General features: G+C 38.1%; 6 protein-coding genes, 3 long non-coding RNA genes and 1 other non-coding gene across 14 annotated transcripts; 4 read left to right on the top strand and 6 right to left on the bottom strand.

Moving 5' to 3' along the window:
• Positions 1 to 75,301: 75,301 nt before the first annotated feature.
• LOC121973635 lies at positions 75,302 to 76,162 on the bottom strand. The gene is made up of 2 exons (XR_006109689.1): positions 76,066 to 76,162; positions 75,302 to 75,713 (listed from the first exon to the last, which is right to left on the bottom strand). It is a non-coding gene; the product is annotated as an uncharacterized LOC121973635 (long non-coding RNA).
• A 522-nt stretch (positions 76,163 to 76,684) lies between these two features.
• TRNAL-AAG lies at positions 76,685 to 76,765 on the top strand. Its single transcript has one exon. It is a non-coding gene; the product is annotated as a tRNA-Leu (tRNA).
• Positions 76,766 to 80,567: 3,802 nt separating this feature from the next.
• On the bottom strand, positions 80,568 to 83,615 carry LOC121971002. Of its 2 annotated transcripts, XR_006109055.1 has the most exons (5): positions 83,459 to 83,615; positions 82,681 to 82,784; positions 81,359 to 82,632; positions 81,002 to 81,285; positions 80,568 to 80,916 (listed from the first exon to the last, which is right to left on the bottom strand). It is a non-coding gene; the product is annotated as an uncharacterized LOC121971002 (long non-coding RNA). The 2 variants fall into 2 exon arrangements; XR_006109054.1 differs by having other exon boundaries at positions 81,359 to 82,784.
• Positions 83,616 to 83,779: 164 nt separating this feature from the next.
• Positions 83,780 to 88,649, top strand: LOC121971001 (ras-related protein RABF1-like). 3 transcript variants are annotated; one of them, XM_042522053.1, is made up of 8 exons: positions 83,780 to 84,152; positions 85,015 to 85,091; positions 86,763 to 86,846; positions 87,305 to 87,399; positions 87,541 to 87,646; positions 87,742 to 87,831; positions 87,917 to 88,003; positions 88,356 to 88,649. In XM_042522053.1, the coding sequence occupies exons 1-8, from the start codon at positions 84,137 to 84,139 to the stop codon at positions 88,386 to 88,388; spliced, it is 588 nt and encodes a 195-aa protein (XP_042377987.1). In that variant the 5' UTR covers positions 83,780 to 84,136; the 3' UTR covers positions 88,389 to 88,649. The 3 variants fall into 3 exon arrangements, with proteins under 3 accessions (XP_042377987.1, XP_042377988.1, XP_042377986.1); XM_042522054.1 differs by having other exon boundaries at positions 83,781 to 83,918; positions 87,751 to 87,831; XM_042522052.1 differs by having other exon boundaries at positions 83,781 to 83,918.
• A 1,830-nt stretch (positions 88,650 to 90,479) lies between these two features.
• Positions 90,480 to 94,988, top strand: LOC121970999 (AT-rich interactive domain-containing protein 2-like). The gene is made up of 2 exons (XM_042522051.1): positions 90,480 to 91,248; positions 93,536 to 94,988. Exons 1-2 carry the CDS (start codon positions 90,547 to 90,549, stop codon positions 94,412 to 94,414), a joined length of 1,581 nt encoding a protein of 526 aa, XP_042377985.1. The 5' UTR covers positions 90,480 to 90,546; the 3' UTR covers positions 94,415 to 94,988.
• Positions 94,989 to 96,110: 1,122 nt separating this feature from the next.
• Positions 96,111 to 101,229, bottom strand: LOC121970997 (uncharacterized protein SYNPCC7002_A1590-like). The gene is made up of 6 exons (XM_042522049.1): positions 100,572 to 101,229; positions 100,277 to 100,467; positions 100,154 to 100,199; positions 98,515 to 98,597; positions 98,311 to 98,427; positions 96,111 to 96,580 (listed from the first exon to the last, which is right to left on the bottom strand). The coding sequence occupies exons 1-6, from the start codon at positions 100,942 to 100,944 to the stop codon at positions 96,509 to 96,511; spliced, it is 882 nt and encodes a 293-aa protein (XP_042377983.1). The 5' UTR covers positions 100,945 to 101,229; the 3' UTR covers positions 96,111 to 96,508.
• Positions 101,230 to 101,383: 154 nt separating this feature from the next.
• On the bottom strand, positions 101,384 to 104,761 carry LOC121970996 (protein TRANSPARENT TESTA GLABRA 1-like). 2 transcript variants are annotated; one of them, XR_006109052.1, is made up of 3 exons: positions 103,615 to 104,761; positions 102,480 to 102,526; positions 101,384 to 101,645 (listed from the first exon to the last, which is right to left on the bottom strand). XR_006109052.1 is itself a non-coding variant. In XM_042522048.1 (2 exons), exon 1 carries the CDS (start codon positions 104,656 to 104,658, stop codon positions 103,627 to 103,629), a length of 1,032 nt encoding a protein of 343 aa, XP_042377982.1. In that variant the 5' UTR covers positions 104,659 to 104,761; the 3' UTR covers positions 101,384 to 101,645; positions 103,615 to 103,626. The 2 variants fall into 2 exon arrangements, 1 of the variants encoding a protein (XP_042377982.1); XM_042522048.1 differs by lacking the exon at positions 102,480 to 102,526.
• Positions 104,762 to 104,885: 124 nt separating this feature from the next.
• On the top strand, positions 104,886 to 105,610 carry LOC121970998 (40S ribosomal protein S17-like). The gene has a single exon (XM_042522050.1). It carries the CDS (start codon positions 104,984 to 104,986, stop codon positions 105,407 to 105,409), a length of 426 nt encoding a protein of 141 aa, XP_042377984.1. The 5' UTR covers positions 104,886 to 104,983; the 3' UTR covers positions 105,410 to 105,610.
• Positions 105,611 to 105,633: 23 nt separating this feature from the next.
• Positions 105,634 to 118,745, bottom strand: LOC121972760 (transcriptional corepressor LEUNIG-like). The gene is made up of 14 exons (XM_042524396.1): positions 118,631 to 118,745; positions 111,701 to 111,810; positions 111,337 to 111,623; positions 111,172 to 111,247; positions 110,944 to 111,085; positions 110,018 to 110,067; positions 109,380 to 109,712; positions 109,170 to 109,287; positions 108,990 to 109,096; positions 107,898 to 108,047; positions 107,125 to 107,283; positions 106,932 to 107,048; positions 106,662 to 106,856; positions 105,634 to 106,406 (listed from the first exon to the last, which is right to left on the bottom strand). Exons 1-14 carry the CDS (start codon positions 118,743 to 118,745, stop codon positions 106,263 to 106,265), a joined length of 2,103 nt encoding a protein of 700 aa, XP_042380330.1. The 3' UTR covers positions 105,634 to 106,262.
• Positions 118,746 to 121,384: 2,639 nt separating this feature from the next.
• LOC121973634 lies at positions 121,385 to 121,678 on the bottom strand. Its single transcript, XR_006109688.1, has 2 exons — positions 121,522 to 121,678; positions 121,385 to 121,435 (listed from the first exon to the last, which is right to left on the bottom strand). It is a non-coding gene; the product is annotated as an uncharacterized LOC121973634 (long non-coding RNA).
• Between the last annotated feature and the right edge of the window lie 22,501 nt (positions 121,679 to 144,179).

Genomic DNA, 144,179 nt, shown 5'->3' with positions numbered 1-144,179 from the left:
AGGATTAAGATGCTATATTCCCTAGGGATTTCATATTGATGGTGGACAGCAAGCCTAGCATTTTTATCAAAGGAAGAGGAAATTTGGACATACCAAGGAGCAATTGTTTCTTCAGCCATAGACAGAAGTAAAGGTTAGCGGAACAGCGAGTTACTTACTGGAAGCAAGAAAGGGGATCGCCAGAAAGCGGTGAGCGCGAGGTTTGGTCAAAAACTACAGCAAGAGAAGAACGTTAAGGCGAGAAAGAAAGGGACAAAGTTGACAAGAAGACGAAGGGTTTAGGGTTTAGAAAACACACAACCGTCGTTAGATCAAAGCACTTTTTCTTTCAATAGACGTCGAGGCAAATGCCCGTATGACGTAGCAGAAAGAGAAGATATGTGTTACATAATCATAAAGGGATATTTATGTTGGACGCGACAAATCGAATCATGCTGGGGTTGGTAACACCTCGTCATACGCCTCCAACATTCTCTTACCATTGAAAAGTCAATCACAATCAAGGAAATTCTGAGGAGAAGACGCAGTTTACTAGGTGTAATAAAGGAAGAGGGATTGAGTTTGACAAAACCCAGACTAAGGACAAAAAATAATAAGGGGGTATTTAGACATAAAGCATGGTCTAAACTAATGTTATTATAAAGCATAAACTAATACCGATCGAGGTAATTTTGTTTATAATATCGGTCGAAATAACTTTATCTAAAATAAATAACATAGTATCAACCGGGATAACCTTGTTTGCAATAAACAAGCTAATATCGGTCGAAATAACTTTGTCTATAATAGATAGCATAGTATCGTCCGGGATAACCTTGTTTGCAATAAACAAGCTAATATCGGTCGGAATGACAATATTTATGACATGTAAGTCAATATTGGTTAAGGTATTACATTTATTCTTGTGAACTAAAGGGATTCAGGAAAGACACCCATTTCAATACAAAAGATTGTTCAACTTTACACTTAGAACCTGATCAAATACATAACATTACATTTTCCTCTCAAAACATTAAACCTCGAAAGGTTAACAAAAGTTACAAATATGAGCCCTCAAGATGGTTAGAAGACTGCAATCCCACCGGAGTCAAACTTGCCAGGGAGCAGAAGTGGAAATATTTTACCTGGCACGAAGGAAGCTTGCCCAGGCAACGGAAGTGGCAATATTTTGCCCAGGATGAAGGAAACTATGAAGCAGAGTGGTCTCATGAACAAAGAGGGGTAGATTTGTTCATGCCCTGGTGGAAAGGTGACTGAAGAGTCCCCTTTCCTGCTCGAGCCCTTGAGCTCTGCTTCCAGAGTGACCATCCTAGCGCACGGGTAATGTGGGCTATGCCCTTGTCGCGACATCCATGGGCTATTCAGTTGGCCCTCCATGAGTAGTGGGAACTCCTCTGAAACCCGTCGGGTTTGCAGAACAGTTGTGCCTTTGGCTGAAGATCCTAGATCTCGAAAAACTTTGTTCCTTGGGATAGTTTCTCAGACCAAAAAGTTAACTAAAGCCAGAGCTTAAGCAAACTCATATATAGATCTCGCCTTGTACAACAAGAATTACCCCCAGAAAGGGGGATCTAAGGCCATACTCTTGTTAAGAAGAAGTGAACAAGGAAGACAAAGAAATGGGGTGAATGAAGAATGAAGCGAGGGTAATAGTCCTATTTAAAGGATTAAAAGACTCACGGAATCACTGTACTTGGGTTCACGGGATAACTATAGCAGAGGATCACGAGGCCACTATAGCACCTGTGGCAGAGTCACAAGTAAAGACAGGCAAAAAAAACAAAAATAGACTTGTGTCTAGTCAGTCGGCTACACCTCCTTCGACTAGACTTGAAGGGAAGGCTAGTGATATGGGTTAGGTTTAGTGAGCCCTTGGTGAAAGAGGGAAAGAAGATAGCAGAATTAAGAAGATAAGTCAGTATCGACCGAAATATATCTTGATGAAGGAGGATTAATACCGATCGAGAAATACCTTAAGGAAAGTAGGCCAACATCGGCCGAGATATACCTTAGGGGAAGATAGATTAATATCGACCAGTGTATACCTTGAAGACAGTAAGCTAATACCGATCGAGAAATACCTTAAGGAAAGTAGGTCAGCATCAGCCGAGATATACCTTAGGGGAAGATAGATTAATATCGACCGGTGTATACCTTGAAGACAGTAAGCTAACACCGATTGAGAAATACCTTAAGGAAAGTAGGCCAACATCGGCCGAGATATACCTTAGGAGAAGATAGATTAATATCGATCGGTGTATACCTTGAAGACAGTAAGCTAATACCGATCGAGAAATACCTTAAGGAAAGTAGGCCAACATCGGCCGAGATATACCTTAGGGGAAGATAGATTAATATCGACCGGTGTATACCTTGAAGATAGTAAACTAATACCGATCGAGAAATACCTTGAGCAGAGGGGGCAAATATCGGCCGGGATACATCTTAGGAAGGATAAATCAATACCTGCTAGGTTTTCACATTTAAGACAAAAAGCCAGGATTATTTAAGATAACATATCTAGAATTAGTTAAGTATCCATGATCGCTCGAGAATGAAAAGATCTAAGGCTTTATAGAGTTAGTAGTATATTACTGAACGATTAGTTGAATGATAATAATAAACCGACCGAATAAGGTCCGGGTTTAATATTCAGTCAATATGAAACATATAATAATATCAAGCTGTCTACAACATAATAAAGACAAGACGAACAGGGAGACCCATACTTAATTTAATACAGATATCTGTGTCTGATTGTATAACAGGTTTATCTATTTGGCGGGAAGTGTGCTTCCAGACTTTTTTACAAGTACTAGACGACAAAGAAGGTACATCAGGGGTATAAAAAAGATTCCTTAAAAATCATTTACCGCAAGTACACAGCTTACATCATCTCATAACAAAGTCTAACAAACCGAGGTCCACTTCATGATTACAGAGGTTATATGAAGTGGTATAAAAGGGGGAATCCTCTCCGTTGGCGAGGTAAGTTCACATTGATGCTCACACTCACAACTCTAGTTTCTTAACCACTGTTCATCTTCTTCTTCCTGCTTCGACACCAAGAAGATCACTGACTTGAGCGTTGGAGGGCTTAGCTAGGGATTCCCACCCCGATCTTAGATCACTGACGATAGTGTTGGTTGGTCTCTTGTGCACAGGAAGCCTTGGGAGTTCCGGATCTCGATTTTCTTCAGTCAGATTTCTCCCTCACCATCGAAGCTTCGGACTAGGAGGGCATTCTGTGATTTTATCTTCTTTGATCCGCTTTGGGTTTCTCGGATCAGCATACAGTCAGGTATTATTCTTCAGTAGCAGTAGGTTTTCTCCCCGGCTTTCCATTTTGTCCAGCTTCTCAGACAGGATCAACGATGTTGATAGAGTTGACGATGGATTTGATTTGCATACTGAGTTGTGATACCTTTGGTTGTTCACAGTGATATGTGGTAGAGTGATTTCGTGCAGTCACTAGTTGATAGTTAGCTGTCTTGTTCATATTATGGATTGTTTGTGGTGGAGCGTTGCTCCCACATATTTTGGATTGCTTGTGGTGGAGCGTTGCTCCCACATGTTATGGATTGTCTGTGGTGGAGTGTTACTCCTATATATTTTGGATTGTTGTGGTGGAGCGCTGCTCCCATATAGGTTACCTTGTTGGTGGTAGAGCGTTGCTCCCACATATGTAGTATTTCTTGTGATGGAGCATTGCTCTCACATGAGATGATCTATTCTTTGGTGATTTATAGTTAGTGATCAAATTTCAGACTTGTTATCGGGGATCTCTGGTTGAGAATGATTGTTGTATAGACATTATGAGTTTTTAGTAATGCCATTTGGGCTTACCGATGCTCCAGCGGTATTTATGAATTTGATGAACCACATATTTATGGAGTATCTAGATCAGTTTGTTGTCATTTTCGTCGACGACATATTGATCTACTCGCGTTCCGAGGAGGAACATGCACAGCATCTTCGCATAGTCTTGGAGACTCTTCGATGACATCAGCTATATGCGAAGTTCAGCAAGTGTGCCTTCTGGTTATCTTCAGTCGGTTTTCTGGGACACATGGTCTCTAGCTGAGGTATTTCAGTAGAGCCTCAGAAGATCGAGGTTGTCACCAGTTGGGAGCAGCCGAAATCAGTTCAGGAGATTCGCAATTTTCTGGGATTAGCAGGATATTACAAACGATTCGTCAAGGGTTTCTCCAGGATTGCTATGCCATTGACACGCCTGACCAGGAAAGGCACGAAGTTCACGTGGTCCGAGGACTGTGAGACTAGCTTCCAGGAGCTGAAATGGAGATTAGTGTCGGCTTCGGTTTTGGTTTTACCCTCCGGAGAGGATGGATTTGTGCTCTACACCGACACATTTCTTCAGGGTTTGGGTGTTGTTCTGATGCAGCACGGCAGGGTAGTCTCCTATGCTTCTCGACAGTTGAAGGAGCATGAGAAGAACTACCTGGTACATGATCTGGAGTTGACCGCTATTATATTTGCTCTGAAGATTTGGCGGCATCATCTGTACGGTATTACATTTGAGATTCTCACTAATCATAAGAGTCTCAAATATATTTTCACCCAGAAGGAGTTTAATCTCCGACAGAGGAGATGGATGGAGTTCCTGAAGGATTATGATTGTACCATTAGCTACCACCCGGGAAAAGCTAATGTGGTTGTCGATGCACTCAGCAGGAAGTCCATAGGGACTTTGGCTTGCCACCGAGTTTCAGTTACAGACTTGGTTCAGGGTTTCTCTGAGTTGGGCCTTCAGGAGCAGGGATAGACAGAGCATGGTATTCTGGTTACCATGGTTGCTCAATCGTCGATCAGGACGAGGATCCGAGAGGCCCAGGCAGATGATCAGCATTTGCAGTTTATTGGTAGCCAGATAGCTTCCGGGCAACAGACCAAGTTTACCTAAGGTGAAGCGGGTATTATATATTTCTGAGCCCGCTTATGCGTACCTTCATCTCACCCGGTCAGGGAGGAGCTACTTCAGGAGGCTCATCACTCACGATTTGCCATCCACCAAGGCGGGACCCGTATGTACCGAGATTTGAGGTGTTCCTATTGGTGGAATGGAAAGAAGAAAGACATTGCGGATTTTGTAGCTAGATGTCTTGTCTATCAGCAGGTGTAGGCTGAGCACCAGAGACCTGCCAGATTACTTCAGTGGATTCCTATTCCTAAATGAAAATGATAACACATTACATGGACTTTGGGGTGGGTTTGCCGAGGACCCGATGAGGCCATGACGCGATTTGGGGAATCGTTGATTGATTAACCAAATCAGCGCACTTCTTAGTGATCCGGAAGATTGATTCCCTGGATCAATTGGCAGATCTGCATTGCCGGGAGATCATCAGATTACATGGTGTCCCTTTGACTATTATTTCGGATAGAGACCCCCGGTTCACGTCTCGTTTCTGGCATAGTCTGCACAGGCCTTGGACACCCAGCTTCGTTTCAGTATAGCTTTTCATCCGCAGATAGATGGACAGTCAGAGCGGACCATTCAGACTCTAGAGGACTTGCTGGGGTCATATGTATTGGATTTTGGAGGCAGTTGGGAGGACCATTTGCCATTGGTAGAGTTCGCCTACAACAACAGCTTTTATTCAGCTATCCAGGTGGCACTGTTTGAAGCGTTGCATGGTAGGCCTTGTCGGACACCCACCCTCTGGGATGAGGTTGGGGAGTCCTAGTTGTTGGGACCTCATAAAGCTCAGCATGAGGCAGAGTTGGTCCGTACTATCAGACGGAGGGTGTCAGAGGCGCAGGACCGCCAGAAGAGTTATGCAGATCGGAGACGCAGACCCCTGGAGTTCTCTACAGACGACCATGTATTTCTGCAAGTTTCACCCTCGAAAGGGGTGAAAAGATTTGGCCTCAGAGGTAAGCTAGCTCCGCGATACATTGGACCTTTCCAGATCTTGGAGGGGATTGGAGCGGTAGCTTATCGTCTGGTACAACCACCGTCCTTGGCAAGTGTTCATGACATATTCCATGTGTCTTTGCTGAGGAGATACATACTCGACCTAACACATGTGTTGACAGATATCTCAGTTCTCGTTCAGCCTAACGTCACTTATGAGGAAGTTTCGGTACGAATTGTGGACCGGAAAGAGCGTCAGCTGCGGAACAAGACTATTCGACTAGTTAAAGTCGGATGACAGCATCATTCTGACGAGGAGGCTACCTGGGAGCTCGAGGATACGATCCGAGCTTGATACCCCCACCTGTTTACTTGAGGTATGTAAGTTATGGTTCCGTTCAGCATTTATATTGTTTAGCATTTGCTAGTACTTGCTGATGGTAGATAACGAAATTTGGGGACCAAATTTTTATTAGTGGAGGAGAATGTAAAATACCGAAAAATGGCGAATAAGAATAAGGGAATTTTTTGGAATTTTTAGAAATTTTCTGGGAATTTTTTGGAGTTCGTATGGCTTAGGTTACGGGGATAAAAACTGGGCCCGGGAAAGCCTGTTTAAGCTACCCATTTAAGCGAGAAAATGTTTATATTTATATTTCTTTTCTTTTGTTTTTGTTTTTTGTTTTTTCTTTTATTTTTCTCTCACGCTGAGCTTTCTTCCCCGCCGCGACCCGTGCCCTAACCTCCTCACATCGACGCCCTTCCTTCTTCTCCTCTCACGCGGTGGTTGCTGCCTCCTTGCGATTTTAAGCCGTCGGCTGAGAGAAAGCCCGAGCCTATCTCTTGTGCCCTAAACCATCTTCTCTTCTCCTCTTGCGTGCCGACGCCGCCTCCCTTCTTCTTCCCTGCCCAAGTGCCGGCGACGCGCGAGCACCGCCGGTCAAGCTCCTTCCTTCAATCGCCTAGCAGAGCCCTTCTCTCTGCTCTAGCGCCGTCCTCCTTCCTTTCGTCTCTGCCCGACGACGCCATCCGAGCCCTTGCCTCCGTCCGATTTCCCCTCTCCCTGAGTTGTCGCTGTGCAGGTGGATCTTCGTTCTTTCCTTCGTCGGCAAGGACGCGCTGTGCCCTAGCACTATCGCTGGCCACCAGATTCGAATCAGCGCCGACTTTCCCTCTGTGCCCTAGATTGCCGACTTTTGGTGTCTCTTCATCGCGACACCAGCCGGTCTTCTCTCGCCGCTACTCGCTGCTCTGGTTCACCACCACAGTAGCTTTGGGGAGAAGGATTACAAATCTGGTTTCGATAAGATTTGGTGGGTATTAGGTTAATTTCATGTTCTGTAAGGATGTTGAGATTGTTATGTGACTGAGCATTCTTGTCTCTTGCTCACCAAGGGTATCCAGTGATGAATGCTCTATATCAACAAGCACTGCCGTGAAGTATTCTAGCAGCTCCGTTGTGATTGTTAGTCTACCAGCCTTTGTAGCTTGGCCAACACTGTTCACTGGCAATCCACAGCGCCGGCCCTTTTGTTTTAGGTAGGGAACCCTTTCGACCATGAGCCGTTAGTGACCATCTTGAATTTGGGTGAGTTCTTATTGTAGGGGATCGGTGGCCGGCTAGAAGGGGGGTTGGATAGCTAGGTCACCCCCAACTTTGATTTCTTCTCTACACGGTTAGTTTGCGCAAGCGGAAATGAAACTAAAACAAGAAAGCAATGAGTAAGAACACAAACGCTAACACGATTCTTTTACGTGGTTCGGAGATTGCTTGCTCCTACTCCACGGCGTGTCCTTGAGGTGGACGAGCCCTTGATCCTTCGGTGGATCAGTCCCCGGCAATCTCCGGCTAGAGCTTTCTCCTTCTCGGTGGAGCAAACCTCTCACAAAGGATCTCTTCCTCTTTACAATGATGAACTTAGGTTTAGGAGGAAGAGAGTAGGCTTGGAGGCTTTTGGGCAATGACAAGGAGTTATTCAATAAGCATGAGTAACCTCATTCAAGCCCCAAAGCTTCCCATAAATAAGAGGAGAGAGTTGATCATCATATCAACTCATCTCGGCACCAGTCGACTGCTAAAACATGCAGTCGACTGGTGTTACCGTTGGAGGTAGCCAACGACTACTTTCCAGCACCAACGGTCATATACCAGTCAACTGCTAAAACTAGCAGTCGACTGGTGCAGTCGACTGCTAAAACTTGCAGTCGACTGATCTACACCGACCGAACGAACAGAACCATTCTGTTCGCGCCCAGTCGACTGCTAAAACATACAGTCGACTGCTACAGTACTGCAACAGTAAACCCTAGAATTTATGTTTTTACTCCGAGTACAATCTCTCGTGTACTCGTACCCTCACCCTTACGACTCTTTTGACGCTTCCTTTGCAGCTTTACCAGAACCTTCAAGCATACTTTCTTTGGCTCTCGTCCCTTGGATGAATTCAAGCCTGCGGCCCGTCCCCAATGTCATCCTTCGCGTATGCCTCGAAATTGCTTCCCTCGGCCTTTGTCCTTGCTGCCTTGTCCACGGTCCCTCGGATGCATCATCCTTCACCGGACCCGAAGCCATCAACCTGAGTCGCATGTGTATCTTGCAAACCTGCACAACTCAAATACACATATTAAATACAAGGATGAACCTAACTTAAACTCTTTGACACACACATCAAAACTATGATCGTACCGATCAAAACCTAGGTTGATTGCACCAACACTTATGAATTGATTTGGATTAGGTTGTTGAGATGGATTATGCTTATTTCAAGTCCTAATTTGAATGGATTAGTTAAGAAATGATTGAGGAGTTAGATTATTCAATTAGAGTTTATAATTAGATTTGAATTTAGGTTAGCTTCTCGAGGATATGATTTAGCTAATTAATTTATATGTAATTAGCTAAATCTATATATTATATTGTTACAGGACAATGATTCGAGACAAGCATCTCGACGTTGGATTTGACTGGATTGGACCTGCTATTTGAGGCGGGTACTTTGACTTATCTTTGATAATGTCATGTTGATATGTTTAGTAGGTTATAACCTTTAGTAATGATTATGTTCGTCTTTGTTTCGGTTGGTCACTACCCGATACCCTGTTACATATTTGTTTTGTTTACTTATTATGCACTTCATGTTAGTACCTACCTGTTTATACATGCTTATAGGGGTAGTGACACAATCATGTGTTTATTATGTTCTGGATCTAGGTTTTTATACCTTATCTTATCTGTATACCTTTGATTTGGTTCATTGTCCTATGGTACACATTATATATATATATATATATATATATATATATATATATATATATATATATATATATATATATATATATTGCTATGCTGTTTAGGATATTGTCATGCTTAGTGTCATGCATCATCTCACATGATTGCATGTTGTGCGATAGTCTGCTCCATTATTGTCGAGCACATCGCAAGTTACATGGATCTACACACACCACCACTCATGGGTTAGTGGTATGTCAGGCAGGTGTGTGGCAGTTCTGCTGTTAGGCTCCGTTGGTCCAGTGACTCAGCGTGGTAGCCGATAGACAGTTCTGCTCTGTTATGCTCCGCCGGTTTAATGTAGCAGCGTGGTAGCCGGTAGACGGTTGGACTTTGTTAGGATCCATTGGTCTGCTCATGGGTAGTGTGACGCAGCATGGTAGCCGGCAGAGATTCCTCCCTTCATTGTGTACCGGGAGATGAAAGCATTGAGCTCCCCCATTTATGATTTGGGATAGGAGGATAGGTGCACTCCGACAGCATCCCGTCCACTCGGTCACTCATCAGGAGCAGTGACGTCAGAGTGCACTGTTGTCACAGCCCTACCCACTCGGTCTCACCATCATGTGTGAGATGGCTGACTGGCGTCAGGGGTGACCAGGACATGACATTGGCATCATATGCATTTATGCATTTACTGATTGTGATTGCTGCACTTATATGCTGCATTTGGGTGGATGCATATGTTTGACATGCATATAGGATTTATGATACTCTCGGTCTAACGACCTGACTATTCTGATAGGAGGCCCTGGTGAGTACAGTTCTCTTCAGCCCTTTTCTATTATGTATTTCCAGCTTTTGTCTAGGAGACTGTACTCCATAGTTATTACTATTTGTTATAGTTTACTATACATGTCAACTGGTATCTGCTGAGTTGTTGAACTCACCCCCGTGGACACTATCTTTTTCAGGTACCAGGTTGTTTATGGAGTCGCTTGGAGTATCATGTCTACCGGTTCCCACGTCACATTAGAAGACTTACCATTTCCATTTATGTTTTATTTATTTTACGTATCAGTGTATTTAGCTTTGTGCTCCGGTTTTGTTTCTGGAGTGTTGTTATGAGGTATTTTGTATTGTTTGTTGGTTGTGTAAGCCTAGCCGGCTAGTAGTCTTGTATTTTGATTTGTATTTGGTTTTCTGTCATTTTTCGTTGTGTTTGGTTTTTGGTACAGCCGAGTGGGCTGATAGATTTACATATAACTACGTGGTTGTGTTTTTATTGTATCAGCCGAGTAGGCTGTATATAAACTGCGTGGTTGTGTGTATATTCCAGCCGCATGTGGCTGAGGTATATTATGTTTGTAGAAATGGTTCAGATTGTCACCCGTACAGGGGAGGTGCTATCGAAATTTCCTCTGGCAGAGACTCCTCTAGGGCGTGACAAAAACAATCACGGGGTTCAACAATCTTCCCCTTTTTGATGTGCATCAACCCAAGTTCAAGTTAGGGTAAAAAACTAGTAATAAAAGAATTTGTAAATAAAATATTTTAAGTATAAAGTTTGCAAATAAAGAAATTGTAACACTAAGTATGAAATAAATTGATTTATCAAAATTCAGACTTATAAAATAGAGTTAACGAAAATTCAAAATTTTGATAAAATTCTAACTCCCCCTAAACTTGTACTATTCCTCCCCCTTTGATCACATTAAAAAGATGGTACAAAAATTTAAAAATTTTGAAATTAAGTTTTAGGAAATCAAACAAATAAAAGAAGTTTAAAACAATTTCTAAGTTATGAAGTTTTCAAATAAATGAAACATTGAAAGAATTATCTTAATTAATTTCACAAGCTTATCAGTTTGTCAATTAAATATTCAATTCAATAATCGGCTTCCAAGCTGTGGCGAGATATTAAGCCTTCTTGGTTATTGGATCATTAACTACTTCTAGACAAAGTCTTTTAAAGAATTTAAACATTTAATTTTTTTTAAAGCCTTAAATCCAAAAAAAATATTTAATCTAAGTAAGACATTGGAACCCAATATAGGTTCCTTCCTACTGGGTTAATTACGATTTTGGGAGGTATATTTCTCCTGGAAATTCTTCTAAGTTGACCTTGATGATATCTAATATACCAATTTAACCTTCTATAAATTCTAAGTTTTGATTTTTGAAAGTTATTTGGTTTCAAGCATGCATCTTTTTTCAAATTATCAATTTGCATTTTTAAATTATCATTTTCTACCTTTAAATTATTTAATTGTCTTTTTAAATCAACATTCTCTTTTTCTAATTTTACTAAATCTTTCGAAAGTGCTTTAATGAACTGAAAAGAATGCTCGGGTGAAATAGCACGTTTCTCACTTACCTTAAGTTATGATGCTCCCCCTTCATCGCTTCTTTCTTCCGATGATTCTCTCCCTTCATCTATGCTCATCTCTGAGCTGGTCTCATCTTCTTCTTGAGGGATTGTCGTTAGGGCTACTCCGGCATATGCTTCAATTTCATATTCGAAGGATGACGACTCATCTGATCACGTGGCTTTGAGATTATGTTTGAACCGAGCTGGCTTCTTATTCTTTTTCTTGTCTTTATTCTTTAGTTTCGGGTAGTCATCTTTGATGTGCTCTTTTTTGTTGCAATTGTAGCATCGAACGGTCCTTCTATTTCAAAGATGTTTTCTCCTATGTGATTTAAATTTATTAGATTTAATAAATTTATTGAACTTTCTTACCAGAAGAGTCGCTTCACTTCATCGATGGATGCTTCGGAGTCTTGATCATCCGTCTTTACTTTTAGGGCAACATTGAGATTTGTCTTTTCTATTTCTTTAGGATCTGCAATTCAAGATTCGTAAAGTTCAAAAGTGGAAAACAAGTTCTCTAGCGTACTTACCTCAAGATCCTTAGAGATGTAGTATACATCTACTAAGGACGCTCATTTTGAAATTCTCGAGAAGGCGTTAAGCGCATACCGGATTGAAACTCGATTTGTTACCGATTCTTCGAGATTATTTAACTGAGTAATTAGTGTTAGTTAGAGCCCTAGAGTCAATCATTTGATGATTGTTGTATAGACTCATTGTATCATATTCTTATATATATAAAGGCATTTGTTTATGGTTATTATGCTTACTTGTATTGGTGCCAAATAACTAAGTATAATAGCGTCCTTGAGTAGAAGGTTCTTACCTATATCAAACGGTTAGTTGAATCGATAGTGAGATGATATAGGGTACACTACTCTTAATCATTCCTAGTCAAGTATTAGCATTCAAGGACAATGTTAATACGACGAGACTAGTATGTAGGTCAACTCGATGACTTGATCTCACAAGTCATGGATATGGAGATATCAAGTTGACACATGGGTATGCATTGGAGAATGTATACTGAATGACCCGCCATGAGAAAGTATTATGGATCGTTATATGAGTGTCATATACTTTCTCATGTGGATATTAGTATGACTATTAGTCCTTGAACCTAAAGTCACCATGGTTCCTTATATAAGGAGTTGCATACTTTGGCTTCGTCAAACGTCACCCATAACTGGGTGGACTATAAAGGCGATTACTGGGTATGTAACAAATTATGTGGAGGGATGTGAGTGATGTAGATGGGATCTATCCCTCCTATATGACGGGAGTGACATCGATATTCTTGATAGAGTGAGACCACTAAGTGCATGGTCATGCCCAAATGAGTCAATATGAGATGTTGAGCTGATTTGATTGAGTGGGTCTACTTAGGATTCAAGATTTAGATTGATTAGAGGATGACACGGTCTATGCCTCACATTGATCAATCTAGATGTCAAGGATAGAAGGACACTTGTCATATATTGTGAAGAGTCACAATTAGTAGTCACAAGGTGATGTTGGATCTCAACATTCTTATAACTTGGGTAGTAATGATGTATTGCTAGATACCGCTCATTACTTATGCTTCTAAATGGGTTTAGGAGCATTGTCAATGTTATAAGAAGCTATTGGTTCACACACAAAGGGCAATTAGATAGAGATTAGGTTCATTTGATGAACCTAAAGGATTAGATCCATGTGATGAACCAAATTGGATTAAGAGTAATCCAAATTAGGCTAATTGAGTTGGACTCAATTTGGTTCATGTGTTAGATGAGTCTAATTTGGACTTAGACTCATTGAGTCAATTTAATTCAATGAATAGAGATTCATTAAATTAAAATTGACTTGAACCAATGATTAGATTTGATCAACCATGGGAGAGAAGTGGTCAAGTTTGACTGGACTTGAGAGGAAGATGAAGGGTCAAGTTTGACTTGACCATTTGCCACCTCATTGGTGAGTTGGCAAAGAGTGGGCCAATGGTGATGCTCCACATCATCATGATTGCTTAAGTGGGGTGCCACCTCCTGGGAGTTACCAAGAGTTGTGACTCTTGGTATTCCATGGAGGTTATTAACCTCATTCATGTGGTTTACCACTCATTGATTCATTGGGTAAGTTTCATTTCTTTTGTGTAACTCTCATCTTCTTCCTCAAGCTCTCTCTTCTCTCCCTCTCCTCCACCTTGGCCGAACCTTTCAAAGGTGCTAGCACACCTTTTGTTTGGTTTCTCCATCTCTTGCTTGTGTGGATACACATAGAGGAGTATCTACTTTGATACTCTCGAGATCCGGCGAACCTTGGACGAGCGGGATTAGCGAAAGGGCATCGCATCAAGGGTAAAGCTCTTATCCTTTGTAGATCTAGTTTAGATCTAGGCTAGAAACTCATACTCGAAGTTTTACGTAAATTTTATTTCTTCGCACGGATCCGGGGGCGGGGTTTCGGGGTTTCCGCAACACAAAAAGCGGTTTTTACGGCCCAAAAAACCCAACAGTGGTATCAGAGCCACGTGCGAAGTGCGTACGAGTTTTTGTTTGTATTTTTATGAAAAATATCAGTTCTGTAATATTCTATAAATTTACTATTTTTTTATATTTTATGGGTATTTTTCTCGTAGAAGCGAAGCACGAGAGTTTAGACAATTGTAGGCTTCGACTACCGAGAAAATTTTTCCGAAACGTCAAGGTTTCACCCAAAATCATTTTGGGACAGCGGGCTAAGGCGCTGTAGGATCGCTTAGGAACACTCGCGATGGTTATATCGCGGGTAGGGGTGTTGTCCCTAACCCCGCAAGGGGCTTTGTTCCGCGATTGCGCCCGAACATCACTAAACGGGACCGCCGGGAATTTTTACTCATAAAATCGTAAAAATATTAGAACAAAAATTATAAAACTTTATGGAAATTACATAATTTAGAATTGTGTATCATTTTGTGATGTTCATGGCCCAAAAGACCCTAATTTGATTGGAAATTGTGTTGTAATTCATAATACGGCCTGCGTGTCGTCATGTGATTGTGCGTGTTGTATATTTGATACGCGACCTGCGCATCGTGCCTTTCTATTTATTTATTCCTGTTGTAAATAGTTTAGACTCGAATGCAACTCGAGTTTCAGCTTTTTCTAATGTACAAAAATGAGGCGGTGGAAGGTTCACTCGAGACGGAGTTACGAGGAGGGTGCGAGCAACACAAGTTGGTCAAAGGAAGGAGCTTGAGAAGCTGTTGACCTTAGGTTGACCTTAGGTTGACAATCCGATCTTCTCATTGGCTTGAGAAGATCGTAGTAGGGCCATGACTAATCACAAAATTAATTAATTGCTTGTGTGTGTATATGTGATGCATGCTAGATTAGTAATTAATTAGTGCCTTAACGATTAGATTAGATCTAAGTCGCGCACATGATGTGCATCCACAATTAGATTAGATCTAAATCGAGTATATGATACACATCGTCGATTAGATTAGATCTCAATTGTGTCAACTCAAAAATTCCTACCATGCCGTGATACCTATCACTACCTCGATCACATGTTGTTGTTGAATCTGCTAAAGCAGAGCAACACATATTATCTTGGTAGGGTACGGAGGGACAATCTTGGTCCCGCCTATCAATGCATGGGTGAGTAAAAACTCAATTAGATTGAGTACAACTAGTTAAATCAAGTTTAACTGTAGGCATTTATCCAATAGTTGGAAGATGGGACAAAATCACGTTTATATTAACTCTTGGGCGTATTAGCCAAAGCTAACTCGAGTTTTAATATAAATGTGGATCTTGATCCTATAAACAAGAGTTGCATAAAGATGTAATTGGTAATTAGTTACCTACCGATCATACTAAGTCTTGGGCGATTTAGCCAAAGTTAACTCAGGGCATAGTATGATGTGGATCTTGTCCCACATGAATTATTGAATTCAGTGGGAGCATCATTTAATTAAAGACCTAATTAGATGATTAATTGGAATATGATATTTATTTTCTGCATTTTTCTGTTGTAGATTACCATGTTGTCAAACACGAACTCCTTCTCCCTGCGTTCTGTCCTCGATAAGGACAAGCTCAATGGAGCTAACTTCCTGGATTGGTACAGGAACCTGAGAATCATTCTCACACAAGAACGAAAATTGTACGTTCTAGAGCAGCCCATTCCTGAGGCACCTCCTGCCACTGCCACGCGAGCTGATCGAGATGCTTACAAGAAGCATCAAGATGACACATTAGATGTGTCCTGTCTAATGCTCGCGACCATGAACTCTGAGCTTCAGAAGCAACATGAGTTGATGGGTGCTTATGATATGATTGAACATCTGCGTCAACTATATCAAGGACAAGCGAGGCACGAGAGATTCGAGATCTCTAAGGCACTGTTTCAGTGCAAGATGCAAGATAGGACTCCCGTAGGCCCATATATACTCAAGATGATTGGGTACATAGAAAACCTACAGAGGTTGGGATTTTCCCTTGGCCAAGAGCTGGCCACTGACTTGATCTTGCAGTGCTTGCCAGAGAGCTACAGTCAGTTTGTCATGAACTACAACATGAACGAAATTGATAAGCCACTGCCCGAGCTACTTAGCATGTTACGAACTGCTGAGCTCAACCTTAAGAAGGTTAAGCCCAACTCTATTCTGATGGTTCAGAAACACAAGGGCAAGGGCAAGCCCAAAGGCAAGGGAAAGTCCCAAGCCAAGGGCAAAGGCAAGGCACTGAAACCCAAAGGAGGGGTTGTCAAGGATGCTACCTGCTTCCACTGCGATCAGATCAGGCACTGGAAGAGGAACTACAAAGTTTACCTGGAAGATCTTAAGAAGAAGAGAAGTGAGACTTCCACTTCAGGTATCTATGTTATAGAAGTCAATCTATCTATTTCTTCATCATGGGTATTAGATACCGGATGTGCTTCTCACATTTGTACTAATGTGCAGACGCAAAGAAATAGCAGGGCATTGACGAAGGGCGAGGTGGACCTATGAGTAGTCAATGGAGCACGGGTTGCTGCTGTTGCTGTAGGAACTTATTCTCTATCTCTGCCCTCTGGGCTTGTACTAGAATTGGATGATTGTTGTTATGTGTCTACTTTGACTAAGAACATTATATCAGTTTCTTGTTTAAACAATAAAGGTTTTTCATTTATAATAAAGAACAAATGTTGTTCAGTTTATTTAAATGATATGTTCTATTGTAGTGCACCTCTGATGAACGGACTCTATATTCTAGACCTTGAAAACCCTATCTATAACATAAGTACCAAGAGGTTCAAGTCAAATGACATGAACTAAACCTATATCTGGCACTGTCGCTTAGGTCATATAAATGACAAATGCTTATCCCAGCTCCATAAAGATGGTTTACTGGACTCATTTGATTTTGAATCATATAAGACATGCGAGTCATGCCTACTGGGCAAGATGACCAAGACTCCCTTTAGTGGACACAGTGAGAGAGTGACTGACTTGTTAGGACTTATACATAGTGATGTATGTGGCCCTTTCAATGTCGTTGCCAGAGGTGGTTATAGGTACTTCATTACATTTACTGATGACTTCAGTAGATATGGTTATGTGTATTTGATGACACATAAGTCAGAATCCTTTGAAAAGTTCAAAGAATTCAAGAATGAAGTACAAAACCAGCTTGGCAAGAGTGTTAAGATACTTCGATCAGATCGAGGTGGTGAATACCTTAGCCATGAGTTTCATGACTATCTAGCTGAGTGTGGGATTCTATCTCAACTCACTCCTCCTGGAACACCATAATGGAATGGTGTATCCGAAAGGAGGAATCGTACCTTATTAGATATGGTACGGTCTATGATGAGTCACACAGATCTTCCCATGTATCTTTGGGGCTATGCTCTAGACACAGCAGCTTTCATTTTCAACCAGTTTCATTTAAGGTTGTAATAAAGACACCATATAGGATATGGACTGGGAGAGATGCCCAGGTGTCTTTTATGAGGATTTGGGGTTGTGAGACTTACGTTCGACGTCAAGTCTCGAACAAATTGGGACCCAAATCCAATAAGTACTATTTTATTAGATATCCCAAGGAAACAAAGGGATATTACTTCTACATTCCCAGTCAACACAAGATAGTTGTGGCTAAGACTGGGGTATTTCTAGAAAAGGATTTTGTTTCTAGAAAGACTAGTGGGAGTACGTTCGATCTTGAAGAAGTTCAAGATGTGGACCATAGCATTGGAGTCTCGATGGAAGTTGAACTGGAACCACAAAGTATTGTGGATGATGTTGTTCCACAAGGAGTTGAGGAACCACAACCAGTTCAAGTAGACCTACCTCTTCGCAGATTTGATAGGGTATGTCATCAGTCTGAGAGATACTCATTTCTCTTGTCTGACCATGATGACGTTGTGCTCATTGAGGATGAGTCTACCTCCTATCAGGAAGCTGTGATGAGACCAGATTCCGAGAAATGGCTAGAGGCCATGAGATTCGAGATGGAATTCATGTACACTAACCAAGTATGGACTTTGGTTGATCCACCTGAAGGGGTCAAACCCATTGGGTGTAAGTGGGTCTTTAAGAGAAAGACTGATATGGATGGACTTATTTATAAGGGTCGCTTGGTTGCTAAAGGTTTCAAGCAAATTCATGGTATTGACTATGATGAAACCTTTTCTCCAGTAGCGATGTTTAAATCCATTCGGATCATGCTTGCTATTGCAGCGTACCACGATTATGAGATCTAGCAGATGGATGTCAAAACCGCGTTTCTGAATGGAAACCTGCTCGAGGATGTGTACATGACACAACCTGAGGGTTTTGTAGATCCACATCATACTAGTAGAGTATGCAACCTGCATAGGTCCATTTATGGACTAAAGCAAGCTTCTCGGAGTTGGAATCTTCGATTCGATGATGCAACCAAATAGTTTGGTTTCATCAAGAATGAAGATGAACCTTGTGTCTACAAGAAGGTTGTAGGGAACACAATTGTCTTCCTTATATTGTATGTGGATGACATACTACTCATTGGGAAAGACATCCCTTTACTACAGTCTGTCAAGACTTGGCTAGGGACTTGTTTCTCAATGAAGGACTTAGGTGAAGCATCCCGCATTCTAGGCATACAGATCTATAGAGATAGATCTACGAGATTGCTTGGCCTAAGTCAGAGTACATACATTGACAAGGTATTACTTCGATTTTCCATTCAGAACTCCAAAAAGGGATTTCTGCCGATGTCACATGGTGTGAGTCTTTAGAAGACTCAAAGTCCCTCTTCTAGAGAGGAGAGAGACCGTATGGATCAGATCCCTTATGCTTCAGCCATAGGATCTATCATGTACACCATGTTATGTACTCATCCTGATGTCTCATATGCTTTGAGCATGACGAGCAGATACCAGTCAGATCCAGGTGAAAGTCACTGGATAGCGGTCAAGAATATTCTTAAGTACTTGAGAAGGACTAAAGAATATTTCTTAATATATAGAGGCGATGACGAGCTACCTGTAAAGGGTTACAGTGATGTTAACTTCCAAACTGATCAGGATGATTATCGATCACAGTTAGGGTTCGTGTTTTGCATAAATGGTGGTGCTGTGAGCAGGAAGAGTTCGAAGTAGGACACAACAGTTGATTCTACAACAGAGGCCGAGTATATTACTGCATCAGAAGCAGCAAAGGAGGCAGTTTGGATCCGCAAGTTCATTACTGAGCTTGGGGTGGTTCCTAGCATAGCTGATCTCATAGAGCTCTATTGTGACAACAATGGAGCAATAGCACAGGCCAAGGAACCTCGCTCACACCAGCGGACCAACACATACTACGGCGCTTCTATCTCATTCGAGAGATCATCGATAGAGGAGATGTAAAGATTTACAGAGTACCCACTGAGGCTAACATCGCAGATCCCTTGACCAAGGCTTTGGCACAGAGAAAGCATGATGGTCACACTAGGTCATTGGCCCTTAGAGCATATACTGATTGGCACTAGTACTAGTGGGAGATTGTTAGTTAGAGCCCTAGAGCCAATCATTTGATGATTGTTGTATGGACTCGTTGAATCATATTCTTATATATATAAAGGCATTTGTTTATGGTTATTATGCTTACTTGTATTGGTGCCAAATAATTAAGTATAATAGCGTCCTTGAGTAGAAGGTTCTTACCTATATCAATCGGTTAGTTGAATCGATAGTGAGATGATATAGGGAACACTACTCTTAATCATTCCTAGTCAAGTATTAGCATTCAAGGACAATGTTAATGCGACGAGACTAGCATGTAGGTCAACTCGATGACTTGATCTCACAAGTCATGGATATGGAGATATCAAGTTGACACATGGGTATGCATTGGAGAATGTATACTGAATGACCCACTATGAGAAAGTATCATGAATCGTTATATGAGTGTCATATACTTTCTCATGTGGCTATTAGTATGACTATTAGTCCTTGGACCTAAAGTCACCATGGTTCCTTACATAAGGAGTTGCATACTTTGGCTTCGTCAAACGTAACCCGTAACTGGGTGGACTATAAAGGCGATTACTGGGTATGTAACAAATTATATGGAGGGATGTGAGTGATGTAGATGGGATTTATCCCTACTATATGACGGGAGTGACATCGATATTCTTGATAGAGTGAGACCACTAAGTGCATGGCCATGCCCAAATGAGTCAATATGAGATGTTGAGCTCATTTGATTAAGTGAGTCTACTTGGGATTCAAGATTTAGATTGATTAGAGGATGACACGGTCTATGCCTCACATTGATCAATCTAGATGTCAAGGATAGAAGGACACTTGTCATATATTGTGAAGAGTCATAATTAGTAGTCACAAGGTGATGTTGGATCTCAACATTCTTATAATTTGGGTAGTAATGATGTATTGCTAGATACCGCTCATTACTTATGCTTCTAAATGGGTTTAGGAGCATTGTCAATGTTATAAGAACCTATAGGGTCACACACAAAGGGTAATTAGATGGAGATTAGGTTCATTTGATGAACCTAAAGGATTAGGTCCATGTGATGAACCAAATTGGATTAAGAGTAATCCAAATTAGGCTAATTGAGTTGGACTCAATTTGGTTCATGTGTTAGATGAGTCTAATTTGGACTTAGACTCATTGAGTCAATTTAATTCAATGAATAGAGATTCATTAAATTAAAATTAACTTGAACCAATGATTAGATTTGATCAACCATGGGAGAGAAGTGGTCAAGTTTGACTTGACTTGAGAGGAAGATGAAGGGTCAAGTTTGACTTGACCATTTGCCACCTCATTGGTGAGTTGGCAAAGAGTGGGCCAATGGTGATGCTCCACATCATCATGATTGCTTAAGTGGGATGCCACCTCATGGGAGTTACCAAAAGTTGTGACTCTTGGTATTCCATGGAGGTTATTAACCTCATTCATGTGGTCGGCCTCTCATTGATTCATTGGGTGAGTTTCATTTCTTTTGTGTAACTCTCATCTTCTTCCTCAAGCTCTCTCTTCTCTCCCTCTCCTCCACCTTGGCCGAACCTTTCAAAGGTGCTAGCACACCTTTTGTTTGGTTTCTCCATCTCTTGCTTGTGTGGATACACATAGAGGAGTATCTACTTTGATACTCTCGAGATCCGGCGAACCTTGGACGAGCGGGATTAGCGAAAGGGCATCGCATCAAGGGTAAAGCTCTTATCCTTTGTAGATCTAGTTTAGATCTAGGCTAGAAACTCGTACTCGAAGTTTTACGTAAATTTTATTTCTTCGCACGGATCCAGTGGCGGAGTTTCGGGGTTTTCGCAATGCAAAAAGCGGTTTTTGCGGCCCGAAAAATCCAACAATTAGTTCCTTGATTCGTGCTTGGAGTTGCGCTACCTTTTCTCCATTGTTCATCCTCAAGTTTGTTAGCTAGGTTCAGAGTATATCTCGCCTTGCTAACTTTGCTTCCGAGGTGCCTTCCTGAAGTTCTAGAAACTTCTCCCAGAGATCTTTGGCGGAGTTGTAGCTATCGATTCGATTGACCTCCTGGGGTGGAAGAACGATGAGCAGATGGAACTCTGCTTTACCGTTTGCCACGAAGTCCGCTTGCTCCTTCTTCATCCACTGATATTCTTCTTTCTTGACACCATGCTGATCCGAAGGTGCTACAAAATCATATTTCATTATTAATAGAATTTCGAAATCTGTTTTGAAAAATCTTCATCCGGTGTTTCCATTGTGTGAAGTCTCCCTCGAATTTTGGTGGGTGAATGCTTTCACTGGCCATCATCTTGATCTTGATGCTTCATTCAGCGGTTAGTCCTTCTGAGGTAGTTGGGCTGTGATACCACTTGTTGACGTAGTGGCGGGGCCGGTAAGAGGGCATAGTGTCTATAAAAGAAAAATAAAACTTTCTCTTTTTCAACTAAGATTAGTAGCACTATCACAATAATTATAATCTAAAAAAATAAACAATTAATAAAAAGAAGAGGCAAACAGATTTGACTTGGTTACAACCTAGGTGGTTGTTAATCTAAGGAGGTTGCAAAGCTCTACTAGAAAAATCTCCTTCTCTGTAGGCAAAGAAGCCTCTTACACTCTTTGAAAAGCTCAGAAAAAGGCTAAGAAATTGTTACAGTAGTTGTTCTCAAGTTATTATTGATTTCTTAGGTCCATGAGTCTTTTTATAGTCCTTGGGAAATCTTATCCGAAGCATGAGGGTGCCTCCAGCGTGGCAAGTGGATAAAGTTTTATCCACTTGCAAACGACTACTTTGACCAGGTCAAGGGCACCTCCCATAGACATAGAGGGTGCGTCCCTTGCTTATGGAGGGCGCCCTCCATGCCGATGGAGGGCGCCCTCCATGCCGATGGAGGGCGCCCTGTGCCTGAAGGTGGCAGAGGCGCGGGCTTGATCATCTCCTTTCGCTCTCCTGTTGCTCCGATCGCCTGGGTGATTGCGACCTACAGAAATATGACTCACCTGAACTCAATTTCTGATCTTCTCCTTGAGTAGGTTTCTACTCCGACCTCTCATCCCTCGAACGTCGCGTACATTCTTCTTGTCCATCGGTGTACTCTTCTGCAGCATCTCATCCCTCGACGCACTGAGCCCGTCGACTCTCTCCCATTCTGTCCTTCTCGTTAGTTGCATTTTCCGCTCAACTTCCTATGCTCCTAAGTTCCTGCACACTTAGACACAGGGATCAAAACCAAACAGGATCTAACCTAACTTGGTTGATCACATCAAAATAACCACGGGGTCCAACAGTAAGTACCCTGGGTTTGTTTTGATGATCAACTGAGTTAAGTTAGGTCCTATGTGTTTTGATGTCTTATGTCTGATTGTGCAGGGACTTAAGAATGTAGGATCGATGCGTGCTAGAGGGGGATAGCACTCGTGGCTTTTTCATGTTCATTTCAAAAACGGAGAGTTTGGCAGTGGAATAAAGATAGAAAAGTAACACAATGCTAACATATTTTTTTTATTTAGTTCAGAACCTGTGATGACTCCTACTCCAAGACTCACGATCGTTGATCACTTTTGTTGGACAATTTACTATTAGTTTCAAATAAGTACAAGTGTGAAATTATAATATTAAAATGACTGTAAGATAAAGTATACCAACAACTACAGATATGAAGATTCTTGTGCTAGGTCGTTGGAGCAGCATTATAGTATCGTCAAGGGCTTTTCTTAGCAGCGAGCAAGAGAGAAAGTCATTGGAATCAATATGTCAAAGTTGCTGGTCGAATCCCATTTTATAGTCGAGCTAGACTTGATCCAAATCCATTAATCTCGAGATCAATCTTTGACTCGAAGTTGATCGGTCGACCGATCCAGCTATTCAATCAATCGAACCTGCTAAACCCGCCCGGTTTCCCATTTAGATGTTGTCGCTTCGGATGAACCTTCATTCGATCGATCGATCCCACCGTTCAATCGACTGATCCCGCTTTCCTCCCTGACTTATCTGGTTCGATCAACATGCTCCAATTGAGTCATCGCCTATCCATTGTTCGGTTGATTGAACCTGAGGTTCGGTCGACTAATCCCTTGGTCGAACCTTAGCCACAAGCTAATCTGATCTCCGGGGTTCGATCGACCGATTCGGTCATTCGGTCAACCGATTCAGTATCTCGGTCGATCGATAAAGGCTGCAAACTTTAACTTGTAAAATGTTAGTTTCCTACAAAATAGGTTAGAGAAATAGACAAATAGTATAAAATGAAACTTTGACAGTCTCTAGACTGGCTAGTTCTAACTTTTGGATTTCTCAAAATCCTAGGTCAAACCAACGCCTACTGTTCTCTCTTCAAGGAACACGTCCTCACCTACTCCTCTCAGGAGAAATTACCTTTTGCCAGACCAGTCCTCCAGATCGTCTAGACTTTTGCTCAACGTCCGAGACTTCAGGACTTTTCCGCTGGACGTCCGATCCTCGACTCGTCTAGTCTTCTGCCAGGTGTCCGCGACCCCAGGACTTCCACCTAGAATTTGTAGTCCTAGGATTTCGCTTGACGCCCTCGACTTGCCAAGACTCTGCCCAATCCCCCAGACCAGGACTTTATTACCTAACTACAGTTAGGATTTTCCACCTGCCTAACCTCAACTAGGACTTCTCTTTGCCTAAGATCACTTAGGACTTTCCTACACACTCAGTTCAACTTGTTATACAATAAGACAGCGTAACTTTGAACCCTTTGCCATAATCAAAACTTAGGTTCGATTGTCTGGTGCTTTCTGCATCAACAAAGAACACAAGAAGTCAAGCAAGAAGGATGACACTGGAAGGGAGTAAACAAACTCGGTGCATCCGAGGGATGAAGAGCTATAAAAAAGTATACCGGTGGAGTGAGAATAACACATGTAGTGCGTCCGAGGGTTGAGAAGCCTAGAGGAAGTCTGTTCAAGGAGAATACCGGAGTTGGATTCGGATGACCTCAACTCTGGACTGTCGGACCCAAGTGAGCTAAGTCATAAAATAGTGAATTCAAAAGTTGATCATTCGATGCACCTTCGATTTACTGGAGATGGCATACTGGTTTGAAGACCTGAAACACTTCAGTTAATTGGAGGAACCTCAAATCAATCGAGGTGCCTCTGATGAGCTAGAGTCGTTGCCGAAGAGATAAGCCGTGGAATCCAGTCCAACCGAACTGAGGCAGATCCAATGAACCGAGGCGCCTCCTGCATGCTAGAATAGCTGAATGTTGGCAATGATAAGGAAAAAAGTTTATTCGATTAGAGGCACCTCTGAAGTACCACATCAGCAATGGTCACTTTTGACTAGAGTGTGATAAATAGCTCCTAGATCTAATTGTAAAAAAAAATACACCTATTCTTAACTTCTGTATTTCTTTATGAGTTTTTAACTATTATAAGGAGCTTCTCCACCTCCGACCTTTGTCCTAAAAGGAGTTTTTTAGTGCACTACATTATCTTGGATTAATAACCTCCCTGGTTGTAAACCAAGTAAATCCTAACTCCCTTTTTATTTACTGTTATCCATAACCAACTTCTAATGTGTCCTTACTAAATAGAAAGCAAGAGAATTGGAATTTTCTGATTTGTAGGTTATTCACCCTTGCTAGCCGGTCCACCGATCCTAACAAGTGGATCAGAGTCCAACTGCCTTAGAAGGACTAACCGTCGATTAAAGTAATAAGGAAAATGATCGGATCAAGTATATATCTACCAAAATTCAAGGGGGAGTTCACACTTTAGAAGCGAAAAATGAATGTATCTTTTAAAACTAACTTCCATTTTTTATTAACTATAAAATATGATTTTTAAGTACCTAAGGACGAGAATGGAGAAAAAAGGAAGAGCACTTCTGGAACAAGAAATAGTAGACTAAGTTCATGGAAAATGGTAAAATCGAGTTCCATCTTCTAAGTGTACTTTCACCTCAAAAAGTCAATTTGATCGACGCTTACAACTTCAACAAAGAACTTTGGCAAAAGTTCTTGGAGCTTCATGAAAAAACCTTGGAGACCAAGTTGGATAGATGAGATGTGCTCCATAACAAACTCGGCAACATCCGACTAGAGAATGGAGAGTCAGTTGCCCAACTACACTTAAATCTTAAGGAGCTGATCACTGGACTCACCAACCTCAGAGAAATAGTGTCAAGTCAAGAATCCATCTAATATGCATTAAATGCATTTCCAAGAACCACGGACTGAACATCAATAGTAGACTCCTACTGCATCTCCAAGGATCTGAAGGTACGTACTTTAGAAAGTTTGAGAAAAGATCAAAGGGTTAAGGCCCAAGAATCTTAAAGCAACATGGTGCGAGTTGTCATCAGAAGAGTTCGAGATGGAAGAATACTCTAGACTAGTACTAATGGCCAGCCACCAAAAAGAAAACGATGAAACAACATCGGAAAAGAGCATTGATGAAGGGGGAGCACCTACTTGAGAGTCTGACATGGTAAGTGTGGTACAACTCTTATATTGGATCGAAAGCGTTAGGAGGGGGGTGAATAGTGCTCGTGGCTAATTCGTTCATTTCGGAAAACTTTTGAGTAATATGCAGTGGAAATAAGACAATGCACATGAACATGAAGGGTTTTACTTGGTTCGGAGCCTGGGACAACTCCTACTCCAAGGCCCGCGATCGTTGATCATTTTCGATGGACAATCACTATCAATTCGAAAATCTTTACAAATTTGAAGTACAATTACTTAGATGTAGTAAAATATACCAACGACAAAAAGAAACAGTAGACTTGAAGCTTTTGGTCATCGGAGTCGAGTTGCAGCTTTGTTGGATTGTTCTTTTGAGCAACACATGGAAGAAAGATCGCTATATGTTGTTATTATGAAGCTGTTGCTTGAGACCTGCTTATAAAGCCTGTGGAGGGCGCCTCCAACACCATGGAGGGTGCCCTCAACCCTGCCGATTCCGCAGCGTGGATGAGCTCTGAACAGGTCGCCTCTTATCCACCTGAGGGCGCCTCCAAACCCATGGAGGGCTCCCTCAAGCTCCATGAGGGTGCCCTCGCGCCCTGCTGTGAGGTGGTCTTCACATATGACCTGAGGCACCTCTAAGCTCCATGGAGGGCACCTTGGGTACTGATCATCCGAGACAAAGATATCCAATTCGCTTCTTGCAAGATAGGTTAGTCTAACAAACCAACCATACCCTGCAAAAAAGAGTTAGCATAATACGGACATGATAAACAAACCATTTGACAGTCTTCAGACTGTCCGGTTCTGACTTCGGATTCCCATCTGAAAACCCTAGGTCGAACCGACGCCTAGTGTTCCATCACCGGGGAGCGCGTCCTCACCTTCTCAACTCAGGAGACTATACCTGTTGCCAGACCAGTCATCCAGATCGACTGGACTTTTACTCAGCACTCAAGGCTCCGGGACTTTCTGTTGGGCGTCCGCTCCACGACCCGTCTAGTCTTCCACCTAGTTCGCGACACGAGGACTTTCCACCTAGGGTTACCACCTCCTAGAACTTTTGCCCGAAGCCCTCGACCGCCAAGACTTTCCACCTAGGTTTACTACCCCTAGGACCTAGGGCTACCACCCCTTAGGGTTTACCACCTACCTAACCGCAGTTAGGACTTTTACCTAAGTACACGTAGGACTTTCTTCCAAACTCATTCAAACACGTTAGACCATAAATGACCTTAACTTTGAACCTTTTTCCATTATCAAAACTTAGGTTCGATCGTCGGATGCTTCCCGCACCAACAATCTCTCCTTTTTTATTATGACAATAAAAATTCAAAGTTAAGTAAAAACATAGTAAGAAAAAAAAACATAGTAAGATAAATACAACATAGCAAGATCATAGCATACATGGAATATCAAGTAATGCAATATCAAATTGTTCTAGTTATTCAACTTTTTTATTCATCTTTAACTTAACTTTTACTTTCCTATCCCCCTTTATCATATATCAAAAGTACTAAATATAGAAGGGAATAATTAGCTCCCCTTGAAAGGCAGCTCGTACTTGAAATCTTAGCTTGGATAAAGAGACTTTAGCAAAAAATTTTGAATTTTTGAAAATGATTTAGAAAGAAAGTTATATTCACTTAAAGAATTCTAAAACTTAGTGAAGTACTTTGGCTTTTAAAAGATGTGAAAGAGAAGCCCAAATAAGTACTTTAAAAATCTTAAGTAGGTATTAAGATTTTTGATAATTATATTTTGATAAAATACTCAAAGAAACTTTTTAATCATAATTTTGACTAAAAATTAGATTAATAAAATTTTTAATTTCTTCACTAAGTCAAAACACAATTTCAACACCAAGTTAGAAATAACACCAAGTTGGAAATATGTAGTAAAATAATTTTATTTTTAAACAGAGTTTTAATTTCAAAAGTAAGTCAAAAATAATCTTCATTTCAAAAACCAAGTTAAGAAATTAATTTTTATTTCAAAACTAAGTCAAAATAGTTTTGATTTCAAAGACCAAGTTAAGAAATTAATTTTTATTTCAAAACTAAGTCAAAATAGTTTTGATTTCAAAAACCAAGTTAAGAAATTAATTTTTATTTCAAAACTAACTCAAAATAGTTTTAAAACTGAAAAATATTGGTTACTCCCCCTTGATTAATGCTAGCTAATTTTTAAAGGCCTAGAGTCCAAGCATGAGTAAACAAAAAATGTCTAACCTTTAGTTACTAGCTATTTACTATGAGATAATAGCTTTCACTTGGTTAGTCAAATTAAGTAAATGTTCCCGTTAGTTTTGACTAAACATGGATAACTCAATTTGATTGATATAAAGTTTGTATTTATTACCCAGACTTATGTCGATGCACATACATAAGAATTCTGAAGTCCAAGTAGTACCCTATGCATCTCACACCATTCTAAGTTGTTTCATACACAAACAAGATAATCCTAATGTGCTTGTGAGATGCTCTGGCTAAAATCTAGGGGTACATGCTTTCTAGGGGCTAAATACCTAGGCTAAGTCCAAATTTTGAAATACTAACAAACTTGGAATTTTGAAAATATTTTTCCTATAATTTTAAAAGCTTGAAAGGAATTTTGAAAAGTAAAATGCATCCAAGTCTATAAAGCATGTTCATCAAACAAACCAGAACAAACTGTCTATAGATAGTATGTCAATCATATACAGTGCATAGGGAAGTATATAGACTGATCAAGTCAGAGCATCGTTAGTAGGTGGTGATAATGGTCGCTCAAGACCCTACAGAGTCTGAAGGATCTGCTTAAGTCTGGTAGTAATGTTATCCCAGAGAGCAGTCATCTCCCCCGGAGTGTGCTGAAACCATCCGAGACTGACTGCTGTAACTGCACGGAGAACTCCTCAAGACGAGTGAGTCGATCCTCTACGGACAGTGAGGTTGAGGGCCGGTTCGAGGTTGATGGCTATGCCGGAGAAGGAGGATGCTCAAAGATATCTGCCTCTGTAAACTTTAACCACTCCTCTCCCTCGGCAGGGGCATAAAAATCATCTCCTGCTAGAGCAGCTAGCTGCGACCCACCTCTCTAGGCTAGGATCCTGTGAGTGGTAATGTCTATATGCACTAGGGCTAACTAACGCTGACCGAACTCGTCATAAGGACTAAGGGAAGTAACCCTCCCCTGGGTCATGTCTATCTATAAGGTCGAAAACATATATGTCAAGACATGACAATAGGGCATATGAATCTCGAGCCTAGTGGCAAGATCGGATGCACGTATAATGTTATGAAATATATGTAATGCTATATCTATATCCAAACGTTGACAGAGGGCATACAAAAAGAAGGAATGAGAAGGGTGCATCGTCGGATCGTTCCGAGATGCGATCGGCAAAATGCAGGAAGTCAGGACTCGGTACATAATATAGTTCTGGACCCTAAGAGAGAGTGACCTGAAGTGAGCCACTACAGGTGGTCTCTCCTCCCCCAAAAGATACATATAGAAGTATCTAAGGTAATATGGGAGTAGGGCTCACCAAATGACAGGTCCCTACTAGGGTAACACAAAAATGAACATGTAGATGGCCTAAGTCCTAGACTAGTGCATAAGAGGGTGGGAGAAAACTGAAAATCCCTTCCACCAACTCTGGTGGAGTAAGTCAGATCATCTACTCTATCTAAATTATTATAAAACTGAGCACACAGGTCATGATTAACTGCATGACTACAATAAACCAGCTTATCTAGTTAGTAATGCTCAAACATCTGGGTGATAGATGTACAATATTTAGCAAAAAAGGATTTACTTAAATATCTACATTTTAATGGAGTAAATGTATGCCTAATGAACTCTAGCCTATGTCGTTCACTAGGAAACCTAGGATCCGTGGATGGTGTGCTACTAGTAGCAGGATCTACGTTTCATCTTTTCCTAGATTTATATACACAAAAATGTAACAAAAATACACAAAAAATATATATATTGGAACAATATACTGAAATAGGGTATACCTAGGAGGCATTTTGGGTTGAAGGGGAGAAAATCGGGTTGCAGAGGGCGCCTCGTGTGAGTTGAATCGTAAAAAACACGAACAAAGAGTGGTTCTATTCGCCGTAAGAATCAGCGTTGAGGGCTCCCTCAACTGCATTGAGGGTGCCCTCAATGCATTATGGGGGGCGCCTCCGACCTGTTGGGAGGCGCCCTCCTTAGTTTCGATGGTAGTTTTTCCCACCACTCCTGAGGGCGCCTCCATTCATATGGAGGCGCCTTCGAGAGGCGCCCTACGGTCAACACCTTTTTTTTTTTTTTTTTTGTATGGTTAAGTTAAATTGTGTTAGGTTAATTTAGAGATAAATAGTATTAATTTAATTAAGATTTAATTGATTGATTAAAATAAATTAAAGTAACTAATTAATTTAAATTAAATGAGATTAATTCGATTAATTAGATTAATTATATTGATTAAATTAACTTAAATTAATTGATTAAATTAAATTAACTTAAATTGATTGATTAAATTGAATTGAATTAAATTAATTTGGTTAAATTGAATTAAATTAATTGATTAAATTGAATTAAATTAATTTAGTTAAATTAAATTAAATTAATTGATTAAATTTAATTAATTGATTAAATGAATTAAATTAATTTATTCTAATTGATTACCTAAGTTCATCTGACTCCTTTTCTAAATTATCAATCAGGGAACCTTATGGATTTTTGTGAGATGGTTTAATTTTATCTTTAATTTAGGTTATCATCTAAGGATTAATTTACATTTGAGTTAGACTTAGGTTTTAAAATTAGTCAATTAAATATCTATTTCAAGGATTAGCTTCCAGGCTGTGGCGAGGCACTAGGCCTTCTTGGGTATGGAATCATCCACCACTTCTAAACAAAGTCTTTCAAAAAAATTAAAAATTTAATTTTCCTTTTGAAATCCTTAGGTCTAACTGATCAAGTGTAAATTACACCTAGGTCCTTATCTAGCCTAATCTAAGCATGTACAATAAAAGCAGTAAAGGTAATCATCAAACAATTCTATCTATTGATAAGAATGATTTTTCTATTGGATCCCCCTGGAGCATAGCCTCGATAGGGTCTATCAAGGTAATGGATTTGATCCTTGGGGATCCAATATTGATCAAGTCCAACTTGATTAACCAAGTTTGACTTGGGGACCCATGCTTGGACTAATTTTCTATTAGTTCTATTTATAATTGATAAATAAGACTTGCATTTGCGTTTAGTCTTAAATCCAAGTCCGGACCGGTTGTAAACGGCTCGCTATTTTCTAAGAATCAAATTAAGATTCTTGAACCCAGAGTAAACCGTTCCAACATGTCCTTTAGTTCCTTGACTTGATTTTTTAGGCTAGAATTCTCTTCTTCAAGATTTTGGACTTGAGTTAAGGTTGTAGTCTGAATGGGATCAGTCAAGGAGCTAGAGTTAGTCACTTTTTTAAGGGTTGTTACCTCCTTTTGAAGTGATTTGACCCAAACATTTGATTTAGCTAACTTGCGCATTAAATAATTAATTAAATTATAAAGTTTATCTATTTGACAAATACTTACAGCGGGTTTAGGCCCTTCAGAAATAGATATGGATCTGTGGCTTCATTCAAACTCAGCTTCCGATTCGCTCTCGGTTTCCGATTCATTGACTTGTTCCTGGATTGTCAATTTAAGAAAGCTCATCTGCTCAAGATCTTCGTCGAAATCTTCTTACGAAGATTCGTCCTAAGTTTCTTGTAGTGCTTTCTTTTTTCTCTGCTTTTTTGCTTCATTTTGGTTTGGACAGTTGGTTTTTACGTGCCCCTTTTGGGTGCAGCCATAGCAGGTTACTTCGAACTTGACTCTTGGACTGGCCTACACCGTCCTGGACTGAATCGCCTTCTTAATGTCCTTCTTTGTGAATCCCTTCTTATTTCTGTAGAGCTTGCGTACTATATTGATGAGTACGGTTGATATCTTGTCGTCGTCATCTTCTGATCCCGATTCTTCTTCGAACTCTGGTTCGATTTTACGCTTTGTTTTTTCTTCCCGGGTTCTGCTTGTACTTGCAATCAAGGCAATACCCTTCTTGGCTGAGCGTGCATTAGTCTGTTCATACAATTCAAATTCGGAAAAAAGTTCGTCTAACTTAATTAAAGAAAGATCCTTGGATACCTTGTAAGCATCTACCATAGATGCCCACAAGGTATTCCTTGGAAAAGCGTTTAACGCATACCTGATTGTGTCGAGGTTCTCCACCTTCTGTCCGATGGCATGGAGGTCATTGAGGAGGTCTTGTATACGAGCATGAAGTTGGCTCGCTGACTCACCTTCCTACATTTTCATGTTATACAATTTATTCAAAAGCAAATCACGTTTACTTACCTTTATATCAGAAGTGCCCTCGTGCAGCTCAATCAGTTTTTCCCACCGCTCTTTCGCGCTTGAGAATGGGACGATCCGGTTTAACTTTTCCTTTGTTAGTCCACATTAAAGAGTGCACATTGCTTTGGCATTGACTTTGACCTTCTTTATTATGCTTGCGTCCCAGTTCTCTCATGAAACTGGTTTTCCCGTGCCGTTGAATGGGAGTGTGATACATGTTTTGATGATCACCCACATCTCGAACTGTGTTTAAAGGTAAGACTCCATTCGGCCCTTCCAGTAGCCAAAATATTCACCGATGAAGAGCGGCGGACAAGCTGTGCTATAGCCTTCTTGATGGGCCATTAAAGCAGAAAAATAACTTGCACACAAAGAAATGAAGAGACTTGTTCCAAGACTTTGTCTTGGATTAGTAGTGCGGGATAAAGAAAAATAAAGACGTGAACTCAAGTGGTGTTGCACCAACTTTGAGAGAAAAACTCGATTGCGATAAAACCACATTAAAAGACGGCAAGTTTACCGATTTCGATCGACTCCGAAAAATTGAAAACTACCACAAAAAATTACTTGAATGGTGGTTTCACCAATTCAAAGCGACCCTGCTCTGATACCAATTGTTAGATTGAAAGCGCTAGGGGGGTGAATAGCGCTCATGGCTAATTCGTTCATTTAGGAAAACTTTTGAGTAATACACAACGGAAATAAGACAATGCACACGAACACCAAGGGTTTTACTTGGTTCGGAGCATCGGGCGACTCTTACTCTAAGGTCCGGATCGTTGATCGCTTTCGGTGGGGAATCACTATCAATTCGGAAATCTATACAAATTTGAAGTACAATTAATTAGATGCAATAAAATATACCAATGACAAAAAAGAAATAGTAGACTTGAAGCTTCTGGTCGTCAGAGTCGAGTTGCAGCTTTGTCGGATTATTCTTTTGAGCAGCACACAGAAGAAAGATTGCTATATGTTGTTATTATGAAGCTGCTGCTCGAGACCTGCTTACAAAGCCTGTGGAGGGCGCCTCCAACACCATGGAGGGTGCCCTCAACCTCGTTGATTCTACAACGTGGATGAGCTTTGAACAGGTCGCCGCTTATCCGCCTGAGGGCGCCTCCAATCCCATAGAGGGCGTCCTCGCGCCAGTGTCCAGGGCACCCTCAAGCTCCATGAGGGCGCCCTTCAGCCCTGCTATGAGGCGGTCTTCACATGCGACCTGAGGCACCTCCAAACTCCATGGAGGGCGCCTCGGGTACTATTCATCCGAGGCAAAGATGTCCAATTCACTTCCTGCAAGATACGTTAGTCCAATAAACCAACCATACCCTACAAAACAAAGTTAGCATAATACGTACATGATAAACAAACCATTTGACAGTCTTTGGTCTGTCCGATTCTGACTTCAGATTCTCATCCAGAAACCCTAGGTCGAACCGACGCCTACTGTTCCCTCACCGGGGAACGTGTCCTCACCTACTCCACTCAGGAGAGTATACTTGTTGCCAGACCGGTCCTCCAGATTGACTGGACTTTTACTCAGCACCCGAGGCTCTAGGACTTTCTGCTGCACGTCCGTTTCATGACCCGTCCAGTCTTCCACCTGGTTCGCGACACCAGGACTTTTCACCTAGGGTTACCACCCCCCAGGACTTTTGCCTGAAGCCCTCTACCCTCCAAGACTTTCTGCCTAGGGTTACCACCCCTAGGACCTAGGGTTACCACCCCTTAGGGTTTTCCACCTACCTAACAGCAGCTAGGACTTTTGCCTAAGTACACTTAAGACTTTCCTGCAAACTCATTCAAACACGTTAGACCACAAATGACCTTAACTTTGAACCCTTTGTCATTATCAAAACTTAGGTTCGATTGTCGAATGCTTCTCGCATCAACAATCTCTCTCTTTTTTATTATGGCAACAAAAATTCAAAGTTAAGTAAAAACATAGCAAGAAAAAAAACATAGTAAGATAAATACAACATAGCAAGATCATAGCATACATGTAATATCAAGTAATTCAATATCAAATTATTCTAGTTATTCAACTTTTTTATTCATCTTTAACTTAACTTTCACTTTCCTCTCCCCCTTTGCCATATATCAAAAGTAATAAATATAGAAGGGAATAATTAGCTCCCCCTGAAAGGCAGCTCGTACTTGAAATATTAGCTTTGATAAAGAGACTTTAGCAAAAAATTTTGAATTTTTTAAAATGATTTAGAAAGAAAGTTATATTCACTTAAAGAACTCTAAAACTTAGTGAAGTACTTTAGCTTTTAAAATATATGAAAGAGAAGTCCAAATAAATACTTTAAAAAGCTTAGCTAGGTATTAAGATTTTTGATCATTATATTTTGATAAAATACTCAAAGAAACTTTTTAATCATAATTTTGACTAAAAAGCATATCAATAAAAATTTTAATTTATTCACTAAGTCAAAACACAATTTCAACACCAAGTTGGAAATATGTAGTAAAATAATTTAATTTTTAAATAGAGTTTTAATTTCAAAACTAAGTCAAAAATAATCTTCATTTCAAAAACCAAGTTAAGAAATTAATTTTTATTTCAAAACTAAGTCAAAATAGTTTTGATTTCAAAAACCAAGTTAAGAAATCAATTTTTATTTCAAAACTAAGTCAAAATAGTTTTACGACTGAAAAAAAAATTGGTTACTCCCTCTTGATTAATGCCAACTAATTTTTAAAGGACTAGAGTCCAAGCATGAGTAAACAAAAAATGTCTAACCTTTAGTTACTAGTTGTTTACCATGAGGTAGTAGCTTTCACTTGGTTAGTCAAATTAAGTAAATGATCCAGTTAGTTTTGACTAAACATGGATAACTCAATTTAATTGATATAAAATTTATATTTATTGCCCAGACTTATGTCGATGCACATACATAAGTATTCTGAAGTCCAGGCAGTACCCTATACATCTCACATCATTCTAAGTTGTTTCATACACAAACAAGGTAATCCTAGTGTGCTTGTGAGATGCTCTGGCTAAAATCTATGGATACATGCTTTCTAAGGGTCCAAATTTTGAAATACTAACAAACTTGGAATTTTGAAAATATTTTTCCTAGAATTTTAAAAGCTTGAAAGGAATTTTGAAAAGTAAAACGAATCCAAGTCTATAAAGCATGTTCATCAAACAAACCAGAACAAATTGTTTATAAATAGTATGTCATTCATATAGTGCATAGGGAAGTATATAGACTGATCAAGTCGGAGCATCGCCAGTAGGTGGTGGTAATGGTCGCTCATGGCCCTGTAGAGTCTGATGGATCTTCTCAAGTATGGTAGTCAGGGCATCCCGAAGAGCAGTTATCTCCCCCCGGAGTGTGTTGAAACCATCCGAGACTGACTGTTGTAACTACACGGAGGACTACTCGAGATGAGTGAGTCGATCCTCGACGGATAGTGAGGTCGAGGGCCGGGTCGAGGTCGATGGCTATGTCGGAGAAGGAGGATGCTCAAAGATATCTACCTCTGTAAACTTTAACCACTCCTCTCCCTCGGCAGGGTCATAAAAATCATCTCCTGCTAGAGCAGCTGGCTGCGGCCCACCTCTCTAGGTTAGGATCCCCTGAGTGGTAATGTCTACATGCACTAGGACTAACTAACGTTGACCGAACTCGTCATAAGGACTAAGGGAAGTAACCCTCCCCTGGGTCATGTCTATCTTTAAGGTCGAAAACATATATGTCAAGACATGACAATAGGGCATATGGATGTCGAGCCTAGTGACAAGACCGGATGCACGTATAATGTTATGAAACATATGTAATGCTATATCTATATCCAAACGTTGACAGAGGGCATACAAAAAGAAGGAATGAGAAGGGTGCATCGTCGGATCGTTCCGAGATGCAATCGGCAAAATGCATGAAGTCATGACTCGGTACATAATATAGTCCTGGACCCTAAGAGAGGGTGACCTGAAGTCAGTCACTACAGGTGGTCTCTCCTCCCCCAAAATATACATATAGATAGTATCTAAGGTAATATGGGAGTAGGGCTCACCAAATGGCAGGTCCCTACTAGGGTAACACAAAAATGAACATATGGATGACCTAAGTCCTAGACTAGTGCATAAGAGGGTGGGAGAAAACTGAAAATCCCTTCCACCAACTCTGGTGGAGTAAGTTAGATCATCTACTCTATCTAGATTATTATAAAACTGAGCACACAGGTCATGATTAACTGCATGGATGCAGTAAACCAGCTTATCTAGCTGGTAATGCTCAAATATCTGGGTGATAGATATATAGTATTTTGAAAAAAAAAGATCTGCCTAAATATCTATATTTTAATGGAATAAATGTATACCTAATGAACTCAAGCCTATGTCGCTCAGTAGGAAATCTAGGATCCATGGATGGTGTTCTACTAGTGGCAGGATCTATGTTTCATATTTTCCTAGATTTATATATACAAAAATGTAACAAAAATGCACAAAAAATATATATTGGAACAATATACTGAAATAGGGTATACCTAGGAGGCATTTTGGATTGAAGGGGAGAAAATCATTTTGCAGAGGGCGCCTCGGTGTGAGTTTAATCGTAAAAAACACGAACAGAGAGACGTTATGTTCGCTGGAAGAATCTGCGTTGAGGGTGCCCTCAACCGCATTGAGGGCACCCTCAATGCGTTATGGGGGGCGCCTCCGACCTGTTGGGAGGCGCCCTCCTTAGTTTCGGCGGGAGTTTTTCCCGCAGCTCCCGAGGGTGCCTCCATTCATATGGAGGCGCCTTCGAGAAGTGCCCTACAGTTAACACCTTTTTTTTGTTTTGTTTTGTTTATTTAAGTTAAATTGTGTTAAGTTAATTTAGAGATAAGTAGTATTAATTTGATTACGATTTAATTAATTGATTAAAATAAATTAAAGTAACTAATTAGGTTAAATTAAATGAGATTAATTACATTAATTACATTGATTAAATTAACTTAAATTAATTGATTAAATTGAATTAAATTAAATTAATTGATTAAATTAAATTAAATTAATTGATTAAATTGAATTAAATTAATTTGGTTAAATTGAATTAAATTAATTGATTAAATTAAATTAAATTAATTGATTAAATTGAATTAATTGATTAAATTTAATTATATTAATTAATTAAATTAATTTATTCTAATTGATTACCTAAGTCCATCTCACTCCTTTTCTAAGTTATCAATCAGGGAACCATATGAATTTTTATGTGATGGTTTAATTTTATCTTTAATTTAGGTTATCATCTAAGGATTAATTTACATTTGAGTTAGACTTAGGTTACGTTTTACAATTAGTCAATTAAATATCTATTTCAAGGATTGACTTCCAGGCTGTGGCGAGACACTAGGCCTTCTTGGGTATGGGATCATCCACCACTTCTAGACAAAGTCTTTCAAAGAAATTGGATATTTAATTTGCCTTTTAAAATCCCTAGATCTAACTGATCAAGTGTAAATTACGCCTAGGTCCTTATCTAGCCTAATCTAAGCATGTACAATAAAAGCAGTAAAGGCAATCATCAAACTATTCTATCTGTTGATAAGAATGGTTTTTCTATTGGCTTCCCTTGGATCATAGCCTCAATAGGATCTATCAAGGTAATGGATTTAATCATTGGGGATCCAATATTGACCAAGTTCAACTTGATTAACCAAGTTCGACTTGGGGACCCATTCTTGAACTAATTTTCTATTAGTTATATTTAATTGATAAATAAGACTTGTATTTGCATTTAATCTTAAATCCAAGTCCAAACCGGTTGTAAACGGCTCGCTGTTTTCCAAGAATCATATCAAGATTCATGGAACGCAGAGTAAATTGTTCCAATGTGTCCTTTAGTTCCTTGACTTAATTTTTCAGGCTAGAATTCTCTTCTTCAAGCTTTTGAACTTGAGTTAAGGTTCTAGTCTGAATGGGATCAGTCAAGGAGCTAGGGTTAGCCACTTCTTTCAGAGTTGTTACCTCCTTTTGAAGTGATTTGACCCGGACATTTGATTTAGCTAACTTGCACATTAAATAATTAATTAAATTGTAAAGATAATCTATTTGACAAGTACTTACAGCAGGTTTAGGCCCTTCGGAAACGGATATGGATCCGTGACTTCGCTCGGACTCAGCTTCCGATTCGCTCTCAGTTTCTGATTCATCGACTTGTTCCCGGGCTGTCAGTGAAAGAAAGCTCATCTACTCGAGCTCTTCGTCAAAATCTTCTGATGAGGATTCGTCCCAAGTTGCTTGTAGTGATTTCTTTTTCCTCTGCTTCTTTGCTTCCTTTTGGTTTGGACAGTTGGCTTTTACGTGTCCCTTTTGGTTGCAGCCATAGCAGGTTACTTCGAACTTAACTCTTGGACTGGCCTGCACCATATTGGACTGAATCACCTTCTTAATGTCCTTTGTGAATCCCTTCTTCTTTCTATAGAGCTTGCGAACTAGGTTGACGAGTATGGCTGCTAGCTCATCATCGTCATCTTCTAAGTCCGGTTCTTCTTCGGACTCTGGTTTGGTTTTACGCTTTATTTTTACTTCCTGGGTTCTACTTGTACCTATAATCAAGGCAATACCCTTCTCGACTGGGTGTGCATTAGTCTGTTCATGCAATTCAAATTCGGAAAAAAGTTCGTCTAACTTAATTAAAGAAAGATCCTTGGATACCTTGTAAGCATCTACCATGGATGCCGACAAGGTATTCCTTGGAAAAGCGTTTAACACATACCTAATTATGTCGCGGTTCTCCACCTTCTGTTTGATGGCGTGGAGGCCATTAAGGAGGTCTTATATACGAGCATGAAGTTGGCTCGCTGACTCACTTTCTTGCATTTTCATGTTATACAATTTATTCAAAAGCAAATCATGTTTGCGTACCTTTGTATCAGAAATGTCCTCGTGCAGCTCGATCAGTTTTTCCTACAGCTCTTTCGCGCTTGAGAACGGGCCGACTCGGTTTAACTCTTCCTTTATCAGTCAACATTGAAGAGTGCATGTTACTTTGGCGTTGGCTTCGACCTTCTTTATTATGCTCGCATCCCAGTTCTCGCATGAAATTGATTTTTCCGTGCTGTCGAGTGGGAGTGTGATGTCAGTTTTGATGATCAACCATAAATTGTATCGTGTAATAAAAATGCTATCTTGATCATTATGCAAATCTAAGAGTAAGTTTTTGAAATAAGAAAAGAAAATTTAATAGTAGAAATAAAATTAGAAAATGCCTGTTTAGAGTTAGAAAAAGTTGAGAATGAAAATTAAAAAAATTAAAATATCAAATAAAAATGTTAAAAAGGATTCTGAACACTCAAATTTAAAATTTCTTACGTGTTCCACATTTTAGATATTTATTATAAAGGACTAAATTAACATCTAACAAATTATAGGAATCAAATTGTAAAAATATTAAAATATAATATTACAAAAAAATATTTGTTAAATCCACTAAATATGAATCTATTTTGGATTCTAAAATAAATTTTAATCTATTTTGGATTTTAAAAAATAAGTCCTAGCTTACTAAATTATCTTTTTTTTATTGCTAAAATTAAATTTATTTAATTATTAATATTGTTGATAAAATTATTTTCATATACATTCTGTTCATTTTTTAAAAAACAAAATTATGATAAATACTATATTATCTATTACCATAACAAATTTCAGAATTTTCTGATTGTTAAAATTTTTTTCTGATTTTTCTGAAAATCAAATTGTTAATAATTAATTTTTTTTATAGATAATTTTGAGTGTTCAGAAAAATTATCAAGTGAGTTGATGTTGAAAACAATTTTTAAAATTTATTTTTAAAAATGCATATTTATGTAATTATCAATTTAATTTGACGCTGAGATAGTCGCTCCGAGCTAGCCGTCCATTTAACACATTTTTTTTTCTTTCTTCCTCTGCTACCCAATCTATAACCCAGTAGCCATAAACGTGGCTCCGCCACATTGCTACTGCAAGTAACATTGTTCATAATTTATTTAAATCTCTGTCATTTCATATGGTAAAGTGATACCCTTCACTTTGGTTATCTCGAGCAAAAATAGTCGAATGCCATCGTTACTCTCACATATTTGTGATATCTAATCGTCCTTTATTCTACATCGATCGATCATCGATTCATCTATAGCATATTTGGAACTATCACAAGATAGATTCGATAATGATCAACAACTAGGATCACATTTTGGACACTTTGCCCGGCACTCTTCCCAGGTGTGGAAGCATGGGGTACCCGGTAAATTCTCGCAACAGTAACATTTATCGCCATCGCAATGTTCGTAGTCGCAGAAAATGATTACTAGCTTGCTGCTGTTCTTGCCCTGCACATCCGGCAGATTCTCGCTGCCGCCCATCATTTGAATTTGCCGAGCTACAGAATTAACATTAGTCATAATTAAGCTGTCAGTTCTAACTATTTAGATTGCCGGAACTAGTCGATACCTGAATAGTGATATTTTTTGATATATTTTAGCGAAGAAAACAAGCCTAGATGTAATATTGATTCGTCAAGTAGGATTCACTTACATTGAATTAGAGTGAAAATGCTGAGGAGGACAAGGAGGGTGATCATGGAGCGCATGGTGGCCATCTCTTGACTTGGATATGTTTGAATAGATAGATTTGAGGCCTATTTATACTGTTTTTTTTTTCAGTTTGAAATCCCCATAAAATTATGCATTGTAATGAAATATTTTCTTAGCATTTTTGAGATTGTTGCCAAAAATGCAATGTGTGAATAACTTTCTTGACTTAATTTGTAGATAGATGACCTTTCCTTCTTTAGAAAGATTATTGAATACAAATGATCAGCATTTTTCAAATTTATTTCTTAAAATATTTGCAAGATTTGCTAGGGTGAGAGAAGGAAGATTTTTCTTAATGATTTATTTATTATTAGCATTAAAGGCAGGTGGGCTACTTGCTTTAATTTATTTAAAATGAATAATATTAATGCATTGTTTCACGATGCAATTAATCATGTTTGATCTCATACAACTGTTTAACTCTCTTAAAATTAAAATTTATCTGGAAAAACAATGTTTCTCAAAAAGATTTCTATATTAAAATTTTTAACATATGAAGGGGAAAATGATTTTTGCTCGACTAAGTTGGACGGATCGAATTCGCAAGACATATTTGGTTGAATAAGCTTAAGTTTGTAGTCATTGTATTAACTAGTTTGCGCAAGCCAATCAATCTAGTTGGTTTGATCTATTGCAACGGTTTGTCAGTCAAATGGTTCCTGATTCAGCCGAGCAAGTTGGTCCCTCTGATTAGCTAGGCATGTCTTAGGCATTGAGAAGATAAGCGAGGGAGTTTGCAGCTGAGACATACAACACTTGAGCGACTACTACCATCAGTTATACATCGGTGAGCCATAGCCGACAACTTCGACATGGCAAGATTGGGAGAGGCCTTGCAAAAGCTAGATGCATGGCAGAATTGAAGATGCATTTGTACATAAAGAAGACCCGACTTTTATTCTTGGTGCCAAACTACAAGCCCTAGAAAGTGCACACACTATTGAATCAGGACTAGATCTCGCACTATCGACAAGAAGACAATGCGATGGCAATGACTACAAGATTGACCTAGTCGAGTAAGTAGTCTATTGAATGACTGTAAGAGAGAGAAGTCTACCAAGTGACTGTAAAGATGAGTAGTTTACCCAGTGATTGCAAGGGTGAGTAGTCTACCGAGTGACTAATAAGTCCAAGCAGGTTAAGGTGACCTGATGCTTGGTAAGAGGAAAATTCTAGGGGGAGGTAACCCTAAGTAATGAGAAGTCTTAGAGGAATAAACTCTAAGCAAAGGCAAAACTCTAGGGGAGGTAACCCAAAGTAATGAGAAATCTTGGAGGAGTGAATTCTAAGCAAATTTGACCGAAAATTCACTCATTAACAACATTCAAAGAATTGAACATTGTTAATGTGTGGGTGTTATAACACTCATCTACATTGATTTGTAACATCATTTAAATGTTATAACACACACATATTTACACTAATACGGATGCTCTTATAACATTCACATATTAACATCAAATCTAGATGCACTTATATTATCGAGTCAAACTGTAAGTACCCTGAGTTAGTTTTGATGATCAATTGAGTTAGGTCCTGTGAGTTTTGATGTCTTGTATTTGAGTGTGCAGGGACTTAGGAACATAAGAAGTCGAACGAGAAAGATGACATTGGAAGGGAGTCGACGGGCTCGGTGCATCCGAGGGACGAGCAGCTGTAGAAGAGTACACCGATGGAGCGAGAAGAACCTGTGCGATGAACCCTCCTACATCTTTGAGAAAAAGAGAAACTTAGAGACCTTGAACCTTTCAAATCTAGTTTGCTCATCAAACAACTCACGAAGATATTAGACAATATTATATGCATACAAATGATCATGTTGTTTCTATAGTTCAAGAGTCATAGCAGCTAGCATGATGCAACTTGTAAGTATAGAATCATCCTTATGTTTCGAATGGGCTAATAATTGGTCGTAGTTGCATCGACATCAAGACTTGTGGGAAGAGGCTCATCAAGGACATAAGCCAGCTTCTCAGCTTTGAGAACAATTCTTAAACTTCGAAACTAATCCAAGAAGTTTGGCCTTGTCAGTTTTTAAGTCCAAAATCGAACACAGATTAACAGAAGTCATAATTAAATGATTAAATTAAAAATATAAAAATGAGAATGTATTAGAGACATGATTTTATTTATATAAATAATTTACATGTGATAAAAGTCTGCTTATTTATCAAATTCAAATAGCTTTATTTTGAATTTGGGAGATGGTAGATTTTCTCCAAGTGGGTTGATATCCACCATAAATAAGAATAACCTTGACTTTGGTCAACAAGCCATTCGTAGCTATAGTGATAGGTAACAAGTTTACCGATTGCATATCGCTTATATGCAACTATCATATTATACTAGCAACTAATTGATTTTCACATAAACATTGGGTTGTTAACACATTAACAAGCATATATCAAATGCATATCACCCAACTTCACCTCCATCCACATTGATCATGACTTTGACATAACAAATCAACGCTTCAAGTTTAAAACCAACCCATTAATCTCCATAGTTTGTTACATATTAACATATGTATCTCCATAGTTTGAACATATTTAATTTCAAGTTAAGCTTGACTTTGGCTAAAAACTCAAACAAAGAACTTAAACTTTGGTTCTTAGCATATTAACGGAAGGTGTGAGTTTTAATATTGTGTAAGGGATTTGGTCTCATCTACATTATAGAAATATTCTATCTACATATCATTATACGCATGACGTAAATGATGACATGCCATATCACACACATGACATAGATGATGACATGATATATCACGCTCATAGCATAGCATGACACATCACACATACGACAAGATCTAATTAAATTACACATATAATAAAATTTAATCATGTCATAATTAATGTATCTACATGACATACAATATGGCATGACCATTATATAAATTTAAATATGTTATAATTCTATTTTAGAAATAAAAATATGTTATAAATCAAGATTTATCTAATCAACTTAAGAAACTAATTTCTAAATTTAATTAACATATCTCATCTAGAATTTTTGATCAATCAAGAATCTTTAATTATTTTAGAAATAAATTTCCTAATAATTTAGGAAATAAATAATTAATATTTCTTAATTTATTACATAATAATATACATCTATATTTTTTGTGATTTTCTAAATCTTTCTAAATTTGGTATCTCCTAACAATTTAGGATTTTTTTTTCAAAAATAGAATATTTTAATCAATCTAAAAATTTCAGAAAAAATAATTTCTATACTTTAATTCAAAATATCTCAAATCTGGATTTTTAAAAAATTTCAGAATCTTTCTAAATTGGTATACCTAACAAATTACAAAATTTTACAAAAATAGAATATTTTTAAAATTGCAAAAAATTTTAGAAATGACAATTTATAAATTAATAAAATATTTCTAAATTTAATTTTACAAAATTATTTCAGAAACTTTCTAAAAGTGGAATTTTCTAACAATTTAGGGAACTTCCAATATTGAAAAATTATTAATAATTCTAGAAAAATCATAAAAATTAATTATAATACTAATTATGAACCGTTAAATAATTTTATGATCAAGTCAAAATACGATTAAAGTCCCATACCATTAATGGCATATACCCGAAGCGGTGTGTGCTAAAAACATGTTTCGTAAACATGCACAACAGAAGACTTAAAAATAAATAAACTAATTTATTACATCACACACACCACACATATGCAAGATACAATCACGCATACAAGATCATAAAACAAAACAAAGTCGAATAACAATTATTCTAGGTATACCTTACGGATGACCTATAATGAGAAGGACATCAACCTTTTAAGACATTATCGAACTTCACCTTCGGAAGGTGAAGAGAACTTCATCTTCAAGATAACTTTAAGAGAACAAGCTTCGCCTTCGGAAGGTACTAGCCACAAGCAAAAGAGAAGGATCAAGAAGAGGAAGAAAAAGAAAAAGGAAGATCTTCTTCCTTTAGGTGGCTCACATCAACAAGAGGATACCCTCTTGTTGTGGTCGGCAGTAAGAGAGAGGGAGAGGGAGAAGGAGGTATTGAGTTTAGGTTTCCAAAACCTAATCAATCCAATAATGAATTATGTGTTAATTTTCTCTTAACCATATCAATATATAGTTTTCTTTAATGAGTTGGATTAGAAATCCCAAATTCAACCTATTATGTCTTAACAAAAAATTAGCCCATTAATCCCTTGGTTTGATTCACAACTAAATCAAGTTGGTTCATGGCTAAAACAAATAGCATCCAACTCTTTCATAAAAGATGTAGCGCATCCGTGCTTCCATTTCGACAAATATTTCTATATTTATCTTATATATGGTCCAACTAAACATTTCTTTTAATCTGAGAATCTTATTCTCTAATTTATTTTACGTCTTTTAGAGACTTGTAGTACGTGTGACCCAATAGGATTCTGATTTATCTTGGTCATTCATAATTAACTACTTAATTATAAAACGATCATGAATGACACATGGTAGTGTATCATGATTCTCAATTAATCAGAAAATCACAGTTTATCGCAGAACTAATTCTGAACCCTTCAGCAGGACAGTGGGTCATGTCTCATTCCTTTCACTTATTTTATACTCACTTGGTTCAGAATATGGTCTATGTGTTTGCCCTCACTAGGCTAACTACATCACACCTAGCCCAAGTAATACTTCCTCATTCTGCGGATTCAAATTACTTGTACATGTGTACAAGAGTCTCATACTCTTAACATGCGATTTTTGGCTAAAGACTTTAAGTAATAATCCTAATGAGTAGTCATAGGATATACGTCTTCTCTCAAGGAGCAATGAATCCTCTATGGGCTATCCAAACACCTTCGGGCACTTCGACTTATACCCAATCATCTCATGTACACACCTCTAAGAGATGTTTGCTTAATATGCCAAAGTATAAGTTTTCATGGCTAAATAACTTGTAAACCTCAAGTGGAAGGACACTTGCACTCGAGTTACAGTAGAGACTTCATAGACATATCCATATATGTAGAGAACCATATAAATTCTTATAGCAGGTTATTCCAATGAACTAGTTATCATAACTAGCATCATGTTTAACTCTCGACATCCCAATATCTTTAGCTAGTGAGAAACAGCTGCTTGGTCGAACCAAGGAGTATAACCCGTGCTAGTCTTATAGAATTGATGATGTTTGAATGCACCAATTTGACAATTAGGAAAATTTCAATACGTTCATAATTACACATGTAGAGATAATCACAAGTTATGATCCAATCACGAATACTCTCATGCTATGAATTGTATTAAGGACATTCAATATATGAGTTTAAGATTATTCAAATATATAATATACACTCAAATAGTAAATCTATATTTATCAAATAAATAGTAAAATCATAAAGTGATTGTCTTAGGATATCCCTCAAAATATAACAGCTTCGATGTTGACCGCGAGAAGACTCCGAGAAGTAGGGACCTGGCACCACAAGAAAGCTTGTGTGTCAAAGAGAGACGAAGGAAAAAATATTAGCAGCCTGGCCAGGGAGGGGTCTCCAGCGTATGCACTCCGACGCTCAAGTTAGATGAGTGGTGAAGACGAAAATGGAGAGCGATGAGCAACAATGATGAACATGTGGTTGCCAAGCATAGCGTTGTATACCTGCGCCTTTAGAAGGAGACCCCTTATATAGTGCTACTTTCCCTCTCTGTATGAATATCAATGCATTACCTAAATAAGAACAACCATTCTGATATTCTGTCACCTTTCCTAAATTGGACCCACCACCTCTGCATTTTGCAAGGTGGAACCTTCTGTCATACGACCCGTTCAAAGAATATTCCCTTGATTCTCTGACAACATTTACACAAAACGTAAAAAAGGAATATCAAGCCCTTGGGTTATTGATCGTAATGCTCCAACAGTGGGCCAACTGAGTCTAGTCTGTTGCTCGATTAGACATTGCTCTTGAACAAGTCTACTTGAGTAGTAGGTTAGGTATCCTAAGGTGTGGCACCCAAAATCCATTCACTATACATAGCTAAAATAAATTAAAGTATTGAATAAGTTAAAATAATTAATGCCATAGATAAGGAGGGGATTAATAATTCGGTTAAGGTAGGCTAGTAAAAAAATTGAATTGAATACACTCATATCATATTAATTTCATGACACTACAACAAATATAGTTTTTCGCGATGCGCAAATATGCTATCCACGGCGTGCATTGCATCCCACACAATGATAAGTTGTTGAAAGTATAAAGTTATCAACATTGTGCAATGCGTGCTATAATTGAAGTATTCCCAACGTGCAATACACACCACAATAAATAATATTCATGGCGTGCAATGCATGCTGCTGTTAGTATTATCAACAACGTGCAATACATGCCGTAATTGATAGTATTCACGGCGTGCAATGTTTGCAAGGACATAAGATTACTTCATATGTTTTGGCATAGTTCCTAACTTATGTAATAAATTTTTGAACCCCTTCTTCATACTCGGGTACAAGCCTTGAAGGCAGATGGATCCATTCATTATCCATTTCATAAAAAATGGTCCTTGATACTAAAAAAATAAATAAAAGGAAATTATCCTGCTTTGATAAATATTTGAGTGTTACAATATTAAGATGGACTTACAAATAAAAACAATATACAGTATAAAAGAAAAATTATATCCGAAAATAATACTTACATGTTTTGCTCAACTCAAAAACATAAATAAAAGTATCAACAGCCTAGTAAATAAATTCTATACTAAATCAACCAATTGTGTTCAACTTCCAAAGGTTGTAAATTAAAGTTAAATCCACATCCAATATCTTAATTATATTTACATGAATGCATAAAAAAAATAACAATCTAAAAATGATCTATGTATGTTTACTTGAAGGTATATACATAAGGGGGGTTGAATGGTTTGAAATCAATCTCAAAACAATAACTATACAAATATCTAAAATCTAAAAATAATCTGTGTATGTTTACTTGAAGGTATATACATAAGAGCAAAGTATTGAATTTTATTGATTTCTTCAGTCTACATGTACGGAGTAAGGCAAACTAGAACTGGCAATTCATGTCCAATAATCACAACCAAGCCTTATGAATATTAGCTGCTAGGCGTTACAACTAAAACCAACTGCAATGATGATAAAAATATAAATGCATACCAATTTCTACCTCTGCTGTTGAAGATAAGAAAACTATAGGTTATGGTCTTTGGAATTTCAAACTAACCACGTTATATTATTTTCATGACACAATAAATTCATCGGTAAAGGGTAAAGCAATTAATAAACAAATCCAAGAGAATTAACACCACCAAGCACAATAGAGTTGAAATAAGATTACCCATCTATTGATTTTGAAATCCTTTAAAAACTAAATATTATATTTTAATAAAGAATGTGTATGAATAAAAAATTTGATTAGATCTTTTAGAGAAAGATTTGATATCTTTCCTTATTTGTAGTTAAAAGGAAGATTTTAATTTTGGAGAAAACTTTTCTTTTTGTAATTATCCACATGTTTTAATAGAGAGATTTTAATTTATAAAAGTTTCCTTTTATAACCAACCAGGAATTTTTAAAAGAGAAATTTTTATTTTAAAAAAATTCCGGAAACAAATTAGGAAGTTTTAATTTTGTGTTTAAAACTTTCCTTATTTGGAGGATTTGTAGGGGTCAGCCACAAGATGAATAAAAAGGAAATTTTAATTAAATTTTCCTTATTAGCCATTGACAAGGAAAATAAGGAAGTTTTAATTATGTTTAAAACTTTCCTTATTTGCCAAGACCAAAGAATATAAAAAAGAGGGTAGAGGTGTCTCGCCCAACAACACATCTATTATTCCTCTCCTCTCTTCCTTGGTGGTGGTCGGCCCTCATCCTTCCTCTCCTCCTTTTCTTCTTCTTTGGTGGCCGGCGGCATCAGTCCCTTGGAGCTTGGTTGCTGGCCGGATTTAGCTTGGAGAAGAAGTAGAGAAAGGAGGCTTTGTTTCTTAGCATCCCTTGGAGCTTGGTTGGTGGCCGAAGTTCTTCAGCTCAGGGGGGGGGGGGGGGGGGTGTCGGCCCCCAAGGAAGAGGTGGAATGTCGCCGACCCTAGGTAAGGAGAAGAGGAGACTTGTGGGAAAATTAGGTTTTAGGGGGCACCACCTACTCCTTTTATAACCTTTGTCGTCGGTTACAAAGAAAGAAAAAAAAACATAATTATGTTTAGAAAAAATCTCCCTTTCTATAACCTTGCCGCCGGCCCTAGGAGGATGGAGAAAACCAAACCAAAACCAATTTGAACCAAACCAAGTTAAACCGTCGGTTACAAAAGGAGGCTCTAGGATGAGATACCTTCTAATATTCTTCTTCTTCTTCTCCAATCCTCCGGCCACCAAGGAGGAGGGGGCACCGGCCACCAAGGAGAGAGGGGGGGGGGGGGGGCGGCGGAGGGTCGACCACCAAGGAAGAGGTGGGATGTCGCCGGCCCTAGGTAAGGAGAAGAGGAGGCTTGTGGGAAATTAGATTTTAGGGGGCACCACCTACTCCTTTTATAACCTTTGTCGTCGGTTACAAAGAAAGAAAAAAAAATAGAATTCAGTTTAGAAAAAATCTCCCTTTCTATAACCTTGTCGTCGACCCTAGGAGGATGGAGAAAACCAAACCAAAACCAAGTTGAACCAAACCGAGTTAAACCAAACCAAGTAATGGATGGGTGGATGCGAGGCTTTATGTAGAGGCTACAACAGGGACATAGAGGAGGAATTGGTTTAGGCCTCCTGATGGGCTTGGGCTTCCTATGTTCGGCCCGAACACCCAACTCAAGTCCGTCAATAATAACCCATACCACTAACGGGTTATTATTGAACTACCGCACCAATCTCATATTACAATATGGGCTCCTACTTATCAAGAGTGTGTTAATCTCTCTATGTTTAAGGTATCATATATCCGTTAATTAAATGAGTTACTGACAACTCAATTAATTAATATCTGATTCCAAGAGTAATACCACTCAACTTTATTATCATGCTGGACTAAGTCCACCTGCAAGGTTTACATGATAATCCTTATAAGCTCCTCAAGGGAACATCATCAGCCTAAATAATTAGGACACAGATTCCTTCTATAATCAACAACACACCATATAAACAGTACTATCTCCCAACTCATCGGGCCTATTGATTTAACGAATAAATCTCACCCATTGATAAGTTAAAAAAATAAATACTAAGTATACGTGCTTGTTATTATATAGGGATTAAGAGGACTCATATCCATAATAACAGAGATTCTGTTCTTTTATGTAGTCAGTATAAATTGAACAACCTCAAATGTTCCTGCTCAATACACATATAGTGTGTTGGTCCCCGTGGGTGTTTTGATGTGATCAACCAAGTTAGTTAGGTCCTGCTTTGTGTTTGATCCCTGTGTCTGAGTGTGCAGGAGCTTAGAAGCGCAGGAAGTCGAGAGAAAGACGCAGCTAGTGAGAAGGACGACACGGGAAGGGAGCCGACGGGCTCGGTGCGTCCGAAGGACGAGAGAGCTGCGGAAGAGTACTCCGGTGGACGAGAAGAACGTGCGCGACGTTCGAGGGATGAGAAGCCGGACGGAAGCCTGCTCGAGGAGAAGGCCGGAAATTGGGTTCGGGTGAGCCCTATTTCGATTAGTCGAAATCACCTAAAAGAACGGGACTTCGGAAGACGAAGCAAAGAAGCAAGCAAGCTGGAAAAGCTGCTAGCCAGCTTGGAGGCGCCTCCATCAGGCTTGGAGGCGCCTCCAGCTTGAAGGCTCCTTCAATCTGGTTGGAGGCGCCTCCAAGCTGGTCAAAACTGCTGTTGAGCTGTGGATAGAGTTCTATCCGCTGACCGAGTTGGAGGCGCCTTGAACCTTGTTGGAGGCGCCTTGGACCCTCGGATAGAACTTTCAGGAGCTATATAAAGACCCCTAGAGCTAAGAAATAATCATTCAACTCAGGATTAGGTTTCCTAGCAACTATTGAGCTTTCTAAGTGTGTAAAAGGCTTCTCCGCCTTCAGAGAAGGAGTTTTCTTACTACGCTTTTCATCGCGTTGGTTTAACAACCGTCTTGGTTTTAACCAAGTTAATTCCGGGTCTTCTCTATTTCTTTTTGCTTAATTGTTTTATTTTATTGTTGCTATTTTTGAGTTGAAAGTTTGAGGAGGGTATAATTTTTATTTGCAGGCAATTCACCCCCCTCTTGCCGATCGCCGCTGAACTTACAATTGGTATCAGAGCCAGATCGCCTCAGAAAGACTAACCGCCGACTGAAGCACAATGGTCAAGACAATGACCGGAGCAAATATTCATCCCCCGAAGTTCGACGGAGACTTCGTGACGTGGAAACGCCGGATGGAGGTATTCTTTAAAACCAACTTCGATATTTTACTAACTATGAAATATGGTTTTGAAGTTCCGAAAGACAAAGAAGAGCATCGGTGGAGCAAGAAGGAGCAGGCCGAGTTTATTGCCAACGGAAAGGCAGAATTCCACCTGCTGAGCGTGCTACCACCACAAGAGGTAAGTCGAATCGGAAGCTACTCCTCCGCGAAAGACCTCTGGGAAAAATTCCTGGAGCTTCACAAAGGTACCTCGGAAGCTAAGCTAGCGAGGCGCGACATCCTCCGGACCCAGTTAACGAACCTTCGGATGAACAATGGTGAGAAGGTAGTGCAACTCCAAGCAAGGATCAAAGATCTGATCACGCAACTAACCAATCTTGGAGAAGAAGTAACGAACCGGGACTCGATCCGATACGCGCTCAACTCCTTCCCGAGAACTCAAGAATGGGCGTCCTTAGTAGATGCGTACTACATCTCTAAGGACTTCGAGGTAAGTACTCTAGAAAATCTATTCTCAACTTTTGAACTTCACGAATCTTGAATTGCAGAGCCCATTGGAGTAGAAAAGATAAGTCAGAACATTGCTTTGAAGGCAAGAGCAAACGGTTCTGACTCCGAAGCCTCGATTGATGAAAACGAGGCTGCATTAATGGTAAGATGATTTAATAAGTTTTTTAAATCTAACAAATTTCGATCGCAGAAGCATGAGCGAAAAAGGAGAACGGTTCATTGCTACAACTGCAATGAAGAAGGGCACATCAAGGATGATTGCCCGAAATTAAAGAGCAAGCAGAAAGAAAAGGTCAAGTATAAGAAGTTAGAATCCTCCAAGCACAAGAACCTGAAGGCCACCTGGTCAGATTCGTCGTCTTCCGAATCAGACATCGAAGCCTTCTCAGGGTTAGCGCTAATGGCTAACCATCAGAAAGAAGAAGAGTCAAGCTCAGAGATGAGCATAGATGAAGGGGGAGGAACATCATCAGCAGAAAGCGACGATGAAGGGGGAGCGTCACCGAGTAGGTAAGTCAGGTACGCAATCTAACCCCGACTCAGTCTTTTCATTTTATTAAGTCTCTTTCTAAAGACCTATTCAAATTAGAAAAAGAAAATGTTGAATTGAAATTAAAATTAGCAAAAGCATGTCCACTTGAGATGTACGATAATCTAAAATCAGAAAATGATAATCTAAAATTAAAAATTAAAAATTTAAAAACTGATGCATGCTTAAATAGATTTCCAAACTCAAAAATAAAGTTATATGGAAAATTAAACTGGTATATAAGAAAACATCAGGGTCAACTTAGAGAGTGCCCAAGAACTATGTACCCCCTAAATTTTTGAATAACCCTGTAGGAAGAAACCTCTATTGGGTTCCGAAATCTGTGCTAAATTAATTTATTTAATTAAAAGCTTACAGTGAGAAAATTAAACTTTGAGTTTCTTTATGTAAGTTTTGTCTAAGGAAGTAGTTGTTGCTCTAATAACCAAGAAGGCCTAGTGCCTCACCACGACCTGAAAGCCGAAATATCAAAATAAAAATGTTTAATTAACTTTCTGATGAAAGCATTAAAATAATAATGAAATAATGCTTTGAAAAAGTTTTTAAACATTTCCTTAGAAATTCATTTTTATTAATTATCTAAAAAAATGTCTCTTGAAAGTTTTACTTAGAATTGTTTTAAATTCTACAAATCAATTTTTTTTACTTAGAAATTATTTTGAAAAATTCAGACAAATCATTTTAGAATTCTTTTGTCACTTAGAAATTTTACTTAGAATTTTTTTTCTTCTTTCCAAAAAATTCATTTTACTTAGAATTTTTTTTTATTTCTATTTTTGAAAATTCTATAAATTCAGTTTACTTAGACATTTTTCATCTTAAATTAAAAATTTTTCTAACGTAAAAATTTTTGCTAAAATTTTTTTCTGTTACCCCGTTTTTGCTGTGATCAAAGGGGAAGAGAGAAGTACAAGTTTAGGGGGAGAGAATTTTTTAAAATTAAAAATATTTTAAAAAATTTCTGGTTAACTCTTAATTTAGTAGTTGCAATTTTATTTATTGCAAACTGATGCTTAACATGTTAGTTTAGTAATTTTCTTTTAAAAATTACTTTTCTGCCAATTTTAACCCTAACTTGAACTTGGGTTTATGCACATCAAAAAGGGGGAGATTGTTGGTCCCGTGGGTGTTTTGATGTGATCAACCAAGTTGGTTAGGTCCTGCTTTGTGTTTGATCCCTGTGTCTGAGTGTGCAGGAGCTTAGAAGCACAGGAAGTCGAGCGGAAAACGCAGCTAACGAGAAGGATGGCACGGGAAGGGAGCCGATGGGCTCGGTGCGTCCGAAGGACGAGAGAGCTGTGGAAGAGTACTCCGGTGGACGAGAAGAACATGCGCGACGTTCGAGGGACGAGAATCCGGACAAAAGCCTGCTCGAGGAGAAGGTCAGAAATTGGGTTCAGGTGAGCCATATTTCGGTTGGCCAGATTCACCCAAAAGAACGGGACTTCGGAAGACGAAGCAAGCAAGCTGAAAAAGCTGCTAGCCAGCTTGGAGGCGCCTCCAGCTTGAAGGCGCCTCCATCAGGCTTGGAGGCGCCTCCAGCTTGAAGGCGCCTTCAATCTGGTTGGAGGCGCCTCAAAGCTGGTCAAAACTGTTGTTGAGCTGCGGATAGAGTTCTATCCGCTGACCGAGTTGGAGGCACCTTGAACCTTGTTGGAGGCGCCTTGGACCTACAGGATAGAACTTCCAAGAGCTATATAAAGGCCCCTGGAGCTAAGAAATAATCATTCAACTCAGTATTAGATTTCCTAGCAACTGTTGAGCTTTCTAAGTGTGTAAAAGGCTTCTCCGCCTTCAGAGAAGGAGTTTTCTTATTACGCTTTTCATCGCCTTGGATTAACAACCGTCTTGGTTGTAATCAAGTTAATTCCGGGTCTTCTCTATTTATTTTTGCTTAATTGTTTTATTTTATTGTTGTTATTTTTTAGTTGAAAGTTTGAGGAGGGTATAATTTTTATTTGCAGGCAATTCACCCCCCTCTTGCTGGCCGCCGCTGAACCTACATAGTGTACTAGTGTAATTTTATAGTCAAGATAAACTAATACTAAATTACACTACAACCGTTCCAATGGTTTGTCTCAATCTATCTTGGTTGTGAGCTACTATTTATAATTTATAAGGAACCGATAACATGATCTTCTATGTGGCACCACACACCATGTTATCTACAATATAAATTAAATGGACAACTTCATTGACATATATGTAAATATAAAATGTAAACATTTGACCAAAGTGATTCTCATTTCAAAATATTTCAAAATAGATATTCATATTAAAGTTAGGCTTATAGTATACACCCCAACAGAAAGAATCTTGGAATGATTTTGTCTCATTCGTTGATGGTTGGCTATCAGCCGACCAGCTGCTTTGCCTCTAACCTCGTCCACCAGATCGAGCTCCATGAGGCGCCGACCAACATTATCTTTATCATACAATTTCCTCAAATCATACTCCCATCTAACTTTGATCGGGACCACTGATTCTCCACCGTAAACATGATGAAATGGGGTTATACTTGTACTCTCCTGAGGGATAGTGTGGTAGGCCCACAACACACTGGGTAGCTGATCTACCCAACTTCTTCTGATGTGATTTAGCTTGGTTTTGAGGCCTCTGACGATCTCCATGTTGGTGACTTCCGCTTGGCCATTGTTTTGAGGATACGCCACGTACGTAAAAGCTGGTAAGATCTCATAACTCAAGCACCAAACTCGAATCTTCTAACCTTGAAATTATCTTCCATTATCCAAGATGAACTTGTGGGAAATTCCATATCAACATAAGATATTTTGCCATAAGAACTTGATGATCATCTGCTCGGTTATCTTCACTAAAGCTTTGGCTTTCACCTATTTGGAAAAATAATCTATGGCCACCAATAGGAATCTCTTCTGAGATGGCGTCATCGGGAAGGGTGCTATAATATCTATTTTTTACTAGTCAAAGGGGCATGAGACTATTGACATTTTCAAGTGGTGCAAAATGCTTTGTTGCTTTTGACATGATAAACAAGTAGCTACCAGCTTGGCCAAGTCGGCTTGCAAAGTGGGCCAAAAATATCCGGCCAACAAAATCTTCTGAGCGAGCGACCAGCTGCCCGCGTGGCTCCCACAAGAACCTTAATGAACTTCTTGTAGAATATATTGCACGTCTTCCAACTTGATGCACTTGAGCAAACAGCAAGAGAAAGCCCTCTTATAAAAATGATCTCCCACTAATGTGAACCAATTGGACCTTTTCTTGATCATACGTGCTTGTTCCAGGTCAGATGATAAACTTCCAGGCTAGAGGAAGGAAATTAATGGTGCTCTCCAGTAACTCTGTAATTCCAGCTCAGCATGCCGATCGATGTGGGCTATTAACAGTATTTGCTCTACCAGCTTGTCTAGAGTCCAAGGAATCAAGTGTTGATGTAGGGTGCACCAAAATCAAATTTGTGTTTTGATGTTGTCAAAGGTTCAAGTTAAGTCTTGTTGTGATCTAACAAGTTGATTGAGTGTACAGACTGTTTACTCAACTAGGAAATCCCTAGTCACGACTAGGTAGGAAAGACTTAGCAGATCGTGAAAGCCAGGCAGAAAGACTAAGTGGGTTGAGAGGATTCGACACTTGGTAGGGAAGCTTGATAGGTTTGGAGGACCGAAGATCGAGGGAACGTCGGTGGTCGATCCAATGCTAAATGGCAAAGTCCAAATAGGTCTGGAGGACCAAGGTTTGGCAGGTAGGTTGAGGTAACCAACTGGCGGAGTGACAGTGAGGTCGTGTTCCGGGAAGGAACAAACCCTAGTTCGTTGATCCAACTGAAGAAACCGGGAAGGTTTCCAAGTTGAGATCAAGATAGTGTTACTGTCAGTTACTGCTCATGCATCTTACTATTACTATGTTAACTCTATTTTGTAGGAGCTTTCATTCTAACTCTGTGTTATAGGAACTGAAATTTATTGGTCAATCGAATCCCAAGATTGGTCGACCGAACCAAGTTGATTCAGATCAGAAATCAAACCAGAGCAGAACAAGGCAAAGTCCAGTCAAAGCCTGATCGATTGAACGAACCAGCAAATTGGTCGACCAAACTAGCAGATCGGTCAACTGAACAATGATGGCATGGTAGACAGCAGACTCAACCCAAACTAAAGAAGGAATTCAAGCTGATCGGTTGACCGAATGTGGAAATTGGTCGACCGAACAATCGCTACATTAATGAGGCATTAAGTGTGAATCTTGGCGAACAGAGAAATTCACTGTTCGTTCGATCGATCGAACAAGGTGATTGGTCGACCAAACCATTAAATATCATCAATACCTGAAGATCAGATCTCAACGAAGAAGGAAGAGAGTGAGTTCGATCGACTAAACCCAAGGATCAGTCGACCGAATGTTGATGATTCTTATAAAAGGATCTCAAGGTCCGAGGATAAAAAATGAATCAATTTCACCAGTTCATCTATGCGCAAAGCTACTTGTGCTACTACTCTACTTCTCATCTTCAAGCAAGCTGCTGCGTCGTTCAAGTGTCGACTGAGCTTCATCTTCCACTTTTGTCGGTATATTTATTTAAGCTTGCTTTGTAATTAAATTGAAAAGAAGATAGTAGGTTGTTACTATCTTCTACTTGCATTTGTGTGTATTGCTTCTTTCCTAATATTTTGGAAAGAAGAATCATAGTGCATTGCCCAATGGTGCAGTCAACGATCACAAGTATTAGAGTAGGAGTCGATGTAGGCTCCGAACCGAGTAACCACCTGAGTCGTCTATTTTAATTTTCGCTACTTACTTTGATTGGTTTTACGATATGAAAAGAAAATTTTGTAAAGAGCGATATTCATCCCCCCCTTCTCACTTTCTATCGATCTTTCATCAAGGAACCAACTAACTTGGCCAACTCATCTACCTTTTGGTTCTATGCTCTAGGAATCTTCTACAAAGGGAAGACTTAGAGGAGTGAATTCTAAGCAAAGGGAAAACTTTAGGGGAGGTAGCCCTAAATAATGAGAAGTCTTGGAGAAGTGAATTCCTAACAAGTTTGGCCGAAAATTTGCTTATTAACAACGTTTAAAGAATTAAACATTGTTAATGTGTGGGTATTATAACACTCATCCATATTGGTTTGTAACACCATTTAAATGTTATAAAACACACACATATTAACACTAATGTGGATGTTGTTATAACACTCACATATATGTTATCGAGTCAAACTTTAAGTACCCCGGGTTAGTTTTGATGATCAATTGAGTTAAGTTAGGTCCTATGTGTTTTGATGTCTTGTGTATGAGTGTGCAGAAACTTAGAAACACAAGAAGTAGAGCAAGAAGGATGGCACAAGAAGAAAGTCAACATGATCGATGCATCGGAGAGACAAAGAGCTATGGAAGAGTACATCGATGGAGCAAGAAGGACGTGTGTGGTGCGTCCAAGGGTCGGGAGGTCGGTAGAAAGTCTGCTAGAGGAGAATACCAAAATTGGATTCAGATGAGCTCAACTATGGACTGCCAGAGTATCACCCAAGAAAACGAAGTCAGAAAATAGTCAACTTGAAAGTTGATCAATCGAGGCACCTCCGATTGACTGGAGGTGCCATACTAGTTCGAAGACCTGAAGCGCGGCAGTTGATTGGAGGCGCCTCAATTCAACCTAGGCGCCTTCAATGAGCTAGAGCAATTGCCGAAGAGATAAGCTGTGGAATCAAATTCAATCGAACCGAGACGCCTTTAGCATGCCAGAATAGTTGAATGTTGGCAGCAATAAGGAAAAAAGTTTATCCGGTTGGAGGTGCCTTCGAAATATCACGTCAGCAACAATCACTTTTAACCAGCGGGCAATAAAGAACGCCTAGATCTAATTGGTAAAAAAAATGCACCTATTCTTAACTTCTGTATGTCTTTATGAGCTTTCAACTACTGTAAGGAGCTTCTCCGCCTCCGACTTTTTTCGTAAAAGGATTTTATTAGTGCACTACATTGCCTTAGATTAATAACCCACTCGATCGTAAACCAAATAAATCCTAAGTCCCTTTTTATTTAATGTTATTTATAACTAACTTCTAATGTGTCCTTACTAAATAAAAATCAAGAGAATTGGAATTTTCTTATTTGCGGGCTATTCACCCCCTGCTAGCAGGTCCACAAATCCTAACAAGTGGTATCATAGTTCAACCACTTTAGAAAGACTAATCGCCGACTAAAGCAACCAAGTATCCACCCATGAAGGTTTGAGGGAGAGTTAACGCTTTGGAAGTGAAAAATGGATATATATTTTAAAACTGACTTCAATATTTTACTAACTATAAAATATGATTTTTAAGTACCTAAGGACGAGAACGGAGAAAAAAGGAATAGCACTTCCGGAAAAAGAAATAGCAGACTGAGTTCTTGGCAAATGATAAAGTCAAGTTTCATCTCTGAGCATACTTTCACCTCGGAAAGTCAATTGGATCGGCGCCTACAACTCCACCAAAGAACTCTGGCAGAAGTTCTTGGAGCTTTATGAAAGAACCTTGGAGACCAAGTCGGATAGGCAAGATGTGCTCCGTAACAAACTCAACAACCTCCGATGGGAGAATGGAGAATCAATTGCTCAAATACACTCAAAACTCAAGGAGCTGATCATTGGACTCACCAACCTCAGAGAAATGATGTCAAATCAGGATTCCATCTAATATGCATTAAATGCATTTCCAAGAACCCCAGACTGAACATTAATAGTAGATTCCTATTACATCTCCAAGATTATCAAGTACTTTAGAAAGTTTGAGAAAAGATCAAAGGGTCAAGGCACAAGAATCTTAAAGTAACATGGACCGAGTCGTCATTAGAAGAGTTCAAGATGAAAGAATATGCCAGACTAGCACTATATGGTCAGCCACCAAGAAGAAAACGACGAAGCCAGATTGAAAGAGAACATCGATGAAAGGGGAGCATTCACTTGAGAGTTCGACACGTTAAGTGAGGTACGACTCTTATCCTCCGACAAGTTGTATGATGCAATAAAAACGCTATCTTGATTATTATGTAAATCTAAGAGTAAATTTCTTGAAATAAGAAAAGAAAAATTAATAGTAGAAACAAAATTAGAAAATACATGTTTAAAGATAGAAAAAGTTGAGAATGAAAATTAAAAAAAATAAAATATCAAATAGAAATGTTAAAATGGATTCTGAATACTCAAATTTAAATTTTTTTACATGTTCCACGTTTTAGATATTATAAAAGACTAAATTAGTATCTAAAAAATTATAAAGTTCAAATGGTAAAAGTGTCAAAATATGATATAAAAATATTTGATAAATTCGGTAGATAGAAATCTATTTTGAATTTCAAAATAGGTTCTAGACTATTAAATTATCTTTATTTTGCATGTTAGAAATAAATTTGATTTAATTATTAACATTATTGATAAAATTATTTTTCATATACTTTTTGTTCATTTTTATTTGTTTTAAATTTTTTATGATAAAAATATATTATCTATTAGCACAAAAAAATTTAAAATTTTTTGACTGTGAAATTTTGTTTATGCATTTTTTTTTTTTTGGAAAATTGAATTGTTAATAATTAAATTTTTTGGATATTAAATTTTTAAAAAAATGATTTTTTTATAGATAATTTTGAGTGTTCAGAAAAATTATCAAGTGAGTTAAAGTTGAAAACAATTTTCCAAATTTATTTTTAAAAACACATATTTCAAAAATTATCAAGTGAGTTAAAGTTGAAAACAATTTTCCAAATTTATTTTTAAAAACACATATTTCAAAAATTATCAAGTGAGTTTGATGTTGAGGTAGTCACCCCCGGCAAGCCGTCCTTTTTTCTTATTTTTTTCTTTCTTCCTCTGTAATTTTCTTTCTCACGTCGTTGTCTACCCAAGCTACAGCCCGGGTAGCCATGAACGTGGCTCCGCTACATTGCTACTGCAAGTAACATTGTTCATAGTTTATGAAAATCTTCTTCATTTCATATGGTAAAGTGATACCCTTCACTTACTTTGGTTATCTCGAGCAAAAATAGTCGAATGCCATCGTTACTCTCACATATATATTTCTGATAAAACCACAAGATATGTGATCGTCCTTTATTTTATATCGATTGATCATCGATTCATCTATAACATATTGGAACTATCACAAGATAAATTTGATAATGATCATCAACATTCAGGATCACATTTTGGACAGACTGCCAGGCAATTTTCCTCAGTAGGGAAGCACGGGGAATCAGGTAGAGTCCTGCAACAGTAGCAATTATAGCCATCACAATCTTCAATCTCACAGAAAATGAGTTCTAGCTTGCTATAGTTCCTGCCCGCCACATCCAGCAGATTCCGAGCTACAAAATTAACATTAGTCATGAGCTGTTAGTTTAGCTACAAAATTAACTATTTAGATCAAAACTCAAGTAAAAAATTGAATGTTCTTGATGGAAATAGTTGATAGCTAAGTTTAGCATTTCAATTAGGAACAAAAAGAAAATAGGCTTAAAAAAAATATTAATTCATCAAATAGGATGTATACTTGCATTGAATTAGTGTGAAAATGTTGAGGAGGACAAGGAGAGTGACCATGGAGCGCATGGTAGTCATCTCTTGACTTGGATATGTTTGCATAGATAGATATAAGGCCTATTTATACTTCTTCTTTTTTTTTTGAGTTTGAAATCATCATAAAATTATGCATGGTATTGAAATATTTTCTTAGCATTTTTTAGATTTTTGCCAAAAATGCAATGTGTTAATAACTTTATTGACTTAATTTGTAGATATAGTGATTTCCTTTCCTTCTTTAGAAAGATTATTGGTTACAAGGATCAGCATTTTTTTAAATTTATTACATAAAATATTTATTATTAATTTCAATTAATGGGACAATATTTGCTGCAGAAATAGACCAGGGTGAGAGAAGGAAAATTTTTCTTAATGACTTTTTTCCTGAGTTTTTTATTAACTTACTGGATCTTTAATAACCAATTCTAAATTAATCTGATAAAGTTTAAAATTAAGTTAAGTTTTTTTTCTATTCTCATAGAAAACAAACTTTTTATCCTTATCAAATCATAGACATATCAATCTATCTGTATCAATTATTCTGATATAACTTGAGGTATAGGGATGTAATCGAACCGAGTTAAACCGAACAATAAGAGGCTCAAGTTCCGGCTCGATTTGTTATCTCTAAACTCGAGCTTAGCTCAAATTCAATTCGAGCTTTAGTTCTTAAGCTCGAGCTCGGCTTATAATAAAATTAAATAGCTCGAGCTCAGCTCAAGTTCGGCTCAAAAAAATCTCATTTAAAAATTAAACAATCTTAGTTTAAGCTCGTTAAGATAATTAGCTATAATAATTAATAATATATATATATATATATAATAAGATAAACGAGCCTCTTAACGAACACGTTCATGAGCCTCTCAACGAACATGTTCGCGAGCTCACGAACCAAATACTGTTAAGTTCGAGCTCAGCTCGATAATGTTTTCAAGCTCGAAATCAGGCTTGAGCTCGGCTCATTAACTTAATCGAATGAACTCAAACAAATTTTTTTTCGAACTGAGACCCGAATAGCTCGCGAGCAGCTTGGGTCGTTTACACCCCTAATTAAAGTGTAATTAATAAACTAATTTATACTATCTGCATCGCTTCTCACCGCCTCAATCCTCATCAATTCTTCATCCTTCTCTCCTCCCCTCTACCTCCCCAATTTTTTACTACATCTTTCCCCTTCTTATCATTTTATATCAAAACGCATCAATCCATCCGTTACGGCTCTTCTACATATCGATATAGCCGTATCAACCCATAATTTTTTTGTTTCAATCTCATTGGAAAGCAGTGTTTTTTAAAGACCTACCTTCTTCCAGCAAAATGTAGAAGGACTATTTTTTCTTCATTGAGATGCTCGAGCATACTTCCTGGCCTACCGCATGGCGATCTGACCTCCCCCCGCTTCTTAATCTAGGAAACTTCAAACTTGACCCTGTCTTTGTTTGCTTCTTGAAGAAAATAGGCAGAGTGCAATTCAGGACTCCCAAGTTGTTGTAGGAAAGACTGTTATATCTGTTTGGGCTAAGTCCTATCCAAGCGAAACTCCGCTGCTCTTTTAGTAAGGCTTACAAGTTGGTCCATTATGTTATCACTAACTAAGGGTTCTCTCGTTTCATGTAGTCGAAGCTTTCTACAAGGGCATGGCCTTTGAGCGTATCCAACTATAGGTGGACGCACTACACCAAAAGGAGCAGATGTTTTTGACCGAGCGGGCCCAGCAATAGGTCGGTCCTTCTGGCGAGGCGTCTGGTAGCCATGCGATTGGTCCTAGTAAAACGGTCTCACAAGAAGCCATACTGATCGGGCCTCTCCTTGCGTCCGAGGGTTCTTCTGAGGAGAAGCCACTGAAGAGGAGGTGTTAGAGCCGTAGGCACGTCCTTTCTACTCAAGCTCCTAGGGAACCCTCATATCCCGTTCTTGTCTCCTCGCCCCACCTAACGCTCGTCCAAGAAATGACCCAGACGCTCGACCAAAGGTTAGATAGTTAAGGACCAATGGTAGATAAGTATTTTTAACTAAACTTGTATTACTACTATTTTTTAAAATTCTTAACTTAATTAGTTTCCTAACATAAGTTAACTTAATCCTTGATTTTTCTAACCTAACCAACTATCCCCTCCCCTTTGGCATACATAAAAAAATAAATGCATAAAGCATAAATTATTAAGTAAAGGTTTTAGCAAAAAAGATTTTGCAGTCTTAGTTCTTCAAGCAAGTTTCAAATAATTATATCAAGTATTTCAAAGAATTTTGAAAAAAAAATAAGGTTTTGAAAACCAACTACTTAAAAAAATTACAAGTGATGCTTTTAAATAAAAACTTGATAAGGGAAAAACCTAGGTTCATTTGAGAGAAGTAAATATTTTCAAGAAAAATTTTGCAAGTGTTTTTGCAGAACTTTTCTTGTAAGTTTTCAAATATTTCAAAAGTAATAATTTTTTAAAATATTTAGAGCTATATTTCAAAATAATTTCTAAAGTGTCTTTGCAAAACATTTTCAATGAAATTTCTAACCAAGTTTTTAAAGTAATTTTCAAAATAGATTTCAAAATATGATTTTGAATATAAACTTTTCAGATGATGTAGTATTTTAAAACATTTTTTTCAAGGTAATTTTTCAAAAGATGTTCTGATAATTTGTTTCTAAAACTTTTATAAAAAATTTTAAAAAAATCTTTTGAGAAAAGTAAATATGTTTAAAGTAATTTCAAAGAAAAATTCAAAGTATTTTTAAAGAAATAATTTTTTAAACTAATTTATAAAGGTTTTTTTTAAAAAAAAACAAAGAAAAATTTTCAAAGTAAGAAAGATTTTTAAAGTGGAAAGAAAAAAATAAAATCATTTTTAAATTGTCAAAACAAATCCTCCCCCTTAATCAGATAACATAGTTTGAAAAAGAATTATTCAATTACCAATATCTTTAGTACATATCTAATTGTTAGTTACTAACTAACTATACAGAGGATAGCAGTATTCACTTGGTTAGTCAAGTTAAGCAAGATTTGATCCAATTTGTTATTCACTAAGAAGGATTGCTTAGCTTGATCGCTCTATTTTGGTATTTTATACTCAGACTTATGTTGATACGCAAATATCTGTTGGGGTTGCAAGGTTGCAAATATAGTCCCACATTGAAAACACATGGGAAAGATCATGGGTTTATAAGAGAAAGATATCTCCATTGGCATGAGGCCTTTTGGGTAGAGCCCAAGAGTAAAACCATGAGCACTTAGGCCCAAAGCGGGCAATATCATACAATTGTGGAGATATCTAAATTATTTTCGATCCTACAATTGGTATCAGAGCTCGGACTGTCAGAAGGTTTAACCGCCGATTGTGCACAAGAGCTATGGTCTAATTGAACCATGTGGGTACAATATTGACCTCGAACAAAGAAAGTGAGGGCTCCTATGTTTGGATCAAGAAGATCAGATACCAAGCAGAAAATCCTAGTTGCGGCTAGGCAAAGAAGTCCTAGTAGGTCGGATGGACCGAGGGGCAGGAAGACTTGGTGGGTCGAGGATCGAACGTGGGAAATCTATGGTCCTTTGTTTGAGGGGGGATTGTTGGGTTTGCAAGGTTGCAAATATAGTCCCACATTGAAAACACATGGGAAAGATCATAGGTTTATAAGAGAAAGATATCTTCATTGGCATGAGACCTTTTGGGTAGAGCCCAAGATCAAAATCATGAGGGCTTAGGCCCAAAGTGGACAATATCATACAATTGTGGAGATATCTAAATTCTTTTCGATCCTACAATATCAACATCTGAAGTTCAAGCAAAAGGCCTACGCATCCCACATCATTCTATGTTTTTTAATACACAATTAAGGTAGACCTAGTGTGTTTGTGAGATACTCATTTCCTAGATCTATAGGATCATGCTTTCTATGGATTTAATCTAGACTAAAACTAAAACAATTTTGCAACACTAGAGAAACAGAAATTTTTAGAAAACATAACTAAATAATTTTCCTATAATTTGTAAATCATTTGAAAATTTGTTTGATATTAAAAGTCCTAGTCTATCGTGCACATTCCTAGTCATCTTCGTAAATTACTGAATTCAGATTCTAGCAGTGGTTTGGTGAAAATGTCAGCCAAATTTAACTTTCACTCAACATAGTTGAGTTTAATGTCTCCTTTGGCGACGTGATCTCTAATAAAGTAATGTTTTATTTCAATATGTTTAGTTCTTGAATGATACACTGGATTTTTTGTTAAGTTGATTGAACTGATATTATCAATATGGATTTTTACATTTTTATATTCTAAGTTAAAGTCTTTTAATGTGTGCATCATCCATAACAGTTGTGCTACACACTCACCCATAGCTATGAACTCGGCTTCAGTAGTAGAGAAAGCAACATAGTATTATTTTCTACTAAACCAGCTGACAAATGATGATCCAAGTAATTGACATCCACCACTTGTACTTTTACGATCTAGTTTACAACCGGCATAATCGGAGTCTGAGTAGCCTATTAGTTTAAAATTAGGTGTTCTAGGATACCAAATTCCTACATTCGGTGTTCCTTTTAAATATCTAAAAATTCTTTGTACATTAGTTAAGTGGGATTCCTTAGCACAGGTTTGATATCTAACACACATACTAACTAAAAATAAGATATCAAGTCGACTTGCAATCAAGTATAAAAAACTGCCTATGACACTCCTATAATATTTTAGGTCTACGGTTTTTCCATTTGGATCATTATCTAAGGTTGTGTTAGTTGTCATTGGTGTTTTTATTTTTTTAGTATTTTTAATTCCAAATTTTTTAAGTAATTCTTTGATGTATTTTTATTGGTAGACATAATTTCCTTCATTAATTTATTTAATCTGTAATCCAAAAAAGTAAGTTAGTTTACCTACTAGGCTCATTTCAAATTCTTGTTTCATTAAAGTTATAAATTCTTATAAAAATTCTAAGTTGGTTGAACCAAAAATTATGTCGTCTACATACACTTGGGTTATAAAGATATCTTGTTTGACTAATTTTACAAATAGAGTTGGATCAATTTAACCTTGATTGAACCCTTTGGAGATTAGGTAGGAGGTCAGCCGTTCATATCAGGCCCTAGGTGCTTGTTTAAGACCATACAAGGCTTTCTTAAGTTTAAAGACATGGTCAGGATGATCTATACTTTCAAACTGTAGTGGTTAACTTATATAAACCTCTTTTTTTATTAGCCCATTTAAGAAGGCGGATTTAACATCCATTTGATAAAGCTTAAATCCTTTATAGGTTGTATAGCTCAGTAACATTCTAATAGACTCAAATCTGGCTACTGGAGAATACGTTTCATCATAGGCAAGTCCCTCTACTTGACTAACCCCTTTAGCTAATAGTCTAGCCTTGTTTCTAATAATTTCTCCATTTTCACTTAGTTTATTTCTGAATATTCATTTTGTTTCTATTACGTTTTTATTATCAGGTAGTGGTACTAAGTCTTAGACTTTATTTCTCTCAAATTAGATCAGTTCTTCCTGCATGGCTATAATCCAGTCTGGGTCAAGTAGGGATTCTTCTATAGTTTTGGGTTTAATTTTAGAGATTAAGGATATTTGACTTAGGTTTCTGAATGATGATCTAGTTTGAACTTTTAGGTATGGGTCACCTATTATTTGTTCAATTGGTTGGTCTGAGTTGACTCTTATTATTCTAAGTTGTGTTTGTTCTTGTGGTTGATTTTGGTCAACTTCATATTCGTCTATTGGATTTTCACTTGCTCCCCCTAGATTAGTGCTCGCTCTAGCAAAATCAATTGGTTGGTATTGAGGTTGAGTTGAGTTAAGTTTTTTGAAGTTAGTAATTTCATCAAATTTTACATTGGTTATTTCCACAATTCTTAGAGTGGTTTTATTTTAAACTCTATATCCTCTACTATTTAGGGAATACCCTACAAAGATTCCATTTTCTATTTTTAAAGTAAATTTTTTCAAATATTCTCTTGTGTTTAATATGTAAACATGACACCCAAATACATTAAAGTATTTTATATTAGGTAATTTATTATAGTAAATTTCAAATGGAATTTTATTATATTTTTATTTATTGTTGTTCTATTTTGTACATAGCAAGCTGTACTAACAGCTTCTGCTCAGAGATATTTTGGTAATTGGTATTCATTAAATATTGTTCAAGCAGCTTCTTAGAGAGTTCTATTTTTTCTTTCTACTATTCCATTTTGTTGAGAGGTATTTGGACATGAGAATTCTTGATGGTACTCATTTTCTAAGCATAATTTAGTAAACCTATTATTTTTAAATTCTCCACCATTATCACTCCTAATTCTTTTGATTTTTTAGTCTTTTTCATTTTCAGTTTATTTATAAAAATTACTAAATATTTTAAATGTTTCATCTTTATTTTTTAAAAATTTTACCCAAGTGAATCTTAGTCAGTCGGACTTGCAGCCTCCTTCGACTAGACTTGAAGGGAAGGCACGTGATCCAGCGGTAAGGATCACATAATAAGGGGTCAACGGCACGGGAGAGTCAAAGTCCCGGCTGAGCGGGGTGGGGAAGTCGCCTGGCCGACCGGCCAGAGTAAATCCCGGGCCGGCGCATGGATAGCTCGACCTGGGGTCGAGCTTCCGACGCTCACAAGCTCCCTTATAGAAGAACCACCGTGCCGAGCGACCGATCCACTCAGTCGAACCGCGGATCAACCAGATCGTACTCCCGTCCGAGTATTTGACCGAGCGGCCTTCTCGCCCGGTCCGATGTGCATACACATCCAAGCGCCCTGGAGGCCGAGCGTGCATTCCGTCCGGCCCAGTAAGAGACAAAAGACTTAGAAGATGACGAAAAGGACAGCTAGGGATATCATTCTCGAGACACCTGCCGCCGACAAATAGCATGGTCGGCGGTCGGGCCGTACCGAGGATCGTACGGTGGAAGTTTCCATTATCGTGGCAGAGATATGCTCGGACAGTTACGGTATGGCATCAGGCACACTTTTCTGACACAACCATTCTGAGGTATGCTTTGAGGAACGTGCACGCCTCGGAAAGTGTGCACACGCCTCTCCGGGGTCCTATATAAAGACCCCCGGACTTCGACGGAGGTATGTTTTTTCTCATCTACTGTAGCCACAGTCTCACTATTCTACCTCTGCTTCATCTCGTCGTTGCCTGACTTGAGCGTCGGAGGGTCGTCGCCGGGAACCCCTTCCTGGCCCGCCTTTGTTGCAGGTTCACCGGAGGTCCACGTCATTGCGAAGATCACCCGAAGGCAGCAGAGAGCATCATGTCCCCAGTTTTCATCGACTCAACGCTCAGACAGGATCATTAAGTATTGTTCAAGCAACTTCTTAGAGAGTTCTATTTTTCCTTTCTACTATTCCATTCTGTTGAGAGGTATTTGGACATGAGAATTCTTGATGGTACCCATTTTCTAAGCATAATTTAGTAAACCTATTATTTTTAAATTCTTCACCATTATCACTCCTAATTCTTATGATTTTTGAGTCTTTTTCATTTTCAGTTTATTTATAAAAATTACTAAATATTTTAAATGTTTCATCTTTATTTTTTAAAAATTTTACCCAAGTGAATATTGAGTAATCATCAATTATTACTAGACAATATAAATTTTCCATTAATAGATTTTATCCCATGTAAGTCAAATAAATTTAGATGTAACAATTCGTGTTGAATTTGTTTGAATCTGATTAGTTGGTGTGTGGGTTGATTTGGTCTGTTTTTCTTGTTGACAGACATTACAAATTGTTGATTCTAAGTTAGGTAGTTTTGGTACTCCTCTAACTAAGTCATTTAGTTTAGTGAGGTTTCTAAAGTTAGTATGATACATTCTCCTATGCCACAGCCATATTTCCTCTTTTTGTGTCAAGTGACACTTTAGTGAGGAGTTGGCTAAGTTAATTATGTAAATATTATTATTCCTAAGTCTTTTCAATTTTATTGTAGGGACTTTGATATGTTTAATTAAGCATTCAGTGAATATAAACCTAACCTTAAATTTAAAATCACATAATTAACTAACACTTAGTAGGTTAAATTTGAAATTTTCAACAAGGAGTAGTTTATTAATATTAAAATTAGATTCTAATTCAATATTACCTATTCCAATTACCTTCAGTTTGTTATTGTTTCCAAAGGCAATTACCCCTAGTCTTTTGAAAGTCAACTTTGTGAACATTGTTTGATCCCCGGTCATGTGTCGGGAGAAACCACTATCCAATATCCATTTAAAATCCTAAAAATTAGAAGAAATAAACTTTTAGCTCAAGTGTGAATTTTAAATTAATTTGTTTTAATTTAAATTTTATTTTTATTCATCTTACCCAGTCTAAGTTTTCAGACAAGGGGATTCTATGATTTTGTGAGATGAATTAAGTTAAATTTTTAGGGTTTGGTTTAACTTGCGTTAGATTCAAATTTAGCTTTGGGTTCAACAAATAGACATTTTTTGGATAAACTTCTAAACTGTGGTGAATCACCTGGACATCATTAGAGTAACCATGTTTTCGAGGTTTTTCAAATAGTCCTATCCACTGAACTTAATAACAAAACTTTAGTCTAACTAGCTAGGATTCGTAGATGGTAACTTCAGTTAGTTCCACTAAACCAAATGCACCAGGTCAAAGTCATATCTTCCTAGACATACATAGACAAAGTTTTCCTAACCTACTATCATTCAAAACTTCTTCAGTGTTGTTTTTCAAATTAAACTTTTGTCCCTTTTTAACTTAATCTTAATTACCCAGCCAAGTAAACTATTATTTTAGAGGTGTCAGCTAATTTAGAATCTCCTCCTAAATTATTAAACTTTTAGGTTTAGGTTTTAGGCTTATATCGATTATTTTTTTAATTATAATAAATTTGATGGTAATTTAAATTAGCCTTGTAATTATTTAATTTAAATTTATTTGAGTTTGAATTGTTTGACTTCATTTTACGAGTTAATTTATTTGATTTTATTTCATTCTTTAGTTTGGAATTTAGCTTTGAAGGTTATTTTGGCTTAGTTTTGAGTTAATAGGTTTAGTTGGATTTGATTTTAGATAATGAATTTCATTTTTAGATACATAAAATTGACTGAGTCCTACTTGCGTAGTTAGGCACGCTTTCGAAACCCAAGCTTTAGTTAGGTTTTTGTTTTGGCTTATAAGTGATATAAAAGTTTTGTTTGTTGAGCTGGACTTGTATCTGAGCTCGGACTTATTGTATATAGTTTTTTGAGTTTTAAGAATTAAATCTAAATTTTTTGATTTAGTGGTGAAATTTTCTAATAATCCTTTGAGTTTATTGATTTCACTTTTTAAATTTGTATTTTCCTCCTCAAGTTTATTTTCAATTTATTCTTTGAGACGTTGATTTTCCTCAAGAAGTGATTCAGTTTGTTTTTCATGTTTAATTATTTTTTATTCAAACATGCAATTATTATAAAAAATTTAGAGGTTAAGATATAAGATACCTCGTTTGAACCTTCGAAAACGAGTGTGGACTCATGGCTTGATTCGTCTTCATATTCATCATCTTGCTCTGACTCGCTTTCTAATTCTGGTCCGGTTGCTATCAGTGCGAGGTAGTTGTGATGTTTCTGATCTTCAACATCCGATTCTTCTGAAGATGATTCGTCCCACGTCGCCTTGAGTGCCTTCTTACTTCTAGTTGTTTTGGGTTTGTCGTCTTTCATCTTCGGACACTGGTGCTTGTAGTGTCCTTTGTTGTTACACCCGTAGCATGTGATCTTTGCCTTTGTGTCATTTGATTTGATCACTTTTTGTAGGTCCTTCTTTGAGAAATTGTTCTTTATTCTTATGAATATTTTTCTGACCATGTTCATGAGTTGTTCTTCTTTCTCTTCTGAACCAGATTCAAATTCTGGTTTCGATTTGTTCTTGTGTTTGGTTTCTTTTGAGGAACCTGCAAAGAGTGCAATACCTTTTTCAACCTGCTTTGAGTTAATCTGTTCATGGAGTTCAAGTTCACAAAATAACTCATCAAGTTTTAATTTAGATAAATTTCTCAAAATTTTGTAAGCGCCCACGATGGATGCTCATAGTGCATTTCGAGAAAATGCGTTTAAAGCATACCTTATCAAATCTCGGTTCTCTATCTAATGGTCGATTGTATGAAGCCCGTTGAGGATGTCATTTATCCTCGCGTATAATTGACTAACAGATTCTCCTTCTTAAATTTTTATGTTAAATAATTTATTTAAAAATAAGTTCCTTTTTGTTACCTTTGTGTCGTTGGTTCCCTCGTGTAATTCTATGAGTTTGTCCCATAACTCCTTCGCGTTTTTGTGTGGGCCGACGCGATTCAGTTCTTCCTTCGTTAGCCCACAATGGATTGTGTGGAGAACTTTGAAGTCAATTTTGGCCCTTTTCTTCATCTCCGGATTCCAATTTTTCAGGTCCATTGGAATTTCGGTGTTGTGGTCGACTGGAGCCTTGTATCCTTTGGTGACTCTGAACCATTGGTCGAAGTCAGTCTTCAAGTATACCTCCTATTTCTTCTAATATGGGAAATTGTCATCGTTAAAGAGGGGAGGGCATACGGTACTGTATCCTTTTTTGTCCCAAGACTAGGTTTTGGATTAGTAGTATGAAAGAAAAATAAGAGTATTAAGGCTCGATTGGTGTTACACCAAATCAGAGGAGTTTGCAACGAAAAATTTATCTAAAGAGGTAATTATATCCGTTTAGATTTTATCGAGAAAGCTCAAAAAATGAAAGATAAGTATTAAAAGCAAGAAAAAAATCACCCCCTTTGCCTAATTGGTGGTTGTACCAATTCAGAGTAGTACTTGCTCTAATATCACTTGTAGGACCGGAAAGACACTAGAGAGGGGTGAATAGCGTTCGTCAAAAATTGAAAGTGAGCGAATTAAAAATAAATACATAGCAGAAGAATAAAAAAACAATGCTAACAAACTAAGTTTTACTTGGTTTGAAATCTTCGATGACTCCTACTCCAAGGCTCGCACTTATCGAGTACTTTCGTTGGGCAATCACTATCAATTCGCAAAAAGTATTACAAGAGTTGAGAACAAGAACTGAAAATAAAAGTTACCGACAAACAGAAAGGAAACAAAATGCAGTCTCTCATTCTGCAAACTTCGGAACAGTCTTTCAGTGTTGTTGGAGCCTTTTTGGAGCAACACGCAAGAGAAAAACTTGTAGTAGTTGTTGTTGGATCGAGATGCGCTAGAGGGGGGTGAATAACGCTCGTGGCTTTCACTATCGATTTCGTCGTCGGAAAACATTCGAGTAGATGCAACGGAAATAGAAAAAGAACAACATACGAACACAAGTTGTTTACTTGGTTCAGAGCCTGTGGCGACTCCTACTCCAAGGCCCACGCTCGTTGAGCGTTTACGTCGGGCAACACTTATAATCTCGTGAAATTGTTACAACTGTAAGTACAATTAAAAACAACTTAGATTTACCAACGATAATAGAAAAACTGAAGATTCGGAGCTCCGGGTCGTCGGTGTCAAGTCGCAGCTTTGTCGGAATGTTTCTAGAGCAGCTTGTTGCACAAGAGTAGCTTGGAATGTGTTAATCCAAGGGTGCTGCTCGAACCCCCTTTTATGCACTGTTGGAGGTGCCTCAAAGCTCCTTGAGGGCGCCTTCAACGAGCCGAGTCAGCCGCGTGAATCAGCGCTGACAGGTTCTCCTCTGATCCACCCGAAGGCGCCTCCATGTCAGTTCAAGGCGCCTCCATGTCAGTTCAAGGCGCCTCCAATCTGCGGTCCAAGGCGCCTCCAGCTTTGCCGCGCAGACTTCAGCTCCTTTGCACCCGAGGTGCCTCAAAGCTCCACGGAGGCGCCTCGGACACTATTCATCCAAGGCTTATCTTATTCCTGTTATACCTGCAAGTCATGTTAGTCCCAAAACAACAATATACCCCGCAGGACAATGTTAGCACATAAATAACAGTATGAATATAGAGTGTGGCAGTCATAGGACTGTCCGGGTCTAACTTCGGATCTCCGACTGGAAGCCCTAAGTCGACCCGACGCCTACTGTTCCCTCTGCGGGGAACGCGTCCTCACCTACTCCCCTCAGGAAAGATTACCTGATACCAATCCGGTCCTCCAGACTGACTGGACTTTCTGCCAAGGGTTGCCACCCCCTAGGACCTAGAGTTACCGCCCCCTAGGGTTTTTCTCCACCTAAGGTTACCAGCCCCTAGGACCTAAGGCTACCCCCCTTAGGATTTTCCTCCACCTAGGGTTACCATCCCCTAGGACATAGGGTTACCACCCCCTAAGGTTTTCCTTCACCTAGGGTTACCACCCCCTAGGACCTAAGGTTACCGTCCCCTAGGGTTTTCCTTCACCTAGGGTTACCACCCCTTAGGAACTAAGGTTACCACCCCTTAGGATTTTCACCTTGCCTAACCGCAACTAGGACTTTCCTGAAACCTTATTTAAGCACGTTAAATAACAAGGAATCTTAACTTTGAATCCCTTTGCCATTATCAAAATTTGGGTTCGATCGTCGGATATTTCCTGCACCAACAATTGTTGTTTTCAAGCTCCTAGTCGAAGGCCTTTAAATAGGCTCATTCCGAGCACCTGGAACCCCTCCGAGCACCTAGACCACGTGACTCAGCCAGTCGACACACTCCACATTGGCTTATGGATAAATTTTACGGTCCGAGCGCCTGGACCAACTCCGGGTGCCCGGATCACCAAGGCGCCCAAGGCACCCACCGGGCGAGACTGGTCTGAGAGCTCAGACCAGCTCCAGGCGCCCAGACCCCTTTTTTCAACTCCTTTTCCTACAAAAAAAAAAAGTTAGTCCTGGGCAACAAAAATATGTTCATCCAGCAAAACAGAGTTAGTACAACTCAGCAGATAGGAGTAGTAATTAAATCCTGTCTTCTTGAGATCAGGATCTAGTCAAGATCTCAACTTAAGTTTCCCAAATGAACCTAAGTTGGATCGATACCTATAGTTCCCTCAACAGGGAACACGTCCTCACTGGATCTCTCTTCCAGTTGCTTACCATCGCTTACCAACTACAATCACTTGACTTATGTTGCCCACCAGGTCTTCCTGCCAGTTATCAGGTCCGCAGACCCAACTGGACTTCGTCCGATTGTCAAGTCCCACGGACCCAACCGGACTTCCCGCCAAATATCGGGGCCTCGCAAACCTATCAGGACTTCGCACCAGCTATCATGTCTCATGAACCTAGCTGGATTTCAGTCTGGTGTCAGGTCCTTCAAACCAGTTAACTCTTGTACACTTGGTAGAAAGGTTAGACAAACAATACATCTAACTTTAACCTATTTGTCATACATCAAAACTGAATTATTAGTGTAACTTGCACCAATAATTTGTTCCATGTCTTAGACACTAGAACAACGTTTACTAACTAGCTCAGGAACTACACCTCTTGAATATAACCGGCCTCTAATAGCTTGCCCACCTCTGCTCGGATGATCTTGTTCTGATCAATTCTAAAATCTCTCTTCCTCCACTTAACTGGGCGGGCATCTAAGAAGACATGGAGTACATGCTCTATGATCGTGGGTGAGATGCTTGCGATTTCCTTGGGATCCCAAGTAAAAACATTATTGTTGTGTGTCAAGCACGCAACAAGTTTTTCTTTAAGTTTCGGGGATAGGCCAGCAACTATTTGGGTAGTGGCTTCCGGCTAGTCTGGTCGGATTTGGATCATCTCTTTTTCTTCATACACCAGCGTGGGTGGCACCTCCTGGATGGTGTTAACCTCCATTCTGTGGAGCTTTCGGGTGGTGTTAGCCTCCATTTTGACAACCTCCACGTAGCACTTGCGTGCTACTAGTTGATTCCCCTTAACCTCCCCTAACTGTCCATCTATGGGGAACTTTATTTTCTGACAGAAGGTTGAGACGACTATCCGGAATTCATTTAGGGTCGACCGACCCTAAATGACGTTGTAGGCTAAGGCTGTGTCTACGACTATAAAAGTCAATCGGCACGTCCTCATTAGAGGCTTCTATCCTAAGGATATAGCCAATTTTATTTGGTCAAACGGTTGAACCTCGTTGCGCATGAAGCCGTACAAGGGTGTCACCATGGGCTGAAGTTCGCTTAGTTCTATTTGCAGCTGCTCGAACACTTGTTTGAAGATTATGTTGACCGAGTTACTTGTGTCAATAAAAGTACGATGAATATTATAATTAGCTATTGCAATCTTAATTATTAAAGTGTTATCATGGGGCACTTCCACCTCCTCTAGATCCTTGGGCTCGAAACTAATCTCAAGCCCTTGCGCTTTCTCCCGGCTGCAGTCAACCACATGGATCTCCAACCTGTGAGCGTACGACTTCCTTGTTCGATTCGAGTCTCCGTCAGTCGGCCCTCCAATAATCATGCTAATATCACCTCGAGCGGCATTATTCCTATTTGCTTCTTACCGTGTAGGGGGTTTCTCCTCTCGACTCGAGCGGTGATCTGGGTCTGGTTTCCCTGAAGCAGGGGCGTCCTCTGACGTCGATCGATGCCTCAATAATCTCTCCTGGGTAGGTTGTTCGGCCGCTGGTAAGGTCGACGATCAGGGGATAACGAATGTCAACAATATCCTGGATGGGTGACCAGACGGTTTGCCCGATTGTAATGATAGATAATTTATTGTATCGTGGATCGTAGAACAATGATATGTGCAAAATTCAAGACACTCCACCTGATTAACCTCCACATATTATATAGCTTGAGGCCAGGGCTCGGGAGGACGAGGTTGAGGGCCCTCTTGGGCTCCCCTAACCTTTGGAGGCAGAGGCGGCACTCGGTGCTCGAGAACATATGCCCGAGTAGGTGTGGAGACTTCTTTTTTCCAAGTAGCATGTGCTTCCTCCACGTCGATTTACTCGGTTGTCCCCTGAGTAAATGGTCGAAGTACTTGGTCGGCCTCTTGGAGTCAGAAACCATTGTCGGTGAGCCCCTTGAACCTCTTGCTCAGCAGCCAGCAGCATATGAATCCCAATTTATCCCCTTACGGAATCCATGACACAATGCTATCGAATATGAAAAAGTTAACAAAAAAAAAAAACAAAAGATGAAAAACTCTATCCCTTGCACAGCATTGTTCCTAGAAAAATCTGGAAAAGCTGATGAGAATCACATTGCCAAATCTTGCGATTAACAGAGGTAACACGATCGAGCTAGCTAGAAAAACCCGATGAAAATCGAGCAGGGTCCTCCAAAAAAAAAAAATCTTTTCTCTCCCTCTGAAAAAGCTCGAACCCTAGGTGGCGGAATTGAATCGCGATAAGAAAGGGGAAAAAAACATCGGTAGAATGAGATTAACGGATCGCGATGCAACGATGAAAACAGAAAATGGAAATAGGAAACGATGGCGATGATTACCTCTGCGTCGAAGACGAAAAATTCGGCGACGAGAACGACGGGGCGATGCTAGCGATCGGTGCTCCGAACAGCGAGGTGAAGCGAAGTTGAACAATGCAGGAATGAATCATAATAATAGAAGAGATGGGATATGCCAGTCTTTTCAGTATTTGTTGAGCTTATTTCTGTAAATTTGGTTTTAACACAGAGGCAGTCAAGTGTGCTAGGCCCAAATTTTGCTAATGGAATTTTTGATGGGCTTTCCATATTGACCCAATAGGTGAGGACAATAATGAACAAAATTGTGTTCACACAATATTAAATTTATTTTCCATTTATAGCATAGAAATAATTTTCGTATTGATTTAACTTTTATAGAAAATTATTCTTGTCAATGTAAACTGTAGACGTATGTTAAGCTATGAGTTTAAAAGTAATAAAAGAATTATTTTTAAAAATTAAATTTTTATCAAATAGAAAATAAAAAGATCGCCCTTAATTTACTATATCATTAAAACAAAGTATCACTTTTTCAAAAATTAGATAAATAATGCTATCATTCCACACTAATTTTGACTAATTCAAAATTTTAAGTTAAAATTATTCATAAATAAATTTGTATCGAAACTTATTGCATCCAGTTGAGATGGCCGAGTTGGTCTAAGGCGCCAGATTAAGGTTCTGGTCCGAAAGGGCGTGGGTTCAAATCCCACTCTCAACATTAAATTAATTTACTTTTTTATAATCCTTTGCAAAAAAATCCGATTGCACATAAATATTACTATATCAGACCCGACTTTCACCGGGTCGGGTATGGAAACTGATCCGTTGACGCCATCTTCTCTTTTAGAAACTAATTAAATTCAATGACATAATTTTCTTATCGGAATTTTTTGTTTACTAAATCTAATCTTCAAATTTGTATTTATTTATTTATTTATTAGTCTATTCAATATTATCAAACCATAAACATATTATAAAAAAAACATTATCCACAACAATTTTGAGCACAAGGAAGTCTAACGCTAATCGAATTTCAACCATTTTATTCATTGCATCGAAGTCCTTTCTCTGTTTCCTTTGAGGTGTGGATCCAGAGGAAAGAAAGAAATTCAATGTGACAAAAAAAAATTACAGGAGAAAGAAAGAGAAAAAAAAAGGAAAGAAAAAATCTCAAAAAAAAAGGAAGGGAGAAAAAAAATCGATAATTTATTAAAAGGTGTATGTAGATATTTGAATTTAAAGTTCCTTTTTTATCTCGTAAATAGTTTCAATTTATTTATTGATATGAGTGTTATATATCAAAATTAAATAAATTACCAATTTTTTTGAACTATTTGGTTACTAACGTAGTGGTAAAAAGAATACCATGTTTTGTCCGGACTTTAAGCAATTTAGCTTTAACCATGTTAAAGGTCTCGCATTATTGGTTGATAGAGAATCAAAGTGGATTTACCAATAAATCACGAAATGCTATGGTTCTTGCATATAATTTCTTAATTTATTCAGAAGAAATTCGTCGAGATTGTACACTTTTTTACTATTTCCCCTATCCCTTATAAATACCATAAGTGCAGATGGATGGATCCATCCTATTCTGGAAATAAACAACTCGCACACACTCCCTTTCCAAAATAAATCAATACACCAAGCACTACACTTAGATTTATTGGATTTGTTGCTAAAATATCGGTATTAAACCCGAAACTTCCGGCGTATGGCCAGTGGCCCAAGTAAACGAAAGAATCAATTACATTTTTCATATATTCTCCTCTCTTTTCTTTTGGATAGGACTAACAAAGAACAGAGTTCTCTTTGTATCACTCCGATCGCCCTTTTTTTTATCGATTTCTTTTTTTTTTATTTCCACTTTATTTATTTAATGAGAATAAAAGAAATCTAGTAATTTCATTTGTTTTACGTTACTTTAACATTTATCCAAACATGTACCTTTTTAAATACATTTCCTATATTACCCTCATGATAATTTAACTTTTTCTACCGCTTTTTTCCACTATTTTTCTCTCTCTCTTCTTTCTCTTTACTTTTTTGTATCGGCATGCAGAAAAAAAAATATGAATAACAATAGTCCCTAAATCTTTTAATAACATTTTAATACATTTGAATAAGTCAAAAAAAAATAATGGACATCATATTTGAAATCCTTGGAACATCAGAAATCCGTAGGAACTAAAATGAGTCCAATCGGAGCTCTCTAGGTCCATCAGTAGGTTTCGATCAAAACCCAATGATGGACCTAGACAGCCTCCGATTGGACTCATTTCAGTTCCTATGAATTTCTGATGTTACAAGGATTTCAAATATGGTGTCCATTATTTTTTTTGACTTTTCATAGATGTTAATATAAAATCAAAGAATTGACAAAAAAAAATCACTTTGGGCCTGATATGAAATCATATCAGGCCCAACGTGGGCTTGATATGGAATGAGCTAATTGTTGGAAAATTGCTTCAGGTGTCTAAGAAAATGATGCAAAATGCAAAGAACATATATCCACACAACACACCAACCACAAAAGAAGCCTACTACTACAGAATGATCTTTGAAAGGTTCTTCCCACGGGTATAGAATTGCACTGCAAACCCAATTATGAACTCTTCTAACTATTGCCATGAGTATTGTCGAGATGTTGAATCCATTTGTATGTGCAGAACTCTGCAAGGTTGATTGTGCCTGGGGTCCTAGTGTGGATTGAGCAGAGTTAGCTCATTCCATATCAAGCCCAAAGTGGTCTTTTTTTACCGATTCTTTGATTTTATATATTAACATCAATGAAAAGTCAAAAAAAAAATAATTGACACCATATTTGAAATCCTTGCAACATCAGAAATTCGTAGGAACTGAAATGGGTCCAATCGGAGCTCTCTAGGTCCATCAGTGGGTTTTGACCGAAACCCACTAATGGACCTAGAGAGCTCCAATTGGACTCATTTCAGTTCCTATGGATTTCTGATGTTGCAAGGATTTCAAATATGGTGTCCATTAATTTTTTTTGACTTTTCATAGATGTTAATATATAAAATCAAAGAATCGGCAAAAAAAGGCCACTTTGAGCCTGATATGGACTCATATCAGGCCCACGTTGGGTCTGATATGATTCCATATCAGGCCCAACGTGGGCCTGATATGGAATGAGCTAATTGTTGGAAAATTACTTCTGGTGTCTAAGAAAATAATGCAAAATGCAAAGAACATATATCCACACAACACACCAACCACAAAAGAAGCCTACTACTACAAAATTATCTTTGAAAGGTTCTTCCCACAAGTATAAAATTGTACTACAAACCCAATTATGGACTCTCCTAACTATTGTCATGACCATTGTCGAGATGTTGAATCCATTTATATGTGCAGAACTCTGCAAGGTTGACTGTGCCTGGGGTCCTAGTGTGGATTGAGCAGAGTTAGCTCATTCCATATCAGGCCCACATTGGGTCTGATATGGAATCATATCAGGCTCAACGTGAGCCTGATATGAATGCATATCAGGCCCAAAGTGGTCTTTTTTTTGCCGATTCTTTGATTTTATATATTAACATCTATGAAAAGTCAAAAAAATAATGGACACCATATTTGAAATCCTTGCAACATCAGAAATCCATAGGAACTGAAATGGGTCCAATGTCAAAACCCACTGATGGACCTAGAGAGCTCCGATTGGACCCATTTCAATTCCTATGGATTTCTGATGTTGCAAGGATTTCAAATATGATGTTCATTATTTTTTTTGACTTTTCATAGATAATATATAAAATCAAAGAATCGACAAAAAAAAAATCACTTTGGGCCTGATATGGAATGAGCTAATTGTTGGAAAATTACTTCTAGTGTCTAAGACAATGATGCAAAATGCAAAGAACATATATCCACACAACATACCAACCACAAAAGAAGCCTACTACTACAGAATTGTCTTTGAAAAGTTTTTCCCACAGGTATAGAATTGTACTACAAACCCAATTATGGACTCTCCTAACTATTGCCATGAGCATTGTCGAGATGTTGAATCCATTTATATGTGCAGAACTCTGCAAGGTTGGCTGTGCCTGGGGTCCTAGTGTGGATTGAGCAGAGTTAGGTCATTCCATATCAGGCCCAAAGTGACCTTTTTTATCGATTCTTTGATTTTATATATTAACATTTATGAAAAGTCAAAAAAAAATAATGGACATCATATTTGAAATCCTTACAATATCAGAAATCCATAGGAACTGAAATGGATCCAATCGGAGCTCTCTAGGTCCATCAGTGGATTTCGATCTAGGTCCATCAGTGGATTTCGATCAAAATCCACTGATGGACCTAGAAAGCTCCGATTGGATCCATTTCGGTTCCTATAGATTTCTGATGTTGCAAGGATTTCAAATATGATGTCCATTATTTTTTATTGCTTCTTCAAATGTATTAAAATGTTATTAAAAGATTCAGGGACTAATGTTATTCATATTTTTTTTCTGCATGTCGATAAAAAAAGCGAAGAGAGAGAAGAGAGAAAAAAATAATGGAGAAAAGCGGTAGAAAAAGTTAAATTATCATGAGGGTAAAATAGGAAATGTACTTAAAAAGGTGCGTGTTTTGGTAAATGTTAAAATAACGTGCGCCTTTTGGTAAATTCAGATCTTTACATGCGCCCTTTGGTAAATTGCCGAAAAAAAACAGACGGCCGCAGAGGACCACCATCGTCGATAAGGCAACGCAAAGGGGCTGCATAGGACCACCATCGTCACGGAAAACTTTCTCTAGTTTTATTTCCGTCCTTCCAAATAAAAACCATTCACAGACACTGCGCTGATAACTACTGTATGTGATCGTAGGGAGTTTCAAAATCTAGGATGAAAGCATTGCCCACTGCAAAATAGCCAGTGAATCCAATCATTGAAACAGAGACAAGAAAAAGAATGTGTTTCAGCCAACTTTCTAGTCAAAACCTTACCTCTTAGACGGATGGTGGAAGAACATGCCAACTCGAGGAGGTTGAATATGAGCGAAGCTAATGTTGTTGCAAACTCGATCAGGCAAACTAGTTAGAACTTGTTTTCCTTTTCAATACTCGTTTTTACCTTTGACATAGCGCTAGGCTTTACCTTGACTTTGGGATGTCAGAAGTATGTTCTTCAATGTATATAGTTGACTGCAACATCAGGATCTCAACTTTTGAGCACTTGCAATTTATGCTAATTATATTTGCTTTAGATTCAAGGACTGTGGTAGCTTTACCTGCAAAACAAATTAACACATATTATATGTGAAAAAATTGTGCATCAAGAAAGAACAAAATCACAATAGGTACCATTTCCACTCCTCCCTGAAGTCTTCTCTTGCTTCCTCTGTTGGAAACCATGAAGAAAGAAGAGAAGGGAAAGTATCTTGCTTTCCGAATCCTTTAAACTGGTTTTGTATGGTTAAGTTTCACCTTGTCTAATTTCCAATGGCATATTGTCCCAAGTTCTTCAACTGTTGGAAGGTCTTCTACGACTGGAGTACTTCCCTCATCCGCAACCCTAAAGATGAAGCTTTGAATGCCAAGAAGCAGTCCGTGGTAGCACTACTAATCTTTTCGGCTCATAATATTTTTAACTATTTAGCCATGTTATTTTCAACCATTCCATGATGTGTAGGTTTGCAGCATAGGACCTTGTGGCGGCACCGGCGGAGGAGTCAAGGATATGGTTCCAGATAGCAAAACCTCCATCCTGAAGGTGGCGGTTCGGCATGGGGAAGTCATTGACGGTATCAGAATATTATACAAAACCGAGGGCTTCCAAGGGTGGACTGATTGGTGGGGAGGAGATGGTGGACAATCATATGAGGTAATTGCTAACTTAACACCCCTACATGACTGAGTTTATCTCAACTAACTTTAAATAATAAATTCATGAGAATTATGTGAGCAGCTCAATTTGGAGGAGGATGAATACTTTACAAGCATAAGAGGCCACTACGGATATATGAGACGTTATTTGGTTGTTAAGTCTCTTACTTTTGTGAGTAACAAGGCAACTTATGGCCCTTATGGTAAGGAAGATGGAACTCCTTTCACTCTTCATGCACAAGGTGGAAAGATTGTAGGCTTTTTTGCCCGTTGTGGTCAATACCTTGATGCAATCGGTGTTTATACAGCTTATTGATCCATTTGTTACACTAATCTTCATTATGTAATATTGATCCATTTGTTACACTAATCTTCATTATGTAATTATGTAAATACTATCTCATCTCTTTACAAATTTATTTGCCTACTTTCATTGATATTGAAAGTGGGTCAGTAATAATACTTATAGAATTGCTTAATGGTCAAGTTTGGGAACTATTGTGAGACAGAAAAGGAGGAAGAAGATTAAGCATCTTCAAGATCATCAATAATGTTTTCACTAAGATTGTGTTTCTTAAGTGTAAGAGTGATAGAAAGTAGAGAAGAAACAAGTATTCGTCCAAGCAAACAAAATGGATGAAAGAAAGATAAGTATTCAATTTCCCCTCTCAATCAATTACTTTCGATCTTTCCCTATTTTATCTCTCTCCTCCAAGTAAACACAGTATCTGGATTGAACCTGCCACAAAATGCTGGATTGAAAAAAAAAACTTTCCAAAAGGTTCACAATATGTTCTTACCTCAACACATCACTATAAATCTGCATCGACTTTTGGTACTTCACAAACCCTATGAACTCAATGAGGTCCTTCTGCTTTTGTCTCTTCTTGTCCTCCACTTCGTCCTGAAAGAAAATAGGAAAGAAAGACGGTCTCAAAATCAGTGTTCAATGGAAACCAAGTTGAGTACTCTTACCACAATCTCTAATTGCTATCTCTTTTGTATTCTAGTTGATCTTTTTGAACACACACCTACAAGACAAATGGCATCGAAATTGCTCTCGAGACAATTTTGACTATGCCTAAACACAATCAAAAATTTGTGAAGACATGTTGCTGGTAGAACCTAGTTCCACCCTAAAGAAGATGACACATGTTTTAACCAAATTTGGAAGATTCATGATATTATAAGTCCCGTGACTTCTAAATTGAAAAGATAGATACATAGTTCCAAAAGTTTTCAACTATGATGCATAACTACAAGAACTAAACCCCAAAAGGGTACATAAGATGATAGATTGAGCAAACATTACATTTGAAGGTTCCCCCAGTAAATTTTTAATCTATCGATCTCAAGCTGAGATTTTTATCACCCCTCGACTCCCTATTGACTTAGATTGTAGTCCTCGACTCAAAGAGAAGATGAAAACATATATCAGGAAATTGCTTGCAAACGAACTACGCCCACAATATTATCGCAATAAAGTAGCAGTTCGACACAATATAAGAAAGCAAGAAAAAAAGGGGGCGAAAGAGGTTAGGGATATGGGCAGGAGAGGGGTGTGGCAGTTAAACGTACGTTGGCGGCGATGATGAGGCGGCGGAGGCTGTTCGTGTGCTTTTCGTTCGCTCCTCCTTCCGTTTCTTGGCTCCTCTGGTTCGCCATCGCTCCCAGCTCTCGCGAATCTCTTACCCTTCTCGTGCCAGTGGACTACAGAATTCGAGTCGATCGTCGTTTTTACAAATTCGTATTAGATAATTTTATATTAAATTTTAAAATATTTTACGAATATTAATATTGAGATGATTAAACAAATATAACTAATGCCACGTGTGGTCACGCGCCTTTATAGGCAAGCGACAAGTGTCCGATTTCTCCACTCTCCTCCCTTAACCGACTCGTTGAACTCGCCCTCGACCCGGCCGAGCCAACTCGTTCGCCCCGCATTCTCCTGTGGGTTTCGCTCTCCTTCCCCATCGAACTCGGACGCCCCCGCCTCGCCTTCTCCCACAGATGGGTTGCTCCTCCTCTCTTCCAGGTCCCTTCATCCCCTCCCTTTCTCTTCTCTTCGGGGGTTTGATCTATCCCTCTACGATTTTCGCCCTTTCCTCTTTTCTCTGTTCCTTCGCTTATTAATGCGGTAGGCTTTTCTGTCACCGAGAAGTCGGAGTGAGCTTGAATTAATTGCCATGTGAATACCTAAATACGGATCGCGCTTTTCGGATTGGGGTGTTTTGATTCTGCAGCGAGGCTGTGATGATGTTCAAGCGTGGTTAGTCGTTCGATCGGTTTTTGCTGCAATATTGAAAATTTTCCCTCTTTGTCTTGCAAGAGTGATAGGAGCTGCATAATGCGATATAGAAGTTGATCGCGTTGTGTGTCTGTTATTATTGTGGGGGGGAAAAGTGATCTTTTTTTTAGATGTTTTCAAACTGCAAATTTGGTGGTGATTATTTGAATCCATTTTATGATGATTTGAGAAGATCTTGTTGCAGGTTCTTGGTGTTCTACTGTATGGCGGTTTTAGTTTCGTAAATGTTTTAGGTTCTTTATCAAACTAGACCTATCTAACGTGTGAAGTCATGTGGTTGATCGAGCTTTTTATAGCAGGAAAGTTGAGAATAGGTTATGATGGATAAATGATGTTTGCCTTGTAAAAGATATTTTATAGAAGGTTGAGGAAGAAATCGAGTCTTGTGGATGGAGAAAACCTTTTTCTGTGATGAATGTTAACTGAATGGGAAGGGAAAAGAGTTACCAAGAGCATAAGTGGTATTTGGAAAGGAGAAAATGGAGAATCAATAGGCACTGAATCCATTTAGCTGGCGATTTGAGCATGAATAGTCCATTCAGGTTCTCAAGGGAAAGGTTTCTGTGCCTCATGTAAGTTTCTAGGATTAATGGTGTTCTTTGGTAGGAATATGAACAAACTTTAAACATCTCTTAGTTTGTTGCATTTGACCTGCACTAATCTGTTAGTAATACTATGCCTTTCTAACGCCTTTAGCACCCTGCATCTATTTACTATTTGCAGTTTTATTGTCATATTCAAGCACTGTAAATGGAAAATCAAATGGTTCTTGCTATGATGTGGAAATAACATAATCTAATTAAGTTTATCTGGAAATGATTAGGCCGAAACACCAAAAGTCTGGGTAGTTTGAATGTCGAAAACTCGATGGCTACTGACCCCAAAAACTTGCGCGTGAAGGTATGTTCTGTCTGCCTTTCTTATTTACAGCATGAACTGCAGTTAGGATCTTCATATTGTTGCAAAAATCTGGCTTGGCTGCTTCAAAAACATTATCATTGGTCAATATAAAATATCCTTTTGTTAGGTTAGGCTCAATTCTTTTATAGCTTTTTGTTTCGTTGGTTAGAAATAATCTCTTCTTGTTTTCCCTTGCTCTCTCGATTGCCCTGTGTTTCACTTTTTGGTTTGCCTGAGCACATGGGTTTAACTCTTGTGGAGCATTAGTTATCTTTATATGCATGCAGTGATTTAGCATAGGTTGCTAGCTGATAGAGAAAATTATTGTTCAACTCCCTTAGGTATCCCTCCGACGGCTTATATAGATATTACCAATACACCTCTTGAAGTTACATAATTACAAATGGATTCCGACATTCTCCCTCAAGCTAGTTCAAATATATTATAAAAATCCAGCTTTACATACATATATTCAACTATAGGCCCTGTAAACGATTTGGTTAACAATTTAGCAATGGATCATTATAACTAACAAACAAAGTAACAATCTCATTAGTTTGTATCTTTTCCCTAATGAAGTTAATGAAGTGACAATCAATTAATCTCTATATGTTTTGTCATGTTGTGAAATATGAATTTGAGATTATGAATTGTTGCTTTATTGTCACAGTAAAGCTTCGTAGTTTCTACAGGACTGTATCCTAATTTGGTCATCAAATATTTAACCTAAATCAGCTTGCACATTACTAAGGTATAGCCCTACACTCTACCTCTGCACTTGACCTCACAACCACTATTTCCTTTTTACATTTTTGTAAATAATATTACTCCTAAAAGGATATAGTAACCCAATGTAGATAATGGATTTGTCAAAAAGTCTGTAATATGCATCAAAGTAACTAATGATTTGAAGATGACCTCGATCACAGAACAAAATATGTTTCCCTTGAGCATTTTTTAGATACCCTAGGATTCTTAGGGCCACAAGCCAACTCTGATCACACTAACTGTGAATGCGATATTAGATTTGATGACTCAGATATTTCAATTTTTCCACTAGCTTTTTGTACTTTACTAGGTCGAGTATAGGCCCCCCTATCCTATGACTAACCTGGCACTAGGATCCATGAGAGTGTCTACTGGTTTAGTCCTTATCATGTCAATCTCCTTGAGCATATCCAATACATACCTGTGCTGAATGATGTTCTTCTGAATGAGTCACCTTTATGCCAAGCAAATACATAGATTTCCCAAGTCTGGAAGAATCGATAAAGATAAGTTAACTGTGGTCACCACACACTTCCTGGACATATCCACATATGTGACGAGAAGGATATGCTTCCTTGACTGAAAGACAAGATAGAGCACCTCGTCATGCCTCAGAATATTTTTCTTGTTTGTATCAGAATTAATTAATGTATTTGAAGCTCTAAGGTTATATGAAAGATAATTAGTTTAAGTTGTAAAAGGATGACTACATATTAACCTTTCTAGTTTAAAGTTAATTCTTTCCAGTTGTTGTTACCGTTCAACAGTTGCTAAGTGAAAAACGTTGACTATTGTGTTTTCCCCCCTGAAATATAATATTTGTTTAATGAATCAATTCACTGCATCATTGTACCAGCTGATTGACTTGATGCTAATGATAATATGATATTTTTATCTTTGCAGTTGGTACTGTTAGGTGATTCTGGTGTGGGTAAAAGCTGCATAGTCCTCCGGTTTGTTCGTGGCCAATTTGACTCTAACTCAAAGGTTAGACAATCTAATAATTATTGCCAAAGTGCATTCTTTGGCCTTGTTCTTTTAAACTAAGAACCTGCCACTTGAAACCATTAGTAGTATTACTTGAAAAGTTCAGTCATTTGTTTCACAGATAAAATGGTTGAATGATTAAATAGCACTCGTTGCTGAATAGTACAGTGAAGGAACGGTAATTAGGATGATTAACATGTATCCAAGGAAAGTCTTCAAAAGGTCATAATGGCCGTTTTGTCACCTGTTGATTTTGGTGGTAGAACAAAACTGCAATTGAACCTTAGATTATCTCAACTTATGGTGAAATAGGTTGTTCATTGTACTTGCTGCTCCACCAATATTTTTAGTTAATTGTGTTATAGCCCCAGCTTACTTTGCTTTCCTTTCCTTTCCTACAGCACGAGGATGAGTAGTTACTTCAGATGGTTGAATATTCTGATTTGGTATTTATATAGGTAACTGTTGGTGCATCCTTCTTATCACAAACACTAGCGCTACAAGATTCTACAATGGTGAAGTTTGAAATATGGGACACGGCTGGCCAAGAAAGGTGCATGATCTAATTGTCGAAGTTAAGATTCATTTTTTCTTGTTCTGTCGAGCTCCATATTGATCAAACACTTTTGTGGATCCTGAAGAATATGCAGCTACTCTAGGAAGAATGTCTTGTTTTTGATGTTTTCATTTCTAGGTATGCCTCGTTGGCCCCTCTTTACTACCGTGGAGCTGCCGTTGCTGTTGTGGTATATGATATAACGAGCGAAGAAACATTCAGAAAGGCAAAATATTGGGTCAAGGTATTGTTCCATGTTCCTGACTGAACTTCCTAGATGGAAGATTTTGTCACTTCTAGTATGGTGCCATCAAGTTTAAGTCGTTTTATGCCCGACAGGAACTTCAGAAGCACGCAAGTCCTGGTATTGTCATGGCATTGGTAGGCAACAAGGCTGATTTGGAAGAAAATAGAGCTCTATCATCCGAGGCAAGCATTGATTTCTAATCGACAATCCCCTGATCTCTTAGCTTTAGACAGCATATGTTTGGCCTTACAATTCATTCCTTTGAAGGATGCCATGGAGTATGCAGAGGGGAATGGCATGTTCTTCATCGAGACATCGGCAAAGACATCAAATAATATCAATGAACTTTTTCAGGTACACAATCATGCAGTGACCACTATATGATCTGAAAACAGTTTCGACATTTCGATGCCACCATCACATTCTCTTGTTTAAGGAAGTATATTGCATACCGAACAACTAACAGAGAGCTACATACGATAAAAGGATGACTTTATTTGCTAAGCTTATAGCCTAGGATAATAGGAATAGCTATTCTTTGTAGAATGGAATAGATTAGGGATAGATACTCCTTCGAACGAAGAATTCTATTCTGAGTTTGATCTTTTAACTGAACATAAGAATTAACGAGTTATGAACCGAGTAGAACTTCTACAAAATGCATTTATGTGTTTATGTTTATCTGAACGAATTGCTATTATTTCAGGAGATTGCTAAGAGGCTTCCTCGGACATCTTAACTGTGAGATTTGCCAGTGTCGATATTGATTCGTCTTGATTTGTTAAGAGGCTTCCTCAAACACAAGATTTGGCTTTCTATATGAGAAATCATTGTATGATTTTTTTTTTTTTTTATGTGGGACAATGAAATGGAAAGATTGAAAAATAAGATCATTTTTTTTTCTCGTGATTTTCGCTTAATGTAGAAAAAAATTATGTAGATAATTTAGACGATAATTGTTGTTTATGTTTACATTTGGGAAATCTTCCCAAGTAAGCCATGGATCTGTCCATTATGTGACCATCTCACAGTTTTTCTACTTAGCATGTTGTTTTGTTCTTCCTGCAAATGACAGTATTTTCGAACTCATTTGGCGGCATAACTTACTCGGCATGAGTAGCTCTCGGCTGGCCGATGCTACCCTCCTTGTGTGTGTTTTTGTGTTTGTATCCATATTTTTAACTCCCAAGACTCTATGTCCCTTTAAGATGATCTAATAGTTAACACATGAGGTGCTGTCAACTTATGTTTATATCCACATCTAGTGAGAAGATCCTCGACCTCTCCATCATATTGATCTTTTGCTCTAAAACACTGAAGAACCTCTCGAGAATTCAGCGGAATTTCCTTTATGGATGCAAATCATCCAAATCATCCACGAAGAACAAATGAGAGATTGTTGATCCTTTTATGCCTCTTTATACAAATTCAAAAGCAACTGATGATATTCGATAACTGGCACGCTACCTCGTTTGACATGAGTCGTTTAGTCGAGTCATTTAACATAACACATTCAATTAGAAATATAATCTTTGGATAGATTTATGATGGTGTCGCTTTTCGCTCACTCGAGCTCAGTCTCTTCATAAATCTCTAATGATGATGTGACCGCCTCCCCTAAGTCCAAGATCCGAAGGCTTGAGAAGCAAAAAAGCGCTAGAGCTAGCTGACCCTACTAACATGACCACTTCGACATCCAAGTCAATTTCAGATTAAAAAAAATAGCGATGAAAGAAAGAAAAACAAAGTAGAAAATTAAAAATTCTCACTCGGACTCCGTCTCTTCACAAATCTCTAATGATGATGTGACCGCCTCCCCTAAGTCCAAGATCGTAGGCCTGAGAAGTAAAAAAGCGTTAGAGCTGGCTGGCCCTACTAGCATGACCATTTCGATGCCCAAGTCAGTTTTGATTCAAAAAAATAGCGATGAAAGAAAGAAAAACAAAGAATAAAATTAAAAACGTCATGGAATTAGGGTTTAGTGGAGAAGAGTCGTCTCCACTCACGAGAAGAAACAATCATCCCTTTCACTTAAGTCCTTTCACTCTTTAATTATATAACCTTACGAAAGGGAATATTCACATAGTCCACCAGTTACTCGCTTGATGGGCGATTAGGGGATCAGATCTGACAACCATCAGATGTCTCTCCATTCATCAAATGGCATGTATTTCCATGGTACAACTAGAGAATCATATCCGACATCCACTACAAACTTCTTCATTCAGAAGATGTCAAGTATCCATCAGTAGACAATCAAGGAACCGAGTTTGAATACTGAACCCGAGTGTTCGGTTCGGTGTAAGTTGATTCTAGTGCTTGGTGTAAGCTGGATTTGGTGCTCAGTGTACTGTATACTGATCTGGTGCTTGGTGTAAACTGGTTCTGGTGTTCAGGGTAAGGTAGTTCTGGTGCTCGATGTAAGTTCATTCTAGTGCTCAGTATAAGATAGATTTGGTGCTTGGTGTAAACTGATATAGTGCTTGGTGTAAATGGTTCTAGTGCTCGGTGTAAGTTGATTCTAGTGCTCGATGATATAAGCTGATTTGGGTGCTCAGTGTAAGCTTGTAAACCAGGCATCGAGACCAGGTGCTAAGAAAATAATCCGGATACCATCATATATCTCTAATTCAAATTGGGTCGAAAGTAACTTGAAAATTTAACTTTCGATGCCATCAATTCATATGACTGAAATTGAATTTTAAGGATTTTTGGCCAAATTATGCATTAAATAAGAAATAGAATTAGATCGATCTAATGCGGGTCAAACCGTATGGCATCGTGTCGGATCATTAAACAGAGTTCAAATCTCGACATTTTCAATTCCTTTCTCTCTCTCTCTCTCTCAAGTGTCTTTTGCGTTCTGCTCCCTCAAATCTGCTCTATTCGATGGACGTATGGCTTTCCCGGGCACGGGCTCCCATCTGGACGTCGCGGAGGTCCTTCGCGAGCTTCAAAGCCTCGGCTTCTGCTCCGGTCTCGAGGCTTCCAAGCCGGAGGTTGGCTGCGAGTCGCCGAGCGCGCGCTTCGACCGGATCCTGTCGGTTTTCTGGAAGGAGGTCAATCGGAGAGGAGAGATCCGCACGCTTCCGGTCATGGTTGGCGCCGGCCGGCTCGTCGATTTGTGGAGCCTCTACTGCTTAGTGCGAGGCATGGGCGGCTACGATCGGGTCTCGGCGGACTGCGGTTGGGCGTCGGTTGCGCAGGCGATTGGGGTGGATTCGAGCTGCGGTTCGGCGGTGAAATTGGTGTTCGTTAAGTACTTGGATGCGCTCGAACGGTGGGTTCAGAGATTATCGGGGAAGAATCATTTTGGTGCCAAAGTACTCACAGGACATTTCAAGAAGCTCAATGATAATGATAATGGTGGTGTTGTAACGTTGGAAACAAGCTCAGTTGGTGGAGGAATCATCTGTCAGAGGAAGAAGCAAGAAGCTCTGGAGGGGATGCTTATTTGGGCACGATATGTGGCAAGAAATCCTAATTTCTATTGCAAAGTTGAGGATCTTGCAGCTGAGGAGAACTATGCTCGTGTGCTTCTGGCTAGACAAGCATTACTACAAAAAGTAGTTGATCAAATAAGCCCTGAAGAAAATCAGGTATTGGTGCACCATGTTTGCCTATATTTCTGAATGGCATTCAATTTCTAAGCCTCTATATAGATTGACAAGCTTAAGAATCTTCTGCTATATGATAGGCATCGAGCTATTTTAATGGCTACAATGACACAACATGTAGTTGATCAAGAGCTAACATGAAATGGTGGAAATTATCTTCTTTCTTTTTTAAAGATAACTGTGACAGACCTCAACATTCACGTAAAGATAAGTTTTGGATCCATCTTATTGACTAGGCTAGTTGACACCCTTACAAGTGGAAATTATCAATGATAGAAAACATGGAGAACATGAATGCAAGAAAGAATACCAAGCTCGTGAACTAGAATCTTGTACCTAAGAAAATGTACTTGTTGACTTGTATATATAATAGATTCAAGATTGTATCGACAATATGTGCAACATTCATGAGAATAACATCACGTCATATTCAGGTTGCATAACATTTACTACTTCGTTCTGGTTTTGTCAATCATCACTAGGTTTAGGTTGTGGGTGGCCAAATCTTTGCTTTTAAAATCTGGCAACTTTATTTTATTGCTTTGTGTAGGACTTTACTTTCTGCATGTCCATGCCTATAAATATTTACCTATTTTGTAAACAATTAAACGTTAGAATTTTATCGTGATTTGTGGTATTAATAATGTTGAAATTGCATGAGTTAACATTCATTCTACAAATTTTGAAAAAACAGCATCAATATTTTTTGATTCAAGAGATAAGTTCTCAGTTGAATGATCTTTTGGAGTATAGCAGAATTTGTTTTTCTCTTTATCCAGAATAAATGTGCTCCAATGAAAGAAATATGAATCAGAAACCATGGTTTATATTATTATGTAGCCAGTTTATATCATTGTGTGTACCTAACAGAATGTTACAGCTGAATCGTCTAAATATGGGATTCTCCATGGATAAATAACTTGTTCTTCCAAAGACAGTGATTGTACCACTTGGGACAAGTACAGTATAACCCATTGGGATCTCACTTACAATGGTTAAAAGTTATATCTTATTTGTTGTATCATACAGAAGTAATAGATGATGGCACTAAGAACTTATGTGAATATAAAGCTGGACCATAGATATATTATGAAGAGGAGATATAGTCATTGAAAATGTTAACCTATTGCTAGGGGACAAAATTCCAGTATTTAAATAAACGTGATTTGTAGAAGTGAATCAACCCTACAAATATTGCTTTACTAATTTTGCAAATTGCATAAATCAAACATTGAGAAGTAAAAGATCACACAAAATGCAAACATTTACCAAGAGTTAGTCGAGCATTTAAATGTTGGGTTGATATGAACCTTAGAAGTTGGTGAACATTGGAATGAGTACAATTGCAAACCATGAAATTTTGGCAAAGGAAAACCTCTGGGAAAATGAAACATGAGAAATTTTGAAGTTGCAGTTTTGATGCAAAACTTGTATAAAAAACATGTAATGTACCTTTGATACTTGACTGCTGGATGCTAGCTATAGGTCTGAAGAAATCAGAGATGTCTTTTTATTTCATTCAGATTTTCCTTATTAGTTGGAACAAGCATGGTTGCCATACTTGAATATTCTAGATTGAATCCTATGCTAAGTAATGGGACTAATTCATATTGTCATCCCTAGCGAGGAGACCACACCTTAGCTTTTGTTTTACTAGTTTTTATTATTATTATTTTTTATTATTAGCAAAGGAGGAACCCAAAAAGCTAACCCCGATATGTTTGCAAGATGAAATGAGACACCTTATCTATGTTTGTAGTTTGCTTTGCTAATACGGAAATAGGCTCAAAGGTTTATGTAAATTAGTTGATTTGTGGAGCTGATACAACACGTAATACTGAATACTCCTTGACCCCCCTTTCAAACTCTTTTTGTATGTACTTTAAGCTTATTAGAAAATTTATTAAATTGTTTTTAATTGATTAGGCAGTGAATTCTCTTTATGATCCGGTAGGAATTGTATTTTCTATGAATCTAAATGCTTTTGAATTCCAAGTAATTCTACAACTGGTGAGGATTGATGTTCATCACCGTTTGTTTGATTTAAGTAATGATATTTGTCATTCTTTGGTATGTTTGGTTCAAAAGTTGCTCGATGATACAAGTTCACTGCCCTATTTTATCACTATCAATTGTAGATTCAAACTCAACATATGCACGGTAGTGATGTCATAAAACTGGATTTTTTTTTTTTCATCTTGAACTTTTGATTTGTTCCTTCACATTACACTTTGTGCCGGTCTGAAAAACACCATATAACCACTCGCAGGAAGGAAACATGGCCATTTGTGGGAATGATATTCGTGTTATTTCACATGCAGCAAGAATCTTAAATGTGCAGCCTCAGCCTCTTGGCAAGGAATCTAATTCTTGTCATAAATTAATATGGCTTTCTGATGAAGAAAAAGGCGAGGATCCGGTGGCTACCGTTGAGACGACCAATGATCTTCAACATCGAATTCAAAGTCCACACTTTGATAATGTAGATGACTGGTTTTCTGGGGATCGGGCAGAGATACCTGTCAGCACATCCTCTCAAGCAGAATTACCAGATTGGAATGGCCAGCCTTTTGTGCCTAGCAATCCTGCTGAAGAACTGAAATGGTTGGGTACACGAATCTGGCCTCCTGAAGGTCAAGAAAATAGACCATCATTTAACGATGCTGCTATTGGAAGAGGTAGACAAGATAATTGCGAGTGCAATTTTCCAGGTTCAGTGGAGTGCACTAGATTTCACATTGCCGAAAAGAGACTTCAACTGAAACTAGAACTGGGTCGGGCTTTCCATTCTTGGGGATTCACAAGTATGGGTGAGGAAATCACACTGTCATGGGCAGAAGGCGAACGACTGAAGTTCAAGTCTGTTATTTATTGCCATCGGTCATCTATTGCTAAAAACCTCTGGAGCCAGCTCTACTTGTGTTTTCCTCATAGAAAGAGGAAAAGCTTACTAAGCTATTATTTCAACATGTTTGTTCTTGAGCGCAGAAGGTACCAGAACCGCGTAACACACAATAACATCGATAGTGACGATGACGAAAGTGAGTTTTGCTCAAGTAATTTTCTCGGTCAAGACAGAGTTACAGTTAAGGACTTCATTCCCGTCGTCTGTGATCAGAATAATCAATGTATTGATTTAGATGACTAGATGCACAACACCAGTGGTCCTTGAAGCAGAAGCATCAACAGATTGTTGTTGTTTGCACCAGAAGAGCTTGGTGCTGCATCAGTTGCAGAGCAACATACCTGACATCAACTCGTTTAACATTTTTGAAAGAAAATTTTAGTTTGCCGCTCTGTGTTTTCCCCCTCAATTTTGACCTAGCAATGCTTGTGGAATCACTTTCATTAAGCCTCAAACTTTGGTGCTTACAGCTGCACATACATGAGATAAGAGCTAAAGAGTTTTGACAATAGAGTTGGCCTGTTTAACATCAATATGGATGTTGGCTTTGGATTCTTCTTTCCTCTGTTTAGCATGGTTTTATAAGGTGCTTTAAATGAAGTGTTTGTTCTTTAGTTTCAAGGATTACTCGTGTGGTTTTGAAGGGTGACGAGATAAAGCTTGGACGAGGACTTGATAAAGTGTGAAGTCGTGGAGAGTCTTCAACCCTGAGGATTGTCATCAGTCTTGGAGTTGGACTTGGAAGACTCTTGGCGGTATGTAGTAATGTTTTGAATTTATTTGAGATAGATAAATACGAAGATGAAATTTAGCGCGTAAGTAAAGATTATTGTCTAGCGAGTTTTGCCATAGTGTTTGAGTGAACTTAAGTAGGCCCTCATGTGTTTTGCCTTTAGGATGAAGGTCACTAGGTTGGCTTACGACATGCAATATAGGCAACTAACTTACATAATATATGTTAATTAGGTCATTCTACATGTCTTGATAAGACGGCCTGAATTGGCTAAGGTGATCTTAACATCAAAATAAACCCAAAAAGTATCTCTAAGCATTCTTTATCTTTACAAAGTGTCAAAAATTTATCAAGAAGATTGGGAAGCAAAAGCCAAGGTCTTGTTTTTACAAGCAACTTTAGTTTCATCTATAGGAGGCCGTGCAAGTAGAAGTGCATTTCTCTCTCGTACTCATTTCGTAGTAACTTGAGAGGGAATTTAGAAGCAATCAATTTATCTTGTATTATTTGCTAGAAAGTCTCTAGCAATGTGAGACGATTTCTCGGTGCGATAAGATTACTTGGCGAACTTCGAGACTAGGAAAAGTATAGCTCGATGGTATGTTTTAATCTAGAGAGATCTAGATTAAGAGTTTGCTCGACTAGGAAAAGTGTAGTCCATGGAGGTTGCACTAAGTGCTCATGTTGCTCGACTAGGAAAATTCTAATTAGGTGATACATACAAGATACTATTATTAAGGACGTGTGTTTGGTAACTTATACTGTGGTTAAAATTGGACTCCATTTGAGTTTAGTATAATGGATCATGATAACTAGGTAGGATCGCAAGTAAATGAATCAAATTTTCATGAGTAAATTTAGTATCAATTAAATGAACAAGTTTATCAATAAACTTTTATTAACATAATAAATCAATTAAATAAATAAATAAACTTATATTATCAAGTTCAATAATCTTGAACAACTATTTCTAGATGACCTTATAAACAAGTTTGAACACTATAAAAATTGAATCAGTTTCATAATCAAACTCTCACTTGTAGAGTTTGAAAGGCAAACCAAGCTGTCTAGATTTCACAGTTATGATCTTAAAAACACTTCGTTTTTTGTTACCTTGAATTCTACCTATTACAGATTTCGAATTCATTGGAGCTCAGAAAGATTCTTACAGCACGACATTAGCCACCATGTTTGTTCAAACTGAAATCAACGCAAGCAAACTGAAATCAGCTATAGATCTTCAATTTAAACAGAAAACAAAAGTTCTGATTGCAATAAAACTAATTCTTACAGGTACAAACTCATTGCTAAGTTCATTCTACACGTCATGTAGTGCAAACGCTTGCTTTTTTCTGGGCAAGAAAACTCAATTACTAGGATCTTGATCAACGACAACTCGGAACACCAAACTGTTTTAGCTGTTTTTATCGCCCCCTACCGTTCCAAGACGTTGGTAGGTATTAGTCACAACCACATAACTACGTGTTTTTGCCAATATTTCTGAAAGTTCTAATCACCATAGGCAACTAAAAAAGCAAATTAGATTCGTGCCGGAACTCTTTGAATGACATGGGAAGGACGAGTGGATAGTTCTATTGAAGGCTTCAGATTTGGCCTGTCCCAAGTGGCTGCCTCGATGTATCGCCTGATGCCCATGCCTGGTAGTCTTTAATAAGCTGAATTTTCAACATAAACCAACAGATATTAGCAACTGCATGAATTCGTGCATGAGTTTAGGTTTTAACCAGCCTTTACAGTAATTTGTCATGTCACCTATAATCTTATATTTCAAGAAAAAGATTGAGCTTCAGATTCTTAACTGGTATTTGAAGGATACTAAAGACTATATAGTATCTGACGTTCTGAAGCTCCAACTATTTTTTATTTGTTTTATCTCAGATGATAAAATTCAACACTGCTATTACCAAAAAATGTACAATGTGAACCTCTGAAAAGTAAGAACCAACATCTCCTGATGAGAAGGCGAACTATAAAACTCCAGATTTCGAACTTTCAATTTAGACAGATAACTATTGGGAGTTACAAAAAAACAACCATAAGAAACATACATGTTCTTGGAGCTACAAAAAAGTGACCATACACGGGAAAGATGTAGCATATCTCTAAGAAGTTGTTTATACAGGATAGAAATCATTAAGGGCGGGCCTATTTATGAGGGCAAAGTCAAAAAAGGAACAAAAATAGAAAAGAGATAGAGAGAGTCCTCAATCTTGTTTAGTTGGGAAGAGAAATCAGGAAGGAGTGTGTGTGAATGTCTTTCCTAAATTTACAGATCTCCCAACCTCCTCCGACATACACTGCCGATGTCCATGAGTCCAACATGGGCTTGATCCCCATCAACACTCAATCAGTTTGAATTTTTGTCTATTGATTTTCTTTCCGTAAAAAATAATTTATGATGGGGGAAGTAATGGTCAACTCCTAAGTGACAGTTTATTATAAATTTAAGTATTAGTTGCATGAATTATGGTTACCCTTTGGAAACATGGGAGAGTAAAGAACAATGTAATTGAATTTGTGATCAGGCAATTGGATTGTACTAATCTACAGCCTTGCTTAGTTGCACTAAATGAGCTCATATTGGAAGTGGCTAGATTCATGACAAATAGCAATCTGAGGAATAGACTTTACTAAGATAATTTGGTTGGATAGAATCAAACTTTAGCTCGCTCAACTGGTTTAAATATACATTCGTTCATCCTAAATGAATATATTTTCCCCTCCAATGTGTAGTCAACTCCCTATTTACGACTGCACTGCTGGAATCTTAACTTTATCCACAATGCTAGCAGTCACCTTCTAAGAAGTCTGTTATGTAAGCGCTGCCAAACCACTCCATTTTGAATTGCGAAAAGGATTTGTCATCGCATTTGCAAGTAAGTTGTGGTTTATCACACATGTTGACAGCGATTCATCTTGAATGATTCTGACACATTATATAGTTCATCAATATAGAGTAATACTGAATGCAGTTTTTCAATAATTCAGATCAAGTGATTCTGGGTTCTTGTTGCGTTTGTCATTTGTGACCTACTTCTACTAATATGCATCTGATAATTATTATGATAGGTTGTGATTTATCTTTGATAGTGGATGGTTAAATTCAATATACTATGTTCTTGTTTTGCAGATTCAGATAAAGCTCTATGTTGATTGAGAGGGTTTTAATTATATGAAATATTATATTTTTATTTATTTATTTGCATTGATCCTTCATTGTTGCCAAAATATCTGGTTTAAACATAGTAAGATTTGTTTTCTCAAGAATAATAGGCTCACTAACTTTTAAGAAGGTAGAATTTCAACAAAGCTGCGAAAAGGTCAGAAAAAAATTTGACATATTTGCAAATGGAACTATGGAAGCATTCATAGAATTTCAACTTGCCTGTGCTAAAAATCGTGGAAGCATTGCTCTTAATAGCTGTTCAAGCACCTGTCTGCCAGTTGATTCAAAGACTTCTACAGGTAACATTCGAAAAGCAAAAGGGATGTCAATAGTCACCTGAATGTCATAGAGACATCACATGCTTCAGAAATATTAGGAAATATGCAATCTTGTATGACAACATGTTAGGGTGAGGCAATTGACCTCAATATCTGTATCTGTGGTGAGCTTCTGAAAAGTTGAGTTGTGTAAACCATCACTGCAGGATATTCTATTCACCATGGAAGCTGCATTCCCACACCAAATCAAAGTCAAAGGTCTCCTGAAAGGCCATTTAATAATTCAATTCAGAAGCATGCTTCCATACTTTGCCAAGAAAATATTCAGAAGCCAAGACATAATTGAGTTAAATCTTATATTAACTCGTCGATGAGATACTTCAGGTGGAAAAAAAAAATCCTAACTTGGGTGTTTTGACCAGTTAACATATACACAGGTTGCAAATTATCTGTCCACTGTAATTGCACTCAACATCACAAGTGCGATATATGATCTATATGCTTGAATTACCTACCATTTAAATTATAACATTCGGCATCCACAAGTTTCCAAAAAAGAGTAGGGTACATTAACCTTTGAGCAAGTGGTAACCTATTAACTTTCCAAGCCTTGGCATTAAACCTATGATAAATGTTATCAACTAAACTTATTTAGCTTCCTTTTTAAATTTCTACCCTTTCCTTTTAATTCTATTCTTCCCATTAACAAATGCGATCCAGGTAATAGTTAATTGAACAGCAAATCATTTCAATGCTAATTCATTAAAATTGTTCAGTTCTATTTTCTCTGAAGCAAACATAAAGTCAGCTTCTCATTTGAAAAAACACACTTTCTGAACACTTATAAGTTATAACTCTAATTCATACAAAGTTGATGATGAGTACTGCATATTGCTCAAGTACTGAAATTTTAGAACTCCACCAACATTATTTATATAACCCACATCAATTGATTGAAGCTAAAATATCTCCCTTCAAATGGGCACAGCAAAAAATTTCATCCAGAATCTTGATTAACACCTAGATGGTTATTTATTTTAAACCCAAGATAATTCATCAAACATACATCTTGACTGGTAGAAAGATCAGGCAACTATGTACTTTCATGATCCATAATATCCTCAACGTTCAAGCACAGACGAGATCCTCTGGTCCCGTCTGTCCTGATCCGCCCCTGATCCAAGAGCAGTGATTGGAGAGATTCAATGGTCCCCATCTGTTTAGCAGATTGGGACCATTGAATCCCTCTAATCACTGACCAAAGGATCCCTGCTCGTTCAAGCATATATAAACATGCATCTATTAGAACTTACATATATATCACTAAAAATGACACTGACAATTATTTAGCTAATTTTCTAAGATTATGAGTGCATAATTATCATGCATTTCTGTTTTTAATTTCACTTACTTTAACCTTTTGCGTAGAATAAGGATTACATATAATCAATAGTGTCACTCATTTTTCTAAGATTTTCTATACTCAGTAGTGTAACTCTCAATTTGCTATTTACCACCTCAGATATGTTAACAGCATTATCTGCCTTGCAACTGTAATGCAAATATAATGATGGATGTGAAAAACAGGGTGGCACGGGGAGAAAAATCATGAGCTACAATTGTAGAACAAAGGACAAGGATGATTTCTCATCCAACAAATAGCTAGTCCAAAATCAATGTTATAATCTTGCAAGATCAAGCATTGTCCCACTAAATTCTTAAATTTATTAGTAACACTAAAAGATTAAAAATATAAAATGTTATAGGAACATATGGGTCCGTACCTGAAAATTTCTCGTTCTGCGCTTCCACCAACGGCGAACCCTCCAGCTACCGGAACAGATTCAAAACTTCGATCAAGATCGAAGAAAAAAAATAGAAGGAAACGAGAGAGAATCGTCGAATACCTTGCAGGACAACAGTCGAATGCAGCATCCGTTGGGCTCCTCATCGACGCGCACGACGAGAACGGGACAGACCTCAAACGAGAAGAATTTCAAGCGGTAGACGTAGCAGCGAAAGGTTTTATCGTCTATGCGCTCAATCCGCTCCGCATCCAGCACGGAATACTGGCTCGCCGGCAGGGTCATGTACTCCGCTGTGACCAGTAATCCATCCCGAACCAAAGCGAGAAAAGGGGTGTCTCTCTTCTCTTTCTCCGAGTTTGCATAAAAGAAAACAAAAAGGACATTTTACACGTACCCAGAGGGCGCTGGAGTTGCTGAACGGTGGCGGACTCGATGCGCTTGGCGGCGAAGCGGGCTTTGGGGATGGAGGCCGATGCGGAGGCGAGGACGGAGGCGGTGCTGCGGACGCGGCGAGCTGGCGCGGCGACGGTGGCGGAGCCAAGTCGCGGCGGAGCGGACGCGTAATGGAGCGCCATGGATGGTCGATGCGGCCTTCGGAGTTCGGAGTGCTGCTTGAGAGAAGGCGATGGTTTGTGGTGGTGGCGATGCGCGCGTCGCAGGTTCGAAGAGCCCGGGTTGGATAAGACGCCGACACTCGACAGTAAGCAGCGGATTAGGGATTGCCGCGGTAATCGCACCGCGTCGTTGACGAAGGCGATTATATTCATATTGATTCTCCATTTTTAATTAAGTTTTATTTTAACATTTTACTACACTAACATCGAAATAAAAGTATTTTTAAAATAAAAATAGAATAGAACGCTATTATAACTTCTTCTTTTACTATAAGAAAAAAATTCATCAAAACTAGAAAAATATTAACTTTTAGAATTAATTAGACAAAATTTGAACAATTATAACAAAAAAATTAGAAAATATATTTTTTTTATTTTTCAATGATATTTTATTATCCTCTTTCTATGCTATTTCCTTTCTATGATATTAGGGCCACATTAATATCTCCATAACCTCGAGTCCCCGATTTAGTTTCTCTTAAACCTTGTAGGCAACTACATAACACTTACCGCATGACTTCTTGATCCTCCAACAATTATTAATAGCTGAGGAGCAAGATCTGATTCACATCAAGAACTTTAATCGGTTATATGACCAGCCAATCGAACAGAGTTTGCATTTCCCATACACAGGCGGAATAAGTTACAAATTGACAAACAAACGATAATCTAGAGTAAAAGAGTGCATAATATTATCTATCTAGTTCAAATGAGATTCGACTAGTGTGGTTCACAAGACTACTATCTTAGATAATTAGATTCAAGAGAGTATAGCAGACCTCTGTTCATGGCATTAATGGTACAGAAATTGATTGCTGGCTGCTACCTGAAATCTCTAAGTCATCTCCACATATCTGAGAAGGAAGGAATAGATAACAGTCGGTCAGATTTAATGCAAAAACCTTAATATCGCATGTTATTTGTCTCTCATGATGAAGCACAAAATGGAAAACTAAAATGACCTCTGAAGAACAACTAGATAAAGAGCAAATTTGTGATACTTAAAACGTGTACTAATAACAAACCATGGCAGCATAAAGTTCTGTCCAAAAGAGTAATTCATAGAAGTTAGGTAACAACGATATTTTGCAGAGAGAAGAATTAAATGTTCTGGGGTAAACTAGGCTATCTTAATGTGGTAGAGATATCATGCATTGAATTGGGTCCATTAACCATAGAAAAGTGCAAATAGTCTTATTTTCTTGCATGTATCTGGAAAGCATGACTATTTCGCATGAAGTTTTCAACATCTTTTCTAAAAAATTTAATGATTTGATGGATGCATTGCATAGGATGGCTGCTCAGAGATCATAAATCTTGCTTAATGCACGCCGAGCCAACCAAAATCTTTAGCGGTTAAAAAAATGTGAAAGCCACCTATTCATCTATTTGTATTAGAACCAAACTTCTAATCGACAAAATAATTGTCCCATGTCCAAGTAAATCAGAATTATGTCTTTCAGTAGAGGTAAGTTAAAAAAGGTCAAGCCTTGCATAAATGTTTTTCAGCTGACAAAGGTGGCTAAATTGTGGTTAAGCTTCAAAGATATGAATTAGAATCTTCTCTTACACAAGATACGTTGCCTTGCATAATGTTGTGTCCGTTAAATGTGGAGAATCTTGGATTTGGACAATATATAAACTTGACAAGTGAGAATCAAGTATGGATTTAAGTATTGAAAACTTACTAGTGTAAGGCATCCTAGACTTCAACATCTACAGAGTTCTGGAATATCTGAAAAAAAATAACAGTAATCTTAAATATAGGTTAAACATGACCAAAATTATCATGAATCTCAATCATCCCTTGCTGCAATGCAGTAGAGCTCAAGCTACCATCCAGCTTATCCAAGACTTTAACCGAATATAAGAGTATTGTCAACTCTATTGCATAATTTCGGTTATTTAGTTCCGGTATCACAATTATACTTGAGGACTAATGTGATTTATTAACTATCCTGAGCACATTAGAATTTAAAGAGAATATCCAAAAGCCAATTGCAATTAATTGATAAGTAATACAGAAAACTAAAGACAGCAACAAACAGGAGAAAGAGGGCTCCATGAACCAGAGATCAAATGCGATAAAATTTATCAAAAGTTAATCATCAGTTGCTGTTAGCTACTGCTTGGGAATCCTTTCTAGGATCCAACACCATCAAAGTACCTTTTCCTCCTAATTTACGATGGCAAAATTGCATATTTTCCTACAAGCATCATGTTAGCAGCCACATCTAAAAGCAGTTGCCAATTCCCTTCCTGCTGCATCTCTGTGAACAAAAGGTCAAGAATATCCAAGTTCAACAACAAAAATTCCTGGGAATGGCACTTATTTGCCTCTTACTTATGAGCTCTTATTCACTAGAATCCGACCCCCACCTACGAGTAGACAACAAAAGAAGATTCTGAAAGCTACTCAAAATGCATTGATTTTATGAGGAATTCATCCTTCTAACTGTCATGGTGGGATACTCAGTAATCTTAGGGGAATTATGAACTAGGCTATTTATATTGAAACTTAGATCTCAACAACTGGAACTGCTGGAGAAATCTCATGGTTATGAAGTGACAGAGACCAAAAAGGAAATGGCATCTTAGGCAATTCCAACCTAAAGCAAAGTACGAGTAGCACTCCATGGTTAACCTCATAAGACACTTTGCTAAAGAGAAAACTGCAAAGTGATCAAGTAATAGTAATTGTTGAAGAATTTGACCTCATCCACAAACCAAATCTTCTTTTCGCTAACTACTCATGAACTAGAAAAAGGAGAACTTCATGCAACCAATTTAAATCGGGATATAAGGATGCGTAGTTAAGCTTGCCTTTTTAGGATTTCAAACCCTAAGCAGCTGCACCTTGTTGGAGAAGGCGATACCGATCCAATCAGGATGTGCAGAAGACCATTGCAGTTGGTTGATTTCAGCACCTGCCGAGTAGACTAGGACAGGATCTATCCCTTCCGACGCCACTGCGGTCGTCGCGGCTGCCGAGGAACCAGACACGGTAACGGGAGCCGGCAATTCCCAAATTAGGGCTTCGCCATCGTCCGCCGCTGAGCAAATATGCCGCGCGGCGTGCGGGGCCCACGCGACGGCGTTGACGCTGGCGCGGTGCCTCTGCAACTCGGCAACGGGGGCTGCCGGGGAGCGGATGTCGAGCACGACGACGCGGTTGCTGTCCATGGTGGTGACGGCCATGTAGCAGCGGTCGACCTTGTTCCACGCGAGGCGGAGAAGAGGGGTGTCGGGGCGAGGGCTCTCGTAGACGATCGTGGAGTGCTCCTTGTCGCGGAGGTCGAACATGCGGACGGATCCGTCAGCCGACACGGAAGCGAAGACGCCGGCCTCGCCCCAGGCGATGTCGTATACCTCCTTGTCGTGGGCGATAAGCTGCGTCTCGATGGCGCCGCGATCGACGTCCCAGATGGTGCAAGTGGTGTCGATGGAGGAGGTGCCGACGCGGCGGGGCTCGACGTCGTTCCAGTCGAAGGAGGTAAGGGGGGCGCAGTAACCGCTGGACTTGCCATTGTCGAGGACAGATCGGAGTTCGGTGGAGTCGGGTCCGAGGCCCCATAGGCGGAGGGAGTCGCAGACCGAGGCGAGTAGGGGGAGGGAGAGGGGGTGGAACATGAGCTTGGTGGGAGGGTAGGGATGGTCAAAGGAGAGGGCAGGATCGGGCCGGAAGGCGAGAGCGTCCTCGTCGAAGCCGACCACCTCGACGCGGTTGGAATAGTCCTCGACGAAGGAACCGAGGGCGAGCCGGGGGGAGGCGGAGGAAGGCGAGAACGCCATGGCGTAGACGGGGTGGGGGGAGTCGAACGTGAAGACGTTGGCGCTGACAGGCGATTCTTGTGTCGAGGTTTCCATCGCCGTCGCGGCCGCCTCTTCTTCCTCCTCTTCCTCTTCCTCTCTTACTCCCTGATTTGGCACCAAACGGTCAAAGGCAGAAGGCAGAAGGCAGAAGGCTGAGTCAGTTTTTGAGAAGACGTCAAGGGCATTTTGACAATTATTATAAAATATAAGGGGTAAAAAGCAAAATAAAGAAAAAACAGAGCAAGGACCCAACGCCGTTAAAACCCCTAACGCCGCCTCCCGTGCCGATCCTATTTATGAACCCAGTAGGAATCGAAACGGCGCCGCCACCACCGAGAACCCTAATTTCACCGGAGAAGAAAAACGCATTGCCGCCGAGATGGGTCGCGTCCGGACTAAGACGGTGAAGAAGTCCTCCCGACAAGTCATCGAGCGCTATTACTCGAGGATGACCCTCGACTTCCACACCAACAAGAAGATCCTGGAGGAGGTCGCCATCATCCCCTCGAAGCGGCTCCGCAACAAGATCGCCGGGTTCAGCACCCACCTCATGCGCCGGATCCAGCGCGGCCCCGTCCGCGGCATCTCCCTGAAGCTCCAGGAGGAGGAGCGCGAGCGCCGCATGGATTTCGTGCCCGACGAGTCCGCCATCAAGGTCGACCGCATCGAAGTCGACAAGGAGACCCTCGACATGCTCGCGTCGCTCGGCATGCCCGACCTCCCCGGCGTCGAGAAGCAGGCCGAGGCCTCCGCGCCGCCTACCTTCCCGTCTCGCCCTGGCGGTGGCTATGGCCGCAGACTATGAGGTTGCATTGCATCCTGCTCCTTTTCTCTGAATCTACATGCTCGCAGAAACAAATTCTACTTCATCAGCTTCGAATTTCTGGTCTTGCTGCTCGAATTTGATCGATTGCAGTTCCACTCTTTAGTTCAGATCACTGTTTCAGTCTTCTTGATGTTTCAATTTTCAATTATCAAAGTAATTTATCTATGCATGCGTACGTAAGATTGAATCGATAAATTAGCAAAATTTGGACTCATGCTCGTTCGATTTCCTTGATCTAACTGATCAACATGAAGTAGCAACGTTACAACCTCAAACTCAAATCGTAGCTTTAGAAAGTGGCAAAAATCAAAATGGCGAAGGGGCTCCTCTTTCATTTATTATTAAAATCAATAAACTTGAATTGTACATTTTATTTGCTATAACTGGTTACGTTTTCATAGTTACTACTAACTGCTACATAATTAATTTCAGGATTATAACTGTTATAATTGTGTAACATCTAAGAATCTCGTAGGTGCTAAAACAACGTCAAAATAAAGATAATTTCAGAGTAAAAGTCTCGTGATGGCATGGATAATAAATGAAAGAGGGGTGCCTTTTTTATTTTTATCCAAAAAAATACAATGAGATTGTTTCAAATTTTTGACAGATTTATTTGGACTGCCAAATCTTGAATTGACAGTGTAAAACTGGGAAGATAAATCATTGACCGGAATAAGAACAGAAATAACCTGGCATTGCTCTCATTCCCTGCCTCTCCTCTTATTCAGGAATGTGAATCCAATGGAGAGGGTTAGAGAGTGCCTTATGCTCTTTAAGTAAAGTTGTGACTCATTTACTATGGCTTCTTCATGCGTTTGAGTGCCCGTGACTATCTCCATACTTTGATAGATTTGTCATAGCTAGAAGATGCGATCAGGCCTGTTGACTCCGACTGTGCTAAGGAGGAAACAAGGTCTTCATGTGCAGGGACAGTGAAACTCTTGTTCTCAGTCACATCCCAGAGCTTCAGTGTCTGCATGAATTGCAAGAGATTAAGCAGCAATCATTCTTTAGAGTTCTAGCTTTGAGAAAATTTACTTATTTGGAAACTTTTAAGGGATTAGTTTTTTTGAGCAATCATTCTTCTAATTTTAAACTCTTGGAGCAAGCACACATAGATCATAATAACTAATGGAGGTATTTTGTCATAGGACCGATAATACTAGACCACTCAGGATAAATGATATTACCTTTTGCTCTAATAATAACTAAGGGGGTGCGTACTTACTTTATTGCCTCCCAGAACCAAAACTTGCGGTGATTGTGGATGGAAGACGCATGAACTGAACCTTTCACCCTTGGATTTGTGTTCATGGATGCAGCTCCCTGTTCGCAAGCACCACACTTTAACCATGTCCTTACTTACAGATGCGAGAGTATCGCCATTTGCAGCCCAACATATCGACTCTATCTTATTATGACCCTACAATTCGAAGAAAAAAATTAGGAACCTATACGAGAAAAGTTATGAAAAAATGTCTTATCTGCTCAAACTGACCTGTAAAATGTGAAGTCTTATAGTCGTCTCAGCATCGAAAATGGTAATGCCATTGTCTGCTGCTGCAGCCAGGAACAGGCCACTTCTAGGCTGGAACTTGACTCCGACCGTAGCACCCTGGCTCAGCGACAAAGAAAACTGAACTCAGCCATTGGGAATAAGAGTAAGTAGATTGAGATGCAATCCGACTAACCATGAAACTCCTCGTGCATAAAAAGTGGCTGGCACTCCAGTACCTAATATCACGATTGTTGCCGCAGGAGCAGAGAAGATCAGACTTTTGGGGATGAAAGTCGAGTGATGTTACCGGTGAATTGTGCCCGGAGAAAGTATGTAAACAGTTGACAGAAGACTACAAATGTAAAAGAGGGAAAAAAATAGTCAGCACTGAAAAGAGAAAGTATGTAAACAGTTGACAGAAGACTACAAATGTAAAAGAGGAAAAAAAATAGTCAGCACTGAAAAGAAACAACATAACATTGTCTCGATTGTTAGTAAACACGACTACAAATGTAAAAGAGGAAAAAAATAGTCAGCACTGAAAAGAAACAAACTAACATTGTCTCAGATTGTTAGTAAACATGACTCCAAATTGTGCTATGAATCTTGATAGGAAACCGCAGGTGAGAAAATGTGAGCTCGGTGTGGGGAATATAACTCATCTATAGGCGAAAGCTTCTTGCTAGAGAATGCAAGATCGCAAAGGAACAAAGGATACCATTTGGTTAAAAAAAATGACTTGATTGATTCACTTTACCTCCGTAATGTTCCTAGAAGATATAGATGTGTTATCATATGACAGATAACCAAATAAAACTAATGATGCTCCGATACTGTTTTTCTGATACAGCACTACAGACCATGACTTCTAATCTAACTGCACACGAACACTAATATTATATCTAAGCACCAAAAGACCTAATTTACAAAATATAAAAGTAAGTTGTAAGAAGAATAACACCATACTTCAGAGGCATTCCATAGTCGCAGAGTTTTATCAAATGATGATGATGCCAGAAGAGTTGAGTTGGGGCTAAAACAGACACCCGTCGCAAATTTGGAGTGTTCATCAGAACTGCTAATAGTTTGCAATGTCTCCATGTTCCAGATGATAACCTATCAGATAAAATAAGACTAAGCACCTGAAACTTAACTAAAAGTAACCAAAAAAAACTATGGTAATTAAGTTTGCTACAAGTGACATAGATACTAATGCAGGATACAGCATCCAATAAGTAAACCAGCACACTCTGAAAAGAAAGTTTAGCCATACATGAAGAACTCATTGAATAGTTTTGTTGAAAATGAAATTTTGTGGCAGCATGTACTAGCCATTGGAAAGCTTAATCTTTGTCCAAATCGTCGTGCTTGCTTCTGGTTCATAGTCTTTCCATCTCACAAAGTTCAATAGTGGTTAGTGCTCTAGCTTTGTAGTCTTACTATTGTGCATGACAAAATCATCAGGAAATGTGTAGTAAAGTTGTCACAATCTTACAGACAGGAGAAGTTGCTTGATGTCTAAATCTAGTTGCAAAAACTAGCTCATTGGAATGTTTTCAAAAAACGACAAATAAACGACTCTACAAAGAAGTCCTTAATTTGTATTAGAAGTTCTTGACCAACTAGACTTTCCATATTTTGAATTGCACCGACCAATGGTAGTTAAACTCCAGAATAACTATTCCTATTCCGTGATGACTTCAAGCCTACATGTGATTGCTTCTTGGCAATTGAATGAAATGGCAAATAATTAGCAACTATACATTTTTTTGTGGCAAAGTGTAGCAGCTATATTGACAAATATCGGGTTTTTTTCTCTTCTTTCCACCACCCAAGGTCACTAACTTGAACCAAGCAGAAAAACCCTACATGCTGGTATACCATCATGCATAGTGTAGTGTGCTGCAGTAAGTTAGGATGGTATACTTCCAGCATAAGTGTGCTAATAAAAACTGACCGAAGCTATAACTACCTTTCAGGGTAATTACATGATGGTAGACTCCATGATGATGAGCTTCAAGAAAATGAAACAATCATCGCGTATACAAGATATACTACCTTTTTATCGTGTCCGACACTAGCAAGCCACATTCCATCTGAAGAGAAGTGACAAGAAACTATGCTTTGACTGGTATGTGCATGACCAGATTCAGTGAGAGTAACTCCTAAGACAGATATAGAACATGTTAATGAAATTATTTGATATACTAGTTGAAAACCAATGCAGAACACAGATACCATTCAGAGATTTCGTATCATGTGCAGTAGTCATATTGGTAGTAGCAAAAATCTCCCTTCCATCTTCGCTATTGGAGAAAAAAGATTCAATAATGTCTTCAAAAGTCTCACAATCATCCTTCAATCAGAAGAGTAAATTATATTTTAATAAGATGATACACTATCTTCCAGTTTTCATAACAAAACTGAAATCAGATTTCGTGGGCGTACCATTTGGTTGAAATAGGCAAGTCCATATGTTCTATCTGTTCCATGCATCATCAAACTTTTGGAAATAGCATTTGAGTTTTGTAAGTTACTATCCATGGAAACTCCAGAACCAGATATATGACTAGGAGTTGATGGAGGTGGGGTAATAGAAAGTGTTTCCGTCGAACTTTTGAAAGTAGCATTTGAGTTTTGTAAGTTATTAGCCATGGAAGCTCCAGAAGCAGTTGCGATAATAGGGGTTGATAGAGGTGGGGTAACAGAAAGAGTTGCAGTAGTTCCGGTCCGACTATTGTATCCAGCTCCAGAAGAGGTTGATTTTCTCGGCCTACCACTCTGACAGGTGGATAAAAATCATGTATCAATCAATTGGAATGTGAAATAAACATACAACAAAAAAGAGAAGTGACCCAAGTTATGAAAATAGATATAAACATGGATTTAGATTCACATATTCCATTTATGAAGTGTGGTTGATTAGAGAATCAAGAGACATATTTCAAGAAATGTAAATTCATAAAAAAGTAAGTAGATCGAAACAATCAGAGTGGTGTCAACCCTAGCCGTGTGACTATATGGTAAATTTGGTACACAGAGTTGACAAAATAAAAGAAAACAATTTCAAAAGAATATAACAATACCTTTGGTGGCCGCCCTCTAAGTGGAAGACTACTGACACCTTGGTTCATTACTGAAAGATATAAATATGCACAAAACATCAAATTTCTACCAGATCATCATAAATACATTATTGCTAAAGACACGTAAGGTTACAGAACACAAGTAGACAAACTAAATATGGTAACCATCCAATCAATTTGTTAAGGAACTTAAAATTCAGATGCCTTTAAAAATGGTGCTTTGAGCAATGAACTTTACTATGATACACTTAAACATCCTAGTAGAATTACCAAAATTTTTCAAGGTGATTTCAAGATCAAGATGGTACTCTGTCTAGAAAGAATTGGCCATAATCTTGTGGAGAACAACATTGCAATATATGAAGTTGTGCTTGATTAATTAATATGAGTTTAGAACCAAATGTTCCCTAAGCTATATAGGCAGCAAAAGGTGAAACCATCACCTCAACGGCCCCTCTAGGATGCCCCCAAACCCAACTATCTAGAGTTGAGGTAAATCACGGGGGTTTCGTCCAGCAACAGCAACGCATGCAAGGAGAAGTTGAGACAGCCAACGGGGCATTCCGCACCCGTTGGGAATCGACCCAGGCCTATTGGCAGCAACACACTTACATGAACCAACTGCGTTAGCCCGTGGGGGTATTTAGTAGCACGTTCAAAGGACAATTAATAGATTCAATAACCAAGAAACTGTGGAATTTATGTAAAAGGAAGATGTATGCGGTAGAGGAAGACCAAATCAAACATAGGTAAATGTAAGGGGAAAAAATAATTTATTTAAATATTACTAGTGTGCTAGCTTCACATAGACCTCAATAGAGAATATGATTTATGTAACTGATATCAAATAGTTGAGACAAACACAGCTTAGGTTGATGATGATGAACATGTTTCAAGGCACAAAATTCACCAGATAATTTGCTTACCAGCTCCATTTGTTCGAGATTTTGCCCCCAGAATTCCACGGCCAAACAATGAAGGATCCACATTCAGAGATCTTTGAGGTGTAGAGGGATCCACATTCAAAGGTCTTTGGGATGAACTTGCCTCACCCTTACTGTGACGCAACTGTGGATAATAACAGTTAACATGAGCGTGCAAGAATACAGATAAAAGGTAACATAAACAAAAATTAGATGGTGTTAAAATAATACAGGTGTGTATTGATTTTGTCCTTGAATATGCTGCATATCAGAAGATCCATTAATGTGATTGTATTGGATAAGCTGCCTGCCCAATTAGATTTGAAACAACTTATTATGACCTCTTTAAAGCATCCTAGAAAAACTCCAGATTCAGGGGAAAAAACTAGCTATTACCCTGGATGGATGGCTGCAGATTGTAAAAGTGTGTCTCTGTTAGCGTCAAGAAACTGTGTGGATATCGTATCTGCTATTAACTGTGGCTGATCCACCCCCTCTTCATATGTTTTGGAATCCAATAAACTAGTTTTTGGAATCTCATTGGTATTGGTAGCATTTATCATCTCAATCAAAGCAGGATGAATGCCTCCTTGTTGCTGCAGTTGGGTCTGTTCTTGTGGTATGATCTGTAAGTGCTGCATCTGTAACTGCTCTTGATGATCTTTTGCTTTTGTCCCGTGTATCTATGAGTAGAACAGAAGGTTTTTCTAACCATCATTTCTGATAAAATCTTAAATCATTCCAAATCAAAGGAAATTACCCCCTTTAGTGATGAATCAACTGGAGAATGATCTTCATTTGTTCTAGCAATGAAAACATCAGAAAATATAGACCACCAGTCTGATAGGATATTGTCTGGAAGATTATTTTCTGCATGCCAATCCAAGTTCCATAATATGGTATACAGGTGCCAAGCATATTATGTATACATGATTGAAAGCTAGATAAAAAAATTCAGTCTGTATGGGGTTCACTGATAGGTAAGCATAAAATTTGGTGCTGAGAAACCACATCCACCATGATGAAGATTGAAAATTGTTGGAAAGATTTGCTTCAGTTCTTTGAAATGGATCTCAGCATGGACTTAAATATTGTACCATTCAAGGTATAAGGGAGAGACACATCCAATAATTTGTCAAGATAGGTAGATGGCGGGCTCATGCATACTTGATGTTTTTGCACCAAAAGGTACTCATGACTTCACAATTGGCTACCAATTAAATGTGCTTAGGATGGATTTAGCTGAATCAATAAATACTTTGATGGGTGTGGGGCAAGTTTATGTTTAAAGCTACAGGTAGCAGTTATATACCTGAAATATTTGATTGATTTTATAATATACACAATACTGATATACATACTTAAAATCCCTAATCTTTCATTTATGTTATTATTAGTCTCATGTTTTGATAGTACCCATGGGTACCTGACACATTTAGTTGAGTAAGGTACCCATCTTAACATTATGTGCATGGGTTCTGCTAGAGCAATAAATAACCATGAGGGGTATGGAACCAGTATGGAATATTAGATATCTTGCACAAGTACACGCATTATTCGCAAGCATTCTATTCGCAAGTATCTCTAATGGCAAGGAAGATACATAGCTTGAAATGGCTTATCCATAGTCTAATATGGATGATACAAGTATAATACAAAGTTCTCAACATAATACAAGAGGAAAGGAATTGAGCATGAAATCAATTTGGGTAGGGGATTCTTGACTTATCCCAAAATTGACTACATAGTTAATGTGCATATTCTCAGGACACGAAACATTTAATGCTAATTGTTTAAAAAGTTAAACAATAAAAGTTAAGATTCTCAAATATTTGTCTGGATCAATATATAAGGAAATGAAAGTTTAGCATACATCTACAAATCAAAAGTAAACATAAGTTTATTGGTGGCAATTATAAACTAAATTGAGCAAGTATTTCCTTGTTATTATTATTGTCTGTATGCAATGTCATTAATATCACGTTTGGAATCTTTGAGGTCAAGAATCTTGTGAAAACTCAGGTTTGATAAGTTTCCGGAAGATATTTATAGTTTTATTGCAACGTTAAAGTCAATCTCTATAACCACTTTCAAGACGATCTTTGTCAAATTTGTTAATTTATTGGTATCGAGGCAGTGTTAAGGAATCAATGGTTGAATGAACTTTTCTACGTGGGAGTCCACTTAATATGGTTATTGAAACTACCATGCCGGATCTAATTCTGTGGACAACACAACCCTCATGGATCCCGAATCTCAAACTTTCTAGAGATTAAAGAACTAAATTTGAAGATAAGTATTGCTTCTAAGTTGGTAAGGAAATTGATATAACTTACAATTACTAAAATTAACAGGATCTTCTGTTGATGGAGTTAGTTGATAGAAAATCCTAAATAAACAGCAGGAAAACATGAAGGTTCTTTCAACATATTAGAGAAACTCAATGAAAGCGGTCAGTATAGTTTAGGAACAGCAGTTTTGGTATTGTTTGATAGATAGAAGGTGTATAACTAGGCATTGGATCATTGTTGAAAGCAATTTAATTTCCTGGAGGAGCAAGAATCAAATTACAATAAGATTGAGAAAAATACCCTGCTATGTTTCATGTTGTTCCTAGTTGCTTGATGTAGTTAAATTTCTAATGAATGAACAAAGGTGTCCTCAGTTGATTTACATGTATTTAGTTTGCAACAAAGTGATTATTTATATCATTACTAATCTTGTCTTTCACAAAACAAGTCTATTAAGATAGAATGTCACTTTGTACTAATAACAATCACAAAGAAAATAAAAAAGTATATGCTAAGATATTAGGTAACTAAGGATTACATAGTGGGGTTTAGTCCCACATGGATATTTTAGAAGTAGGTTATATCTAAAGTTTATATATAGGTAAGTGTGTCTCTTGTAAACATATGGTCCTTCATTTCTACAGAAATCATTATTTGTGTTAAAGTTAACCTCTTAGTATTGAGGTTTTCTTAAAAAAAGTATCTAAGGGAGAGGTTGTGTCGCTAGTGGCTCCCCTCATCTTTTGATCATTTTTCTCCTTCACTTCTAGCTCTCACCAGCATGCAATCCTCCACATTTTCTTTCATGCAACCACCTTTTCTTAGCTCTAATTCCATCTTTCATGAAATCCTCCACTTCTCACACTCCTTCCATAGTTCCATGGTGACTTCATGATGCACAATCTTGTAATTTTTTCGTTCGAGAAATACAATGTTAAACTCTTCCTCAACCTTTTTATCATTGCTCATATGGAGACCCTTCCCTTATATTTTCCCTAGAGCCCATATTTCAATTAGAGGAGTCGAGGGAAGTCGCATGCTATCGCTAAGTCATTTCTACTTTTTGAACATAGGTTATTTTTGGATCTCTATATCTTTGTCATCTACCTTTACCCAAGTCTGCCGTGTCGTCTTCTCACCTCTTGATCTATGAAGTCCTCCAATATTGCCCTAGCTCTAGCACTTCTAAGTAGTGTTGTGAGGGAATTCCCTAGGCATATCTCTTTCGTAAGTTATTTAGCATGTGTTGTTTTGCTCCATTTCCATCAACACTTACTATTTTATCCATCTCCTATACTGTTCTTAATTAATTATATCCAAAAAAGGTTGAGTTGTATTATCCTTCTCAAATGAGAAAATATTTCCTTTTATTTCACAAGTCAAACAAAAGGTCTTAGTTGTGCTATTTATCTTCCCTCTGAGACCCTCAAGTTCTTTCCTTTTTTATTGGTCTATTATGTGTTCTTGTATAAGTTACCCTCATAGAGAAGCCCACTCAAGAGATAAATTCTCGAGATCTCGCTTCATTTTTTGTTTAATTTTATCCTTTCTCTCTATATCATCTCTTTGTCAATGTGCTAACATCAAGTCAAAGGCATCATTGATTGTGTATAATTTGTGGTCAAGAAGAATTGTCTACATGCTTCGTCTCACTTGAATGTGAGTACTATATTTTGTTTTATTGTTGAGTCTAGTCAATGTTTTACTTATGAGAATTTTACTAGTTCATCTAACAAGATGGGTATAGATAGTCCTTGTGCTCCAGCTTATGAGAGTTTTTAAGAGTTTTATGTTAATATGGTATTAGTCTCACATGGATAGTTTAAAATTGGGCTTATGTAAAGAGTCCAACATATAGATAATGGCGTCTCTTATGAACATATGATGTAAAACAAAATTCCTTTTGTCAAACTTAACCATATCTACCTTAAATATACGTATTTTTTTTTTACTTGCTTTTCTCAATCATTATAGTAAACTAGGAGGGATTAAATAGGAGATTATCTATTCGTGGGGTGCATATTCAATGGATATAAGTATATAGTTGGGCAAGGAATGGTGAATCTAGAATAAGAAAATCACCTAGGTTTTGTTCTTTTTTCTCCTCCTTAGTTTCTCTCCTGTTTGTTTCTTCTTCTATGCTATTCTGAATACCTGTATAAGAAAGCCAAAAGGAGAAGTGTATGAAGGCAGTAACTGAGCATGGTCAAGAGAAAACGAAATGTACTATGAGTATAATAGGTAGTAATACAACCCAAATTTGGGCATTTCAGCGCAGAATCGAGTGACACACCCAATGTACCAATTGGTAGAATAACTCTCTAAACCTACTCAGTTTTGATAAACAACTATTATTCCTCTAAATTTTATAGAAACTTTTGTCAAAGCCGCACCTAGCTGACTAATCATTGATCACGAATACTAGCAAATGGGAGAAAAACACTAGCTCCATGTATAAAGCATTGCCCTTTCAAAACAAAAGCTATTGCTAACTCTCATTTTTATGAGAATCCACAGTGTTTTCCATGAATGACATAATAGAGCTAGTTGCCAAATACAAACGAACACCATGAACTAAAACTGCTAGTACATATTCACAAAACAAAACTTGATAAAGCTTAGATGTACTCGATGCTAAAGAACTGTCTAAGAAAGTGGAAAAGAGAAAATAGAATTTACTCACCCAAAGCTTCCGTCACAACATTTCCTTCTTCCTTGAAAATTTCGGCCGTGGTCAGTAAGTTGCGTCTCACTAGGTAATCATAGATATAGGTATCAAGCCTGACAAGAAAAAACATCGCCAAAACAGAAACTTACGAATAAGCAACGGAGCATAAAATCTCACAAAAAAAAAACAAAGTGAACTCGATAATAAACTCCCCCAACTCACGCCTTATCCGCTTCCCAGTTCCCCTTCCACATAATGACGCCGCAACACGAGAAAAAAATCAACACCACAAACTCAGTCACGGTTTCCCCTACGTCCAGAAACTCGCAACCGCACCCACTGCTGCGATTCGAGATGGGAAACAAATCAGAGTCGGGAATGAAAATAGCATACCGAATGGGTTGAATCAAACCTCAAACCCCCTCGTACTCTGTGCCTCCGAGATCACGATTCCGGCGCCCCCTAAGGAAGGAGAGATCGAGATCGCCGGAGAAGAAAGGACTCGCCGATACGAAGAAGAGTGAGGGAGTGTATTTATAGTGGCGAGTAGAACGAAGGGTGGGAGGTATAAAACCCCTCGCTGTGGGCGCTGGTTTTTGTGCCTCGGGAAATTTGACCCGGAGTCGTGCCTCCTCGTCTGAAGCAGTTCAACTTGTGCTCCGGGTCTTTGACTTTGGTCAATCTCTCGCGTTCACACGGCGATCTACGGCCCTGATCTATTACGAGTGGCAACGGAAGGGAATGTTCTGTCTGGTGCCTGCTTAGGATAACTGGCCCGGACTGGAAGCTGCCAAAATTAACATTAAAAAATAGCTGTAAAAAAAGCTTTTTATTTAAAAAAACACGTGTAAAATAATAACGTGCTATAAGTTTATTACAACAATTTGGAAAGAGTTAATTGTAAGTTTATCAAAACTTTCAAGGTCTAGTTTCAATGTAGAGCCAACCCGAACTAGTACTTTGTTCTTGGTCGATCGAATATGCTAAGACATAAGTTTACGATCGTAATTGTGTTTTGTCGTACGTAGCTTATTCAATTATGTTACGGCTAACACGTGTGGTGCTTATTGTATCTAAACAACAACGTTAGGATACTCGAAGAGTGTTATCGCACGGAATACACTCACACTCTTACTCACTTGACATATACTCACTTGACATATGTATTGTATTGTAACGTAGTTTACTTAACAATTACATCCCGAGCGGCTAATGGAATTGTCATTTTAAGAACAAGTAAGAATTTTTTCCATTAATATTTAACTATTTATAGTTTGAAAATTAATTAGTTCCAAAAATTTTACAGCTTTGTTACCAATAGGAGTTTTTTTTCTTCTTATTTTTAGCACTGTTTATATATTTTTATTTTTATTTTAAACTAATTAATCTGATTATTTTTTACTTGGTTTGAATGTAAACTATAAAAATATACTCAATGTCACATTCCATGCTCCTTTTACCTTCCTATTTTCATAAGATTGCTCGGTGTGTTTATTCCCTGTGTTTTTTTAATGTTGGCGACATAATTTTATTATTAAAGTTTCATTTAAAAACATTGAATTCAAGAAGCTACATGATGATTATAACTTCCCTTCATATTAACAATTCTTCCGAATTTATAAAATAGGATATTTTATTAAAGGCCCGCCCAGTTTTTTTGAATTTCTCAAAGAGCACATCATATTTTAGTTTTTATGAAAGGACATACTTAATTTATAGAATACCTCTCACCAACTCAACTTCTAAAATATCCCATCTCAGTGTTAGAACCCTCTGAATATATATTTCGTCATTAATTTAACAATAAAATTTAAATTTCATGGTTACTTAGGAATGGAATAAAAAATTTAATATTATATAAATCGTTAAAATAATGACAGATATATATTTCTATAAGACTATAACTAATTTAATGATAAATATTCAATCTAAGAAATTGAATGACTTTCATTGATTTTTTTTTTTAACGATAGATGTTATAGGGTTGATAGAATTTTATTGACTTTTATAAAATCCGTGAAAAGAATTCTATGAAATTCTATAAATTTTTTTTGTAAGACTTTTACATACATTTATAAATTTCATAGAAATTTATGATTTAAGAGGTGTATTCAATCTTGAAAAAGCGTAGTTGTCATGGTCTCACGATATCTATTTTCAAACAAAACCTAAAATACCTAATTAAATTTATTTTTTTAATAAAATAATAAATAACAAACTTGTCCATAAAATTTTTTTTCAACATTTTATACTTTTATCTTGTTTTGGCTAAAAACAAAGAGACGATAACATCTCACTTAAAAAAACTTTAATAATATAATTTTAAATCCAATATATTATAATAATTTCCAATATTTTTATTTATAATTTTGATCCAAATTAACCTGAAATGTTGGTCAACCCTTTAATTTGGTCAAACTTTTAATAAAATGTTAAATTGATAAATTTGATTATTAATAAAATTAATATTATTATTATTAATTTGATTAGTAATAATATCATTAAAATAAATAAATATAAATATATAAAATTTATTTAGGATTTTTTAAAATTTAATAAATTTTATAGAATATTTTTAGGTCGAATTTTATTAGACTTTATTAAATTATCTATTAATTAAGTTGAGAATTAATTTGATTTATTAATATATATTTTATATTAAAACCTATTGTCTCAAGTTTCTCTTCCCTCTACGTACATCGTCGCCATCCAAATCGATTTCGACTTCGACCTGCTCGCAGGTAGTCGACGGAAGCATCATCGACCGCCTCAAACAATTTTTCTATTTGTTTTCCTCCTTTCCGGCGCACCGCAGACTTCACCAAATGAGACTCATTGTTTCCCATCACGAACAACTAGAGAAAAAATTTTCGCCTACAACCCACCGCCGGAGAAAAGGTTGCAAGCGGCATTTGTTCCGTTCCAGCCGTTCCAATCCATTCTTTTGCCGTTAGAACGTCGGAGAACGGCATTTCAGAGGACCTTTAAGATCAAAGAAATAATCAAAATCGAGAAGCGGAAAGAAAAATGACTTATTTGTAAAAAATAAAGTGATTTGAAATCTATAGAAATCTTAAGGATGAGGAGAAGACTTTTTATTTTATTTTTAAAATTGTACCAAGTGTTTTGGAGAGCTCTTATTGGTTAAAATTTATATTCAAGAATTTCTAAAAGAATGCATGAAAATCTATTAAAACTTTGGATACAAGAGATTTTTATAGAGTTTTTAAAAGTCAAATTTGAATACCAAGTGACTTTTTAAAACTCTATAAAAATCTAATTTGGATACCACTAGATTTCTATAAAGTTTATAAAAGTCTAGATTGAATACACCTAGACTTTTAAAATTCACAAAAGTCATTCAAAGTAATTAAAAGTCCAGCATTGAATACACCCCCACTTAATCTGGTCACTAAAATAACAACATATATATATATTTCTATCATTATTTTAGCGATGAAATTTAATTCCATCGTTAAAAATAGTGACAGATTAAATATCCATCACTAAATCTGTCATTATTTTAACGGCCGAATTAAATATCTATCGTTAAATTAATGATGAAAATATATATTCATCACTAATTCTGAATCATATTAGGGTTTCTCGGATTTTTTTTTCTTATCTTACGCTCTCTCCTAATCAATCTTCGGCGTCCTCCTCTCGGGCACACATGCAATCAACTCTCCGGCACTTAGGTAACCTCCCCCCTCTCATCTCCCCTACCATCTTTGGTCGCGACCTCAAGGTCTCACCTAGGTCACGTTGTGCTCATAAGGCCGTCATAACCTCACACTGTGCTCACAAGGTTGATCGGCTGCTCCCTAAGCCCCGGCCTCTTAGCCTTGGCCGGCTGCAAGCTCAGCCCGGCCTCGCATCTAGGTCGCGAGTCCAACCGTCACTACAAAAAATACCATTATTACCGACTGAATTTTTCGTCGGTATATGACATTACCGACGGAATACCGACGAAATTTCTGATATCGGAAGTATTTTGGTCGGCATTCACTTTACCGACGGAAAAGTATATCCGTCGGTAAGTACCGACAGAATTATATATTCAGTCGGTATATTACCGACTGACTTTCTTACCCGTCGGTAAAAAATCAAACGGCGGTAAACGGAGCTTCCCGACGGAATTACAGATTCCGTCGGTGTTTACCGACGGAATCACTGTTTCCGTCGGTAAACCCCGACGGAATTACAGATTCCGTCGGTAATATATCGCAAAAACCACTGTGCTTTTCGATAATATACCGACGGAATTATAGTTTCCGTCGGTAAAAAACTGGAAAAAAATTGAAATCCAGCCCCTGTTTTGCTAGTTTCCCATATACAAATTTAATACAAATACAAACCATCACAAGCGATGGTATCACAAACACAATATATTAACAACATACAACAACAATATCACAATATAAATCAATCCACAATCTCCAAAATACAACATACAACAAATATATAAACATAACTGAACGACAAATAGAAAATCTCCAAACTATAATAAAATCTAAGTATCAAGTTCTCACAATCAAAAGTATCTAAAAGTATACAAGTGAACAACAAATACAAAATATCCAAAATATATACCATGATACATCACTTATACATATATCCGAATATAATCCTGTAAAAGTCAAATACAATAGATTATGATTAGAATAAATCGATGCAAATGTAATATAACTCAAACATTGTTACATATAACTAATTTTACTTGTAAAAAAAAATACCTGGATTATATTTTGGATAACCAATAATAGTGGCGATGGTGAATGTATCAGTATGAACTCCTGAAAAATGTAAAACACTTTAAGATAAGCATCTAATAATATCCCAATACAATAAATATATTTGACTTAATGAATTTCTAAAAAAATCTTTAAAAAATCAAGTTATAGTTAAACATACCTCAACAAAATCTAATCATCAGCAGGGTTTGGGTCTGATGGGTCTGGGGTCTCCTCTGACTGGGGCTGCTGTGATGGGTCCCATCGTGCAATGATTGCTTGCATCTGGGCCAATGCCTGCTCCTGTGCAACCCACTTCTGATCCATGGTAGTCATCTGAGTCTTCAAGTCTTGGTTTTCTTTTCTTAATGACTCCACCTCAGAAGAAGAAGAAGAGGAACTCGCACGACCCCTAGGAGTCCTCAAGCGATCAAATACCACCTTGGCCTGGGAACCAAGGCCGTAGAGGGAGGAGTTCTTTGTCCTTCCACCCACAACATCATAATAAATTTCATTTATTTCCTGGGTAGATAGATCCTGTGACTCCCCTCCCTCTACTGGTGGCTGAGATGCTTGAGCAACCCTGCTTGTCATTTCCTCCTGTGTAGAAAAAATATACAATTTATATATTATACACAATTATTAAAGCTAATTAATCATTATTAAAGATTAAATATAAATTGCAAGTTAATAATTCAAACTCCAATGTTCTTTGATCGATCATCAATATATGTGTCATCCTTTCTCTGGTGAGTTTTGAGAAAGATCTCCAAGCAAGTGGGTTGTCTTTCTAAAGAACGCTCCTGCATGCACAAATAAATTTGACTAAAGTTATACAAGTTCATTAATAAATAAAAATTTAATTTATATAACTTTAAATTAAAATCACCAGATCCATAGCGTGCTCAACAATGGATCGAGATCCTGATGTATGTCGAGCATATCCGGTACTCGGGCCACCTGGCTTTGTATTCCTATTCGCTCGAGCTTTTAGAGCCTTTATCTGCCATCTTTCTGCGGACCAAGTGGTCGTCCATGCACTCCAAATCTCGTCGGATACATAAGCAGGCCGTGTGCCATCCTTTCTCACATAGTATAATAGGTCTTTGTACAACTTGGCACAATAAATATTCCAAGTTTTTGCAAATTCTACCTCGTGCCCCTCCTCCCATGTATATTTTTTCTGCAATTTAAAAATAAAATTTTAGAATATTAAAGGATAAATATAATGTACACATTCAATTTACTTACCACAAATTCTTGATAATAGAAATCCTTAGTTCCAGCATCTACATGTCTCTATGTAGTCCCAGATATGCAGACTCTTTCCTTAAATTTCCGTGTGATATATGTGGATACTCGATGGCCGTCGGGAGTAAACCTACATATAAGCAATATTAAGACATAAGATATATGTTATAAATAAAGAACTTGAATTACTAATAATAAAAAAAATACTTACGACTCTCCAACAACCCTAAGTACGGTGGATCCACGGAGTGGTGCTGGAAGATCTGCCATGATACCTTATATCTACAAAAACATATTACAGCACATCATAATAAGTCTTTAATAACATGATAAATAAGCAATAAAACATGATTAAAGCATAACTTACTAGATGAATAATAATGCTAAAATTTAATCAATGCTGGACTCTGGAAGCATTTCTACTCAACATTAATAGTTTGTAAGTCGTCGTCGCTAGACTCTGTTAGTTCAACAAAATCCTCACTGCTGGATTTCTCTCCATCATCTATCTCCTCGTCAGTGGCATTACCATCTACAAGTAATTGTGATGTAGATTGGATTTGTGAATCAACCGAATGTCTCTCTACTTCGTCATTCTGAAATGCATCATGGTTTTGAGCAGTAATAGTGTTCGGCATTTCTATGGTAGAACGAGACTTCAATCGACAAACAGACAACCATTCACTAGCTCTTCTTCTCTTCGTAGGATATTCAAGATAAACCACCTGACCCACTTATATTGCAAAAATGAAAGGTTCAAACTTATTGAACCTTCTGTTTGCATTAACCTCTATTAAATTATAATTTGGATGTATTCTGGTACCTGTTCTTGGGGTTGGATCATACCATGAACATTTGAACAACACACACCTTTTTATCGGTAATGCAGGATACTCAACCTCTATAATTTCCTCAAGTCTACCATAGTAATCAAACTGAGTGTTATTGGTGTCGATAGATCCTTTAACGCAGACACCAGAATTAAAAGTTAATCTCTGCGAATCTCGTTGTCTCACATGGAATTTGAGACCATTAACATAGTAACCCGAATAGACCATTATTTGGCGTAGGGGTCCAGATGCAAGATTCAATATTCTATCATCTTGTACATTAGATATTCTTCGGTCTTTCACCTATCAAAATAGTAATACGAAAATTTAGGACCGAATTTATTTTAATAAAGAATTATGAAAATTTCTCTAACTCACATATATTTGAAACCATAATGCAAATTCGGTCTCTAACTTTTCAGCAACCTCACTTGTAGTCATTGATGGATTTTGAAGATGTAATTGTTGGTCATACAAGCTTTGAGCATGGTATTCTTGTTGAGTTAACCATCTAGAAACAGATGCACACATTGGTTTACCAGAAAATTTGAAAATAGAAAGCATCGATGGATCTATATTCTGAGTATCATCGAAATTTCTAGGACATTTGCGGTGTCTGGTTTTAACATTATCAGCAAAATAATAAGAGCAGAAAGAAGATGCTTCCTCCACCAGATAAGTATTACATATTGACCCTTCAACTCTTACTTTATTACGAACATTATTTTTAAATTTTCTCAAAAATCTTTCAAATGGGTACATCCATCTGTACTGCACAGGACCAGCTATTCGTGCCTCATATGGTAAATGTACCGGTAGATGTTCCATTGAATCAAAAAAACTTGGTGGAAATATGCGCTCCAACTTACAAAGTATGAGAGGAATGTCAGTCTCTAGCTGAATCATATCAACCGTCATAATACACCTCGCTGTCAAATCTCTGAAAAAAAGACTCAACTCTGTAAGTGCTTGCCAAACATTATTGGGAAGTAAATCATGAAAAGCTATTGGAATAAGTCTTTGCATGAACACATGACAGTCATGACTCTTCATTCCAAACATCTTTAATTTGTTCATGTCAACGCATCGAGCCATATTCGAAGCATATCCATCTGGAAATTTGATTTCTTTTAACCAACTACATAAAGCTTGTTTACCATCTTTGTCCAATGTATAACAAGCTTTTGGAAACTTATTGGTTGTTTCATTCTGATGCAATTCTGGTCTGTTGACTAGTTCTTTTAATTCTTCACGTGATTTTATAGTGTCCTTAGTTCTTCCAGGTACATTCATCACAGTGTTGAAGATATTATCAAAGAAATTTTTCTCAACATGCATCACATCTATATTGTGTCGAATGAGTAGATACTTCCAATAAGGCAACTCCCAGAATATGCTCCTTTTATTCCAACCACACTTGCACATCCTCACAAGATACTTATTTATCTCATCAGAATTAGGCTGAGATACTGGGAGGAATCCATAACTATCTATTTGTTCATTGATTTCTTCACCTGAAGTATGGACTGCTGGGGGAGGTTTTCTGACTACAACATTCTTTAGAAAATTTTCTTATTTCGCCTAAAAGGGTGATCCAGTGGTAGAAATTTATGATGATTATCAAACCAAGATACCTTCCCACTGCAAGGCAATGAAAATGCATCGGACTCTGTCATGCAATGTGGGCATGCTAATTTACCAGTCGTGCTCCATCCCGATAATATTGAGTATGCTGGAAAATCACTGATCGTCCATAATAAGGCCGCATGCAATGTAAAATTAGTTTTACTTGCAATATCATAAGTAACCGACCCTACATTCCATAATTCATTAAGCTCGGCAATTAGAGATTGTAAGAAAACATCTATCTTATCTTTTGAATTGGCTGGACCAGGAATAAGCACGGTAAGAAACATAAATTCATCTTTCATGCACATCCATGGTGGTAAATTGTACGGTGTTAATATAACTGGCCAAGATGAATATTGTTGTCCCGACTGACCAAATGGTTGAAATCCATCTGCAGAAAGTCCCAATCTCACATTTCGTGGTTCCATTGCAAAGGAGGGAAACACAGTATCAAGATGTTTCCATGCAGGAGAATCACAAGGATGACACATTATACCTCCTTCGTGCTCGTGCTTATGCTCATGATACCACATCATGTGGCCATCTGTAGCTGCAAATGTATACAAGTGTTGAAGTCTAGCAGTTAACGGAAAATAATACATCACTTTCCAAGCAATATTTTCCCTCTTCTTTCCTGGTATGCGAGTACGATGCTTAAAGCAAGGGTGAGTATAGATTTTACATTCATTCAGATCACTGTCTTCATTCTAAAATATCATGCAGTTGTTTATACAACAATCAATCTTCTCTACAGGCAAACCTAAACCTCTAATCAATTTCTTTGTTTCATAGAAGCTATCAGTCATTATGTTATCAGTAGGGAGCAACTCTGACATCAATTGACAAATGTCATCGTAACATCTTTCTGAGAAATGATGTTCTGCTTTCATATTCAATAACCTTGCTGTAGCTGATAGTTGTGAATGACCAGAAGGAATGCCTTCCCACACTTCTCTTTCACTAGCCTTTAACATTTCATATAGTTGCTGATATTCAGGGGTTGGTATTTCATCTATATTCGAATAATCAACTGCATTCATCGCATCTTGAATCATTGATTGCATTGAAATATCAATATTATTTGATGTTTCAGGAGCTGTAACAGTAGTCCCAGAATACGAACCACCAGATGACCCAATTGGTTCATATAAATAAGGCTCTCCGTGGCAATACCAATTGTAGTAATTTGGCACAAATCCATTTCTACATATGTGTATTTTTACGGTATCCTCATCACGAAATGCTCTATTTTGACATTTTTTATGATTGCACGGACACCGTTGTTAGGACCAAAACTAGCTAGAGGGGGGGTGAATAGCTTGTCGCGTTCGCTCGGTGCTTGGCGTTGCTTGTTCCTTCAAAGATGTGCAGCGGAAAATACAGAAACAATCACACAACGCTAACACGGTTGGTTTACTTGGTATCCACCTCACAAGAGGTGACTAATCCAAGGATCCACACCAACACACACACCCTCCACTAAATAAAACTCTCCTTTATGGTAACTACCAAGGGCGGAGAAGCCCTACAAGACTCAATACAAGAAGAGAGGGAAAGGATACAAGAAATACAAGTTTACAAGCTTACAATGAGTATAAACCCTAACCCTAGCTTCTCTTCTTGGCTTTGATCCGCCTCTTGACTTGGAAAACTTCCAAGATCCTTCAAGAACTGGCGATCTGAGCTTTGTGAGTGCTGTGGAGGAGCTGGCGAGAAATCTGGAGTGAATCGGAGAAGAGATACCGAAGGAAATGAACGCCTGCGGCCTTTATCGACGCCAACGGTCGGATCCCGATCGATTCGAATGTTCCCAATCGATCGGGGAGGCTTTGGATCGATCCACGGATCGATCCAGAGCGCCTCTGTGCTCTGGAAAAGCGCCTGGATCGATCCACGGATCGATCCAGCGCTTATCGCGCGAAGCAGCCGCGTCCCAATCGATCCACGGATCGATCCAGAGGCTCTCTGTTCGCTTAGGAGAAGCCTGGATCGATCCACTGATCGATCCAGCTCCTGGATCGATCTACTGATCGATCCAACACTTGGTTTTTGCCCAAAACCAAATTCCAAGCCTCTCAAACCAACATCCGGTCAACCTTGACCTGTTGGTACATCATGCCAAGTATCTGGTCACTCCCTTGACCTACTTGGACTTCCATCAGATGTCTGGTCAATCCCTTTGACCTATCTGTATTTCCTCGTGCCAAGTATCCAGTCAATCCTTTGACCTACTTGGACTTCCCAACACCAGATGTCCGATCATCCTTGATCCATCTGGATTTTCCCTTGCCTGGCTTCACTCACCAGGACTTTCACCTAGCTTCACTCACTAGGGTTTTCCTTCTGCCTAGCTTCACTCACTAGGGCTTTCACCTGGCTTCACTCACCAGGACTTTCACCTAGCTTCACTCACTAGGGTTTTCCTTCTGCCTGGCTTCACTCACCAGGACTTCCCTGTCAAGTATCCGGTCAACCTTGACCTACTTGACTCTTCTTCAATCAATTTCTTATTGTCAAACATCTAAACTCAAACCAAGACTCAGCTTGGTCACCCAGGTCAACCTTGACCTGAGGGATGTTGCACCAACAATCTCCCCCTTTTTGATGTTTGACAATACCACAATAACACTTACAATACCACATGTAAGTTAGGCTAATCCTATAGCCTCAATCTTCATGCCACTAGGTAATGAACATATAAATTAAGCTCTTCATTCTCCCCCTACGAGGGCACACTCCCTCTAGGTAATGAAAGCCTAACTTACACCCATTCATAGGTCCTTTCATTCTCCCCCTATTGGCACACATCAACCCATCTTTGGGCACACATCAACCCATGCCCCAATTTTGGGTACACATCAACAAATCCATTTGTTGAAAACTCTCCCCCTGAAGAGTTACTCATCATTGTTCACAACATCACTCGTTGTGATCAACACGATAATGAAGGTCCCATACCCTTCATTTATCCTTAACTTCTCCCTCAATGTAGACAAATACCCAACCTTGAGCATTATCTAACCACTTGAGTTCCCACTTGAAATAATGAGGATATCCACTCCCCATTTCAAGTTCAAAAGCTCATACATGAGCATTTTCTTTAAAGAAGGTTAACCACCTTCCAAGGTTCATGAAAAGTAATTTTTTTCATGTCTTTAAAGAGTCCCTCCCCCTAAAGACATGGTGGTGACTTCTGTCATTGCACCAACAATGACTTGGAATCCCTAAACCTTTAGGAAACCCAAATTTAGAAGTTTTGAGGTTCAAATACTCAAAATTTGAAACAAACCTCAACCTAAACTTCAATGAAGCCTTCCTTAACCAATCCATCCTTGTTTTCACATGAAAACACCCTTTGAATGTATACAAATGTATTTTAGGGGTTTAGAATGGTTACCTAGACTCAAAGAGGTTCAGAGATGCTGAAATCAAGTCTTCCCAGCCAAAATCAGCAACTTGGATCGATTGGAGTTGGGTTCCAATCGATTGAACCTTTCTGAATCGATCCACTGATCGATTCGGATCGATACTGATCCAGCGAGCTTCTGCTCGCGGGAGACTTGCCTTCTGAATCGATCCACGGATCGATTCGGGCACTCCAATCGATCCATGAATCGATCGGAGCTCTGATAGTTGCTGAAATTCCATTTCAGTCAACTTCAGAAACCCCTAGAAAATTCTACAAAAATCAAAAAATCATGAAATTTCGTGTAGACATTATTTAGGGCATACTTAATCATGGAAAAATAGCTTTCTATGAAAATACATCATATTTTCAAAGATTGACACAAACTTGAAAACTTGCAAAAACTTTAGTGTTTTTCTTCAAGTTTATGTCTAACTATTCAATGGTGATTACTATCAAAAGATAGCCTTCACCAAGGTTTTCCAAAAACATTTTTAAAACATTTTCAAAACCAATATCCCATCATGTTCCTTGGGCATAATGCACATGACTTGTACATTAGCTTTCCCAATGATGGGAAAACACATAACTATGTGTTTTGATGAACCTAAAACTCAAAAGAATGCACTAAATCAACATCTTGAGTTTTGTTCATCTTCCTAACATCTCACTTGTATCTAATGTACACTAAAACACGGACAAGTCATCTTATAGTCCTTGTGAGATGTAGATTTTGGTTTTTGCCCTAATCTAGGGATCATGCATATCTATCTAGGCATTTTAGAAATATTAGACATCCACCTAGGATGTCACTTGTCAATAAGTGTCGTTAAATGCCATTTGTCCTTAATTACAAGGAATTAAACTTAATGCATGATTATGTTATGGCATACATCAAAAGAAAATAATTTTCAAAAGAAAATATCCTATTACTACATGATGTATGAATGTCATGACATGGTATTTTTGGATTTTTCATAATAAAACATGAATGCAAAACTAGACATGATGTCATGGCATATGATGGGCAAACAATCATGGCAAGATTTAGCATAAATAAAATATACCTAGATTAACTATCTAAGTATCCTTAAAGTCTTAGCTAAACTTACACCTTAAACTTAGATTGCCCTAAAGTGCTACAAGAGAATGCCAAAGCCTAAATTGGCATTTCTAATTTCCTTGATTTAATGTATGCCAATTGAAAATAAACATGTCCTCAAATGTTGGCATATTCCATTTTTCCTCAAGAGTGATTACATAAATCAAGGCCCGGATTGCCTTAAATTTCCAAGAGAATACCAAAATCCCAACTTGGTATTTCTCAAGGTTTTCCCAATTTGTGCCATTTTAAGATAAAATCAATTTTTCACCATTATACACATTTTACTCTTTCAAGGAGTAATCAATAATTCCATTTCATTTTCAAAGGTTAACTAAAACCTTGAAAATGCTCCTTGAGTGTCAATTTCCTCAAAGTTGGGTTAACTACCCTTCTAATCGAAGTTGACACTCTCTAACCCATCTATGGGGTAGAGAAGATGCTCCTAGGAACCCAACACCTATTGGTGCTCCTTGGATGCTCTAGGTACTCACTAGGGATAACTTCCCTAGATACCTTCCTAGTGACCTTGTTGGGCTTCTTAGAAGCCTTGGTCACATTTTCTAGGTCAACTCTAGGGATAGCCTCCCTTGTGACCTTGTTAGTGACTTTCTTAGACTTCTTAGAAGTCTTAGTCACTTTGGTTGCAAAGATACTTCTAGGGATATCTTCCCTTGTATCTTTGACTTGACCTCTAGACTTAGGGTTTGTTCCATAGCTATATGGAACCCTATGATAACTAGGCACATCCTTTTTAGCTTTGGGTTTGTATCCCAACCCTCTATAGCCATTGGATGACCTTTGTGCACCTAGCCCTAGGTATTGCTCATTTTGCCCTTTAAGGATATTCTCCATCCTTTTTAGGGTCTTTTCTAGTTTGTCAAGTCTTGACCTCAAGACTTGATTTTCTATCATTAAATCCTTAGGTTTTGGTCCATGAGCATTTTTTATCTTGGGCATGTGTCTATTTTCCTTAGTGTTCCCGCCCATGTGTCTATCTACCTTCCTAACCTTAGGTTGGGTAGTTTTGGCATGTAGGGCCACATGCTTTTCCTTAAAGCCCTCATACTTTCTATTTTTATGGTAAATTGCATTAAAATGATATAAGTTAGAACTATCATGCTTTTTACCATAATGTAAAGGGGTAGGCTCAATAAATGTTACCTTCTTCTTTACCTTGGAGGCTCCCCCTTGACGAATGCCTCCTTGAGCCTTGACCATCTTCTTCCCCTTGGGGCATTGACTTCGGTAATGCCCCTTTTGATTGCAAGAGAAGCATATAATATGCTCCTTGCTCTTCTTTGTGTTGGGGATGATCTCTTTGGGCTTCGCCTTGCCCTTTTGTGCCACTTGGCCCTTCTTCTTGGCCAATTTAGGGCACTTGCTCTTGTAGTGCCCATGTTCCCTACACTCAAAGCATATAATATGATTTTTATTTTTAATTGAAATATTTATACCTTTGCTTGTAGGGGTGGCATCTTTTCCTTTGGATCCGGAGATAGAAGCTTCCTCTTGATCCGATCTTGATTCTCCTCCATTTGATTTTTCTTGACTCGTGGAGGTAGAAGCTTCTTCAATCTCTTCATCTCTTGACCCGGATGTAGAAGCTTCTCCTTCTTCTTGATCCGGTGTCACCAAGGATTGCTCCCCCTCAATCCTAGAGGTGGAGGCTTCATCATCTTGAATATGAAACAAGAAGTATGCTCCCTCCTTGTTCCCTTCGTTGCATTCCCTTGAGGATGAAACTTCTTGGATTTCCTCTTCCTCGGAGGTTGAGCATCTCTCAACCTCGGAGCCCTCCTCTTGGTCTTGCTCCAAAGAGTCACCCTCTCTGGATACTTCTTGCTCTTGTACAGTGGAGGGGATCTCTTCATGAAGCTTGGCCAATTTGCTCCATAGTTCCTTTGCATCTTCAAATTCTCCAATTTTGCAAAGGATGGTGCTTGGCAATAAATTGACCAAAAGCTTGGTCACTTTGTCATTGGCCTCGCACCTTTGGACTTGCTCTTGGCTCCACTTGCTCCTTTTGAGTACTTTGCCCTTGGAATTTGTGGGAGCTTCAAAACCTTCCATGAGAGCAAACCATTGCTCTATCTCCATCATAAGAAAATTTTCGATTCTTGATTTCCAAGAATCAAAGCTTGTAGATGAATATGGTGGAGCCACCCTTGTGTCAAATCCAAGTCCATCTTGGAATTGCATCTTGAAGTTGAGCTTGATAAAATCTTGAACTTGAAGAATTTGCTCCAACTTCTTCACCCTCTAGCTCTTCTTGTTATGCTTGACCCTTCCGGCGATGATTCCGGTGAAGAGCGGCCTCGCTCTGATACCACTTGTTAGGACCAAAAGTAGCTAGAGGGGGGGGGTGAATAGCTCGTCGCTCGCTCGTTGTGCTTCGTTGCTTGTTTCTTGAAGGATATGCAGCGGAAAATACAGAAACAAATCACACAACGCTAACACGGTTGGTTTACTTGGTATCCACCTCACAAGAGGTGACTAATCCAAGGATCCACACCAACGCACACACCCTCCACTAAATAAAACTCTCCTTTATGGTAACTACCAAGGGCGGAGAAGCCCTACAAGACTCAATACAAGAAGAGAGGGAAAGGATACAAGAAATACAAGCTTACAAGCTTACAATGAGTATAAACCCTAACCCTAGCTTCTCTTCTTGGCTTTGATCCGCCTCTTGACTTGGAAAACTTCCAAGATCCTTCAAGAACTGGCGATCTGAGCTTTGTGAGTGCTGTGGAGGAGCTGGCGAGAAATCTGGAGTGAATCGGAGAAGAGATCCGAAGGAAATGAACGTCTGCGGCCTTTATCGACGCCAACGGTCGGATCCCGATCGATTCGAATGTTCTCAATCGATCGGGGAGGCTTTGGATCGATCCACGGATCGATCCAGAGTGCCTCTGTGCTCTGGAAAAGCGCCTGGATCGATCCACGGATCGATCCAGCGCTTATCGCGCGAAGCAGCCGCGTCCCAATCGATCCACTGATCGATTGGAACATCTGGATCGATCCACGGATCGATCCAGAGGCTCTCTGTTCGCTTAGGAGAAGCCTGGATCGATCCACTGATCGATCCAGCTCCTGGATCGATCCACTGATCGATCCAACACTTGGTTTTTGCCCAAAACCAAGTTCCAAGCCTCTCAAACCAACATCCGGTCAACCTTGACCTGTTGGTACATCATGCCAAGTATCTGGTCACTCCCTTGACCTACTTGGACTTCCATCAGATGTCTGGTCAATCCCTTTGACCTATCTGTATTTCCTCGTGCCAAGTATCCAGTCAATCCTTTGACCTACTTGGACTTCCCAACACCAGATGTCCGATCATCCTTGATCCATCTGGATTTTCCCTTGCCTGGCTTCACTCACCGGGACTTTCACCTAGCTTCACTCACTAGGGTTTTTCATCTGCCTAGCTTCACTCACTAGGGCTTTCACCTGGCTTCACTCACCAGGACTTTCACCTAGCTTCACTCACTAGGGTTTTCCTTCTGCCTGGCTTCACTCACCAGGACTTCCCTGTCAAGTATCCGGTCAACCTTGACCTACTTGACTCTTCTTCAATCAATTTCTTATTGTCAAACATCTAAACTCAAACCAAGACTCAGCTTGGTCACCCAGGTCAACCTTGACCTGAGGGATGTTGCACCAACAACCGTAACTCAGAACCATTCATACATTCTGGATGACTTTTAGCAAAAATCACAAACTGTTCAACTTCAGCAATAAAATCATCTCTGATAAAACCATTGTCTAATCGATTGTACATCCAAGCTTTGTTCATATACATTGTTATAACCTAAAGAGAATATAAATTGAAACATTATTAAACTTGTTGTATCATTTGAAATAAGTTTAAATAAAGAATTATGTGCACAATTTCATCTCACGATCATCATATCATATTACCATAAATCACCTCTACACTAGAACAATTAAATGAAACTATTATAAACATGTTCTTCCTTATAGCATTATCAAATGAAATAATCATACATATATGAGAAACATCGATCAAACACTTGTTAGCCACTACATTTTATGCAAGTACAATAGCAAAATGGATCAAAATATGTCACGATACTTAAATTTTCTAGGGTTTACATTGTGCTCAGCTACGAACATTAACAAAGCACCGCTACAATTGCGAGCAGCCTGTTGGCCGCGAGCAGGCCGTCGGCCGCGAGCAGGCCGTCAGCCGCGAGCATCAAGGCGCGAGCCACTGGCCGCCGGCCGCGAGCAGCCCAGGAACCCCCGAGCAGGCCGGCGGGCGCGAGCAGCCCGGCGGCCGCAAGGACCCTGCCGACCTCGAGCTGGCCGCCGGCCGCAAGCACCCTGCCGGCCGTGAGCATGCCGCCGACAGCGATCCATGAGCACGGTGCGGCTGCCGGCCGTGTGAAAACGAAAACGAGAGAGGAGAAGAGAAGAGCATACCTGAGAGATCGCCGGAACGGGGTGAACGGGAGGAAAGGGCGCCGAGATCGCTGGAGAGAGCCGCCGGAATATCGCCGCCGCTGGAAAATCGGAGGAAAGAAAAAGGTCGCGCGAAGAGGAAAGGGCCAATCTGTGCCCTAAAACGTGATTTACCGACGGAAGTATGTTTCCATCGGTAAATACCGATGGAAGTAGGGTTCCATCGGTATACACCGACGGAATGGTTAATTCCGTCGGTGATTTCGACTAAATATCGGGTAAGGTTTAGCGAATGTAAAGAAAACGGGTACGGGCGGAAACACACCGACGGAATTCTATTTCCGTCGGTATAATAAAACCCTAAACCCGTTAATTATCGACGGAATATCATTCCGTCGGTCATGTTTACGCCCCGCACCCGCATATTTACCGACGGAATAAGAAATCCGTCGAAAATAGACAAAACCTTAACGGTAATATCATGGTTTGTACTGACGGAATTATTAAATCCGTCGGTACTTACCGACGGAGCTAAATCCCGTCGGTATTTACCGACAGAGGTATATTCCGTCGGTATACGCCGACGGAGTGGAGATTCCGTCGGTACTCCCGTCGTTAAACACAGACATTTTTGTAGTGCGTGACCTTAGCCCTAGACAGGCGTCCATGCAGTCGTGGGCGAGCGGCCTTCAGACTCGGCCTCGGCCTCGACCTCTCAACCTTGGTCGGTTACAAGCTCAGCTCCGACCTTGCTCCAAGCATTAGTGGAGGTATGCGATATACACTATTTACGCTACAGTGTTCATTCTTGTTGCTCCACCTTCTACATCATCGTCGGTGACTGACATGAGCGTCGGAGAGTCAACGTCAAGGACCCCTTCCCTGGTTCAGCACTAACGTCATCTGTTTTGCAGGGCGGAGAGGAGTCTACGGGTGGTCAATGGGATCTCCACATCCCCAGTTTTTCATCTCATCGACTTTCGAACAGGATCAGAGGTCATGAATTTAACCACGACCTCAGCCATAGCCGAGCAATCGTGCAACCATGGGAGCTAGTCGTGCAACCCTAATCAAGCAGTCGGGTGCATGCATGATGTGTTACATACATACATCTATTTTTTTATGGTAAATATTATCAAAAATATTGTTTGTGTACCCCTTTATATATTTAATTGTTACTTTATAATATTTTTTTTGTACAGACTTCTTATTTGGCGTGTTCTTACACTTTTTAGAGAAAAACTTCTTTGTGCACAAGTTTTAGGTATATGATGAATGTTTATTTATTGATAGTATTAGGTTTTAATATTTTAATTAAGCTTATGTTTAAACTATATGTATGCTTATTTTTACACGTTTAATAATGTTACAAATTTATTTATCATTAGGTTACAATGTATATGAATAAAGTTTGAATGTACAATAGGTTAGAAAATAAATTTAGCACTAAGGAATATTTTGATAAAGTTGAAGAGTTTGTGAACTTTATTAAGCGTCATCCAAATTGTATAAATGGTGACTAGTTACGTTATATGTGTAATCATTGTAAATATCGAAATACAAGTTTCCACGATAAAGATATAGTGAAAGTACATCTAGGTATAAATGGTTTGTTTCAAATTACTACAACTAATTCTTTCAGGGAGAGTCTTATTTTTTGAGACAATTGGACCTTTTGTTATTTTGTCATCTTGTCATATTGCTCGAGAGAATCATCATCTAATGATAATGCAATGCAATTAATGGTTTACGATATCAGGGCCGACTTTAGGCATAATACATTATGACATATTCCTAGGGCCCCAATTTTTATTGGAGCCCATTATTTTTAATATATTAAATATATTTTTTTAAGAGAATGGAAAAGAATACGACTCATGTGATAAAAGATTTACACAATCTCATTCTCTAAAAAGTATGGTCATTATTTTTAATATATTAAATATATTTTTATTTCTATTTTTTAAGAAAATGGAAAAAAATAGGGCTCACATGATTAAATATTTGCATGATCTTATTCTATGATAAAAGCTTCATATTTCAAAAAAATTCATTATGGTTTCAACCGTTAGATTCATAAAGGGACTCTTTTTTTTTAACATTTTAAATTTATTTTTAATTATTTATGTTCTTTTATAAGATCTAACCTATTTCTCTTTAATATCTCTTAATCCTAGTCTTCCCTCATTACGTTTCTCTTTCATTGGTGACGCTTTCTCCTTTAATTAATAAGAACATGAATTAGAAATATCTTATTCGTATAATACAAAATAAAAAAATGTTAGGTTTTTTTTTAGTTCCCCTTTTCCAACTCTCCCTCTCTATGTTTCTCTCTCTCTCTCTCGTTGAGATTGGGAAAGAGAAATCGCACATAACGCTATGACATTGATTTAGTTGGTGCTACTATGCTCCTTGCTTGATTAAATTTAAATGTTGATGCATTTGTCCGTATTGTTCGGATCAAAATGGAGAAATTTATTATTTTTGAGCAATAACTAGTTAGATACCTCTATCACTTCGCTTCCTTGATAGATATTAATTTAAGCCTTTATTTAGATGTATTTATAGTCATAAATTGTTCAATTTCCCCTTTGTCTTCATTCTATCATTTACAACTGCTCTGCTTTACGTGATGAAAAATATGGTTTATTTTTCTTTTGCTTTGTGCCTAAAAAGGCTCTCATTTAGTTCTTCATAAATGATAATGACTGATTTTGTCTCGTTGCGATCTTTATTTTCTAAGGATTGTATTGAGTTTTGTAATTTTGTACCTATATTATTTATTTATTTTTTATACTTCACGGATGATGATGAATTGAACACGGAGTATGATTTTTTTTTCTCATTTTATTTCATTGTTCTTATTTCCTTAAATTTGTTCTTTTTTTGTAAGGGTTGTTCTATCTTTCTTTCATTTAAATAATTAGACATACTTCTATCTTTCTTCATTTTTAAATAATTTTGAATACACTTATTTTCGACTAAGTGAATTATATAATTATTATCTCCTTAGGTGTATTATTATATCTAATAATAATATACTGTTTAATATCATAAAACTTATACTTCCCTAAATTAGGTTATTAAAACTTGAATATAAAAATTTAATTAATAATTTTACATCTCAAAAAGTGAGAAAATTAAATTTTATATAAAATTTTATTTTTTAAAATTAATATTTTAATTTGTTAAAAAAAAAATTAAACCATTGTTTTGGTCCAAGCCCAAATGAAAAAGACTGAGGAAATTTTTTTAAAAACAATGTCAAAGGTCTAAAAAAAAAATTTCCACCTAGGGCCTCAAATAGGTCATTTTCAACTATCAACTATTGCATGACTATTGAACATTAAGGCAGAATATCATTTCTCATAATGATGTTACAATAACATTTGTCAATTGATGTTAGAGTTGTTCCCTGCTGATAACATAATGACTGATATCTTCTACCGTATAAAAAAATTAGTTAAATTTTTAGATTTACCTGTGGAAAAAATTATTTTTTTATAAATAATTACATGATCTTTTGGAATGAAGAATTTATTGAATGGAGAGTATGTAATCACCCTCGTTATAAGTAGCGTAGTCACATATCAGGGAAGAAGAAGAAGAATTTAATATAAAAAGTTATGTATTACTTCCCATTAATTACTAGACTTCAACATTTGTATGTATCTGCCACAACAGCAAGCCACATGAGGTGACATCATGAGCATGTACACAAAAGAAATATAATGTGTCGTTCTTCCGATTCCCCTGTATAGAAATATCTTAATATAATATTTTCTTCCTTTCCAATGGAACTATGTAATATAATATTGAGACTCTCAGCAGATGGATTTCAGTCATTTGGTCAATTTGGACAATAATATTTATTTTGCCAATCATATTAACACCATATAACTTACCACCATAGATGTGCATGAAAGATGAATACATGTAATGTTCTTTATTGTACGTATTCCATGTTCAAAGAATCTGAAAGAAAATATAAATATTTTTTTTCAACATCTGATTATTGAGCTAAATGAATTATGGAATGTAAGGTCAGGTATTTATGATATTGTAAGTAAAACTAATTTTACCTTGCATGTGACTTTATTATAGAAGATTTGTAATTTTAAGCATATTCAATATTGTCAGGATGGAACACAACTTATAAATTAACATGTCCACGTTGCATGATAAATTTTGATATATTTTCATTTTCTTGCGATGGAAAGATATTTTAGTGTAATAATCATCATAATTTTTTATCAAAAAAGCACTCTTTTAGGTGAAATAAGAAAGAGTTCATAAAGAATAAAGTGGTCTAAAAACTTCCACTCGTAATTAAGTCAGGAGAGGAAATTGTAAAATACCGAACTAAATAATAATTAAATAATAAGGTTTAATAGGCTAATAGTCTTAACGGAATTTTTAAGAATTTTTAGAAATTTTTTGAGAATTTTTTGGAGCTCGTATGACATATTTTAAGAGGATCAATTATTAGATTGTAGGAGAGTTCGTTTGGATATCCCAATTAAATGGGAGTTGGTTGAGAAACTAATCTAGTGCTTAATGAAAGATACCTAAGTTTATAATATTAAGTAAATGGGTTAAAATTGAATTTTTATTAGTATCGGATAGGATGATTTGAATTTGTCCATTTAGAATAAATTGAAATAATTTAGTAATCTTAATTATTATCATAATAATTGATTGTAAGATAAAGTGAGATAAATCCGTGTAGGGACTTTATTGGAATTAATTGGATTTATTAACTTTATATTTAATCAAACCCTAAGAGTTGATAACAATGCACGTTATCTCTTTTCTCCCTTTCCTCGTGTACATCGACGTCGTCGCCACCCTGGTGCACAATACCTCTTGCCGTGGTCTCCACCGCCACTAGCACCTTGGCACCATTGCTAGCCTTCCTCCTCCTTCCCGCGTGCACAACTCTCACATGAGAGTTTGATAAGATCCTTTAATGGATCTTTTCAAATAAATCCATTAACTTTATTTCCTTTTTAAAATAAGTTTTAGACTTTTTCTTTTTTATTTTAGATAAGTTTTAATTTGACATTTTCTCATAAAAATGTATTTTTATTTTATTTTTCTTTTACACCTTTTCTTTTGAAAAGATAGTTTTATTTTATTTTTCTTTTAGACATTTTCTTTTTGAAAAGGTAGTTTAGGTCTCTATTTAAAGAGACATTATGTAACTTTGGAAGATAAGTAATATTCCTTTTAATTAATCAATTTCGTTTGATTATTGGAGGCAGATCCCCTCGAAGCGATCACCCTATCCCCTTTTCCCTTTCTCTTTCGATTTTTTCACGTGATAGGCCCCCGGGTTCCTATCAACTTGGTATCAGAGCAGTTCACTTCATCTTCGCCTTATAGTATCTTGCAGCAACTTCAACAAGCGCATGGTCTTAACCCGACTTCAAGAGAAGAAAATTCAACATGATGACCGGAGGATCTCATCCTGACGCCAAATGGGCTTTGGAATTTGAAGCTAAGCACGAGACAAGGATGGATAAACTCGAAAAAACTATGGCATCGTTGGTCACGATAGTGCAAGAATTGAAAGATCGTTTAGAAGTAGATTCCAGCTCAAGCATACTAATCAAAAGGGGAAAAAATCAGCAGTCTCGACAACAACAATATGACCAAGGTGCAAACTCAAATGAAGATCGAGAGCACAACTATCCACGTATGAAGGTGGAATTTCCTCGCTGGGAGAACAACGATCCGATTGAATGGATTTCAAGGGCTGAAAAATATTTTCGCTTCCACAGCACATCGGACAATGCAAAGGTAGAACTAGCATCTATAAACCTCGAAGGTGATGCCATCCAATGGTATGACTGGCTTGAAGCATGCCATGGACCTTCAAAATGGGAGGAATTCAAAGAAGAACTCATCAATCGATTTGGTCCCTCCGGTTATGAGAATGTTGATGGAGAATTGGCCAAAATTCTACAAACTTCAACCGTACTAGAGTACCAAGGACGATTCGAGAGACTCTCTAATCAAACTCGTGATTGGTCAGAAAAGCAACTATTGGGCACTTTTATTGAAGGACTTCGCCTTGATATACGACAAGAAGTAAAAATGAATCAACCCCGCACCATGAAGGCTGCCTTATCCTTTGCACGACTACAAGAAGAGAAAATCAATGAAGAAGGAAGAAGAAATAACAAGGTAATTCGTGAAAACCCATCATATTATTCAACACCTCGTAGATTGACAAAAGAAGAGATCAAGGAAAGGATGGCAAAGGGATTATGTTGGCATTGCGATGAAAAGTGGCACAGTGGTCATCAATACAAGCAAAAAAGGATACTGATGATTGAACCAATAGAGAACTCTGAGGAAGAAGATGATTTCCATGAAGATGAAACACAAGATAATATCAACGAAGTACAGTATGATTCTATGGCAATATCGGTTCATGCCTTAGAAGGACTACAAACTCCGCAAACGATGAAGGTAAAAGGATTCATTAAAAAACAACCAGTAACGATACTTATAGATTCAGGAAGCACCAACAATTTTCTAGACTCAACCTTGGCAAGCAGGCTTAAACAAAAAATAGAGCAAACATCTACATTTGATGTTAAGGTGGCGGATGGAAGATCACTTACAAGTCCAGGAAAGTGCAATAGTATTAAAATTTTCTTACCCAATTATGAATTAATAACAGATCTCTTTCTTCTTCCCCTAGATGGATGTGATGTTGTACTTGGAGCACAATGGTTGAAAACATTAGGAGATATAATATGAAATTTCTCTCAACTAACAATGCGCTTCCAAGATCAAGGAAAAGAAGTTTGCATCAGAGGCAAGAAACAAGATACTATCACACCAATCAGTAGTTATCAGGCAGAGCAGTTATTAAAGAAAGATTGCTCTATTTTTCTCATGCAACTCTCTATCCAAAAAGATCCTAAAGCAAATGTTAGGCCTTATCGCTACCCTTACATACAGGAGGAAATTGAGAAGATTGTACAAGAGATGCTTCAGGCTGGTATCGTTTGCCCAAGTATAATTCCATATTCTTCTCTAGTACTGCTTGTACAAAAGAAAGACAAAAATTGGCGAATATGTATAGATTACTCGACACTCAATAAAATTATAATGAAAGACAAGTACCCCATCCCCATCATTGATGAACTACTTGATGAATTAGGAGGTTCCTCATTATTCTCAAAGTTGAATCTTCGCTCAGGCTTCCATCAGATAAGAATCGATCAGTCAAACATTTCAAAAACAACCTTTCAGACTCATGATGGTCATTATGAATTTTTAGTCATGCCTTTCGGTTTAATTAATGCACCTTCTACATTCCAAAGTTTGCTGAATGATATCTTCAAAGCTAAGTGCAGCTTTGGGACAACTGATGTGGAATACCTTGGCCATATTGTAAGCCAAAACGGAGTAGCTACTGATCCCTCAAAGGTGCTAGTTTCAAAGAGTATCAAGGCATTACGTGATGTTCTGGGTCTCACAGATGCATTTAGATGGTGTCTTGAAGCAAAAAAGATATTCCAGAATTTAAAGGAGGTTATGATGACAACACTAGTTCTTGCACTACCTAATAAGCAATTTGTTATTGAACCTGATGCATCCGAAGTTAGAATCGGAGCAGTACTTATGAATTATATGATACCATTCAAGAAAATGTTCCAGAGTTTATTGCTAAACAACCTTGAGGACAAGGTTATTTTGAAGGGCGGTGGAATGATAAGATCCTTTAATGGATCTTTTCAAATAAATCCATTAACTTTATTTCCTTTTTAAAATAAGTTTTAGACTTTTTCTTTTTTATTTTAGATAAGTTTTAATCTGACATTTTCTCATGAAAATGTATTTTTATTTTATTTTTCTTTTACACCTTTTCTTTTGAAAAGGTAGTTTTATTTTATTTTTCTTTTAGACCTTTTCTTTTTGAAAAGGTAGTTTAGGTCTCTATTTAAAGAGACGTTATGTAACTTTGGAAGATAAGTAATATTCCTTTTAATTAATCAATTTCGTTTGATTATTGGAGGCCGATCCCCTCGAAGCGATCACCCTATCCCCTTTTCCCTTTCTCTTTCGATTTTTTCACGTGATAGGCCCCCGGATTCCTATCACAGTTCCTATGCGTTGATCAATGGTTGTTCCTCTCCTCTTTTTTTTTTAGTCCGGCGGTTACAAAGAAAAGGCTCTGCTTTTCCCTTGCGCCACCGATGAAGGAAAAGCTCTATATTTTTCATTGCTACTGTCAACTGAGACAAGAGGAGTCTTGTGTAGCCACCAGCAGCCTCTGCCAGCAACGTCGGACAACAAGGAGAACCTATCGCCTTGTTGCTGCTGCTGGTCAGTCCTGCTGCCACCCAAAATGATTCACCGTTCCCAGAAAATTTTTGGATTTTGTTAGTTGCTAGATTATGATTAGATATAATTAAAGGAATTATGGTTATGATGATCAGGTATTGATTTTGATTATGGAATTGATTAATTGAATGTAGTTTTTGCTTGATTTGATAATTATCAAGTAACTAATTGTTGGATTAAAACGGTGGGCCAAAGGGATTAACTTAGCAGTTAGTTAAAATTATTAACCACATTGATTTGATTTCAATTGAGTATTACTTGAACTAATATGTAGTTGATTCACTGGAGATTATTTGGATTAGTATATAGTTGGAATAATAAATGAAGCTTAGTTGATTAAGTATTTATAATTTATTTGGATAAATTAATTAGATGATTGAGAGTTGGGTAGATCTTGCTTATTTTTTTATAGCTTGGATTATATTGAATGATTGTTTACTATCATGTCTAATGAGGTTACAGTTACTTGCCTACTTTAAACCTGTCCGATATTGATACTTTATTATTGTCTTTATATCCTTATATGTTGACCTATTGATTGATAGCTATGTAGTCTCGATTAAGATGAAAGGTTGGATTTAGACTAGGGATAGTTTAGATCCTAGGCTTATAGTTAACTGAGTTAATCACAGAATTTGGGTGCTAAATAGGAGTTCAAGTTTATTATTGGATACATAGGGTATATATTAATTATATGTGTTGTTACAGGACTTTGACATACGACGAGTCACTTGATGGGTGGATAAGTGTGGACGCTCGACCTATATTAAAGGCGGGTATTTCTTGTTTTGTTTCTTTTAATGTTTTGACCTTGGTGCATGAATTATTTTGGATAAGGACTGTTTACCTTAACTCCACTCTTATTTTTCCTGTGCTTGATACTTCCACGTGATCTTTGAGATATTCGTTTTCATATCTATACAGTCTCTTGTTGTTGTCCATGATCAGTAGCAGATACTAGATATCATGTTTGTATACTTTGACTGTTGCTTATTTATTTACGATATTAAGCATGTTGACCTCATGTAGCATACCTGTTTCTGCTTATATATATGATGACTGTTGCATTGTTCGCATCATGTCATTGCATGCATGTCTCATCCTCGGCCACTCGAGAGAGTGGTAGCTGGAGTTGATGCTGCTTGTCCTGTCGTGCCGCACTTGGCCACTCGTGTGAGTGGTAGCTGGAGTACAAGCAGCAGGGACCCCGTCGCAGATGTAGCTAGTTAGCTACAATGCAACTGTCCCCTCGGCCACTCGTGTGAGTAGTAGTTGGAGTGGTGTACAGTCTGTCACTGACCCGGCCTCTCGACCATACAGGGGTCATGGTGCAGAGAGGTGGGCGGGAGTGACCATCCGTGCATACGCTGTTGTTATTATATTTACTTTGGCTGCTGCTGTCTATATATGTTGTTATTGCTTTCTTACTGCTGTTGTTCACATATGCTGATACGCTTACTTGTGTTGAGATATATTCTCATTATAGATGTTTAGTCATTGGAAATTTGTATATACCTTGCTTATTACCTCTGTAGTTATAAGCAGTACTATAGCAGATTAGTACCAGTTCTGACCTATTATACCTAGCCTAGAATATGGTTTCAGGTATGAGCATTTATTTTGGTTCTATTGTAGTATTTGCTATTTCTCTTATGAGACTGTATTCATTTTGGCACCTTCTATTTGTATATTATGTTCATGCACTATCTTATCCTTAACCGTTGAGTTCCAATACTCACCACCCCACAAAATGGTTTTCTTTCGCCAGGTAACAGGTAGATGAGTCATGGATGCTTGGAGAGATGTCGGCTGCCAGTCCTAGGTCCTACGTCACACTCGAGGATAGTTTTCGTTTTGGTTTTGTATCGTTTGGGGTGGTATATTGATTTTGTGTATTTTGTTTTTCAACAAGTCGATGTGAATTTTGGGTCAAGTATGTGATGACAGGTATTTTTGTTAGTGTCGTTATTGGTTTTACGTTCGTATCGTTTTATGTCTTCCGCTGCTGTGTGTTTACGTTCATCCGTGTAGGCTTATTAAACTACGTGATTGTATTTATTTTTGTCCAACCGAGTAGGCTGAGTATAGTAAACTGTGTGTTCTGTTGTTTATATTTTGTATATATATATATATTCCAGCCGAGTGTGGCTGAGGTATATTTTGTATCTAGTAATGCTTCAGATTGTCAACCGTACAGGGGAGATGCTGCCGAAATTTCTTCGGACAGGGACTCCTTTGAGGCGTAACAGAAATACTTGAGGAAATAAACAACTATGGATTTTAAATAAATACATTGTTAGAGTGTGCAAGTGTGGTTGGGAAAAAGAAGCATATTTTAGGAGTTTTCATATTGGAAGTATCTAACATTCGACATAATTTAGATGTGATGTATGTTGAGGGAAAAAATTTGATAATATCTTCAATATTATCATAAATTTTCCTGGAAAAACTAAAAATACAGCAAAATCATGTGAGAAATTTAAAGAATTAGTTAGTAGAACTGAGTTACATCAGAATGAAATAGCCAATAAATT

This window comes from Zingiber officinale, chromosome 4A (genome assembly GCF_018446385.1).
Source record: "Zingiber officinale cultivar Zhangliang chromosome 4A, Zo_v1.1, whole genome shotgun sequence".
Lineage (NCBI taxonomy): Eukaryota > Viridiplantae > Streptophyta > Magnoliopsida > Zingiberales > Zingiberaceae > Zingiber > Zingiber officinale.
This window is presented reverse-complemented; position numbering and strand designations above follow the sequence as displayed.

Coding starts and splice junctions, on each gene's coding strand:
- LOC121972760 (XM_042524396.1), bottom strand. CDS start 118,745: ATGGGAAACAATGAGTCTCATTTGGTGAAGTCTGCGGTGCGCCGGAAA. Junction 111,624..111,700: donor TTGATTCATCACTAAAGGGG/GTAATTTCCTTT, acceptor TTCTACTCATAG/ATACACGGGACAAAAGCAAA. Junction 109,713..110,017: donor TTAGAGGGCGGCCACCAAAG/GTATTGTTATAT, acceptor TCCACCTGTCAG/AGTGGTAGGCCGAGAAAATC.
- LOC121970999 (XM_042522051.1), top strand. CDS start 90,547: ATGGCTTTCCCGGGCACGGGCTCCCATCTGGACGTCGCGGAGGTCCTT. Junction 91,249..93,535: donor TAAGCCCTGAAGAAAATCAG/GTATTGGTGCAC, acceptor AACCACTCGCAG/GAAGGAAACATGGCCATTTG.
- LOC121970998 (XM_042522050.1), top strand. CDS start 104,984: ATGGGTCGCGTCCGGACTAAGACGGTGAAGAAGTCCTCCCGACAAGTC.
- LOC121970996 (XM_042522048.1), bottom strand. CDS start 104,658: ATGGAAACCTCGACACAAGAATCGCCTGTCAGCGCCAACGTCTTCACG.
- LOC121970997 (XM_042522049.1), bottom strand. CDS start 100,944: ATGAATATAATCGCCTTCGTCAACGACGCGGTGCGATTACCGCGGCAA. Junction 98,598..100,153: donor GCAGAACGAGAAATTTTCAG/GTACGGACCCAT, acceptor GTGGGAATGCAG/CTTCCATGGTGAATAGAATA. Junction 98,428..98,514: donor CCACAGATACAGATATTGAG/GTCAATTGCCTC, acceptor TATGACATTCAG/GTGACTATTGACATCCCTTT.
- LOC121971001 (XM_042522052.1), top strand. CDS start 83,894: ATGGGTTGCTCCTCCTCTCTTCCAG. Junction 87,832..87,916: donor ATAGAGCTCTATCATCCGAG/GCAAGCATTGAT, acceptor ATTCCTTTGAAG/GATGCCATGGAGTATGCAGA. Junction 88,004..88,355: donor ATATCAATGAACTTTTTCAG/GTACACAATCAT, acceptor CTATTATTTCAG/GAGATTGCTAAGAGGCTTCC.